The 144,179-nt window shown below is 41.4% G+C and overlaps 2 protein-coding genes across 5 annotated transcripts; both read right to left on the reverse strand.

The window, feature by feature from the left end:
• Positions 1 to 2,874: 2,874 nt before the first annotated feature.
• Positions 2,875 to 31,610, reverse strand: LOC309385546 (complement component C9-like). 2 transcript variants are annotated; one of them, XM_081940090.1, is made up of 12 exons: positions 31,490 to 31,610; positions 29,723 to 29,816; positions 28,423 to 28,570; positions 26,786 to 26,933; positions 20,918 to 21,056; positions 20,110 to 20,322; positions 14,212 to 14,452; positions 11,214 to 11,339; positions 7,624 to 7,805; positions 5,807 to 6,035; positions 4,076 to 4,250; positions 2,875 to 3,012 (listed from the first exon to the last, which is right to left on the reverse strand). In XM_081940090.1, the coding sequence occupies exons 1-11, from the start codon at positions 31,564 to 31,566 to the stop codon at positions 4,096 to 4,098; spliced, it is 1,752 nt and encodes a 583-aa protein (XP_081796216.1). In that variant the 5' UTR covers positions 31,567 to 31,610; the 3' UTR covers positions 2,875 to 3,012; positions 4,076 to 4,095. The 2 variants fall into 2 exon arrangements, with proteins under 2 accessions (XP_081796216.1, XP_081796215.1); XM_081940089.1 differs by having other exon boundaries at positions 2,875 to 3,032.
• A 7,722-nt stretch (positions 31,611 to 39,332) lies between these two features.
• On the reverse strand, positions 39,333 to 91,380 carry DAB2 (DAB adaptor protein 2). 3 transcript variants are annotated; one of them, XM_081940083.1, is made up of 15 exons: positions 91,146 to 91,380; positions 60,586 to 60,701; positions 59,419 to 59,558; positions 58,436 to 58,534; positions 56,808 to 56,939; positions 55,778 to 55,861; positions 54,000 to 54,023; positions 53,862 to 53,909; positions 53,564 to 53,626; positions 51,017 to 51,643; positions 47,432 to 47,588; positions 46,300 to 46,827; positions 44,705 to 44,820; positions 42,965 to 43,042; positions 39,333 to 40,635 (listed from the first exon to the last, which is right to left on the reverse strand). In XM_081940083.1, the coding sequence occupies exons 2-14, from the start codon at positions 60,686 to 60,688 to the stop codon at positions 42,974 to 42,976; spliced, it is 2,190 nt and encodes a 729-aa protein (XP_081796209.1). In that variant the 5' UTR covers positions 60,689 to 60,701; positions 91,146 to 91,380; the 3' UTR covers positions 39,333 to 40,635; positions 42,965 to 42,973. The 3 variants fall into 3 exon arrangements, with proteins under 3 accessions (XP_081796209.1, XP_081796208.1, XP_081796207.1); XM_081940082.1 differs by having other exon boundaries at positions 42,969 to 43,042; positions 60,586 to 60,782; XM_081940081.1 differs by having other exon boundaries at positions 60,586 to 60,782.
• Positions 91,381 to 144,179: the final 52,799 nt, after the last annotated feature.

Consider the following 144,179-nt stretch of genomic DNA (forward strand, 5'->3'; position numbering starts at 1 on the left):
AAAAGCAAACATATCATACTGTATTTATATGAGCAAGCACATATTTATGTAATTCATTCAATCTGAATTCTTATTCCAGCTCAGCACACTTTCATGCTCGGAGAAAACTGATGAACAAAGAGGGAAACCAGCAAGGAGGGGTCCACAGTGGAATATACTACGCATCTGTGGGTCTCAAAAGCTGCTTGATAATATAAAATTTCAGTCCTGGCATTGCTCTTAAGAAATTGAAGTATTTACCTAAAAATACACCTGCACTTGAAGTAGCCAGCTGCCATAGGGATGAATTATTTGTGAAGGAAGAATGTAAAAATGGAATAGGAATGCTTTCTAAGAATAAACGTCCACAGAGATCCAAAGCTGGCCCTTTGTCATTTTTTTTCCAAACCTGGCAACTTTGAATTGCTAAAGCCACTCATCTTAAAGTTGCCAAGCTTGAAAAATGCTCTCCTAAATTCCCCATGGAAACAGGTTCATGGGGATATCTTTCATAATACAATCACAAATGGGAACAGATGTTCCAGTGCTAAATAAGACAGTTGTTAAATGAATCAGATCTGATTTTATTACTTTTGTCATGGTTATTGAGCGAATCACTATTGTTGTTATGTGAATCACGCCATTGTTAAGTGACTCCGGCTTCCCCCATTGAGGTTGCTTGTCAAAACCTCATCTGGAAAGTTGCAAATGACAGTCACATGACCCCAGGATTCTGCAACCATCATTAAATACATGCCAGTATCACCTATTCAAATTTTGGTCATGTGACCATGGGGATGCTGCTACATTTATAGCAGGGGTGAAATCCACTTACCTTTGCTAGCCATTTGTTAGCGATGTGAGCGGGTGCAAGCGTGCGTGTTTGCTTGCTTCGCTCTCGCCAGAGGTGGGTTCCTACTGGTTCAGACTGATTCAGACAAGTAGGTAGTAACTCGGCCTGCCACACCCCCAAATTGGTTCTATTGGTGGCATCATATTCACCGCCATTTTATTTTTTGCTACTGTGCGTCCCTGAGCAAACCAGTAGTAGCAGAACCCGAACCCACCCCTGGCTCGCACGTGCCACCTCTGCGCATGCACAGGACTTTCCATGCATGCACAGTGTCAAAAACCAATGTGCTGACACCCAGGCAGGTGGGCGGAATCTGCTACTGAGCGCACCTGAAAGGTAAGTAGAAAACCATGGGGGGGGAGGGTGGAAAATCCGCTGAGCCATGCAATTTAGATTAGCTAGGTAGCAAGTTATCCTGCCTTCTAGCTAATATAAATAGCTTGTCACAGGTGATCGTCAGAAATACCAGTTCGCCCGAAACGGTTTAATTTTTTTTTATTACTGGTTCAGGCGAACTGGTAGCATTTTTACTACAGGTTTGGGCAAACCAGTCTGAACTGGTAGCATTTCACCCCTGATTAATAGGTGTGAGGACCAGTTGTAAGTCACTCTTTTCAATACCATTGTAACTTTGAAAAGTTGCTAAATTTATTTCTGTACTTCATGGACTACTTGCATTATTTTTAGCCCTACAATCATTCCTTATGCTGCTTCAGATAAGAAATCCATTTATCTCAGAAAAAGAAGCCTCTGTTTTGCTATTTGCTTTTGGCTGCATTGAAGCCGAAGGGGAGGGGGGGATGGTATTTGGGAGGGGAAGTTTAAGTACAGGAGAGATTGTAAACGGGAGTTTTGGTTTCACCGTCTGCTGCGCATGCTGGAGATTAGTGCCTGGTGTCGGTCAAGGCCAATCGTCTTGCATACTAACCTGATGATGCTCCTTGAAGATGGAACTCACATGACACCTAAGGGATTTGCAGATTGGACACTGGGATGCAGGTTACCAGGGGGATGGGGTTTGGTCACATATTGATATGTATGATTTTGTGCGCTTTTGCCTCAGATCTTGCTTTGTTTAGCTGCTATCTTTTCATAACCAGTAAAAGTATTCTTACATCTGCAAAATGGAGTTAAGCAGTTTCTTTCTTGGTTGCTGAGGGAGGCCGGCTTGACAGTTCTAGCCGTTTTTAACAGTTGCATATTTAAAAATACTTTTAGTCATTGGCATGTGAGACTCGTGTACCCATTAGTGTGAATGTCCAAACAAGTCATCTGTTTTTACCCCCCAAAATGCAAAGTAAATTCAAATATATTATTTTCAGGAAATGTGCAAACCTCCATGGGTGGGAAACAAGATATTTTGTTCAATGCCTACTTAAAGGGATCAATTTCGCCTGCTAAAGTTCAGTTTTTCAGCCTCTCACCAATAGATGTGAGCCTAGACGTCATTATGGATTCTGATTCATTTCATCTGTAGCCATCAGACACGCTAGCTAGAGCTGATATAAACATCCATAACATTAAACTTACTGGCCTTCCCTCCCGTATGGCTTCTCTCTCACCTTTCAAGTGAACCCAAATCATCCTAATACATACTCTGCTAAACATAGTTTAGCAAAAAAACTACAAATAGCCGTATTCACCATAAATCATGGGTTAATGGGTAGAATTGCATTACACTTAGCACTTAGATTTATATACCGCTTCATAGTGCTTTTACAGCCGTCTCTAAGCAGTTTACAGAGTCACTTTCTTTCCCCCAACAATCTGGTCCTCATTTTACCGATCTCAGAAGGATGGAAGGATGAGTCAACCTTGAGCCTGGTGAGAATTGAACTGCCAAATTGCAGTCAGCTGGCAGTCAGCAGGCCTGCATAATACAAGGTATTATGGTTGGTCATGTTTCTTATTCTATATTCTTTTTGTGTGGGAACAGCAAAATAACCAGTACAGTGACATAAAATAAAATGAAGTGCCATTATACTGAGGGCACTAGGTTTCAAGGATTAAACATGAAGTTGATAGAGCAAACAACACAGAGGTGCATTCTGCAAGCCATCAAATTTATTGTGTAATAGAAAGTGGTGTTCTGAAATCCAGAGACCAATGGATCAATAGCTTTTAATTCAATCTGGTCACAAGAATCTTGATCCGTAGATCTGAAAGGGACGTTCAGGTTGCTGAAAGGCACAGGAAACATCTATATGAAACGGCACAATAGAAAAAGGTCTGATGCAAAATTGGCATCTGCTGACTTGGATTACAAGCTTTTCCAATCTGGCTCTTACTGTTTGGAACAGACTCACCGTTTATACAGGGTGGGCTTCAAAAATGTTAGCAATGGGTTCTCTGCCTGGTTGCTGGGTGGGTGTGGCCCTGGTGGGTGTGGCCTAGCTGGCCTCCTGCACCACAGGGGGGGCATTTTCACCCTCCCGGGGCTCCAGAAGATTTCCTTGAACCTCTGGGAGGGTGAAAATGGCCTTCCTGGTCTCCAGAGGCCCTGCACTTACCTGGCATCCAAAACAGTTCGTTTGGAGACTCCTGGGAGTGGTGGGGCAGGATGGGTGGGATGGGCAGGGCCAGCCAGGGTTGGGATTTGTGGGTTCGCCGAACTGGGCAGATCCTTAGTTAGAAGATCTTCCGAACCCGTGCAAACTTGGAGCAGCCCACCCCTGCCTTTGTATCTATAAATGCATTTGTTTTCTGTACTAAGAAAAGAGAAAGAGACGAAACTAAGCTTAAAGCTTTAGTTTAACTAAGCTTTTGTTAAATTTCTTAATTAAACATCTGCAGAAATAATTGCAGTAAGTCCATATGCTCATCAGCCTAGATCCCAAGAACAACTAGTGATGGAATAGCAACTGAAAGCAAGCAAATTCTATCAATCTTTGCTTTCTCTGAGTCATTCAGCTGAATTCTGAGAAAACATTTTCCATTCCCTCCTGTGACAGGAAATTCAAAATTACCAAATATTTCTCCTTCCTTCCTTCCTTCCTTCCTTCCTTCCTTCCTTCCTTCCTTCCTTCCTTCCTTCCTTCCTTCCTTCCTCCCTCCCTCCCTCCCTCCTTTCTTTTTTTCTTTCATTCCATCCTTCCTCCCTCCCTCCATTCTAACCAGCAAGACCTTCACAGTTTCAGCTCTCCATGTGGATACACTGCTTCCAGAAATATTAAATTCAGGACATTCCATGGTCTTATATTAAAATAGTACCATATTCATTATGCACATTCAGGAGTTACAAACCTGTTAGTAGTCTTCTGTAATTAACAATGGCCTTGTTCTACACTCGTTCCACGACATGATTTGCCCCCAGATCCAGGTGCAGGATTATTACACTGTCTTGTTCGCTGACGTTCTTTATTCTGACATGTGGACCAGTTAGACCAGCAGTTCCAGTTCCCATCAATGGCGATTTGACCTGGATCAGGATCAAAAAGAATTTGTCTAACTTCAGAACATTCAGAATTTTAGAAATAACTTTGCCTTCCTTCAGAATCTCACAATCATAGAGTATTATAGATCCCCGGTGGCGCAATAGTTAGAATGCAGTACTGCAGGCTACTTCTGCTGCCTGCCAGCTGCCTGCAATTTGGCAGTTCAAATCTCACCAGGCTCAAGGTTGACTCAGCCTTCCATCCTTCTGAGGTCAGTAAAATTAGGATCCAGATTGTTGGGGGCACTATGATGACTCTGTAAACCGCTTAGAGAGGGCTGTAAAGCACTGTGAAGTGCTATATAAGTCTAAGTGCTATTTCTATTGCTATTGCTATTGCTATATTTTAATTGTATGTTGATTGGGTATTTGGGCTAACTATATTGCATAAATCCAAATCAACCAATACAGTTTCCCCCCCAAAACATTGATTAACAATGCACTGTGTAATTACATTTGAACTGTTCTATAGACCTATAGTTACAGTTGCAATTCCTGCTCAGTTAAAAATAATTGGTAATATAGAGGTAACTCTCTATTATATTTTATTTGTTTATAATGTACTTTTCTAGGGGCCGTCACTTGCAGTGGCAAATTACTATTATTTTTCAGCTCTTATCATGTCTATAGACAGTCAACCAGTAATCTGTTTCAAAATGACTTGCCCCGTGTTGAGAAAGAAAGAATCTCAACATGTACAGAACGACTGTGAAGAATTTTCTAGGCACCTGACAGTCACTCCAAGTTAGACTTAAAATGGGCAGTTGCAGATGAATTGACTGAGACATGGTTTTGCCCTAATATCTTGGAAGAATCTAATCTACATTCCTTACACTCCTTATGCTCATGTAATTCTTTGGTGCGTAGACAGGATTCTCAGGGCTATAAATCCAAACACCTGTACATTAGATCCATGTCCCTCTAGATTAGTTAAGAGCTCCCAGGAAATCCCATGTGCTTGGATCTGAGTCATGGTGAATTCATCCCTAATGGACAAGGAATTTCAATCAGCATTGGAGGAGGAGGTAGTATACACCTTCCTGAAGGAGCCATAAGCAAACCACAAAAGATACATCACATTGTGGTTCAGTGCAATATGCGAACATCTATTTGAGCCTCCGCCTTGAAACTCGGCCTCCAGACTCATGCGTTCCTATTATTCCCCTTCACCTTACTTACCAACTCTTAATTTTTAACTCCTGCCTTCCAGTCCTAACTTCCCTGTGATCACTGTTTGCAACCTTCCCAGCCAGCATTCGATGAGCAAAGTCAACAGAGGAAGATAAATTTGCTTAACTGCATCATAAAATCTGCCGGGACTTGAGCAACTAAGCTTGCTTAACAACAGAAATTCTGCTCTCAATTGTGGTCATAAATTGAGAACTGCATAGCTCTTTTTTTAAAATTTCAGAAGACAGGATGGGTTAACGCCACATAATTAACTTTTGTACGTTTTGTATAAGTCTTGTATATTTGTAAATAACACACCAGAGCCAAAAGAGTCATTAAAATATATGCTAAGTCACTGAATGACTTCTAACCTGGTATGAAAGTTGACTTGGGTATTTCACAGGCCTCTCCCTTGTAAAATGGAATGCAGGCACATTCACACTTCCCTTCTATCAGCATCGCCGTCCCACCATGCAGACAAGGTTGGCATTTGCATACGCTGTATTCAGCCTCGTAATCCTCTACAGCTAAGTCCAGATTTTCTTTTTTTCCCCGAGAGTCTGGGATTTTCAGCGGTACAAGTTCCGAAATTGGGGTTAACTGCAGAAATATTTAATGCACTTTTTCAGTTTAAATAATTGTTTATCATTATTACACGGTTCTGTACATAAAGAAAATACGGACTATAGCACTTTATCCTGAGAAGACCCATGTTTTCCTACAGTTATATTTACCTCTCCTCAGTAATTGATTCTTTCAAATGCAGATTTTAGTGGTTCATTTTACTTCAGATCCATCATTAATATCTGTAAAGTGTCAATCTTTCTATCAAATTCCCAGTAATTCTATCACGATATTAGAGATGTCTGTGAGGGGCTTTAGAAGTAGGCCTCAGGAAAGTAGCGCCATCAAGATAGGGCAAGAGATCAGCATGTCCACTTAGAACAGGGGTGTCAAACTCAATTTCATTGAGCGCTGCATGAGGGCTGTGGTTGATCTTGGGGGGGGGAAGGGGTGCATGGCTGTCTGGTGGTGTGGCCAACTGGGTGGGTGTGACCGTGTGGGCAGGGCTAGTTTGATGCCACTCCCCAAACTGCTGGCATGTTTCCTCTTCGCCTTGGGTAGATCAGGCCGAAGCCACGTTGGCCTGATCTTTCCATTTCACATTGGGTAGACCAGGATGGCCCTGCAGCCGGATGTAACCACATTGCGGGCTGGATCCAGCCCATGGACCTTGAGATTGACATCCCTGACTTAGAACAATTTTATTTTATTATATATTACAATTTAAAATCAGAGAAATGTTGTTTGAAAACTTTAAGTACTTTAAGACATAACTTGTTGAGGTGAAATTTTGTCTACACGATGCATATGGTTTGGATTATGAGATTAGGATAGCTGGAACTTTTCAACTAGGATTCTAATGCAAATGATATGAATACAAAACTGCTGCTGAGGCTAGTTGTAGAAATAAAGTTTATTTAGAAAACTAAAATAGGAGTCCATAGATTTCAAAACTCTTACATGAGGTCCCCAATGAAAGATTGTTGCATAATTATAACCATAAATTATATAAATGCATATAGTTATAAAAGGAATAGAATAGGACCTTCTAGTCGTTCATTCTCTCCCATTTCATGCGATTAATGTTACCATAAATTAAAGTTCATGCTATTTTCCTCTTAATTCCACATACTTCTTTCTTCAGGTTCTGTCTAATGTTTTGGAATGCAACCCAAAGAAGGGCTGATCATGGTCCATAGCTCTAAAAAATTACATTCTTGTGAAGTAGAAGGTAACAAAGAACTAGGCAAAGGCAAGAAGGAAGGAAGGAAGGAAGGAAGGAAGGAAGGAAGGAAGGAAGGAAGGAAGGAAGGAAGGAAGGATTATTAGGAAGTCCCAGGATTTTTGATCAGAATGTAAAGTGAAAAACATCCTGAAAGAAAGCTAGTTGTAGAAATAAAGTTTATTTAGAAATGCAGCCATTCCTAGAAAACATCATAGAAACCACAGCAGCCAAACTTCACTGGAGTCTGGCTTTAGCTTTACTTGATCAAAATCTTTGACTCAGAAAAGTTTGCAACCTTTAAAATATTTCTTCTAGAAAGAGAAAACCTCTTTCATTTGTGGGTTCACATTTATTGAAAACTTCTCCAACTTATTTATAGATAGAAGAAAATCCTCTCACCTCTTGTCTTATCACTACGGGAGCTTGAGGTAGTGTAGCAGCCCATTCGACATAGTTTTCTACATCAATTAGCCTGACATTTGATGAAAGCAACTCATTCAACTTGGTCAAGGTAGCTGTTGTCCCACCTTGAATCATAGAGACTACATCTTGGATAACCCCACTCCGCCTCACTTCATCAACTGGCGGAGAAAAAAAATGGAAGTGAAATAATACAAAGAGTAGTCTTAAGAAAACCATTTTTCTTGGGTAATAAAAAGAGGTGGTGGTGATGGTGATGATACCAGCAACTGAACATTCATTTGATTTGATTTTTTCACTTTCACTTGGAAGAAAGGAAAATGATGATGTTGGTTATAGTTGGAAATGGATTACCTAAGAGTTTCTGCCAACTACATTTGCCCAGATTAAGGAAATTCAATATTTCTACATTCATTGGTATCAAGCGATTTTCTGGGATTATCTTCCAGGTGGCATGGTGTTGCCTATTCCATCTTGTACACTGGTGATCCAGAGAACCAATGTATTATCCAGAAATTTCTGCTAGAATTCCATGGTGCCTAAATGACCAGGCAATCTTTTAGAATACGCATCTTGCTCAGCCACTCTTCAATTATTGCATGGTTTAGAGTAGGAGTCCGCAACCCATGGATTGGCACTGGTCTGCAGCATTCCAGAAACAGTCTGAGCAAACAAGAGAAGCCCCATTCACAGGATGAAGGCAACACCTGAAACTATGCCCCCTTTGGTTCATGGGAAATCCTCTCTCCGCAGAACTGGTCCCTGGTGCCCAAAAGATTGGGAGCCACTGATTTAGAGACATAGAGATGCTGTGCTTCTAAAGACGCTTTCACTTTCCTTTTTTCCACCAATGCCTGCAAGCCAGCCTTAATGTCAATCTATGGGCTGACAACACACATCCCATGACAGCACATATCCCATAAATCTACAAAATGCAATCAGATTAAATGGCCCCAATTTGACAACATGCTAGCAAGTTCTAGTCAGTTTTTCAGATGTTCAATGGTATTGAAGTCTTTGAGAGGTTAAGACCATGCAACATCCCATCCTGCTCCTGCCAGAGATAATATAGAAGTATGATCAATGACATCTCAATCTCTTATCCAGGTTTGAATCCTGACTGAGAAGGGTCCAGATGATTCACTTGGTGAGTTCTCTGGAGCTACCATACAACTATCTTCTCCATCAATTTCAGCCTAAAGGAAAGGCTACAGCTGGACAAAAATGTCCAGAATAGTTAGTCCATCAATGGTCTCTGAAGGAAGAGTTGGACCATCATCTTCTTTACAGCTGGTAGACAGCCCCCCCTCCCAGGGAATTTATTATTATCAAGACCCAACAATACATTATTTCTGTGAAAGAGCAGACTACATACACAATGACATTCATCCTGATTGGATAATCTGATCAGGTTACATGGCTGCTAATATGTTACCTGAAACTGCAGCAAGATTGGTCTGAGAGTACAGTTCACTTCAGTGGGTTCCTACCGGTTCGGACTGGTTTGGCTGAACCGATAGTGGTTTAGCAGCCTAGATAGCTGGAACCGGCAGTGACCCAGGCCTGCCACGCCCCCGAACTGGTTCTTCTGGTGGTGCCTACAGTGGCACCATCTTGTTTTTGGCTTTTGCACATGCACAGAAGCATTTTAATAGTACTGCACATGTGCGTGCTGCGCGCATCAAGCGCACACATGCACTGTGCAACCACGAGCAAACCGGCGGTAGCAGCTGCCGGAACCTACCCCTGGTCCACTTCTGCATAGAACATGACACACCATACGCAGCATGTGAAACAATCACTGTCAAAGCAATTGTCAATTTGCTAGCTGGAAAACCATTCTCCCCAGATTCATGCAGAAGCAGTTTGGCAAAATAAGTCTTGCAATATACTAAAACTGTGAAACTGGTAAATAAATACAGCACCCACACTACGTTTATGTATTGTTAATTCTAATGAATTCATTTTCTGGGTGTTCGGAACAGCCTCTGGCATCAGGCTCAGAACTGGTTAGGTGCAAAACCACCTGGTAACATTGGGCCACTCATTCTGGGAAGAAGATAATGGAAAACCACTTCCCAAAAAATTGCCAACAAAATGGCAGGAATAATCCAGGCAGGAGTCAATACTGAACAAACAAAAGAAACGAAAAAACAAAAAAAAACCTGGGTGCTCAGTTCAGATTCAGCCAATATTTAAAGTGTTGTCACTGATATTACACAGTGATGTGCATCTTATCTTTTCTTCCTCACCTGAAACCAGAAAGGCATGGACAAAAAGAGTGACATGCTTTACTTAGTGATAAACAAATCCCACTCTCTCTCTATTTTACTGGATTTGTCTTAGCTCAAAATTTCGAACTGTTTTACAATGCTTAGCTAACCTTGGCTGTTCATGAAAAAGCTACATGGGGTTGGATATGATTAGTATTTGGGCAAGAGACTATGAGGAAATGCCAGGGTTATATACTAGATTGGAAAGTTTAAAAAAAACCACCCAGGAAGAAAACAGTGCCAAATAATCTTTGTTGCTATAGAGAACAAGCAGCCTGTAGTAAGAGTTGAGCTTAGCTGTAAGAAGGCTCAAGCTAGTAGTATACTGTGATAGTATATATTTTTCTTAGGTAAGGTAAAGGTTCCCCTCGGACATATGTGCTAGTCGTTCCCGACACTAGGGGGCAGTGCTCATCTCCACTTCAAAGCCAAAGAGCCAGTGCTGTCCGAAGACATCTCCGTGGACATGGGGCTGACATGATTAAACACCGAAGGCGCACGGAAAGCTGTTACCTTCCCACCAAAGGTGGTCCCTATTTTTTCTACTTGCATTTTTACGTGCTTTCGAACTGCTAGGTTGGCTCACCCCGTTACGCAGCGCTAGGGATTAGAACCACTGAACTGCTGACCATTCTGATCGACAAGCTCAGCAACTTAGCCACTAGGAAATAAAATGCAGTTAAAACATACTGTAGCATGGGAAATATAAAATCCACTATGTCAAACTGCAGGTGGATGGGTGCTCTGCGTAGGTAAGGATTACAAAACTAATTTTATTTTATTTTTTAGTACATAACTAAACGAAGGTTTGAAATACACAAATCCATATTAAAGAAGAAGAATGGAAATAGATTATGTTGAGCAGGGAATAAGTCAAATTTGCCAATAACACACACACACACACACACACACACACACACACACACACATATACAGAGGGCCTCTGGTATATGTGTGATGAGAGAAAATTCAAAGTAGTATATACACACACACACATACACACACAATTCGCAGCAGATACTTCCTTCTTTGTGTCGCTATCTAGGATTGAACTCTCAATCTTCCTAGTGACAGGCAAGACTCACCACTAGGCTACCACACCGCTCATTATATATTATATTATACTGGCATTAATGTGTATATCGGTATTGTTCATTACTTAATGTGATTATACAGCATGTGATTGATGTGTTCCGGCAACACCTCCTAGTTCTTGTATGAGGGATATAATGTGCCAATCAATAGGCAAACTTGGGCATCAAAATGTCAGAAGAAGGTAGCGTGTGATGTACTCACCATTTTTAAATCCACCGGTTTTACACTGGTTAGCTTTAATATTCGCTGTGGCTTCTGCAACATCTGCAGTGACAGTAATTCCTAAATTAAAGCCTAAGCATTCCTTTACATCCTCTACAGTGCGTCCTGAAAATAGGGGCAATAAAAATGATTAGAGGTTTACACAATTGTTATACAGAAAATATGCTGTCAAATTCCTGATTTTATATCCATTGGAAGAAGTTGCAAGGTGGGAAGTATTGGAGATTTTTTTTTTAACTTTGTGACCCTTTCTTTTTATTCCCCCGCCCCCACCCGACATGTTTATTTGTTTTTCAGATGTCATTGCTTTCCTAATAGCTGCTTTCAGGGAAACAGTGGTAGCTCTTACTAGAGATCTGAACCAGTAGTGGGTGGCGGATTCCGTTCCAACCGGTACAGTTGGAATGGGCTTGCCGGCATCCACGTGAACACGTGCAGCGCTTGCATGCATCTTGGCGCTTCTGCGAGCCTCCGCGATGCTCCAGCTGCTCAGCAGAGCATCGCGCAGACTCTGTATGCGCTGTGCAGGTGCATGGAAGCGCTGAAGAAGTAAAACGACAGTAAAAAGCGAGGCCAGGCGGGTGGGCCCTCCGGAGGACTGTACCGGAACAGTATCCAGTGCTTCGGGCTGCCTCCGGTACGCCCATACTGGGGCATACCGCCGGCAACCCACCACTGATCTGAACCAACCTCTAATATAAGAGTTCTCAAGTAACTGAAATCTTTGGCATTTGGGCTTTGTTATTGCTTTTAATGTAGGGTACCTAGAATTCCTTTATTGTAAGATGGGAAGGAAGGAAGGAAGGAAGGAAGGAAGGAAGGAAGGAAGGAAGGAAGGAAGGAAGGAAGGAAAAAAGAAAGAAAGAAAAAAAGAAAGAAAGAAAGAAAGAAAGAAAGAAAGAAAGAAAGACAGACAGACCATAGGCTTAACAAAAGGTGTTCCATGTGGGACAGTGCAGTAATCACTTTACCAATGGTGAGGTGTGAAATTCAGAGGCTAATGCCAGGCCAGGTACCACCTCAGCCTGACCATGGGTGCTCTCAAGCCAGGGATGGACTGCTAAAGGCTTCCCCGGGCTCAGGAGAACCTGTAGCTAATATTATGAGTGATTCAGAGAACCTCCAAATCTCACCCCTGGCTGGCCTCGCCCACCATGCCCGACACTCCACCACGCCCCTCCCAGGAGTCTCCACACGGCCTATTTTGGATGCGAGGTAAGTGCAGGGCCCACGTGGAGGCTCGGGGAGGGGAAAACCGGTCTCCCAGAAACCTCTGGAGCCTGGGGGAAGCAGTTTTCGCCCTCCCAGAGACTCGAGGAAAGCCTCCAGAGCCTGGGGAAGGCAAAAACAGCCCTCCCTCCATGGTATAGGAGGCCAATTAAGCCACACCCAGCATGGTCATGACCACCCAGCAACCAAGCAGAGAACCCGCTGCTGAAACCTTTGACGCCCATCCCTGTCTCAAGCAGTTTGCCAGGTCACAAAAAGGCTGCCATGATGCACGTGGACAGTCATACAACATCCATTTATTGAAAAAGAGACTTACTACAATGTCCCTACAACCCTTTCCATGTTTCCAGGACAGATTCTACACTACTGATTGATTGCCTGTGGAATTATTTATTGCCACAGGGCAGATGTGGGGGAGGGGATTCCCAACCAAAGCTGCATCCTCTTAGAATATTTTCTAAGAAGATACATGAAACTGAGAGGAATTCAGGGTAGCATGCCTTGGATGGATGGATGAGGGCCTACCCTCAGCCCTTTTAATCTTCTGTAATTTTTAGCATTCTAACTTTTAAACTCTGTTTTTAATATTATTTTTAGCAAAGCCTCTTTTTATTGTTTTTGTTTGTTAAGAGCAGAGTCACTTAAGTAAGATGGGTGGTATGTCAACTTCATAAAGAAATAAATTGATGAATTTAATTTGAGGGAAATCATAATGATGGATGCTGGCTCTTATCATTTAGTCAGCCTAATTATAATACATATATTTATTGTAACTAAAAAGAATTCAAAAAGGTTAAAATCATGTGAAGCAAGCACCAAGGGTTGTAAGTTTTTAGGGGGAATCCCATCTAGTTGTCTTTGAGGTGTAGAAGTCAACAATAAAATTAACAGTGACTCAATATAAACACCCTAAGCTGCAATTGATAGCAGTGTTCCGATATCTGAGGGGCTGCCCCAAAGAAGCGGGAGTCAAGCTATTCTCCAAAGCACCTGAGGGCAGAACAAGAAACAATGGGTGGAAACTAATCAAGGAGAGAAGCAACCAGTGTTGGGATTTGTATAATTAAACAACAAATTAGGGTTCTCTGCCCTAATGACCAGCTGGGTAGGTGGGACTCGGTGGTCATGTGACTGGGTGGGTGTGGCCAATTCAATGTCACTCCTGTTGATGGGCACTTTGCTTTAGATGTTACAATGTAATAAGGGTTAACCGGAGAGGCAGTTTCTGTAAGCAGGGCAATTAGGCTAGAAACAGCACCAGAATGTTTCCTTTCTGCCTTCCTTACAGGATTAGCCCTGTAAAGTAGGACAAAACAAAATAAGATTTATTTTTATTTAACAACCGGTTCTCCCAAATAGGTGCGAACTGGCTGAATCCCACCACTGGAAGCAACCTAGAATTAAGGAGAAATATCCTGACACTTAGAATAATTAATCAGTGGAACAACTTGCCTCCAGAAGTTGTGAACACTCCAACACTAGAAATTTTTAAGAAGATGCTGGATAACCAAGTGGAGTAGGGTTTCCTGCCTAAGCAGAGGATTGGACTAGAAGACCTTCAAGGTCCCTTCCAACTCTGTTATTCTATTCTATTCTAATTGGTACTCTGAACCAATCCAAGTTGAGGTTTTTGAAGTTTTAAAGAACACAGTGTTATGGTCAGAAATCAGTTGCTCTGATTGTCAGCTATGCCATTATTCCACACTTTACTCTTATGTATAAGAGTTCACTTTCATTCTGTCCTTACCACTTGATGAAAGAGTTTGGTTATCCAACACATACATTAGCTCATATTTTCCGCCAATGGTTCCTCTCTGTGAATAATGAGTTCCATATGTTTCCAGAAATTTAAAATACTCTCCCTTCTCATAGGTACTTGGCAAAACCTTTAGCTCTTCCAGGAAAGTCTCACTCAAGCGCAAATCACGTTTTCGCATTTGGAAAGTTCCCAGTTGTATATTAGATTTGACATGCAAGTAAACGGGATTCTATAAGGAGAAAATAGTAATATAGAAGTTATAGAGGTAGAGAATGAGATTGTGGCACTCTTTTACATTGTCCTCTGATTATTGCATATTTATTTATATATGGACCATTCAGGAATTTATAGACAATAGCAATAGAACTTAGTCATATATCACTCCACAGTGCTTTACAGCACTCTCTGAGCAATTTAGAAATGTCAGCTTATTGCCCCGAACAATCTGAGTCCTCCTTTTACCAGCCTTGGAAGGATGGAAGGCTAAATCAATCTTGAGCCCATCAGGATCGAACTCCAGAATGTGGGTAGAGTTAGCCTGCAATATTGCATCCTAGCTGCTCAGCCACCACAGCTCGCAGACAGTTCTTTCCCCTAACAGACAACATGATATGCTTGTGCAAAAATGGGAGTTGGAGTTCTTGTAAAATCAGATTTAGGTACACCAAGCATTGCCTGTTTTTTAAATTTAATGTAGTTTAATAGACTGTTTCAGCAAAGGGTTCTCGGCATGCTCTCTTTTCTACACCACTCTATGCCTGGTGTTTAAGGCAGTTATTTTGCAGCCAAGTCACAAATAAATTACGAGTCACTAAAAGTAGGTGGAAAAATATGGAAATTTTATAGAAATCACAATCCTGATTTTTTAAAACTTTCATTCATTTCAGGTGACCATTGTAATGGTTCTCCTCCACCCATGACAGTAATAGTCTATGCTTGCTGTCCAGTTCTGATGCCCATGACCATTTTTGATGGATGCTGGGTCCTGAACAGAGCAGGCTTTTGTCCAGACGAAACACCCAGTTTTACCATGGAGTGGTCTAGGAAAGCTTACCGAATTATGTATTGTTATTCTTAATTGTCGTAGTACAATTAAGAGGAACTGTTGTTCTTCTTGAAGAAGCCCACACTACTTTATAAAATAAAACTTGGAATTAGCTAATGTTAATTAAGGGAGTTAATGTAGAGTTAATGTTCAGGTGGTTTGGTCATTAGACACAACTGTTATTCTGAAAATGCCTAACTGAACAAGTACCGTATTTTTCAGAGTATAAGATGCAACTATTGCTAAGTTAAAGAATTTTCACCATAAATCCCAAGAGTTTGCTGGCATTCATGAGCACATGCTGCTAATCCTTTGCCTGTTTGTGCTATTTAGTAACTTCCATAGTCCTTGCATTGTAAATTTTAAATAAATCCTCTTTGGTCTTCTTTAGTTGTTGGATCTTTGGGTTGGCTTAAGATGCTTTGGAAGGATTTTGCTTCTGTGTGGGCAACTGTAATATCTTGCAGTTGAAGTAACTTGCTGCGGTTTGAGATAACTTTAATATGTAGATAAGCAAAAACCAAATATAATTGACAGGAACAATCTAAGATAATATTACATGGCCAAACTAAGCCAAGTAAGTCCATCAGAAATAGGCATACAAACTAGAGACAAACCTGGTTGAGACATCAGTTACACAAGGTATCACAAATTGCCACACATGAAAAAGACAGCAAACACGCTCTTTTAAATCAAAGCATTAAATATATTACTTCACTTACAAGTATAAAAGCAAGTTTGTCAAATACAAGTTCCCAACAGGAACCATTTCCTCCTCTCCTTCACTTAAGACACAGTATCGGGGGAGGAGCCAACGTCATGACGATATGGATGTGCAGTCTCGATGCTCTGAGACCACAGCCGATACTTTTGCCACTGGGTGGTCCAATCGGACCTAAACCGTCCTGCAGAGATGGTGAACAGGAAGAATACGTCTTGCTGATCTCAGGGACATCGCAAAGTCCCTGATTGATCCAAGAGAAGTTCTTCAAGCCGGTGACAAAAAATCCAGCCATTAGGCTGATGAAGTCGGGGCTGCTCCAAAACAGAAGAATACGGAAAGAGAAAGTGTTTTCAGCTATTGAGGAATTTTTACCGTTTTAAAAGAGGCTGCCTATTAAGAACTTAAAGTTAATTTTAATTTGAGAACAGAAGAAATAAGTGGCAGAATTAAGCTTTGAATGGTTTTGGACAGTGGGTTATCTTACTTTTTAAATACTATGTTCATGGGTGGAATTTATGCAAGCCTTTTAAAATGAATGGATTAAGTTTTCTTCTTCTATTTTTTTCTTTTATTATTATTCTTTGTAACCTATGGACTGAAATTCTACTTCTTCATTACTGTGGGTGTTTTTTCCCTTTTCTTCTCTAACTCATTCAAGAATTTGACTTTTTTAAAACTTGGAATATAAAAAAGATACAAAAGGAAACAAAGAAAATTGTAACAACAGAGGGAAAGAAAAACACTGCTACTCGGAGGCTGGAGGTTTGTGTATTGGAAACAAAACACTCTTACTTTCCTCACTGATTATTCTGGCTTGGCACTTCAAGGTCTCACTGTTTGTTTATAGAGAGTGATAAGAAAGCATACAGATGTTCCTTTGAAGTATAACTTTAACCAGAGAAAAGTGAAAATAAGACCTTATTGTGAATTTATGCTTAATCTTGTAAAAACCTTCCAAGCCAGAGCAGCAGTGTTTGTCAGCTGGAGATAATGGCACAATTACAACAGCAGAAAGAAACTTTAAGCCTGCAAAAGATATTGTTAGAAATTCAGAAATTATCAAACACATTTGAGAGGATGGAGAAGAAGCTGGAAAACCTAGAGCATCTAACAGTAAAATATGATGAAGAAGTTGGAAACGTTTATGAAGTGGAAAAAGTGGAGGTTAGAGTCCTAAAAATCGAAGAGGAAAATGAATATAAAGAAATTAAAATTGCTGATATTTATGGTGATTGGTTTGTCCTTAAAATGGAAAGAGTAGAATACTGAAAGAGGAATTAAATGGAGGGGAAATCTACCCCAGATGGCAAGATACAGAAGAAGAAAAAACAAAAGAATTTATGGATTTAAAGAGAGAAATTTTATTAGCAATATCATTGATAGCACTACCGACAATCAAAGATAAGCTGATTAAGGAAACAGAAGAGGGGCATAGAAATTACATTAGAGACTTAATAAGCAATGAGTTGCTAAGAAGAGTCCATACAAATTTGATTAAGGAGATGATTAGAGGACTGATACCACAAATGGCAGAAGACATGAGACTGTTTTGCTACTGGAAAGATACAGGTTTATAGATGGAAGTGTATAATTTAAAACTAATTAAACTTAATGAAATTTAGTGACAATAGATATAGTCAAATAAATAATTGATAATGATAATGTATACATATGTATTGTTATGATAAGTAATAATTGGATCTGAATATTGAATGGTAACCATGAAAGGAAGATTGGAAATATTTTTGGTTATATATACAGGCTAATAAAAAAGAAGTAAGTTAAATTTAGTTAAATTTTGATTATTAGGGGGAAAATTTTTATGATACAGGATATAGTCAAATAAAGGAGGGATAATGATAACAACACACACACACACACACACACACACACACGTATGTATGTATGTATGTATGTATGTATGTATGTGTACAACATAAGGAAACTGGATATAAATTGTAAACAGTGATTTGGAAAGGAGGATTAGAAATTTTTGTTACTAAATGTTATGGATGTTTAGCTAGAATAGGCCATAAGGATTCACTGTTCTTGGAGGATTTTAGAAATAGCAAATGAAATGCCAGTATGTGGTTATGTTTTAAATGTTGGTATATTTTATGATGAAGGACGTTTAAACAATTATAGTCAAATGAAAATGGAGGTATGATGATGGTAATATGTATAAATATCTGAGTTAAAATACTTGAGTTAATATTAATTATGGTTGATGACTGTGGAAGAGATGCACGAAAGTCTTTTGTAACCAACTGATACACTTTCTACAGTATGTAAAGGAGGAGGATTCTTTGCGTTGTGTTTGTTTTGAAAATTAAAAATAAAATTTTTTTTTTAAAAAAAAGATGCATTTTGTTTCCTCAAAAAAGAGACTGAAAATCTGGGTGCATCTTATACACTTGAATACAGCGTTTTTTTGCCTCCTGAAACCCTGCCTCTTTCACCAAAATGGCTGTGCCTAGCCTTTAGAAGGCTTAGAGAGTGCTCCTGGGGACTGGGGAGGGCAGAAAAGAGTGAAAAACAGGCCATTTTTTGCTCAATTTTGCCCCCCTCCCTGCCGCCACAGGATCACTCTATAAGCCTCCTACAGGCTATGTATGCCCTTTTTTGGACAAAAAACGGACCTGTTTTTGCGAAAAATAGGCCGCTTTATTGCTCATTTTTTGGGGGGGGGCACCCCTAGGAGCACTCTACAAGCCTCCTAAAGGCAATTCATGCCCTTTTTTGAAAAAAATATGGGCAAGTTTTTGCGAAAAATGGGCCATTTTGGGGAGGTCTGCAGAGTGCATTTTTTTTATTTGCCTCTTCAAAAATTGGTGCGTCTTATACTCCAGTGCATCTTATGCTCTGAAAAATACAGTATTTTGAAATCATTATTACTTCCCCTACGAGAGAAAGCTACCACTGAGATGGAATATGATTCTTTAGTATGATGTGAGTCAGCAAATGAAAAGAGAAAAGGGGAGAAGCTCAGTTCTTCTCAATTCCTTGAAGTGTGGGTGGATGAGCTGAACTGGCTGCTAACCAATAATGATAGACAGCATTCCCATCAGTCTAGCCTTGTGTATGCTGCTGGAGACTGGAGACCAGAGACTAGAGACCGGAGCTCTAGGGGACAGTTGATGGAGGACTTGCTGCCCGTGTAACCCAACAATGGAGATTGAGAGTAGACAAAAAGAGGGGAAGAATGAACAGAAACATTGAAAACAACAATGACTGTTGTTAGAAGGGCATGGCCATAGAGAAAACCTGGGGAGTAAAGTTGATGTGAATATGCAGATCAGTTGTCAAAAACAAAGAAGAAAAGTCAACAGGTGGCTTCCTTGGAGGAAGAGAAATCCCAGAGAAATGGCATCTTCACCCAAAATAGGAAGGAGGGAGACAGTTGGCTATGGACAGAGGGTAAGGCCCCAGTCTGTGGGGAGGAACTGGAGGAGATGCAAATGAGTCTTGGCTGAGGAGATCCAAGGAAAGGGGGTGAGTGATGCCAAGCAAACACATTAATAAATCCTAAACATTTTTTTCTTTAACTCACTTTTAATAACCCTAGAAGGAGGAAGAAGGAGATAAAGTGAAAGGGGAGGAAGTTAAGTATTTATGAGGAGTTTGTGATTATTTATGAGTTAGAAGGAAGTAGTCTCTGGGAGGGAGATTTCTTCTTAAGAAGAAACCTGACACTGGATAGCAGCCAAAATCTTGTTGTAAATACCTGTTGTAAATATTCCACCCCAAAACGTATCAGTATGTGGGTTGGGTTAGGGTTTCTGGTTCTTTGGTATCATCCTGTGCATCTTACTCAAGGAAAATAGGCAGAGAACTGTCAGTTTTGTGCCTCTGTATTCACACAGCATCTTTATTTTAGCTATCAAGATAATCCATTGTGGGGATTTGCACAGTACATTAACCCATAAACTAATAAATGGATTCTCATCTCATCCTAAGACACTGAAAACCTAAACAAGGTTAATAATATTTGGTATTACAATAACCCAATTCAGCATGAATGCAGCCAATGGCCCAGTATTCCTTAGGGCATGTAAATGACCATTCCTCTGGAATAATGTATATTTACCTATGATTTTTTTTTTTTTTAAATGCTTACCGTTCCTTTGGCTTTTTCTAAGAATGCACTCATGTTGGATGATTTGCCAACATTGAAGCCTTCCCCAATAGTAGCTGTCACATTGGACTCAGTCGGTTTCAGTTTAACAGAGAAGTTCACATCAAACGACTGTGATTTTGTTTTGAATATTGCTTTCATTGTTGATACTTGGTCGCTGTAGAATTCACTTGTAAAGCGTTTGTCTCCTCTTGTCTTGAAAGGAAGAAAATATACCATTAAATGGCTGAGTAACAGACAGGTAATGATAAAAAACATAATCTGTGATGGCATCCTTTGTTACCCCAAGGTGTGCTCTCTATAGTTTTATCAGCATTTAACAAAATATTTATAACTCATACCTTTCACCCTTATAGAGGTTACAGCTGATAGGAATTTTTGAATGTTGTAATCCCAATGCTATGGCCAACACTGTGATAGGATACTGTCTGAATTAGTAAAGATGGATAGGGAAACCTTACTATTATCTGAATTTTCTGCCCAAAACCAGAAAGCACTGCATTTTGGTTTTGCCAGGTTTGTTTTGCTGCAAGAAAAGCACTTGATTGATTCTGGATAATCTTAAAAGGCTAAGTAGGTTTAGAATTGAGGACTATCTGGATGGGACATTAGAATTTTCTATAAACTAAACAATGGCATTTTAAAAACATCCTAAGGTAATGGCAAAATATTTATATAAAGTTGCCAAGAAAATTATATGGACACACCCTTGACATTATAGAAGTTGAGGCTGAGGCAAAGTGGATTTTGCCTTTTGATGCAAACCAAAACTCTACACAAAGAAGCTTACATCATAACTGAGGACAGCCACATTCCATGGCTTGCGGTAATACGTGGCTGTGTTCCCATCACGGACTCTGTCACAAATGCCATTGTAGAACTCATTTTGAAATGCAGTTTGAGCCGGTGTCATTCCCAACACATTCACACTGGAAGAAAGGGAGGGAGGGAGGGAGGAAAGGGATATTAATCATCAACCTTCTCATTGTACTATTAAATGTCATATACTTTAAGAAATATAAAGCCAATACAACAAAGACAAATCAGATATATACATCTCTGTGGCATGACTAAACACCGAAGGGGCACGGAACGCTGTTACCTTCCCACCAAAGTAGTCCCTAGTTTTCTACTTGCATTTTTACATGCTTTCAAACTACTAGGTTGGCAAAAGTTGGGACAAGTAACGGGAGCTCACTCTGTTACGCGGCGCTAGGAATTCGAACCACCAAACTGTTGACCTTTCTGAACTCAGCATCATAGCCACTGAGCCGTGTTTTTTTTGTCCTAACATTTCCCCCCAAGTTCATTTTTATCAAATGTGTGTCAATCTATTAGTTGCACACACACACACAAAAAAAAACCCAGTTGAACTGGTTTGTCACCCATGGATGATGGCCTTAAGAGTCACTAGAGTTACTAATATGAGAGTCATCCTAGACATAATAGAATATTATGAAGCGCATCCAGAAAAAAAAACGGTGCTGGTTTTCCTTGATGCACAGAAAGCATTCGACAACGTAATTTGGAAATTTATAATAACACTATTAGACAGGATGAAATTCGGAGGAAAATTTACAAAAATGATAGAAAAACTTTATAACAGTCAGACAGTCAAAGTTCTGATGAATGGAGAACTAACAGAGAAGATTGAAATAAAAAAGGGAATCAGACAGGGATGCCCCCTCTCTCCTTTGCTGTTTATATTAACCCTGGAAATTCTATTAAATGAAATTAGGAAGGACCAGGGAATAAAAGGTTTGAGACTCAAAAACGAAGAATATAAGGCCCAAGCCTATGCCAATGACTTAGTATTTGTTCTAGAGGATCCATTAGAATCCAGTCTGAAATTAATTAAAAAATTAGAAGAATATGGCGAAGTGGCAGGATTAAAAATCAATAAAGGTAAAACAAAAATTATAACCAAGAATATGACAAAAAAGCAAGAAGAGGAACTGGAATTAGCAACTAGAATGCAAATAACTAAGAAAGTGAAATACTTGGGGATCTGGGTGTCTGAAGAAATGCAAAGCTATCTTGATCAAATAGAACGTTTCGAAAAATATGCTAGGGACGCGAGAATGTGTTTTGAGGAGATAAAGCGAAGTAGGAGGAGCTCCCCCACTCCCAAAATGTCTGAGGACGCCATCTTGTCTTCAAAACAACAGCCTAAGACACACCCCACAGAGTTCATTGGTCAATTAGAACAAAGAGATATGTACACGTCACCGAGGTCACGTGATCCCTTTGAGCCCATTGAACTTCCGGCCATGTATAGAGGGCTGCAGCCAAGAAGTGAAGCTGCACTGCCATCTGCTGGCGGAGAAAAATTATTAGAGCAAAAGATGATGCAGTTTCATCAAAGCTCTAGAGATTTACCTATGAGTCCTTTAGAAGCCAAAACTTTGCCTCCAAATGTTAAGTCTTCAACACCTGGTGGTGCCGAATCCTCCCTAGATGGAAAAAGGCAAAGTCAAGGCGAATTCGAGGAAGCCAATTTGATGTTGCCACGCAAAGGCCAATGATGCAACCCCAGCATCCCCTGGTTCAACAACCAGCTTTGCAACCTGCGCAACAAATTGTTCCGATCCACATTCCTCAGCAGGTATTCACAGTCACCCCCTTGACTGGTGAGTCCAAATTAAAGGAGTCAGGAGAGAATTATAAAGCCTGGGTCAGTGAAATTGCGCTCTTGCTTCGAAGAGAAGGCACACATTCCATGGTTTTTAATCCTCCTCCTCAACCCTGGACACCTGCAATGAGAGACCTCGAAAACAGAGCAATCATGACTTTGCTCATGTCAATGGAAATTGAGATCCAAGGTATCTTTCCACCTGATGCAACTGCCCAAGAAATTTGGGCTATTTTGGAAGATTGCTACAGGCCCGTTTCAATTGAATCTTCATGTTTGCTCATGTCTGAGTTCCATGGTTCGAAGTTGAAACCTGGTGAACGAATTGGTGGACATTTGACCAAACTGAAAAGAATGAGAAGTGAATTGAGACAAAATGGCCATGTAATCGATGATATCCAAATGATTAGCATCATCATTAACTCATTGAATTATGAATGGAAAGATGCTGTTGCAAAGATTAACTACGTGCCTATTGCTCAACGCACAGTTAACCACGTTTGCAGACTTTTAGTGGAAGACGAAGCTATCAGGTTAGCTACATGTCACGATGTTAAAGAATTCACAAATACTTTCAAAAACATTTAATTAGAAGAGTGTTATTGCAAAACTGGCTCAAAATAAAAAAAAATCCATTATGTGAAAATCCCAAATTGGCTATCACCGACAGAAAGGACGATCCATCCACATTTTATAGAGATGAGTAAAATGCTAAGATACAGAGACATAATTGACAGACAGGGAAATTTAAAAACTTTTGAAGAATTGGCAGAACAAAACATGAAAGTTGCCTGGCTAACCTACTTGCAAATCAAAACTAAACACAATAATGATACTAAAATATATGACATTGAAACACAAATTGGATAAAATAATTCACAGCTAAGATAGAAAGATGATAGGGAGAATATATAAATTTCTCATGAAGCATAAAATGGAAGAGGAAATCATAAAAGAACAAATGATAAAATGGGCACAGAACTTTTGCTATAATATTGAATTGGATAAATTGGAAAAATTTGGGGGAACAAACTTAAAAATGACACTATCAGTTGCATACAAGGAAAGGCAGTACAAAATGTTTTACAGATGGCACCTGGCACCAACAAGGTTAGCTAAAAACTCAACAAATACCTCCCCAAAATGCTGGAAATGTGAATCAATACATGGAACATACTACCACTCTGGTGGACCTGTGAGGAGGCTAAATTTTTTTGGAAAAGTATCAAAAAGTGGCTAGAGGTAATAACAGGTGTTAAAATAGAATGGAAACCTGAAGTTTTTTTTTAATTAGGAATAATGACTGCGAAATATAAAAAAGAAATTCAGTATTTAATATTACACATAATTACGGCTGCGTGGATTGCCTTTGCCCAGAAATGGAAAAACAAATTAATTCCAAGCAAAGATGAAATAATAAGAAAGGTTATGGACTGTGCTGAAATGGACAAATTATCAAAAGAAATCCAGGGAAAAGAAGAAACAGAATACTACCAGATATGGGATAAATGTAGTATAGGTGGATGGAGGAAAGAAAGAAGGATCAATGAAGGAAGACAACAAAGCCCAAAGATAGTAGTTAAGGAGAATTAAAACACATATATGTGCCCAAGTGGTTTAAATTTACTAGAGGTAATTAGCCAATATAGCAGACAGATGAGTAAGATAAGAGGGTTAAGAATGGTGAAATGCAAATGAAATATAATAGAAGGGGAAACAATATAAGGTGAGTGATATCGATTAGCAATTGCTATTAGAAAGAACAGGAAGCTCCTGTTCGTATTGTATTGTGTAAATGTGGTGTACGTCTAAGATTTGTGTGTGTGTATTTTACATGTTTGTAAATAAAATTTATTTTTTTTTAAAAAAAAAGAGTTACTAGCCCCAAGTCATCCATGCAGCATGCATGCCTAAAATGGGTCTAGAACTCACTCCTAGTTTCTAGCCTGGTAACCTAACCCCTGAATTGAGACAAAGAGTATTATGTTTCCTTAAATATTAGCATACATTGCTTGATAGACTTTAGCAATTATTTAACTCAGTTTTGAGCATCCCTGACTACTCAATATTTCTAGGTAGCTTACAAATAATAGAATAGAGAAGACGACTTACAAAAGAATCCTTAGCTGACCAGCGAAGACCAGTCAAAAGCCAAAGTTATAAGGATTATACAATGACCTTTTTCCATAACCTGGCAAGTTTTTAATGATTTTCAGACTGTCATTACGATGGGACCTGTCCTAAAGTCTGTGTTTGTGTGTGTGGCGGGGGAGATATCATTCCAGAGAGTAAGTGCCTCAAGAGTAAGTGCCACTGGTCGCCACGATGTAAAAAAGATGTGGAGACTCTAGAAAGAGTGCAGAGAAGAGCAACAAAGATGATTAGGGGACTGGAGACTAAAACATATGAAGAACGGTTGCAGGAACTGGGTATGTCTAGTTTAATAGAAAGAAGGACTAGGGGAGACATGATAGCAGTGTTCCAATATCTCAGGGGTTGCCTCAAAGAAGAGGGAGTCAAACTATTTTCCAAGGCACCTGAGGGTAGAAAAAGAAGCAATGGGTGGAAACTAATCAAGGAGAGAAGCAACTTAGAACTGAGGAGAAATTTCCTGACAGTTAGAACAATTAATCAGTGGAACAGCTTGCCTCCAGAAGTTGTGAATGCCCCAACACTGGAAGTCTTTAAGAAGATGTTGGATAGCTATTTGTCTGAAACGGTATAGGGTTTCCTGCCTAGGCAGGGGGTTGGACTAGAAGACCTCCAAGGTCCCTTCCTACTCTACTATTGTATTGTATTGTATTGTATTGTATTGTATTGTATTGTATTGTATTAATAAGGAAAGTATAGTGCCTGAAACCTATAAGATCACATCATTTCAAGGATTCTAATCCAAATTATCATATGGGTTTACATGTTTATCCATTAATGGGCTACATTGGGTTAATCTGAAGTCCCTTTCTAAAGCAGATCAAGACAATCTGGAAAAAAAGGTTTTCATTGAACTAGAAAAGAGTGGATGAATCCGATCCATTTCTGTTAAGATCTGGGTTGGATTGATTTGTTCTAAGCTGGCATGCTGGCAGCAGTACAAAACAGAAGAAATAAAACTGGCTTTGCGAACAGCCGTAAGATGCCAAGGTTAGCAGATAGAACATTCTAATCATTGACAGGCAGATCTGATCTTTCCAATGTAGAAGCAGCTAAAAATAATGAAGAACTTATTACATGTGGGATCAGAAAGCAAAATGGTAATTCATTAACTGCAAGGGGTTGATAAAAGGTCAATGGCACTACACACCAGCTGATTTTTATTATATGTTTAATTTTTTTTAAAAAAAATGTTCACAACATAGAAATGACTTATGATGCTTAGTCAGGGGTTGGCTTCAAAAGTTTCAGCAATGTGTTCTCTGCCTGGTTGCTGGGTGGGCGTGGCCATGGTGGGTGTGACCTAGTCAGCATCACGATGGGTGGGGTGGGTGTTTTTGCCTTCCCCAGGCTCCAGAGGCTTTCCTTGAGTCTCTGCGAGGGCGAAAACCTCCTCTTCTGGGCTCTGGAGGCCCTCTGCAGGCCCTCTGAGGCCGAACTTCTGGAAGGCCCATTTACCCCCCTCCCCAAGCCTCTGCATTGACCCCGCACTTATCTTGCATCCAAAACGGGTCATGTGGGGACTCCTGGGAGGGGAGGGGTGGAGTGGAGTAGGCATGGCCAGCCAGTGGTAGGATTTAGAGGTTCTCCAAACTGGCCATAATGTTAGGTACGGGTTCTCCCGAACCAGGGCAAACCTGTAACAGCCCACCTCTGTCCTTAGCAGAAAGTACATGACAGGCCAGAGCAAAAGCAAGTAAATCAAATAACTTTTAAAGTGTGTTTGTTTGTGTGTGTGTGTGTGTGTGCGATCCTGGTGGAACGACGAAAGGTGTTCACAACTTTGGCCTTATTGAAAGCCATTTTGAGGATTCCAGCCTTATCAGGTAGTATCTGTAATTTGTATTCTCCTGGCGAACATTTTCTAGAACTCACCCTTGTCCAGCTGTTCTTCCAAGTTCTGATACATCAATGTCACGATCCCCACAGGGAGGGCGCTTGGTTTCATCACAATTATCTTCATCAGAAAAGTCACCACAGTCATTTTCTGTGTTACATACCAGCCTATTCTTTAGACAATATCCTTCGTGTAGAACAAAGAATGAAACATGTATAATTATATGTAATTGGATATGTAGAATACTTCCACAAGTCAACACTGCCTTCCCCGGTTGTGTATTGGACTTCAACTCAGGGGTGGGCTTCAAAAAGTTTAGCAAGGAGTTCTCTGCCTGCTGGGTGGGCGTGGCCTTATTGGGCATGGCCTGCACAACCATCTGTATCACGGTGAGGGGGAAGGGCATTTTTGCTCTCCCTGGGCTCTGGAGGCTTTTCTTGAACCTCCTGGAGGGCGAAAACGGCCTCCCCAGGCTCCGGATGCACTCTGGAGGGAAGAAATGGGCCTGAACAACTGGTAGACCCATTCTTTGAACTCTCTAAGTCTCCATGTGCGCCCTGCAGTTACTTGCATCCAAAACGGACCATGTGGGGATTCCTGGGAGGTGAGGGGCAGCATGGGTGGGACCAACCAGAGGTGGAATTTGGGGGTTCTCTGAACTGCAGAATCTTAGCTAGAGATTCTCCCAAATGCCTGCGAACCCCCAGCAGACCACCCCTGGTTCAACTCCCCAAAATTGCAGCCCAAATAAAACAAACTACCATTAATATGAGAATGACTGACTGCTTTAGTGTTGATTTGCCTTGGGGGGGGGGGATACTATAATACTTTTGAATGATATGGTGCATTTCAGTGCAAATGTAGCTACACCTATATGTAATGTAAAATATTTTTAAAAGGATTTCTTTGGTGAAAAGCAACAATCATCATAGTATAATAATGCAGTGGAAATAATACATATTGGTGATTAAAGTATACTGAAACTGAGAAAGATCTTCAGCTTTTTAAACAGGAAACATCATAAAACTTTGATACTTAACATTTCCTGAACATGACAGGGTGGTTTTCCCATCAATTATATAAAAAAAGCATGCATAAAGAAAATACTATTGTAAAAATAACGTTAGCAAACAGAATATTCAACGTCATACTGCCCAATGCAGGCTGAGAAAAAATGTGGAATGGGAGAAAGCTGCTTTTTTTGTGGCTTAAAAGCAAGCAAGAACACATCTGTAATTTTCTGCATCTGGAGGCTTTCCTTGCAAAGAAGCCCACTCTCGTAGAGTTTTAAACCATCATGGTATGGCTCTGAATCTTCATCTTGTCATCAAGATGCCACTATAATCAGTGATAGCAGTAGAGAAATGATGTCAGAATCTCCATACCTACCAGAGGTGGGTTCCTACCGGTTCGGACTGGTTCAGCCGAATAGGTAGTAACTTGGTAGCCTGGATTGCTGGAACCGGCAGTGACCCAGGCCTGCCATGTCCCTGAACTGGTTCTCTCGGTGGCGCAGTAGGTGCCGCCATCTTGTTTTTGGCTTCTGCGCATGTGCAGAAGCATTTTTATAGTACTGTGCAGGAGCATGTAGCGCGTATAAAGTGTGCGCATGAGCGTGGCACATCCCTGAGCGAACTGGCAATAACAGCAACCAGAAACCATCCCCGATACCTACCGTTTTCACATTCAAACTCTTGATCCTTACATTGACCTATCTCATCCGGGCATGGAGTTCTTGGCACACAGGACTCTCTGTCGCTCAGAGCCACAGTGCATGGCTTTCCTCCAAACTGTCCAAACTTCACAATACTCCTTGAGCGGTACTTTGTGGAAGACATTAAAAATGAAATTAAAACAGGCTCAGAATCAGTCAGCTGTGGAGGAGATGAACAGCTGGGGAAAACGAGGCTGGTCTCCCTCTGCCTTTTAATTCATGATTGACATTGACGCTTCATCATCCTTGCCACTTTATAAATTTTAAATTTGATATACTTTTTATGTTTTCATATTTCATTTGTGCACCACCCAAAATCCCTCCGCAGGGGAGATGGACTGTTTCCAAAAGATGATAAATAAATAAAATAAATATACAAGGGGAAAGAAATGGAAAAGTATTTTATTACCCCAAGATAGAAAGGATGGGAAATTCAGGGTACAAGACTGGTTAGAGTTCAATACTGCAGGCTATTTCTGCTGACTGCTTGCTGCCTGCAATATGGCAGTTCAAATCTGACCAGGCTCAAGGTTGACTCAGCTTTCCATCCTTTCAAGGTCAGTAAAATGAGGATCCAGATTGTTGGGGGCAATATGCTGACTTTGTAAACCGCTTAGAGAGGGCTGTAAAAGCACTGTGAAGCGGCATATAAGTCTAAGTGCTATTGCTATTGCTATTAGGAGGACAGACTATCACTCAATCACTGGATGATCATCTGCAACTATGTTTCTCAACCCCAGCAAATTTTAAGATGTGTGGATTTCCAATTCTGAAAGTTGAAGTCCATATATCTTAAAGTTGCTGCTGTTGAGAAAGCCAGAGTACAGCTACTGAAAATGTCCCAAAGGTGCTTTTTCAAGAGGCAACTGGACTTTCTGATTTATCTTTGAAGACCTTTTGCTTCTCATCCAGGAAACTTCTTCAGCTCTTGAAGACCTGAAGAAGCTTCTTGGATGAGAAGCGAAACCTCTTCAAAGAAAAACCAGAAAGTCCAGTTGCCTCTTGGAAAAGCACCTTTGGGACAACCGTAACCTGGATGACTGAGAATCTTCATAGCTGGCAAAAATGTATACATCTACACTGTGAAAAGGATTTAAATGGGTAATCTCTTACCATCCATTCAAATTTAACATTATAATTAGTGGACAACCAGTGATTCCAAACAAGAAAACCTTTTTTCTTTTACTATTTGAAACTAATGTCCACCAAGTAGCTTTGAAGCCCTTTTAATACAAGATAAATTATGGAAAAAACTACTTACTCTTTCTTCTGAGCATGGACTACATGGCCCCCAATCACTCCAGGGGGTCAGAAAGCAGTCAATGGGCTCTGGAGCATTAGGTTCTCGGGTCACCCTTAGAATAAAATAGTCTTAAAGTAAATTGAAATGTTTCTGATTTAACGCTGTTTATATGTACAATGTTTGTATCTACATATTGAAAGGGAACGATATGATTTTGTTTGCCTGGTCATTTAGTTGCATGCCCCCTCATTGTGATCTCTTGATACATAACCTTGTATGAGAATACTTGATTTCAAGATTCTACAGAAGCTGCATTTTGGAATGTTTAACAGAATAGGTTTAACAGATTAACAGAGTTGGAAGGTACCTTATAGGTCATCTAGTCCAACCCCCCACTCAAGCAGGAGACTCTACACCATTTCTGACAAATGGCACTCCAATCTCTTCTTGAAAGTCTCAAGTAATTAAGCTCCCACAACTTCCAAAGGCAAATTACAGTATTCCATTGGTTGATTGTTCTCATTGTCAGAAAGTTCCTCCTTATTTCTAGGTTGAATCTCTCCTTGGTCACTTTCCATCCATTATTCCTTGTCTGGCCTTCAGGTGCTTTGGAAAATAGCTTGACCCCCTCCTGTGTGTGGCAGCCCCTCAAATATTGGAACACTGCTATCTTGTCTCCCCTGGTCCTTCTCTTCACTAGACTAGCCATGCCCAGTTCCTATAACTGTTCTTCAAATGTTTTAGTCTCAGGTCCCCTAATCATCCTGATTGCTCTTCTCTGCACTTTTTCTAGAGTCTCAACATCTTTCTTATAGTGTGAAAAAATGGGTTGACTCCTGCAAATGATTTGCAGTTTCTAAGTACAATTCTTATTTAAAAAACAGAATTCAAACAAGAAAGATATTACCTAATGTGATACAGAACAAAGAAGCTTTTTAAAATAATTTGATGGGTTTGTACATTCATATTTTTAAAGAATTCTCAGATACTTTCTCTGTACCACTGATGTAGGAACAATACGTGGGGACCCAAGGTAAGAGGCAAACAGTTGCCTTTGTGTTTACTGTCAACACACCATATAAAGAGGCAGTATTTAGCTCATTCTTCTTCCATGCTATTCCTATATTGGCTATTTATCCTTGAAATAAATCTTGAGGCGAGGTTGAGGTTGACCTCATCCATCAACGTTTTAGAACGTCAACACTTAACAGCAAAGTTGTTGAGCATAAGATATCGTGTTCCAGTTTGTACATTTGCTAAGTTTAAATTGCTTTCACTCAAGTTAGAGAGATGTAACTCCTTCCTTCCTTTCTTCCTTCCCTCCCTCCTCTCTTCCTTTCATTTTTTTTTTTTTGTAAGAATAAAAATTGTGGACAAATACAAATTACATTTGTGATCTGCAATTTGGAAAAGAACAGACAGATTATATAAAGTAGAGTCAGAATTTGATTAAATTATATTTCTATGAATATTTCTAATGGAAAAAATATTTGATTTTTGGTTTGAAATTCCAGTATCCACAAACTGGGTTCAGAGGTACATAAATTTTAACAATCTGTTACTAATTTAAAAAATGCTAATTTAACAATTTGATTATTTTATGCATGGAAATAATTTCTATTGCATTCAATAGGATTATTCAGACACATCTGGAAAATGGCAGGAAGCAGGTAGTTCTCTTACCTTCTGTCTTCCAGAAATTAAAAATAGAGTACCGGGAAATTTGGAGAAGATCATACACAAATGCTACCAAAATGTAATTTCTATCCCATAAAATGAACTCACCTTGTTTTCCCTGCAGAGGCAAAACCATTTGCTCCTAAAATGCAGAGAACTCCTATAAGAAGCAAAGAAATAGACATGGTGGTAGGTCTACTAAAAAGTAAATCAGACCCAGATTCAAGTCTTTTATTCTGTTCATCTTTGTTAAATATTAAAAGGACAATAAACAAAACGTGAAGGCAAATGAAGGTCAATGCTCATGCTGACTACCGAGAAGTCCCCTGGGCCTGTACTCAGTTTGGCAAGTCTATTTGTACAAATAGAGGCGAAGGGCAGATGGGAAACCCTGAGCTTTTGAACTCAAATTCAGTAAGCCATGAGCACTGATACATCATTGTTTCCACTACAGAATAAAGTATGGTAGAAATGGGGTTGGTAAATGACATTTTTGCACCAGAAACAGTATTGTTCAATATTTAGGAACTGATGGAACAGGGGTGGGCTTCAAAAATTTTAGAGGTTCTCTGCCTGGTTGCTGGGTGGGTGTGGCCATGGTGGGTGTGGCCTAGTCAGCCTCCTGCACCACGGTGTGTGGGGGGGGGCTTTTTGCCCTCCCCTGGCTCCAAAGCTTTTGTCGAGCCTCCGGGAGGACAAAAACAGCCTCCCCAAGCTCCGGAGGCCCTCTGGAGGCTGGAAACAGGCCTGTTTCCGGCCTTCTCAAACGTCCAATAGGCCTGTTTTTCACCCTCCCCGAGCCTCAGTGCCCACCCTGCATTTATCTGCATCCAAAACAGGCTGCGTGTGAATTCCTGGGAGGTGAGGGGAGGGGTGGGCATGGCCAGCCAGGAGTGAGATTTGGGGGTTCTCCAAACTGCACAGAATCTTAGCTAGAGGTTCTCCCGAACCCCTGAGAACCCTCAGCAGATGGAAATAAGACATAAAATTAAGGACAGCGAACCTATCTTAGATGGTGGTGTGTGGTGCTCATGGCCCATTAAAATATACTCTTCAGCCTATCACTGCTTTTCACCTGCTGTCTGAGTGGACAGTGTCTCTCTTTCTCTCTCTGTGCCCAATAATAAGGCTGATCTTATTGGTTAAAAAGTGGAAGAGCAGGTTTGCTCACATTTAGTGCTGCCAATTCCTAAAGAAGGTAGTGGCTGAAACGAAGACTTCAAATTTCTTCAAATCAGGAAGGAGCAGCTCATTACCGAGAAGAACTTAGTACACAGATTAGCTGCTTGGAAGGCAATGCACCTAAATCCTAAACTCTCAAAATCTCCTAAATCCTCCTCTCAAGATGGACTCTGATTTCACTCATTGTCAGCTGTCCACTGGCATTCAAAGCCTGTTATAATGTTCAAGGGACTCCATCTTCTAATAGGTCAGGTCCAGAGGTAGTATTCAGCTGGTTCTGACCAGTTCTGGAGAACCGGTAGCAGAAATTTTGAGTAGTTTGGAGAACCAGTAAATACCACCTCTGACTGGCCTCGCCCCCATCTATTCTCTGCCTCCCGAGTCCCAGATGATCAGGAGGGAATGGGGATTTTGCAGGATCCTTCCCCTGGAGTGGGGTAGGAATGGGAGTTTTACAGGACCCTTCCCCTGCCACGTCCACCAAGCCATGCCCACCAAACCACGCCCACCAAGCCACACTACGCCCACAGAACTGGTATTAAAAAATGTTGAATCCCACCACTGGTCGGGTCCCCACACTAGGAAGATTGTTCATTGATCACCCTTTATAATTTCTGAGTGACTGTCCAGATAGTAGATTTGCCTTCTGTTACTTCAGGGGATATTTATAAACATGAGTAGCTAGAAACCTCAAGGAAGCAACTGTTTAAAAGACAGTTACTAATGATAATATTGTGAAGTTGGAGATGGGAAGCTATTCTTTGAAGGAATCTGCAATCTGTAACCATGAGGGAGGTAAAGGACATTTTGAGTTTCTATGGCCAAAAAAGAACTTGTGGTAGGCAAAACTGTGATCTAGGTTATGGTATAAATAATGCACGGATGGGCCTTTTCCTTTCAGATCATAACTGGGAGAAATATTTCCTCCCCCCCAAAAAAATATTTCCACATTTCTATAGCTGCATTGTAAAAGACCACTGTTATTTTGAGGATTTTAGTGATATGTTTGATTTAGCCTTCATGTTAAGACCAGTCTAGAGCAGGGGTGTCAAAATCAATTTCATTGACAGCCACGTCAGAGTTGTGTTTAACCTCGGGGGCCAGGGTGGGTGTGGCCAGCATGATGTCACTTGTGCCTGGGGTGCCTGAGTGCTCTGCCAGCAAAAACAGAGCTTGTGGGGGCACATGGGGCCCTTATGAGTTCTGTTTTTTGCTGAGATGGCCTTCTGCATCCTTCTGCTAGCAAAAATGGAGCTCGGGAGGCTGGACACGGTCCATATGAGCTCCATTTTTGCTGGCAGAGGCACCATGGGCTGGTCTTTTGCTATTTCCAGGGTGGCCCATGGGCCAGATCTGGCCCCTGGGCCTTGAGTTTGACACTCCTGGTCTAGAGGTTTAGAGCATATTCTGGTCTAACCATTGTGGAAAACTGACCATCCTTAGAGTATTCTGTTATTAAGGAGCTCCAGGCAGCTTGTAAGAGATTTGGATATCATTTTGCTTGGTATATTTGCTTTGCATATTATGCTTCAAAATCTTGTTTGCTTGAGCAAATAATAAGGGTTTAATAAAGATTTCATTCCTATATTTACTGGTACGCTTATTGTCTCTGTGTCTAAAAGATCCAATTGATAAGGTACCTATCATAGCACCTGATCATGGCTTTGACACTTGGCAAAAAGTGTGCGTTTTTGTGTGTGCGTAAACTTGTTTAATTTCAGGATCTTTTTTTTTTAAACTGAGGATATTTGCAAATTTCATTTCTCATGTCTCCTGTCCTAGACTCCAAACTGGGGCAATCCATTCAATTAACTAATTCAATATTTAATTGAATTTAATGGAAACAAATGTGATGCAACAGTCATTAATGGACAGCTTCTACATAATTCAAGACTGAGTAAGAACAGGTTTTTTTTCCCTATAAAGTGAACAGCTGTTCAATAAACTTTTGGGGTCATCTAATTTTCTTTGCTGCATTGCAGACTGTATAAAAGCTGCAAAACAGTACTTCGTGATAATGCTGAAGTTTTGCTTTCATGCAAAGTTTGATGAAAACATGGGAAGCCAAGGCAAGCTATTTGCAATTAAGTCACACTGTTTACTTAAGAGATTATCCCATGGAGATAATCTCTTTTTCATTCTTTAGAAACCCATGCCTGATAAAAGGAATTAAATATTTGCTAGTAGTTTCTTTTTATATTTGCACTTGCATTTTCAGCTGCCGAGTTTAAGATGAATCAAGCCTAAATCAACTTTCTATTATGTTGAGAAATAAAAAAAAGTTCCCTCATTCTAACTTTGAAATTTGTATTGACGACTGTACTTAAGTAGGTGATAACATGAACAGGTAAATAGGATGTAGATTCTTTAGATATTGCTGAACTGCAATTCCCAACAGATCCAGACAACATGGCTAAGAATGCTGGGATTTGTAGTAATATATGGAAGAATAAGAGTGAGCATTGAGAACATGCTTTGAATGCAGATGATCCAACTTGTAGTTTGGGGCACTCTGGGTTAAAGCAGAAGTAATAGTGTGTGGGAATGACCTTGGGAGACAGGGCAATGAGACTCAACCAAAGGAAAAGTCTGATAAGGGGTGGCTAAGCCCACTCCAGGAATGTGGGCAGAGCAAAAATCTCAGAAGAAACCCTTCCTAGTTATTGAGCTGCAGAAAGAATAACCCTACAAAATAGACAGGACGGGAAACAAGAGCAGATGAATTAATTCTATTTTATTGTAAGGTTATATTAACAGAATCTCACAAGCGTGAGTCTATTAAGTATTAATACATTAGTATTACTAAAAGTAGTAATTGTACCATATTTTTCAGACTATAAGACGCACCAAGTTTTTGAAGAGGTAAATTAAAAGAAAAGGTTTTTGCCCTCCCCAGGAGCACTCTGCTAATCTCCCAAATCCTCTGCACACCCTATTTTTTGTGAAAAGTGTTCCTGGGGGCTGAGGAGGGCAAAAACGAGCAAAAAACAGAGTGTGCAGAGAGTTTGGAAGACCTGCAGACTGCTCCTGGGAGCTTGGGAGGACAAAAACACAGTTTTGTGAAAAATGGGTCCCTTTTCACACGTTTTTGCCCTCCCCAGCCCCCAGGAGCACTTTGCAGGCCTCCCAAACCTTCTGCACGTCCATTTTTGCAAAGGGGGTGGGGTTTCGGGAGACAAAAAAATGCTGTATTCAGTGTCTAAGACGCCCCCAGATTTTCACCCTCTTTTTTGGGGGGAAAAGGTGTGTCTTGTACTCCGAAAAATGAGTAATTACTAATACTAATATTGCATACCTGAAAGTATTAAGTCTGAAATTATTCTAACCAGGGAGAGGCAGTCCCTGGGCTGGGACTGGGCTCTGTGAGTAAGATGAGCAGTCTCTAAATTTGATGCATAAATAAATATAAAATAAAGAGATTTAAAGGCTAAAACCAGCACCTTTCATTGGACATGTAGGCAGTGCAGCTCATGGAACAGAAGTACTGTGTTCTCTATGCACACATTATTGCCCGCACCACTGCACTCTGCATCAGCTGAAGTTTCCACACCCTCTTCAAGGGCAGGCCCATAAAGAGCACATTACAATATCCAATTGAGAGGTGACTAGGTTGTGACTGTGAATGGAGCTTCCCATCCCTTGATGTGGGTGAGATTGACACACAGTACAAAGCTGTGCATAGGCCTTCCTAATCACGATTGCCACCTGCCTTTTAAGCAAGAGTTGCGAGTCCAAAAAGAAAACCAAATGGTGCGTTGGGCTTGCCTGGGACAATGCAATGCCATCCAACATCACGGAAGAAGTGGCAGGCCCCCAAACCACACAATCTTGCCAGGGTTCAGCTGAAAGTTTGTTGTGGCCCACTGGTGGCCAGCAGGGCTGGCAGCAGAGTCGGACGGTGAGGAGGTTGGGGAGGAACATGGGCCAGTCCTGAGGACAGCTCAGACGAGGGCTCTGCATCAGAGGCAGAGAGGGAGCTAGACAGCAGCAAGGCAGAGGAACTGGTGGAGCCTGTTCCCAGTGTGTGTATGTGCAGAGCTGCCAGAAGACAAGAACAACTAAGAAAGCAGGGTGGACTTAAGAGTAAAGCCACAACTTGGAGGTGATTGGCCCCTCCCATAGGAAACAAAAAAGGAACCAACGGGGAGTGGGCTTTTGCAGGAAACAATTTGTTCATTCAGTCGGTTCCAGAGTAGAAAGTTGTGTGTGTAACTTTAAGAGACTCTGTGCCAAGTTTGCCTTGCCCTGCGTTTGGAAACTAGTTTGTGGCAGCGCTCCAAACGAGATAAGGTACATGTGGATAAACATTCCTCTGAAAGACACAGTAAGCCTTGCTGAGTGTGAATGAAAGGAATTCACAGTCGTGTAAATAAAAGAGGTTTTGCAGGGACCAAGACTTTGCTTCTTGCTTTCTAAGGAAGCCTGGGTCAGAACAAACTTGCCTTTTCCCATCCAGATACTCACATCCTCCGGGCAGAGGGTAAAATAGGCATGGCATTGTTTCATTCATCAGGGCAGATATGTACAATTGGGTAACATCAGCAAACCAATGATATCTCATTTCATGGCAACGGATGAACTCACCCAGTGGCCGTGTGTGTGTGTTTGTGTCACTTCAGATCAGTTTTTGACTCTTGCAGTTTTCTTGGCAAGATATTTTAGAAGTATTTTTTCATCTGCCTCCTTAAAAGAGTAATTGTCTCAAGGTCACCCAGCTGGTTTTCTTCCCAAGCAGGGACTAGAACCCAGAGTCTCTTGGTTCTAGCTGGTCTTTAACCACTACACCAAACCAGTGTGGGTTGCAGACAGTACGCCCCGGTACAGGCATACCAGAGCCTGCCCGGACCACCGGATACCGTTCCGGTACGGTGCTCTGGAGGGCCCACCCGCCCGCCCGAGCTCCTTACCGATCTTTTAAGTCTTTGGCGCTTCCGTGCACGGTGCTTACAGCGCCTGTGCAATGCTCCGCTGAGAGACTGGAGCGTCACGGAGGCTCACGGAGGTGCTAAGACACATGTGTGCACTGCGTGTGACCATGTGGATGCCGCCGGGCTCGTTCCAACTGTACCGGTTGGAATGGGATCCGGAATCCACCACTGCACCAAACTGTCCAAAATATGACACAATTGTTAACCTTTCAGTGTATCAGTTAAGTGTTAGCTCACCTGAGCTTTCAGTTCTACAACCCAGTCCCATCATTTTTGTTTTTAATACACTTAAGGAAGTCAAATAGTGTCCAGATTCTTGTTGCTGCTTCATTATGTGGGTCTCAGAGCAACCTTAGAATATATTATCCCATTTCATTTATCACCGCCTTTGTCTTAATAGGAAGATGATCTACCAATCGTTGTTTGGGAAACAAGGCATTTTGTGTTCCCACCTATATTTGCCAATTGTGGCATGTGTACGTCTTGCCCATGTTTTTTTTTCCACTAAAATTTCTGGGTCACCTGAACCAATAGCAAAAATAACCCCACTGATTTTTTTTTCTATATATAAATTCAGCTTTCAGTTGTGTTTTGCTGTTCCCCTCTCTCCTGCATTGACTTTTTCTTATTTATATGCTATGGTTGCCCCGTTGAATATAATCTACTAACAGCCATTGCAAAAGCCTTATTAGCCTTATTATCTTATTCCACACATATCTGTATGGATATTCCATACAATTTTCCTACCTTTAAAAAAAAAACCTTTCTAATTCAAGATCTGCTTTAGATGTAACTATGTTGTTAACTATGGATAAATATACCTTAGAAGTATGGGGTGGTATATAAGTTTAAATATTATGTCCAAATAGGATTTATTTGCTCCATAAGTGGGATGGGATATGTACCTGCAGCAGCAGAAGGGGGATTCATAGCTTTCTCAGAAAGAGCCTGGATCATGAGACTGAGCAGTCCTCAGCTGGAAGGGAGGTATGTGTGTGGGATTGGGGGAAAGGAAGGTTCATATCTAGAATCTGTCAAGATAACTTCAGTTTGGCAAGATTCTGTCTATTAGTTGTAAGTCAATAAAGGACTGGATTTGTTTGGATCTGTCTCATCTCTGGGCTTGGGCCTGGCATCAATCTTCCCTCTCTCTCCCATCCAGCTCAGGACTATGTGGTGTCTTGAACTTGGTTTCTTGCTGGGAAAGCACTGAGTTGGCCAAATTCTCCTGTTCTGCTGCTGCTGTAATGTTCCATTACAATGGGCTTCTACAGTGATGCTAGCATATAAGGTGAAGAAACCTTTCTATTAAAAAGTCATATTACTACAAGCCACAGTGGTGCAGTGGTTAGAATGCAGTACTGCAGGCTACTTCTGCTGACTGCCGGCTACCTGCAATTTGGCAGTTCGAATCTCACCAGGTTCCAGGTTGACTCAGCCTTCCAACCTTGGTAAAACGAGGACCCAGATTGTTGTGGGTAATACGCTGACTCTGTAAACCACTTAGAGAGGGCTATAAAGCAGTATATAATCTAAGTGCTATTGCTAAGTGCTATCTAAGACTCTACTTAGATGCTTAGTTGGTAAAAGAACAGGATCAACAGCTATAAGCACTCAAGAGAGGATACCCTCGTTTTCAACTGTTTGGTTATTTTGAACTGTAAATCCATAATCCATACAAAACTTCGAGTTGCATACCAACTCACTGGATCAATAGCACCATTCACTGGGATTCAGTGGCTGCTTATATTTTAGAGAAATTAAAAATCCTGGTTTCATTAAATCGTTCTACTTAATAGTTCATCTGATCACTAAACTGAAATTAGTCCACCAGGCAGCTGTTCTTTTATACACAAGTAAAGAAAATATTTAATCATCAAACATTTCCTCTGAGTGCCAATTTGAAATGAAGTTACATTTAATTGCCAGAACACCCGAGTACTTTTTACAGTGTAACACAGTCCAGAAGTAGTTTCTGTATTTACAGTCTGAGACAATCACAAATACAGAGAGATTTGTATTACAGGAATGTGCAATATTATACAGAGCTGAACGGATCACTGGAGACTTGGCATGTTTTAGGAAGTAGATCAACTTGTTGCGTTCACCTAAACATTTAAACATGGATACCATTTCAAGTTCATATTGGTAAATGCTGTACTGGAGAGATTCCCAGCTGTTAACAATAGCTTCGTCCAACTTATTGTTTATTAAACCTATTGTTTAAAGAGTGAATCATCAGCCTTTATCAATATCATAATTAATATACATGAATATCATTTTGTTCAGACTAGTTGTTCAAAGTACAATTGCTTTCCAGTTTAATAACTTATGTTACAACTCACTTATTCGTATTTGTATCTACCCTTTTGGGGGGCATTGATCCAAAAACAACAATTTTACCAGAGACCAATCCATAACAAAATATGTTCTAGGAGAACAGCATTTCAAATCTTGGACAAGATACCACCAAAATGTCTCAATTTGCATAATTTGGAGCTAGCAATTGCATTTTTAGAACTCACCAGTTAGGAGTAATATAATATTTGCCCATTTCATAATTTAAATATTCTTTCACCTTGACATTTGGGTGGGCCATACATAGAGTGCTAGAAGGTTTTTTTTAAAATTGTAGTAATATTGGTAGGAAAATTCTACAATAGCACTGGATTATTTTATTTTATGTTGTTGGCAACTCATTGCTGCTGACATCCTGGTCTTCCCTTGTGCAGAAGTGAGTACAAATCTGTGTGTCTTTGTCCATAAAGAACCATTAATTTCTCTTTCATTTTTCACATTTAGTGCTTCTAAGCATTGATGAAAACGGAAAGTGAGGGAATAAGAGACACCATAGAGTGTTTTCTTCCATCCACACGGGCTAAAAATTACCACCAGTTCCAGTTTGGTCTCAAGCAAATTGCTTCCTTAGCTTAAGAAGTTCCAAGGTCTTAACTTGAATGAGGCAGATAATGCAGACTGAAGACAGTAAGCTCAGTGTCCAGTTGTTTCTTGCATCTGTTTGACCCAACAATCCAGTTATAGTTTTGCCAATAACACCCACTTGTGGTGAAGAGAAATGAGATGGATTGTGAACATCTCAGAGCTGCATTCCATAACACTTGTTTTCTTTTCACATTTGGTGGGCTGTGGGAAACAAATTTTGTTAAAAAGGTGATTATCTGGATGTATAGACAAGTATTGCTTTTGTTTTATTTAACTGCAGAGTACTTTATAATGGGATTGAACAATATAATGCCCATGAACCTCTGGATATCCCACTGTATTCCAAAAGTATATTTGCAACATTTATAATTGAGTAAGATGTGAATCAATCATGTGAAATTGTCAAATCCATCCATCCATCCATCCATCCATCCATCATCTATCATCTATCTATCTATCTATCTATCTATCTATCTATCTATCTATCTATCTATCTATCTATCTATCATCTATCTATCTATCATCTATCTATCTATCTATCTATCTATCTATCTATCTATCTATCTATCTATCTATCTATCTATCTATCATCTATCTATCTATCTATCTATCTATCTATCTATCTATCTATCTATCTATCTATCTATCTATCTATCTATCTATCTATCTATCTATCTATCTATCTATCTATCTATCTATCTATCTATCTATCTATCATCTATCATCTATCTAAATGGCTCTCTCTCTCTCTCTCTCTCTCTCTGTGTGTGTGTGTGTGTACCAGTATAACTCTGGAATGCCTTGAGCAATTTCAATCAAACTTGGTACACAGATGACTTACTCTCTGGAAACAACTGTGGGGATAAGACACCCCCAAAACTCCTAGAAATATGTGTTCTGTTATGGTATATAGCCTGTTGTGCCTTCAAATGGATTCTACTGTACTGCCATAAAATGACTTATACTGTACAGCACAGTGGAGTTCCCATGGTAGTGCTTCACAGTATTCCACAAGGGGGCTCCCTATGGTAAGGGGGAAAATCCAACATTAGAAATTATGTTTTGTCTGGACATTTCCCCTTTATAAATAAATACCTGGACAATTACAGGTTATCAGCTAGTCTCAAATAAAGTCTCATACATTTTCAAAGGAGAACACTGAAATTTTGAAATCTTGTGTAAGAGAATCTTATATTCTCACAAAACTTTAGATTTGTTGTTTTTAATTGTTTCCATTTAAGGAGACTGCCATCAGTCAAAAGCCCATGTTGATATATCGGGCCTTAAAACGTTGCTGATTATTCAATTGAGTTCAAATGGGTTTTTCAAAACCAAAATTAAATAGGATTGCCACTACATTAAGTAAATTAAATATATCGATTTAAATTAAATACATTGTTAAAATCCATTAAGTACATTAAAGCTGGGACACCTTGGCGTGCTGAAGCTAACACCTTAGGAACAACAGCTGTGGCTTTGGTTTATTCCACAGCTGAATATTGTGCCAGCCATGTGGCTTAACAGCACCCACACCCAAATGGCCAGTGGCCAATTGCACCGGACAATGCATATCATCTCTGGCACATTGCATCCCACTCCTGTGCACTGGTTACCAGTACTTAGCAATATCATACATCTCCATATTAGAAGACAAGAAGCTCTTGGTCGGCTGAAATCAAGGATGCTTAATAACACAGCCTTCCCTATTTACCAGGACAATGCATAGCCCACCACAAGATTTAAATTGGCCAGCATAAAAGTAAAAGATAAAGGTTCTCCTCACACATACGTGCTAGTCGTTCCAGACTCTAGGGGGCAGTGCTCATCTCTGTTTCAAAGCCGAAGAGCCAGCGCTGTCTGAAGACGTCTCCATGGTCATGTAGCCTTCCCACCAAAGGTGGTTCCTATTTTTCTACTTGCATTTTTACATGCTTTTGAACTGCTAGGTTGGCAGAAGCTGGGACAAGTAACAGGAGCTCACTCGGTTATGCGGTGGTAGGGATTCGAACCGCCGACCTTTCTGATTGACAAGCTCAGTGTCTTAGCTACTGAGGCACAGCGTCCAGCATAATAAACCACTATTCATTTAACATCTACTCAATTTAACCCCGAGAATGCCTGGAGAGAGGAATGGTCCAAGATACCTCCTTGTTGCCTGACCGTACCTCCCTCTGTCTGGATGAAATTGTACAGAATTAGATATGATACTGGAAGAAGTGCCTCTGCCTTGTATCAGTGGGAATGAAAAGATTACCCTTGAAGCGATTGTGGTGCCAATATGCAAACTATTAACCATATTGTGCAAGATTGCCCAGGATGTGTGTTCTTTGGTTTCCTAGAAGATCCGCACGAAGGAATGCCAGAACTGATTGGCGGGATATCTAAACTGGACATCCCATTATGAGGCCACTGCCTTTTCCCCATAGAAGTTTTGAATACAATTATATGAATTATGTGCATATGTTTAATTCTCATCTGTCATATTCTAATCATATGCTAAGTAGTAATAACTACATTAAGTATCACTTACCAACCCAATTTATGCAAATGGGTTTCCAAACGGGTCATTACAAGGAACAGAAGACAATTGCTGTTGTTGAGCTGTAATCTGGAGACAAGGAAAAAAAGAAAAAAATTCACCATGATTTGAAGATATTTTTGCAGATAAACGTTTTCCCAAGCCAAAGGTACATTGAACACTCCTATATTTTTAGAATTTTTCAACATACAGAAGCAAAACTAAGCACTACTTTTCTAGCAGTTAATGTTACCACCATATACTTTTCAGGGGAAAACTAAGCATAATGATTGCATGTTACAAAATTGAGATGTAGATTTCTTGCAAAGACGAAAGACAAGCAATGTCGGCATTTCAACACCTTGAAAAACTGTAGGACATGGAGGACTTCAAAATATTTGCCACAATAGCTTCAGGCCCAAAACTTGTCCAGTTTAATGGCTCATTTAGTTCAGCACCAAGGAAGTCTGTACAATCTACTCGCATCTAGCCCAGTTTAAATACACCCAACTTATTAGTTGTGGATCAAAGGTAGCTTGAGAATTATTCATACTTCTAAAATTATCATTGTAGGAAAAACGAACCAAGAAGGCTTTCCTGAAATATGTCTCATTAAAAGTAAAGGTAAAGATAAAAGTTCTCTTCGCACATATGTGCTAGTCGTTGCCGACTCTAGGGGGTGGTGCTCATCTCCATTTCAAAGCTAAAGAGCCAGCGCTGTCTGAAGACGTCTCCATGGTCATGTGGCTGGAACGGAACGCTGTTACCTTCCCACCAAAGGTGGTTCCTATTTTTCTACTTTCATTTTTACATGCTTTTGAACTGCTAGGTTGGCAGAAGCTGGGACAAGTAACAGGAGCTCACTCTGTTACGCGGCGCTGGGGATTCAAACTGCTGAACTGCCGACCTTTCTGATCCACAAGCTCAGCGTCTTAGCCTCTGAGCCACTGTGTCCGTTTCATTAAAAGTATCTGCAGCTTTTTCCAATATTATCAGCTTATTAGATATTAACAAATAAGTATGAATTCTATTTTTTCCACCCATCCGTCTGCTATGGATTTTCTTATACAAGAGTAACTGACACAGATAAATGTTATGTTGGATTATGTAACTAAATCTGGCTTGAAAAATGTGGTGGGCCAACTTTTGATGAACGTTAAAGTCTCTTTGGCCATTAAAAGGAGTGTCTTTCTCTGTAAATGTGAATCAGAACTTTTTTTTAAGGTACACTAAGAAGAACCTGGGACACGGTGGCTCAGTAGCTAAGACGCTGAGCTTGTCGATCAGAAAGATCAGCAGTTCAACGCCCCCTAGAGCTGGAAACGACTAGTACACATGTGCGGGGAACTTTCAGATTAAAGTCTTTCTACTTTACTGGGAAGCCCCCGCCCCCATTCTGGCTCCTCCCAATTAGAGGCCACATTTTTGTAATTCAGTTTAACAGCTTATAGGAGCCCCCCTTTTTTTCAACTTGAGAGAAAACACTGGATCGTAGCTATATGTAATATTTCTTTTTGTCTTTTCACACAACATTCTAAGCTAGGCTAACATGGGTTTTGTGGTTTAACTTTTTATGGCAATCCAGGCATTGTCTTAATATTTGTGTGTACTGGACCACTGAGTTAAGCCATAATACCATCTATTTATTTGAGCATAAAGTTTCTATGATGTTCAATTTTTTAAAAATCTCCTTAGCCCACAGTTAAGCCATGTTATCAGTCACTGCATGTAAAATGGAGTCCGGATACTTACTAAACCTTGAGAGGGAGCAGCAAAAGGATCCATCTTGAAAGGATTCTCAAAACGGTCTTCAGCAGCCTTGGAAATAAGTGGGGCAGCATTTATCCTCAGTCCAGGCTTCAGAGGCCCTATGATGAACAAAGGATCACTCTTCTAACGTATCCAAATGACATTATTAAAGGTTCGCCAGGAAGTTCATTATGTAGCAAAGAAGCACATGTTTGGCATCAAACATGAACTTCACAGGAAACAGCACCCAAATTGAGGATACCTCCACAAGAACAATACATAATGTGTTTCTTCACACTCCCACGTCAAGGCTAGCTAAGCAACCAACATCACATACTGTACATGCATGATCCCCAGATTTCATGCAACCAACACAAATCAGCTTTGGAGTCAGGGACCTAGTTGTTTTATTTTGTTGCATAGTGTTAGTGTCAGCCTTTTAAGTTAGCCCAGACAGGAAACCAAAATAATGTGTGCTAACATTATATTTACTTCTCCCCTCCCTTGTCTTTACTAAGAGAACTAGGGAGGGTCTCTTCTGACATTATTTCTTCACTCCTGTTCTTTTTATGGGCTGGGATATCATTTTGCTGATCATTGCCCTTGCTTCGTCTCTCCCTCCTGTCTCCCAAGGTTATTCTCACAGTCTAGTACAATTGCCCTGCAGCTTTCATTTTGATTTCCCTGAACTGGCTTATTATCACAAGCTTTTGAAAAAGAAAATCCCAATTGACTTTCCTAGTATTGTAAAATAAAGAAGGTGACTTTCTTTAGCAAGTTAGGAATTCTGGAATGGAAGGTGGCTTTGTGGATGAAGAAGAGAGACACGTGCTGCCTCAGGAAAGCAGACATGTTTCTTTCTGACTTCCTGGTGTCAATTCAAAGCTGTAATCTATTTGATTATAGTTGCACCACATTTGTTGTCAACCCAAGACAGCATATACAACACCCTTCTTCACCTGGTAGTCAACAACTCCCAGAATTCTGAGCAGTGACTGGGGAATTCTGAGTATTGAACTCTACAGATTTTCGTAGATTGAGAATACTGGTATATTATAGACTTCTAGTGTTCTCTACTGAGGCACCGATTACCTCAGACTTAATTAAATTGAAAAGCAAAGTCCAATGCACCACATGCCACCACATACCACAATTTCTGCATCAGTCACTTAGCAAATATAAGAGAAATGGCTTATTCAAGGCCACTCAATAAATCTATGGTCAAGAAGAGGTTTGATATAGAACTAGAACAGAAGTGGTATTCAGCAGCTTCTGACCAGTTCTGGAGAACTGGAAGCGGAAATTTTGAGTAGTTTGGAGAACCGGTAAATACCACCTCTGACTGGCCTCGCCCCCATCTATTCTCTGCCTCCGGAGTCCCAGCTGATTGGGAGGGAATGGGGATTTTGCAGTATCCTTCCCCTGGAGTGGGGAGGGAATGGAGGTTTTACAGTATCCTTTCCCTGCCACACCCACCAAGCCATGCCCACAGAACCGGTCGTAAAAAAATTTGAATCCCACCACTGAACTAGAAGGTTATTTAATGAGACCAATGAGATTGTGGTCAGCCACATCTTCAGGAACCTCTATTTTGTTACCTGGTTGTTGCTGTTCTGCTCTCCGGGCAGGCACAGCGGGTGGTTTCGTCAGCTGGAAGTCTTTGAACATCTCCTTGACATCTTTTATCTCTTTATCACCCAGAGGATCTAAAGCAGTAAAGGCATCGCTTTCTTTTTTTACACTGCACTCCTTCTGTGGTGCAGTTCTAGGAGGCAACTGAGGAGGAGGAGGGCTAGTAGATGACATGGAGGACAACATAGACGGAGGGTGAGATGCCAGAGAAGGTGGAAACATGTTGATATGGAAAGGGTTCCCACTAGGAGGAGGCTGCGCCCATGCATTGGATGAAGAAACACACACAGATTGACTCCAGGGATCAGGAGCTGGAGTCTGGCCTGGCTGGCCCCAACCAGGTGCTTGTTGAGTAGCACCAAAACCGAGAGATGGTGCAAATTTCACTGGCTGAGCACTCAGAGCAGTTCCAGGAAACACTGGGGTTGGCTGACCGAAGGCCGTAGACTGGGGGCCCCATGCTGGTGTTGGGGATGCTGATGTTGGCAGGCCACCTGGGGAAGAATAAAATGACTCATTTAAGTAAACTCATCATTGGACAACTAAAAAACCCATTATCGATATGATTTCATAAATGTCGACCATAAGGTAAAGGTAAAGGTTCCCCTCGCACATAAGTACTAGTTGTTCCCAACTCTAGGGGGCGGTGTTCATCTCCGTTTCAAAGCTGAAGAGCCAGTGCTTTCCGAAGGCGTCTCCATGGTCATGTGGCCGGCATGACTAAATGCCGAAGGCGCACGGGACGCTGTTACCTTCCCACCAAAGGTGGTCCCTATTTTTCTACTTGCATTTTTACATTCTTTCAAACTAGGTTGGCAGGAACTGGGACAAGTAACAGGAGCTCGCCCCGTTATGCAGCACTAGGGATTCGAACCGTTGAACTGCCGACCTTTCTGATCGACAAGCTCAGCGTGTTAGCCACTGAATCACCACGTCTCTTGACATATTTCACCACAATTAACCAATCTACTGCTTACCTCGCAAACTCCCTTTTTAATGGGTTTGCATAACACCCTGGACCATAAACGAAGACGTGCATGAATTCAATATACCCAGCCAATATGTAAGTTAGGTTTGTGTTTCACAATCTTTACCAACCTAGTCCAGGTATGGGAGCTGCTGTGGGAGGATTGGTTTTGAAGAGGTCTAGTGGGTTAGTTGGCACACCGGAAGGCTGTCCTGCTGTAGTCAGAGTATGGGTTACAGAATATCCAGGAGCAAAAATATCAGGACCAAACAAGTCGCTGGCTGCATTCTAGAAAAAAATCAAACACCAGAGGGAGCCTTCATTAGAAAGGCTGGGGGTTGTTTTTGCACAGAAAGACGTCTGTTATTTGGAGTTAAGGGTCTTCAATCGTGCTTTATGCTACCAGCACCCCAATCGGCTCAGCAGCATTGTGACATTCCAGCAGCAAAACCAAGCTAGAAATGTAAGACGTGAGCGATCAACTCCCAGACAAAATGAGTTCATATTAAACTAAGTGGCATGCTTCAGAAAATATCAGGTATAGCGATGCAAAACATTAATACAAGCCCTATTCTCCTTTAACTGGGTAAAATCTTTTCTAAACATCTGAAAAACAACAAAGACTTTGCAATGTTTAGCGATAGCCTACAGAGCTTTCATGTGCAACTTCCTGTAAATGATGGTGCAACATCAACCGCCAAGAGCATTTTATTGCAAAGAACACATTTTGTGTCTTTTTGACAAGCAGTCTCTCTCTAACACAGAAGCACTGGGCTACACACAAACTGAATAAACAGCCCCCAAAGAGTGATGCCTGGGGAAGCTATTAGTTTTGTATAGAAACTCAGAAGCATTTTAAAAATATATTCCTGAAGAAATGAACACGCCTTTAATTGGTTAAATGCTAGCGTTGATGCCATTGCATGTCCAATGCAGGTACAGTCAAACCAGTTTGCAATAAAATGATAATTACCATATTTTTCGGAGTATAGGAAGCACTCCCCCCCCCCTAAAAGAGGCTGAAAATTTGCTAAGGAGTGAAGCAATCTTCTGGGCTTTGCCTGCTTTTCTCATTGCTTCTCTCTCCAACGATCAGCTGTGCTTTAGCTTTAGAAGCTGTTTTTTATCCCCAAATAAAAAGCACGTGTGCTCAAAACCAGCAAACCTATGTGCTGAAGCTGACCAGACTAAGGACTCTAGCCAGATGAATACCTGGTAGGCAGATTTTCCCCCCCTATTTTCCTCCCCAAGAACTAAGGTGCGTCTTATACTCTGGTGCATCTTATACTCTGAAAAATACGGTAATCAGTGCAAAACATTTGGACTAGGATTTGGGAAACTGAGTGAAACTATGATCCAATCAACCATAGAAAGTCATGGCCAAGTTGGTCTTAGCCCAATCTATCTCTCAGGTAGCATGTGCTCAGCTCTTATAGGAAAGATAGGAAAGATGCTTTCCACGTGCAATAAAAATAAATAAACCTGAAAAATGCCTTAATTTCAGAACACATGGACAGTCTCAACCAAGTCTCAACTGGCAAACTGTTACACTTTTGATTAGGCCTGTCCAATCCATGGCTGCCATGAACAGCTAATAATGCAGTCCCACAAGTTTGCAAACTTTTAATATTATTATATGATTTTATATACATTTACTGTATTATATACTTTATTTGTGGCCCCAAAAATTTCCTCTTCATTCAGTGTGACCCAGGCAAGCCAAAAGGATGGATACCCATGCTTTAGGATCAAGCCCACCTGAAAAATGCTAGGGAATTCTTGTAGCCTTGGCATTCAGACAAATCAATCATCAGTAGACAAATGGAGATAAACTGCATGCAGTTCAAAACAGAGAATTAAAAAAAAACCCAAGAAGGAAACAAACAACCTAGAACACATTTCTTCCAGCAGCTAACACTCAGATAAGCAGTGATCAACACCAGACAAACAATTAAGCAGAAAACAATATTTTAATCAAAGACCCATTAAGAAAGAAACTAATCTCTCACTAAAATTGGCAGGGGAAACTACTATTATAAACAGATAATAAACCTCACATTTACTCAAACTGATGACATTACCTAGTTGGGTAATGAAATGTATACAAGCAAACACCCAAGCTGAGAGATCACCAAGAAGTCCATAGTTCAAACCAGATTTACATATTCATACATTTTCTTTTACTGGAAATAAACCTCAGCAGCACCTTTGGCCAACTTAAGCCAACTTATCAATTGTACAATAAGGCATGTTTTGTTTGCCCAAATCTAACATCCAACAGAAGCCTAATGGTAACTGACTTGGCCAGTAAGACTTTTTTTCTGGGAGACAAAGTGTGGAACTTTGTATCTTAGAACTTCAGTAGGCTGAGTGTTGCAATATTTTATTATAACACAAAATGTTTTGCTCCAGGAAGATTTTGTTTTATTGAACTGATATGGGTCTAGTACATTGGACAAGCCTTGTAATCACTCAATAGTTAATGCTAAAACTTACACATTTTTAAGATAGGCCTAAGTCCAAAATCCAAAGCATAATCATTAAAATGGGGGGGGGGAGCTAACTTTAGTCTGTCAATCAATCAGTCAATCAACCAACCAACCTATCTTTCCAAATAAAGAAGGAATAGGACAAGTTTGCACGTTCAACTATTCCTTCTTCAAAGATCAATTATACTTAATTTCGGATTGGTACATGCAGAGGGTATAAGCAAATATCCAGATTCAGGGAAGGTCATTCTGCAACTCCTCTGCAAGCAGGTTTTCATTTATTTTAATATTGGTTTTATTGTCTCTTATCTCTTCTTTTATTGGGGAGAGAAAAATCAGGTATGACATAAATCAGTTTTGGTTTTGAAGATTGTATTCCTTGCACCTCCAATTCAGTGGTGGAATTCAGCCAGCTCGCACCACTTCAGGAAAACCGGTTGTTAACTAACTGGTTGTTGGAAGAAATCATTAGGACAGAGAACCAGTTGTTAAATTATTTGAATCCCACTACCCCTGCTCCAATTCATATACCTGTGTCTGGGCTGCTTTTGCCTCACAGAGTTGCAAAAAAAAATCAATCTAAAGCAGCCTGAATTGATGGTATTCACTCAACTCTCATGCACACTTCTAGTTTTAATCACCTGCCGTATATACCTTCTTTAAAAAATGAAAATGCTACATTCCTGAAAAATCTTTCAGTCCAAGCCTATAAGTTGAGATGGTTCTCATTAGTACTAGACTGCTGGGGGTCTATTGTTCTTAATTAAGACAAGGTATGGTTTTCAGGAGGGTTAACCTGCACTAGTTTCAGTTTCTATCAGAAAACCAGGGTTGTTTATGTATCTCCTTGACCTCACTTCCAGACCTTTGAGGTTGACTATACATGGTTGATCATCCCATACCCGATTCTGCTACTTGAACTGTACAAGGAAAACACTTTGTTTCTTCCAAAACAATATGCTTAATGCATGCAATAACTAGTTCCAAGCATCTTACTTACCCAAGATATAAATATATGGCAGCGTTAGGAGAAAGAAAGCAAGGTTAGGAAAGGATGATTCTACAGAGAAAATTTTAAGTTCACAGTGGCTGCAGCATTTATAGAGTGACGATTAAGGAAAGCTTTCTTGCCAGCAGAGCTTTCAGGAAAAGAGGGAAAGAAGTTCCTTCACCTACTCCAAGTAGAAAACATGCATATTACCACTTTGTGCATGCCCCAACGTTCACCTGAACAGTCCTCCTTCCTCTTCCTGGCTTTGTACTTTGCGGAGGTGGGCTAATCGTGATGGAGTCTTGTGGCACTGACAGGTGGCTGCTATCAGAGTCTAGCCGTAACCCATTCAGCACAGGTGTTCCTTTGGGAGAGCTTTCTGCAAAGACACTCAAGGGGGATTTGGCCGCGAAACCATTCTGTTCTCTCTCCGGCACCCCATCGGATGTCTTCACCGCTAAATGTGCTGATTTACTTTCAAGCAACCATTGGCTGGCCGGCATTTCCTGCTTGCTAGTCCGGTTGGAAATCTGATCAAACTCTTTCCCAAAGTAGTCTATGTCCCCATTCACACCACTGTTCTCCATCTTCTGACCGGAAGGTTTTAAAGAAGAATCAAGGGAAGGGGGTGACAATTGGTCAGCTGGCGTGAAAGGATCGTCACGGAAAGGGTCAGGACTGGGGGTAGGAAAGAAGCTGAGGTTTGCAGAGAAAGCATTTTCAGGCAAGAAAGGCGGCTGTAGCTTTGGCAATGGCAGGGAAGGCGTGATGTCGTTCAAGAAAAGGTCCTCCCCTTTGAGAGAAGTTGGAGGGGCCTCAATCTCAGAGTTTAAATCCACTAATAGGATCTCTTTTTCCTCCTCCTGTTAGGTTTGGGAAAGAAGACAGATTAGCACATGGGCAAGTAGTCTCATGAGCTCTTGATTAAAAACAATGATAAGCAAGCAGATTTGAAATGGATTTTTTTAAATATAGAAAATGTGCGTCTATGACAGAAAGGCACTTTGCTGCTCTCCTTTTTTTTAAGTATCACCCTACTGTGAAGTTATTGAGTCAGCTGTTCAACCTCAGTTGGGATTTATAATGGATAATAATACACCAAACCAATCATTGGTTGGGAGACATACATGGACAAGCACCTGCTGTATTTTTCGGAGTATAAGACGCTCAGGAGTATAAGACGCACCTTAGTTTTTGGGAAGGAAAATAATAAGAAAAAAAATTCTGCCTCTGCCTATCAGCATCCATGGTATTCAGCTGACACATGGTAACAAGGTGAGCCAATGAATAGGCATAGCAGCTAAGTCAGCCAATGAGGGCTATTTGGACTCTGAAATTTGCTGTGTGATCAACAAGGAGACAGGAAGGAGACTGGCTTAGCTGAGAACTGAAAGTGAAACTGCTTGCGTTTTGCTTGTATTTACTGCTACCTTGGAAAACCTGCTTTTGGTAATGTATTGTATATTATTATTATTTAGAATCTTGCTGAATCAGTTACTGTGCTTTCTGAATACGATTGCTGCTGCAAACTCTGACCACCCAAGCCAGATTCAGCACTTATTGCAGCCTGATTAATCACAGCTGATTGGCGGGTGGATCAGACTGCTGGAATACCCCTAATCAGCTGTTCCAGGCTGCAGGGATTGCCACAGACCATTTCTGCCTCCATGCTTCATGTTTTGGGCCTCTGGTGGGGATGGGTGGGGCTACATTTGGTATATAAAACATACTCACATTTTCACTCTCTTTTTTGGGGGGGAAAGGTATGTCTTATACCCTGAAAAACACGGAAATCTCCTGCTTTATTTATTGAATGATCACGTTTATAGGGCCATCCATCTCACAAAAAAGTGTCTTTTGACAGCACACAATTCACTAAAATAATAAATATATAAAAACAGTCCTGATATCAACCGTTTCGGTAATTCTTTAACCACGTTTTTCTTTCTATGACTTAAGCATAGGTTAAACATCAGAGTAGGCATCATTTATAGTTAGCATGAGCTACAAGAAAAATAACAATTAGACAAGACTTTAAATTCTCATTCATTCTAACAAGAAACGATGACTCTTCCAAATACAGACAGTAGACTCAGCCACCAAAAAGCCACAGTTTATAACAAGGAGCCATGAGTTTAGGTTGCTGAATGCATTTCCACATTCATCAACTGGATTGGCTTTATGTGTTGTGAAAACATTCCCACTGGAGATCACGATTATCCATACCTGATTATGTAACAGTGGTAGGAGGAGGAAGCTAGAAGGGCTTGTACCCCAAAACAGCCCTGAACAGGCAATGTTGGATATCATGACGACTTGCTCATAGCAGTGTTTGATCAAGAGCTTTCCAAATTCTAGCCAATTATCAAACCAAGTGCATCAAAACAGTTTCTTTAAATAAACTCTGCTAAATGTTTCCATATCTCTTCCTCCAAGCTTCTTTCTTTCCTTTATTATAACCTTCTGGACTGCCAATGTGTTTCTGTATTCTCATTAAGTTATCATTATTCCTCAAGCCAGCCAAATGTATTTTATATGCAAACTCAACTTATGCTAGGCATTCTTCCTTAGATCCTGATCAATCCTTATATACAAAGCTATAAATCAGCCTCTGGCATAGATCAATAGTACAATCTGCAATTTGTTTGGTCCCTCCATCAAGACCATTTGAACAGAGGACTGTCTATAGAGGATCACTTCATCATCCAGGCACGAAAGGAGAACATTGAAGAGGACTTTCAAAATGTTGCTGATTTTTGAGAAGGTAATCATTTACTACTCACTGTGGGACTGTTGAGGTCAGGAGGAGTAGACATGTCTCCAAATAGATCCATCTGGTCGACACCCTAAAGTACAAAGTTTGTAACAGTTAGGATTCCACACTTCAATCTATAAATCACACAAGTCCAAACAACAGCAGACACAGGAATGTTGGAAAAAAACCAAGCTGCTGTTGCATTAAGCTATGAGACAAACTAGCTATATCAGTTCAAAGTTTGGGGCAATAACGTGGCCCATTCTGGTTTAACCACTACTCAGAAGCCTATTAACTTGCTCTTCAAGTTAGAAAGTTCTACATACCAACTTTATTTTGCCAACTTGATCAGTAATTGCTTCATCATTACCATTCTGGAAGAAAACAAAAGTAAGTCAGGTTTAAGAAATCTATTGCTAGGATCTCTGATATATAACTTGCCCCATAAGACACGTCTTTCTTACCTCAGTTTTACTGGCCTCTTCATTCTGAAATAGAAGGGGAAAAAAACTTGCATCAGGAATATTCATGAAAAGTCGTTCAGTGTTTCTCAAACTTGGCAACTCTACAACATGTGGACTTCAACACCCAGAATTCCCCATCCAGCGTCCTGGTGTTTTAAGATGATTATACAGGTACCCTGTTTCCCTGAAAATAAAACCTCCCTGGATAATAAGCCCAATTGGGCTTTTGAGCGCATGTGCTAAAATAAGCCCGCCCCCCAAAATATTGCAACACAGCAGCAGACATGAGGTGACCACATTTGCCGCCTCCTGCACCTCAAAAATAATAAGGCCAAGCACTTATTTTGGGGGTCAAAAGAAAATAAGACCCTGTCTTATTTTGGGGGGAAACACGATAGTCCTCGACTTACAAGAGTTCATTTAGTGACTGAAATTACAACAGCACTGAAAAAAGTGACGTATGACTGTTTTTCAAACTTACGATCGTTGCAGCACCCCCGTGGTCATGTGATCAAAATTTGGACGCTTGGAAATTGACTCACATTTATGACTGTTGCAGTGTTGCAATCTTCTGACAAGCAACGCCAAGGGGAAAGCTGCATTCGCTTAACAAGTGTGTTACTAAATTAACAAGTACAGTGATTCACTTACCAATTGTGGCAAGAAAGGTCATAAAAATGGGATGAATTCACTTAATAAGTGTGTCACTTGGTACAAATTTTGGGCTCAACTGGGGTTGTATGTCGAAGACTACCTGTATTGTGGGCACTGGTTTTATATTATCTTGTGGTTGTTATTGTTTGTTTAAACAGTGTCTAGACCAGGGGTGTCCAAACTTGGGAACTTTAAGACTTGTGGACTTCAACTCCCAGAATTCCCCAGCCAGCCATGCTGGCTGGGGAATTCTGGGAGTTGAAGTCCACAAGTCTTAAAGTTCCCAAGTTTGGACACCCCTGGTCTAGATATAAGTGTAATATCCAATATAATATCAGCACAATTATCATCACCTATTTTTAAATTAAAGGCTGTATCTGGGTAGTGCGTGTGCTTTCTAGCAGCAAGCTATGGGTGCTAACGGACATGGACGGTGGGGCCCTCTGGGGCACTCCAATCCAGGGGTGAAATTCAGCAGGTTCTGAATTTTGAGTAGTTCGGAGAACGGGCAAATACCACCTCTGACTGGTCCCAGAATGGAGATTTTGCTATATCCTTCCCCCAGGAGTGGGGAGGGAATGGGGATTTTGCAGTATCCTTCCCCTGCCACACCCACCAAACCACGCCCACAGAACCGGTAGTAAAAAAAGAAATGAATTTCACCAGTGCTCCGATCAAAGAGGCCTCTCAAATTCCCCCTCCACCCAGACTGGCAACAAACATTCACGCTTTGAAAAAGGAAAGCATTTTCCTAAGTTTGAATGGCAGGCTGTGCTGAATCAATGAAATGCAGCTTTGTGGTTCTGCAGCCAATGAGAGCTCTGGGAGAGTCATAGCTCCTTCCCTCCCTTGCCACTACAGTTGACAAAAGCCACTGTTGTCAATTGATGTACCACGTTCCGGCTACCAATTAAGAGCAAAGCACCACAGTATTTATGTGCAAGCCACATGCTCGGACTTTTATCCAAGCAAAGGGCCCCTTTGAAGATACTATACAACCCTATAATTAAATTAGAAGTTCAAGACGTGGCAAACATTTGGGAATCAACCGAAGCATTTTCCAGCTTTGTATCCAATTACAATGTCGTCTGACATCTGTTGAGTCTACCATGAAGCAGCGTTACCTTCTTCTTATCGTCCTCTTCTTTTTTCTTCATGTTATAGATTACTTGGAAGAGATCCTTCAGATCTACAACTAGAGGTTCAGCCTAAGAAAAGAGAGCCCATTTTGAGATGCATTTTCTAAAAAGCAGTGAATTTGCGGGCTGGCATGACACATATATAGTTTCAAGAAATATAAATGATTGTGCTAAGCACCATCCAAGAAGAAAAGATCACCCCAGGCCTGGAGAACTAAGAGGAATTGTGTAGTCTCACAGCTATTAATCAACTCTACAATTCTCTAGAGTCATCTTTCTTGGAGATCTAAGGAATAACGAACCTGGGCCATAATTCTGAGTCAGAATGAAGCATAGCTCGTTTCCAAGTGTTGCTCCATTATGCATCTCATGTGCCCTCTGAATGCAATAACTAGCTCCTTCCCTCCACAAATTATTATTAATAGATCAATCCCATAGGAATTTCATTAGACATGACTGTCCAAAGAACATGCTTATGAATAGAGCACATTCAGGGAGAACCTGCAGCTGAGTCACAGAACTTATCGTACACCAGAGATGGGCAATCTTTTTGGACTGGGGGGAAGTGTCACATTTCCCTTCCTTGTATTGGCAATTGACAGCAAGGGACAGTAGCCTCTATTCCAATCATTAAGCTAAAGCTAAAGATTCCCCTCGCACATATGTGCTAGTTGTTCCCGACTCTAGAAGGCGGTGCTCATCTCTGTTTCAAAGTCGAGGAGTCAGCGCTGTCCGAAGACATCTCTGTGGTCATGTGGCCGGCATGATTAAACGCCAAAGGCACACGGAACACTGTTACCTTCCCACCAAAAGTGGTTCCTATTTTTCTACTTGCATTTTTACATGCTTTCAAACTGCTAGGTTGGCAGAAGCTGGGACAAGTAACGGGAGCTCACTCCATTATGTAGCACTAGGGATTCGAAATGCCAAACTGCTGACCTTTCTGATCGACAGGTTCAGCATCTTAGCCACGTCCCTTATTCCAATCATTACTCTTGCGTTATTATTCTCTTACTTGTTGTGATGTTTTGATGGCAAAGAACTGGTGTTGCCCTTCTCCCCCACAGACATAGCCAAAGGCTCGGTTATCAGTCACATCTCGAGCAATGAAAGAGATTTTGTTGACTGGATGCTCATGTTCAATAACCTAGAATCAAACCAAGTGACATAGAACTAACCATGAATGGCATAATCCCTTGTCAAAGTAATCAGAGCTCAGGACAAGCAATTTGACAAGTTTGCATATCACGCTTAATTGTTTATCCCAGTTTTTCTCAACCTGGGCCAATTTAAGAGACACGGACTTCAACTCCCAGAATTCTCCAGGCAGCAGGGTTGACTGGGGAATTCTGGGAGTTGAAGTTCATACCTCTTAAAGAGGATAACCTGTTTTCTAATCGAGACTGCTGCCACTCTTGTTTACTTTAGCTGATGTTCAATAATTCTAAAACATTTTTTTACTCTGATGGATAAAACACTGAGTCACATATCACTGTTTAGGTAAAAGTAAAGGTTCTCTTTGAACATATATGCTAGTAGTTCCTGGCTTGGGGACGGGGTGGTGGTGGTCATCTCCGTTTCAAAGCCGAAGAGCCAGCGCTGTCCAAAGATGTCTCCGTGGCCATGTATCCGGCATGACTAAACACCAAAGGCACATGGAACGATGTTACCCTCCCACCAAAGGTGGTTCCTATTTTTCTACTTGCATTTTTGACGTGCTTTCAAACTTCTAGGTTGGCAGAAGCTGGGACAAGTAACGGGAGCTCACTCTGTTACATGACACTAGAGATTCGAACCAGTGAACTGCCGACCTTCTAATTGACAAACTCAGCATCTTAGCCATTGAGTCACCACGTCCCTCTATATAACTGTTTAACCTTAGTTTATTTGGCTGACTAAATCATACTGACTGGGTCTATACATTACCCTAAGCAAAAATCCAATGAACTGCATTATAGTCTAACATGTATTTTGAATTACCAGTACCAAAAAACTAAGTCCTCCTGAATAAGTCATATATGCCGATCATAGAACCAGAAATTCAATATACTGTTACGAGGGTCAAAAGTATTTAATATAAGAGAAGTTAAGTTTCAGTTTAGAACAAGGAATATAAGACAAGAAGTCAGATAGTGATTGAAGATGTTACAGTAGTTGCTTTTCCTTTGACCTAACAAAAGAAGTGACTCAATGTTTAGTTCCCCATTTGCTGTTTGCAAATCAGAGCTAACCCAATTTTACATGGTGATTCACAAAGTGCAGCAAGCGTTTGCAGGCAGGTAATGTTTTTAAAGTTAAGAACAGGATATACTTAATCCAGGTGCATAATTAGTTTCTCCATTCTAACATGGCTATTTCACTTTATTGAAGCAACTCCAGCTTCAGTTTAGATCAGGGGATCTCCAACCTTGGCAACTTTAAGATTTGTGGACTTCAACTCCCAGAATTCCTCAGCCAGCAAAGCTGGAATTCTGGGAGTTGAAGTCCACAAGTCTTAAAGTTGCCAAGGTTGGAGACCCCATGATTTAGACACAGTGCTTGAGAATAATAAAGATTTAGAGTGAAAACTAGCCTTCCCTTGTTTCAATAAGCAGGTAGGCCTCTAAACAGAATCAGATTCCCCCTATTGGACATAGAACTCACCCCAGTCTTTTCATCCATGATCTTGATTCCAGCAAGAGAGATGTTCACCCATACTTTCTGCTTGTGCTGTCCCTGGGAACGGGCTGCAACTGCCATTCCCTAGAAATCAAAAGCCAGCATATTATATAAAATAATAAATAATAAAATTAAATAATAAAATTAAATAATAAAATTAAATAAAATAGTAAAAAAAAGTGTCGTTATTCAAATCGGTTTACTTCACTTTGCATTTTTTTTTCTTAAAAGAGCACATAAAAACCATTTGAGTCTTTTAGTGCTTCCATCCCCCCCAAAAAAATAAAGCCACAAAGTTATGCCTGCCTTGACTGGCTGGATCCAATACATCCCTTCATTTTTACATTCCTGATGGATTGGGATGCAGCATAATGAACTCTTACTTTTCAAAATATGGCGATTTATCAACATTTTTTACCTAGGTTACAAAAAACACAAGCCTTGAATCTTACTTTCCCTGGCCCAGTAAATAAAGCTTTCTGATGGAAAATATGAAGAAAAGCCAGAAAGTTGAACACAATTTATACAAGACTCAAAACACTTGTTCTAGCAAGGTTTCTATTTTTTATTTTATTTTGTGGAAATTCTAGATATTTTTCTCTTCTTCAAACACTTGTTTGATAAAAGTCACACAAACATGACATTTGATCCATCTCCAAATTATGTCTTGTCAAGATGCAATAATGAATAGCTCAAAAAATTCTGGTAAATCTAGATTTGCAAGCACATCCTGTCCACTGTCGACGACCCATCACTATCCCTAAGAGAGCACTGATGCGGTTACCTAGTTGGGCAATGAAATGCCTGCAAGAAAACAATCAAGCCCAGAGATCACCAAGCATCTACTATCCATCATCTCCAATGCTAGAGATGGTCTTCTTAGACAAAAAGCCGTATCTATGTACATGATAGGACATTATCTCTAAGTTTAATAAGACTTAAATTTGCAAGGAATGAGTCAAACCTACCTTTAATTTCATCATTGAATCTTGGCTCATTTTGTCTCCTCTTGCTTCTGGAACATCATCAATACCAATCAATTTGGCCTTGTACTTTACCCCATCACCTTGAAATCTGGCCAAAAGGAATTCCTCTGTCTTTTCCAATCCTGAAAAGCCAGTTTAACTCATGTAAGCCCATCTGAACTCTTGCTGTGGCTACAGATAACAGAGTACAGTACGCATTTTATCACAGCCAGTGCCCCTGATCGGTGTATTGCAGGGGTGTCCAAACTTGGGAACTTTAAGACTTGTGGACTTCAACTCCCAGAATTCCCCAGCCAGGCTGGCTGGGGAATTCTGGGAGTTGAAGTCCACAAGTCTTAAAGTTCCCAAGTTTGGACACCCCTGGTGTATTGTATTGCATAAATTATTAGCACTTCTGCTGAATGCAATGAGCAGACATTCAGCATGTTAGTAATTCTTCCGTGTTGCACTAGCCATAAATATATTTGAGCTATAATTGTGTATAGAGGAGCACAAAGGGTCAATTCTCTGAACAGAAGGTTACACACACATAAAAGTTGGAAGAGCCAAGGTTGGCTAACCAGTTCTTGAAGTCAAATAATTCTGCTATCTACAGCAAGACCATAAGATGGCAGTCTAATGCAAGATTCCAATGACTTCATAATAACATAAAGTAAAAAGGATAGATGGAGATTCAAGAGACCGGTGTATATTTTAGTACCCTATAAAATATATTAAAGATTCATAAGCATCAGGTTCAAGGTTTGCTGCACATTGGACCACTGGATCCACCAAATCTATTCGTTTTATCGTTGCGTTTTCCAGAGTTCGTTTTCTGTTCTTGCATCGGTTTGCAAATGCTCAACATACATGTGGCATGAACTTTGTTGTAACTTTCACATATTTTCCTCTCCTACAAGTGTTCCCTGCAAACGACTCCTCCTACTATCTGCTTTCCCAGTTGCTATTTACTCAGATACTTCCATGCATTTTCTGCATCAGAGAAGTATGTATCCCAATCCCAAGGACCAAATTATGAGTGCAGTCTGATTCAAACTGGACTGAAACCAGGTCCTCCCTCCTATTTTGATCTCCACCAGGCTGTTTCCTAAAGTGTTTTCCAGGTGGTTTCAGAAATGACCTGCCTTTCGATTCATTTTTATACTTTACCTTTCTTTTTCTCTTTTTTGGAAGGCTGTGGCTTGAGTGGAGTTTGCTGCTGGGCAGTTGGCTGTTGACTATTGACACTGACTGTTTCTGCTTCACTTGACATGGTGAGAGGCCAGCTTCAATTCCAAAGACAGGGCTTAATAATAAAATTTGATCTCCAGTTCCTGGTCCTCAGAGGACAAGCATACCACTCTGACCTTCAGAAGAGAAAATGAATTGGTTTATTTCAGCGTGTGTTGCATTCAAGTGGGAAGGAGCAACTCAAAAGTTGATTTGTGCTGTTTAATGATCTCCACTTGGGAGTAAATGTCTGATCTGGTAAACCTCAATTCTTATCATATGGATGTTCTAGGAAGCAACTGGTCCCCCAACCAGCAAAGAATTCAGTTCCTTTCAAGTGTGGCAGGATGAGGAGCAGAAACTTGTCTACTCCAAAACAATGCAGCTCAACTGTCCCCCAGAATCAGTGGTAAAGAAAATTCAGATTCAGATTTACTCCCAACAAGCTCTATGGCAGATTTTCTGGATCCATGTTCGAAATTAGAACATGGAGCTCAAAAAAACAGAAAGCTATAAAAGATGCTTTACATCAAGAAATAATATTTGTCCATCTCACTTCAGTCTGTCTTTGATTCTTCCAATTCAAGTTCTTCATTAAACATGACTTTGAATGCTCTATCTATCTATCTATCATCTATCTATCTATCTATCTATCATCTATCTATCTATCTATCTATCTATCTATCTATCTATCTATCATCTATCTATCTATCATCTATCTATCATCTATCTATCTATCATCTATCTATCATCTATCTATCTATCTATCTATCATCTATCTATCTATCTATCTATCTATCTATCTATCTATCATCTATCTATCTATCTATCTATCTATCTATCTATCTATCTATCTATCTATATCTATTTTTCACGGAAAAACAATTTGTCTTTTGAATTGAATTTGATGGTGATTTCATGGAACCTCAAAGCAGTTGTCTTCACAAGAGTATATAATTGATTGGCCAGTGCCTTTTTCCAGTATTTTGCTTTTTTTCCAGGATTGCCTATAACCCTGACATTTTGATGACCTTCCATCCAAGTACAGATAAAGAACAACCCTGTTACTTAATTTCCCATCCCAGACAAAGTCAGATACCTCCATAATAATTACAATGGTGTTAAAAAGCTTTCTATCCTGCAATTCCCTGATAGTAACCATTAAAAAAACAGAAGGATCTTGATATCATTCATTGACAAACTACATAATCAACTCCTTGTTGTTAGAATAATACGTAAACTGATAAGATTAAAAGTTTAATGGACTTGATTCGATTTGGATTTAAATAGATCCAGGTAAATACTCACACTGGAGAGGAAAAGGATTGGTTTTTTTCTCTCCAAAGGATTGTTCTACTCTCTAAATTCATCATTGCAAGATCCAATCAAAGTTTCTGAACACTTGTCTCTCCTAGTAGAAATACACATTTAGACATCTAGCCTACTCCTATTTAAATTTCATTTGTTCCTGCATCATGGTGAGCAGCTAATATGTTACCTAATATTTTAAACACTGTCTTCTCTTTTTATAAAAGCCTGTTTCTGTACCTTTAAGTACATTACTATGATGTTGCAAAGTGGCCAATGGCACTATTCTATGTTCAGGAGGTGTGTGTGTAATATACATTTTAAATTTTTCTCCCAAAGAATTTAATTAACTTCATTTGGCTACAGAAACATATTCCAGTTGCAGGTTTTCAATGAAAACTTAGTATTTCACATAGATTGATTTAGAATAACAGTGTTGGATGGGACCTTGAAGGTCTTCTAGTCCAACCCCCTGCTTAGGCAGGAAAACCTACACCACTTCAGACAAATGGATATCCAACATTTTCTTAAAAACTTCCAGTGCTGGAGCATTCACAACTTCTGGAGGCAAGTTGTTCTATTAATTGTTTTAACTGTCAGGAAATTTCTCCTTAGTTCTAAGTTGCTTCCCTCCTTGATTAATTTCTACCCATTGCTTCTTGTCCTACCCTCAGGTGCTTTGGAGAATATTTTGACTCCCTCTTCTTTGTTGCAGTCCGAGATATTGGAACACTGCTATCATGTCACCCCTAGTCCTTCTTTTCATTTAACTAGAGAGATACCCAATTCCTGCAACCGTTCTTCATATGTTTTAGCCTCCCTTCCCCTAATCATCTTTGTTGCTCTTCTCTGCACTCTTTTCTAGAGTCTCCACTTCTTTTCTACATTGTGGCGACCAAAACTGAATGCAGTATTCCAAGTGTGGCCTTACCAAGGCATTATAAAGTGGTATTAACACTTCACGGGATCTTGATTCTATCCCTCTATTTATGCAGCCTACAACTGTGTTGGCTTATTTGGCAGCTGCTGCACACTGCTGGCTCATATTTAATAATAATAATAATAATAAATATTTATTTCTTAGCCGCAGCCTCTCCCGAAGGACTCGGGGCGGCGTACAATGAAACATATGAAATAAATATGGACAAAACAAACATATAACAGAGACATATACCGAGACATACACAAGGAGGAGGTCGGCTGATAAATAAAACAATTAAAATACAGTCTTTAAAAACCCCTAGATAATTAAATATAATTAAAATACCCAGTAAAAGCCCGTCAGGAGCGATATGGTTAGATCAAAGTTGAGCCAGGCCAGCTGCTTGGAATAGGTGGGTCTTAAGCTTAATACGAAAAGAGCGGAGGTCAGAGGTATTCCTAATATCCGGAGGGAGGTCATTCCACAGGGCTGGGCCCGCCACAGAGAAGGCTCTACTCCTAGGCGCCGCCCCCCGACACTGTCTTGTGGACGGCACCTGGAGGAGGCCCTCTCTGTGCGAGCGGATTGGTCGCAGGGATGTATGGGGCAGAATACGATCCCGCAAGTAACTAGGTCCTGAGCCATGGAGCGCTTTAAAGATTATTATCAAAACCTTGAAACGGTTGCCCACTAGGATTCCAAGATCCCTTTCACAGTTACTACTATTGAGCAAGGTACTATATATAGTAGAGAAACGCTGCACTAGACAGTCTTATATATGCATAGATAATGTGCATCACAATGAAGCAAAGTGCCAGAACCCTACCTCATCTGTTAAAGATTTGTCAAAATATTTCAATGGGTTTTCCATCAGCAATTATTGCATCCAGAGGAATAATAAAAATAAAGACTTTCTGGCATGGGACAAAGATAGCAAACTGTATCAGAATGACTTGCACACTTGACACAAATCTCATATCCCACCTGTGGCCTGAAGGGAACTGGCTCACATAGGAAAGACGGATGGTCTATCCACAAAGCCAAGATCCCCCCATTCAGGTTATTTTATGACTTCCAGAGCAACCCAGCAATCAAACCAAAATATTAAATGCTAACCATGTTTTTGGCTGCAGCCTGCTAGATATTGTGAATTTCAACTCTCATCACCCTCATCAAGCAATGTGGCTTCATGAGAAGAGTTCCTGGGGAGCTGTAATCCAAACTACAGAGCACCAAGGTAAATTCAGACCTTAGACCAGAGGTGGCATTCAGCAGGTTCTGACCAGTTCTGGAGAACCGGTAACGGAAATTTTGAGTAGTTCGGAGAACCAATAAATACCACCTCTGACTGGCCCCGCCCCCATCTATTCTCTGCCTCCGGAGTCCCAGTTGATCTGGAAGAAATGGGGATTTTGCAGGTACCTTCCCCTGGGGCAGGGAGGGAATGGAGATTTTACAGTATTTCTCCTGGAGCAGGGAGGGAATGGAGATTTTACAGTATCCTTCCCCTGGAGTGGGAAGGGAAGGGAGATTTTACAGTATCCTTCCCCTGGAGTGGGAAGGGAAGGGAGATTTTACAGTATCCTTCCCCTGGAGTGGGAAGGGAAGGGAGATTTTACAGTATCCTTCCCCTGGAGTGGGAAGGGAAGGGAGATTTTACAGTATCCTTCCCCTGGAGCAGGGAGGGAATGGAGATTTTACAGTATCCTTCCCCTGGAGTGGGAAGGGAATGGAGATTTTGCAGTAACCTTCCCCTGGAGCAGGGAGGGAAGGGAGATTTTACAGTATCCTTCCCCTGGAGTGGGAAGGGAAGGGAGATTTTACAGTATCCTTCCCCTGGAGTGGGAAGGGAAGGGAGATTTTACAGTATCCTTCCCCTGGAGCAGGGAGGGAATGGAGATTTTACAGTATCCTTCCCCTGGAGTGGGAAGGGAATGGAGATTTTGCAGTAACCTTCCCCTGGAGCAGGGAGGGAATGGAGATTTTACAGTATCCTTCCCCTGGAGTGGGAAGGGAATGGAGATTTTACAGCAGGAATGTCCAAAGTCTGGCCCGGGGGCCAATTGCAGCCCGTTTTCAAATTTCGAGCGACCCACAGCCTCTTCTCCCTGCCGAAGTTCTTTGTTTAATCTTTCATAAAATAGTTCATTTGCATTTAATTTTAATGGTTCAAAGAATGTCAGGCTGAATGGTCGGCCCCACACATTTTCACCTCACCAAATCTGTCCCTCCTTGCAAAGAGTTTGGGCACTCCTGTATCCTTCCCTGGAGTGGAGTGGGAATGGAGATTTTACAGTATCCTTCCCCTGCCTCGCCCACAGAACCAGTGGTAAAAAAAATTGAATGCCACCACTGCCTTAGACTAAATGATTATGCACCATTGTAGTTTTAGAAAAACATAAGTTCTACACATTAAAATGTTTTTTTTTTAATTATCCTTGTGACCTAATATGTTGTCTGTGAGAGTAATGCTATAGCAAGTAATATCAACCCAGTAACTCCTGTCAACAGCTCAGGTGTTGCTTCTGAATGCCAGATTAGGTTATGACTGCCTGATCCTTACCATGCTCAGGGGTGTCAAACTCGCATCATGTTGTCGTCACATGACCTATCGTGACTTTTTCTACCTTTGCTAAACCGGGGATGGGCGTGGCCAGTGCATGACATATCCGTCCCAAGGGTCATAAGTTTGACACTCCTGCTCTAGATGGTCATACGGGAACCTGAAATTTGCCCTAAGAAGTAGCCACAGCTAAACCATTACAAAGCCACAGTGGTGCAGTGGTTAGAGTATAGTATTGCAGAATACTTCTGCAGTTCACCGGATGCCAGCAGTTTGGCAGATCGAATCTCACCAGGTTCAAGGTTGACTCAGCCTTCCATCCTTCCGAGGTTGTTAAATGAGGATCCAGATTGTTGGGGGCAATAGGCTGACTCTGTAAACCGCTTAGAGAGGGCTGTAAAGCACTGCAAAGCGGTATATAAGTCTAAGTGCTATTGCCATTGGTGAATCAAAAACTCACAGATGGCATCATCCCATCCCTATCTTCCTACCTTTGAGGATCCACTAAATCTTTCTACTTTTCCAATGAATCTAAAATAGAATAGTCAGTTGCAGAATCATCTCATTTATTCCTATCAAACTAGCCTTTCCCAACCTGCTACTTTCAAAATGATAACTTGCATTCTTGCCAAGCAGTATGAGTCATAATTTAAACGTGGCTCTCCAGAAAATTAACTTTGATAGGTTATGTGATGCTTTCTCACTCTGAATTCCAGGCACTTCGATCAAGCAAGGAGAACCATATAGTGAGGCACAGTACAAGGAAATCTACACTATTTCCAAAAGGAAATGATCATTTGCACCCTGATTATGCCACAATAATTGCTTGACTAAAAGTCTTTCCTTTGATAAGCATCTTAGAATAATATCACGATGGTTGAATATTTTTGAATGGGTTATAATCTCAGGATGCGTGCAGCCGTAGAATCTGGAAAGTTATCGCCACAAGCTATGCAATATGATGAAGTACTCAACTCAGCCTGTCAAAAGTATTAGTTAAAGTCTCAGAAGTAATCCAATGTTCTTAATGGGCCTGCTTTTTTCTAGTCAAGTTTTGGAAAATCTAAGGTTGGATTTTAAAATATTTAGGATGGGGGTCCAAGTGTCACAGCCGCTAAGCGTTTTCAACAGTCTTAAATATTAATCTCCGGAAACTATAATATTGTATCCTGCCTCACTCAGGGAAGTTTCCTATTAGCCATGAGTATGATGAAATTGTGGTAGATACTTTTACATTTTTAAGTAACTGGTTTCCGTTGCTTCATTTCTCTTGGATCGTTGACCTGAATTACAACCAAGAAAATGATGAAAAAGCATCAGATCTTGCATCTTAAGAACCCCGGAGTTTCATATTTCCCCCAACATTTTGTGATGCAGTATTTTATTAGATGCTGGCAGTAAAAAGATTCAGGGGTTCAAGCTGAATTCCTGGCGACTACAAGGGCATATCCATGTAATTTTTCTGCAGCAATGTGGAAACATCATTATCTGTTTCCAGCATTATTTGTTCATCTCCCCAGTCTACTGTACAGGTCTGACGTTTCTTTGGGATCTGCCATTCCTCTACTGACTCTGTTCAGTAGAGGGAACTGAGGAGAAGACCTTGGAGAAGGCAACGAAAAGCCATTTGGAGAACAAAAGACAGGCAGATAGACAGGAAAGTATTAGGAAATGTCTCAGATTATCTTGATTTCCTTGGTCATTATAGGGAGGGAAGGAAAATATAGGCAGATTTGCAATATTCTGATTTGATAGCCTATCTCCGTGATGGTGAACAGGTGGCACGCTGAGCCCTCTCTGCGGGCATGTGAGCTGTCACCCCAGCTCACCTCCACCACGCTTGCCTCCTGCTGGCCAACTGGTTTTCGGCTCTCTGCTGCACATGGGCAGGTGGAGCATAGGGAGAGGTGTGCACGCATGTGGGATGGAGTCATGCATGCATGTACAGGGGCAGGGTGCATGCAGGGGTCACATGTGTATGGGGGTGGTGGAGCATGGGGATCTCATGTGCATGCATGGGGGATGGGGCGTGCAGGGGGGGGTCATGCATTCATTGCATTATGGTATGTGTGAGCTTTTGGCACGCAGCGACAAAAAGATTAGCCATCACTGGCCTATCTCAATAAAGTCCTAATCTTCTTGTGGAATCAATTTTCTGACCTGGTCTTCCTCATAAGGCTGACCACATACTTTTTTTTCCAATTTGGCCAAGGCTAGCTCTGTGCTATTACCTTCCATATTCAGGTCCGGTGGCCTGTGGAGCTGGCAGCAGAGTCGGACAGTGAAGAGGTTGGGGAGGAATATGGGCCGTCCTGGAGTCTGGGGAGGCTCTGATGAGGGCTCTGCGTCGGAGGCAGAGAGGAGGCCAGAACCACCTGGGAATTATGTGCTGCCTCCGGACCTCCAGAGTTGGACATCAGTGAGACAGAAGAACCGGGGGAGCCTGTTCCCAGTGCATGCATGCACAAAGCTGCCAGAAGGCAAGGACAGTTAAGGCAAAAGGGGCGACTTGGGAGTAAGACTTGGAGATGATTGGCCCCTCCCATAAGACATAAAGGAGGAGCAAAGGCATGTGAGCCTTTGGGGGAAGCAACTTTATTCATTCTGATCGATTTAAAGTCTAAAGCTCCGTTTTGACTCTGTGCTCCGTGTGGCCTTGCAAAGCTAATTGCCCATTAGGTCTTTGGCAGCATTTCAAGAGAGATAAAAGTGGGTGCTTATCAGCCTTATCCCAAAGACTTTGGAAGACTTCTGTCGGACTCTTTACAATTTGTGACTCATTGCAGGATGTGAATGAACATAATTCACAGCCTTTGAAATAAAAAGAGGGATTTTGGGACTAAGCGTGTGCTTTGTACTGTCTCAGAAAGCCTAGATCAGCACACTTCTCACAAGAAAGATTCATTTCATTATTTCTATTGAACAATAGAATAAAGCAACATTTGACCCTAATGCATTAATACATCTATTATACAGAGTACTTGCATCTATTTTCCAGAAGTCTTTGGTTTAAAAGGCCATTTATAACTAATATAACAATAAATGGAATATAGGCTTGGAAAAGCCTGATGATCAATTACTATGTAGTCAGCATCCTACAGAGGAATGGGCATTGGGCACAGTCTTCGCATGAAAACATTTTATTTATATAGCAAAATTTGTGTTATTTATTCAACTTCTATAGCCACCCACCCATCTCAGTCAACGATTCTGGGCAGCTTACAATTCAGAAAACCCATTACAATGAAAAAGGCTGAGAACATTTTAAAACAATAAAAACACTAAAGACATCCAAATTAAATACACATGGGGGCAAGATCCTTGATCAGTTAACAATACAGCCAGGAACCATGGCCCTTAGCCCATTCAGCGCCTCAGGCAGGGGAACATAGCCAGGTTTGCAGATTCGTTTTCTTGTTTAGGGATATATAAGCATTTGTCCTACTGGTATCCATGTGTTCCCTCCCACTGTGCTTTTAGCAAGGAGCAGACATGTGAGGGGTCCTTGGTGCTCTCTCAGCTTGGCTTCCTTGCAGATGTTTCATTACCCAAACTAGGCAAAGTTGTCAGTGCTAGCAAAAATATCTGCAAGAAAATAGCCAAGCTCAGAGACCACCAAGGACACCTCATCTCAACCCTGAGCTGCAAATACTGTATTGTCCTTTACTGGAACAGAAAATGGGTTTGCGAGTGAATCCCCACTCAATCCAAGACTGAACCATGTTTTCTTCCCTGCTTGCATTTTATCTCTCAGCTGAAACTACTAGGAATGCTGACACGGGGTTTTTGGAGTACAAAGGTTGCAGCCTTAACGAGTTAATATTTTAGTTCCCCGTGATTCCTTTGATCCTGCCATGCTCTTTCAGCTAAGGAAGACTTTTGCTCCTGAATTCCAGCTCATTTTGGAGCTTTGCTTTTTCATTATTTCAAGCAGCGTCAGCAAAAAGAGGACACTTTCCTTGCGTAGCTGATTTGAAAATCCTTATGGAGGATTCAAATGATAATGAAGTCTTCTATCCTTAGGTACCAGCTGGGTTTAACTTCCATTACCAACCTTTCTCTTGGTAACTACTCACATTCAATCTCAGAACACTTTAGAAAAAAAGTTTTTGTTGTTAGTTTCAAAGTTGTGTCCAACCCATTGTGACCCCATGGACAACTTTCCTCCAGGCCTTCCCGTGCTCTACCATCCTCTGGAGTCGATTTAAGCTCACACTGACTGCTTCAGCAACTCCATCCAGCCACCTCATTTGCTGCCGTCCCATTCTTCTTTTACCCTCAATTGTTCCCAGCATTGGGCTCTTCTCCAGTGAGTCCTTCCTTCTCATTAGGTGGCCAAAGTATTTGAGTTTCATCTTCAGGATCTGGCCTTCTAAAGAGCAGCCAGGGTTGATCTCCTCTAGGACTGACTGGTTTGATCGCCTGGCAGTCCAAGGGACTCGCAGGAGTCTTCTCCAGCACCATAGTACAAAGGCCTCAATTCTTTGGCGTTCAGCCTTTCTTATGGGCCAACTTTCACAGCCATACATTGCAACTGGGAAAACCACAGCCTTGACTATACACACTTTTGTTGACAGGGTGATGTCTCTGCTTTTTAGTATACAGTGTAGATTTGCCATAACTTTCCTCCCCAGGAGCAAGCATCTCTTAATTTCTTTTAATTTGCTTGCTTTTAATTTCTTCTAGAAAGAACTACTGCTTCTTATAAGCACATGGCTTTCAGGTTGTGACCAAGGTTCATCAATACTATTTAAATATGTTTCTGAAAAATACACCCAGTACATGTTGCACTATTTCTATTCTGCACTGTTCCATGTTAATTGAGAATACAATTATACTTTAGAAAAGTGTTTTGGATAATAGCAATTCTTAGAAAAGTTTTCCTCAACCTCATGCCCTTAGCCCTTACCCCTTAGGACAGGGGTATCAAACTCGCGTCACATGGTCACATGATGTATCGTGACTTTTTCTCCCTTCACTAAACTGGGTGTGGGCGTGGCCAGTGCATGACGCAAGCGGGCCACGAGTTTGACACCCCTGTCTTAGGAGAATGGGAAAACTTGTGTTATATCATAACTAAAGCCTTTCCAGGAAGGACATTCACAAAGACACATTTCCTATTGAATTTAAATCAATGCAGGTAGTCCTCGACTTACAACAATTCGCTTAGTGACCATTCGAAGATGCAACAGGACTGAAAAATGTGACTTATGACCATTTCCCACACTTATGACCATTGCAACATCCCGGTGGTCATGTGATTTATATTTGGATGCTTGGCAATTGACTCACACTTATGACAGTTTCCCCGCAGTTATGTCCCGCAGTCACGTGATCCCCTTTTGCGATCTTGTGACAAGCAAAATCAATGTGAAAGCCAGATTCGCTTAACAACTGTGTTACTAATTTAAAATTTGTTAAGTGATTCCTTAACAAATGGGGCAAGAACAGCCGTAAAATGGGGCAAAGCTCACTTAACAAATTTCTCACTTAGCAACATAAATTTTGGGCTCAATTGTGGCCATAAGTTGAGGACTACCTGTACAGCCCTATTTGAAGCTTTCCACTGGAACATTTCAAGTCTTCCATAATCCAACAGAACAGGAAAAAATGCCTTGCCCTGTTAGAAAGAACTACCAGCACAGAAGGAAACAGGCAATGGACATATGTTAAAACAGTAATTACCTCAAGATAAATGTGTGAGGACAGTACAGCTATTGTATCCCTTTTGTTTTCAATAATAAGGCTTAGAAAACATGCATTTTGCATGAGACTGTTGAAGGAAGCCAACCCCCTCCTCCCAGAAGAATGGAATATTTTGAGGACTATTAAAAAGGCAGAATATTATATTTCCCTAAATGAGAAATGGAGAAACATTATTTTTCTGCAAGTAGGAAGCAGACTCACTCTTAATAGCCCCCCCTCCAGCAGCAGATATTTTGTGCCCACTAAGAAAGACTGGGCCAGCCTATCTACGAAACAAAAGACCTTCAGCTCCAGCATGATGGGATTAAGAACAGGACATGAGCCTTCAAGACAGAATAGGATTAACTCACTACTATTTAGCAGAAGACACAGCTCACTACATTGCAGCATCTTCAGTCATTGCATCATCCTCTCAAACTTCCACCAAACTTAGCTCAAACACCTAGGATTTATACTTTGCCTATAGAGCCAGCTATGACCTCTATGTGGCCTCATGGGAGTCTGACAACAGCCAATAGAATACATATTCTCGCACAGGAACAGGAAGCTCACATACAAAGCCCACTCTCCATTCCATGTGGTCAGCTGCCTAGAATCACATATGATTCTGCTTCATCAATAAACCATCTTCCCCCAATCAGCCTCCATGTTTCCAGTGTCTTTCTCCCAGCTTGGAACTGAACCAGTTGGATATTTTCTTCCAACACTGTGATATAAAGTCTTACAAACTCAAGAGAGTCATATTTATATATCTAACAGGAAATGTTACGTATTGTACATAGTGTATAGTTGTCAGTTGACGTTCTCATTCTGGTCCTCTGTTGGAGCGGGAAAATACTCTCTTCTGATTGGTTGTTTGGCTGAGCAGTTTCCTATAAAAGGAACTGGGTCAGCCAGGGAGTTCACTTGCCTCACAGGCAGTAAATAAAGAGCTGATAGAAGTCACTCAGACCTTGCTTCCATTCATTGCCCAAAACTTAAATGTTTTCCATTTGTCTTGAAGAGGAAAAAAGAATCACCAAAGTACCTCAGAAAAGTGGAAGAACAAAATCCTGCTGTTACAAAGAAACCAAACTTGCTTCCATGCAGATGAAGGAACAAATTAGGCCTAATGGATAGTTCAGCAACGTGGATGTAGGCTTTAGTTGTTGTTTTCTCCTAAAAAGAGCAATCATTTACAAAAACACTTAATACAATAATAGGCATGTTATGCTAATTATATGGGGGTGTCAGATAGTTTGTTCTGAGAACAGCCAGCTAAAGGAAACTCCCAGTAGTTTAGGAGAAAAGCTATAGCAGGTGCTTCGCCTGAAGGTCTCAGGTTAAATTTTGGCATCTCCAGCTAGAGCTGAAAAAAGATTCCTCTCAGAACACTGGACAACTTTCAGCCAAGGACACAAAGCCAAAGTTGATCAAAGATTTTGGATAAACATTTCCATAACCTCAACCCAGAGGTGGGATTCACTTACTGTTACTACCGGTTTGCCCAGCACCCTAAATGTTTAGCTCATTTCACTCACACACGCTGTACATGCATACACGTGGGTATCACAAAACACAGCAATACACCATCCGTGCATGCCTGCAATGTCAAAAACACAGCGATATAGGACGGGATTGCACCTGGGCAGGTGGGCCACAGGTTGCCACTACCGGTTCGCCTGAACTGGTCCGAACTGGCTGAATACCACCTCTGCATCAACCACTTGTTGTATTTGGTGGATTCACCACAACTAGTAATCTAGATAACATTTGGAAGGCACCCGATCATTTACTCTAGAGTGGATGCTTCTGAACTGCATGAACCAGTGGCACTCTCCTATTAGAACACAAGACCAGTGGTGGGTCAAGGTGTATCCAAGCCAGCATTCCCTGTGCCTGTTCCAGATGCCATTAGCAATCCTGCCAATAGGACACAAACATCTAGACCAGTGTTTCTCAAACTTGGCGACTTTAAGTCCTGTGGACTTCAACTCCCAGAATCCCCCAGCCAGCATAGCTGGCTGGGGAATTCTGGGAGTTGAAGTCCACAGGACTTAAAGTCGCCAAGTTTGAGAAACACTGATCTAGACTAAAAATCTTCTTTTAATGTGGGCTTTCTATTCAGCCTTTAGTCAACTAACAAACCATAGTACATTCACCAAGACAGAAGAACTCTTTCTTCCTTCAAAATTATTCATCAGAGCAACCTTCTTAAACCTACCATACCCAGATGTCCCAAAGGTGTTTTTTTCAAGAGACAACTGGACTTTCTTGTTTTTCTTTGAAGAGGTTTCACTTCTTATTTCAGCCCAGAGTTGAAGCAGCTTCTTGGATAAGAAGCAAAACGTCTTCAAAGAAAAACAACGTCCAGTTGCCTCTTGAAAAAGCACCTTTGGGACAACCATGACCTGCATGACTGAGAATCTCTATTGATACCTCCAGATGTGTTGAATTGCAACTCCCCATCGTGGTAGGTACACAGCTAGATATGAAGCAAGTTGCAGCTGAATGGACATAAAGATGGATTGCGATTGCATTTGAGAACAACTTCAATTCTTGGGGAAACATACAGCTTTGCCATATGACGAAATAGTAGTTCCAGAAAGAGATAACTCTTGAAGCTTCTTATAACAGATGGCTAAGAAGGTCCACATCCATAATACAACAATCCTGGGACTTTATGTTCAAACTTTCTAGCACATCAGGATACCTTTTTTTTTAAAAAAAAAAGCATGGAAGTTATTGAAAACCAAGTAAACGAATGCCTAGAGGTGTACAAAATATTTCAAGGTCAAAACACTCTGCTCTAGTCTTAGAAAAACCATTTCAGCTTCTGTTTCAGCTTAGAATGTTTCAAACTCAAAACATTTTGCATACCTCAACTTATGTCCTTCAGATGTATTGGATTACAGTTTCCAGAACTCCTAACACGAACACCAGCTTGGGAATGTTGCTGTGGAATTACTTAGAGAGAGCTCTTTAGATCTTTTCTAATTCCCACAGAGCTGAAGGAATGAACTCTTTTCACGATTAGTATGTACTAATCTACTACTAATATACAAACCTATGGCCACTATCAGAGGATAAAGGCATTTTCTTCAATTTATTTTATTACTTACCATCCTAAAAACAAAAACAACAAATGAAAACCCAACACATAATTGTCCCTTGAAAAAAAAACATATACTGCTCTACCTAAATGTTGTTACTATGCAGGGGTCGGCTGTTACAGGTTTGCCTACGTTATGGCCAGTTTGGACAACCTCCAAATTGCACCTCTGGCTGGCCCCACCCACCAAGCCCCTCCCCTCCCTGGAGTCTCCACGCGGCCCATTTCTGATGCGAGGTAAGTGCAGGGCCCACGCAGAGGCTCAGGCAGGGGGGAAAATGGGACTCCCGGAAGGCCGGAAATGGGTCTGTTTCCAACCTCCAGAGGGCCGCCCGCAACCGGGAGAGGCAGTTTTCATCCTCCCAGAGGCTCAAGGAAAGCCTCCAGACCCTGGGGAAGGTGAAAATGCCCCCCCCCCCGCCGTGGTGCAGGAGCCAACCAGGTCACACCCACAATGGCCACACCCACCCAGCAACTGGGCAGAGAATCCATTGCTGAAATTTTTGAAGCCCACCCCTGCTATTATGTGAATTCTTGCTTCCTGGGAATCCTGACAAGAAAAAAAACTACAGTAGTGGAAAATAACTTTTCATCCCCTGGGGGAAGGAAAAACAGCCAAATATTTTCAGGTGCCAGGTTTCCAACGTAGGTAGTCTAGAAAAGCTTTCACTCATTGATTTTGATCCAATACTTTTTAGCTATTAGGAGAACCTATCTTACCAATTCTGGAGACCCGTTGGCTGCTGGGATATATATCTAGCTTGTCACGTCAAAAGGAATTATGTTCATTTTCTTCTCCCACTTTTCCACGTAAATTCAAGGAAAGTTGCAAGCTTAATAGTTTTTGGAAACTTTTCTTAAGTTTTTCCTTATTCCATTTTCTTTTCTTGTTGCTTTTTGTGTTTTAGTATTTTTAATGTGGTTTTTGATGGACATTATGATGATTTAAATAAATTTTAATCTCACACTGGCTGCATCAGTGATGATATAAAAAAAAAACCAGTAAGTACTGAAGTATTAAAAAATAACTATCCACACCTATCTATTCCCTGAAAAAAATTAAATTTTCCAAGATGATGTGAGGTTTTGCCAGAGAAATATACTTCTCTGCCTCCTGTCCTCAAAACAGAGTAAAGCACAAGAATAGTAACATGTTAAAATTAGTTAGCTTATGTTAGCGTATGGTTGTTAAATGTTTATACCCTGTATTTTGCTCTGGGAGGTCGGGGGGAGGGAGGGTGGGAAGAGGGAAGGGTAAGGGGGGTGATAATTGTAAAATTTATTTAAAAATTTTAATAAAAAAACCCAGAGTAAGGTAAAGGTAAAGGTTCCCCTCACACATATGTGCTAGTTGTTCCCGACTCTAGGGGGTGGTACTCATCTTCATTTCAAAGCAGAAGAGCCAGCACTGTCCAAAGGTCTCCGTGGCCATGTGGCCGGCATGACTAAACACCAAAGGTGCACAGAACACTGTTACCTTCCCAACAAAGGTGGTCCCTATTTTTCTACTTGCATTTTTACAGGCTTTCAAACTGCTAGGTTGGCAGAAGCTGGAACAAGTAACGGAAGCTCACTCCATTACGCAACGCTAGGGATTCGAACCACCGAATGCTGACCTTTGACCAGCTCAGTGCCTTAGCCACTGAACTACCACGTCCCTCAAAACAGATTACTTGACATTTAAATTACCGTGAGTTCCCCCACTTTGAAGCAGCAATGCTTTCAAAGCATTGTCATAGTACAGTGGTTTTTGCATTTGGAAAATATGTATCTGAGTACTATTAGATGGGAACATCTGTCAAAGAGAGAAAATTACAGAACTCTCCATCACTCGTGACAAAGCTTGTGCAGAGCCAAAGTGGCATGGCATTTATAAATGGCAAGCCATCGTCCAAGCTGCTCACTAGTTATGCCTTATACAATAGCACAATCATTTATGCCTGCCAGCCTTGACCTGCTATGACGCAGATCACATCAATCTCCACCCGAGCCCTCATCAGCTTTGTGCCTTGTGTTGGTCCCGCCTGTCCATGCTTGACAGAACCCCAAGGAAGCATAAGAGGAGGAAATGTGAAAGTTGGATGTGACTGAATAGCTGGGTCACACTGTGACCGGCAAGTCAATTTCTATTTTCAGAGTTACATTCATACTACAAATGTGCCAACAGGATCAGGGACAGAAAATACAGCATGTGTTTTGACCCTTGTAGATGGAAAGATATGAATGCTTCTCACGGCTGAACATTTAGCAAAAGTTGAAGAACATTGAAAGATTAGGGCTCTGACAACGTACAGCTAAGTTGTACATACTGCAATTTGGCTGTGGCCTACAAGGCTGCCTGACCCCCGTCATTGTGGTTTTGTGTAAACCACAATTTATATCTCTGTATAGACTTTATTCAATAAACAAGCAATAGATAAGCAAGCTGAGACTTACTCTGATGTGCAAACCTGGTTGCATTTTTAAAATCCTGGTACCTCCGTTCAAATGGAAAGATGGAATTATTATCTAAAGGAAATTCTTCAGGATTACAAGTGGTCATCTCGGAAGCAGTATAGGTAAGTCCTCATTTAGTGTCTACAGTTGGGCCCAGCAACTTGGTTCTTAAGGGAAGTGGTTGCTAGCTGAAACTCCCATGACAGCGATAGGGCTTATGGTTTTACTTCAGTTTTAGTTTGATTTTTATTACTTTCTTCAACTGAACTGGGTTCTTTCTCTTTTTAGGTCATATTGAAATGGAGCAAATAAGTAAATCTAAGAGTAGGGATATCCTGTGAAGGTTATAAAGGTTACAAATGTAAGGACTGCTTCAGTGGTGGGTTCTGGATCCCGTTGCAACCGGTACAGTTGCAATGGGGTCCGGCGTCCACCACATGAATGTGCGCAGCGCACACGCGAGAAGCCTGCACATGCGTCATTACCTCTTGCGACGCCTCCATGAGCCTCCAGCTGCTCAGCGGAGCATCGTACAGGCGTCATGCGGTCCATGCTCGTGCACAGAAGCGCCGAAGAGCTCAAATACAGGTAAAGAGCTCGGGCGGGTGGACACTCCGGAGCACCGTACCGGAACGGTACCCCGTGCTCCGGGCAGGCACCGGTACGCCCGTACCGGGGCGGACTGCCTACAACCCACCAGTGGACTGGTTGCTAAATTGATTTTTAGTACCACCATAACTTTGAATGGTCACTAAGTGAGGCAGTCTTTAAGCAAAGACTACCCATATTCACCTTTCATTCAAGAAGAAAGGGATGTCTTATAGGCTGGCCTATGCTGAAATCATAATTCATTGGGACAGAGGTGGGTCTGCTGCCATCTTGTTCTTGGGTTCTATGCATGCATGGAACAATTTTAATTAAACTGCGCATGTGATTGCAGGACGTGCAAAGTGCACACACAAGCGAACCAGCAGTAAAGCCGACGGGAACCCACCTTGGGTTAGGGGTATAGAGTCCTACCACAGGGCAACCAATTTCGTTGTATACATGATGTACAATGACAATAAAGGCTATACTATTTCACAACTAAGACCCTTTTGTTTAATTTCCCTTTATGAATCTGAACTGCCCCACTGATCACAGGAAGAGCAGGAATTCACCTTAACTTCTCATGCTCATTTCACCTTTAGAGAAAGCCAATGAGAATTGACAGACAGCTACTGAAAGTAACGTACCTAATTAAGATCAGGTATCATGAGAAATATTGCTAACCAGGCTGCCCATTGTATCGAGGTCCAAGATTGCCAGAGCTAGGCATTAACCTCAGGCTACAACATATGCAACATCTTAATTAGCCCACAACTTCGTGGATATCTTATACAGGTCTACTGATTATTTTCATCTCTCTGGGTATTGTTCTGGGTGTTTACTATCTTGAGGTCTATTAAAATGTAGCCAGGCAGCAAACAGTAAATGTCTTATGTTGATCTCTTCATGGCCTCGCACAGTGTTTCTCAAACTCACCAACTTAAGATGTGGTGGATTTCAACTCTCAGAATTCCCCAGGCAGCATGGGTGTTGAAGTCCACAGATCTTAAAAGTTGCTGAGGTTGAGAAACACTGGTCTAGCAAGTACTCAAGATTAATAGTCTGCATTTCACAAGCAGATATATGTGAAGTCCCAGAATACTTATCCTCTTCCAGCATCTTGCTAAGAATTTACACAGCTTGTGGAAGAAAGCTTTGCTTTTTGGAATTTAAGAAGGTATGTACCCTTTTGTGTTTTACATGGTTTTTAAGCATATAATAAACATAGTGTTTGTGGGGGTGAGGGAAGATTGTTTTGATCATTTAACATTTTCTTCCTATGTGCAAAAAGGGAATTTCTTTCTGGATTGAAATGGGTGAAATGATCTTTGGTGTATAACAGGGGTGTGGTGGCCCGTCGGCAACAGCCCCTCCAATAGCTGAATCAGAGGATCTCGAGGGGGGAGAGGGACTGGAGCTGGCAGAGAGAGAGGGAGAGAGGGAGAGGGAGGGAGGGAGGGAGGGAGAGGGAGAGAGGGAGAGAGGGAGGGAGGGAGGGAGAGGAAGGGAGACAGAGAGAGGGAAGGAGAGAGAGGGAAGGAGAGAGAGAGAGAGAGAGGGAGGGAGAGAGAAGGAGGGAGGGAGAGGAAGAGAGAGGGGGAGAGGGAGGGGGAGGGAGGGAGGGAGAGAGACAGAGGAGGAGCCTGGGCCATCCGTCAGTCCTCAGATGGAGAGTCAACAGCCCCCAAGTCTGGAGGTGGCTTATGAGGAAGAGGAGGAACAACTGGGACCAGTGCCCAATGCATGGATGCGCAGAAGAAAGAGGAGAGGAGAGCAGTGGAAATCCATGGCCAATCCTTGGGAAGGAAGAACCACTGCTGCTGGCAAAGCCCCAACCTAGCTCTAGGGATAAAAGGCAGAGGGCGGAGATGAATAAATGTGGCAGACAACTATTCATCTTCTAGCTGGACAAACTTATTAGCCTGCGATGAGAGAGAAACTTTTTGCCAGAGCTGCTGGCGCTCCTAATAAAGGAATATTTCAGTTAACTTCAAGAGGGTTTGTCATGTTTGGGGAGCTGGGTCAGAACAAGGGTGTCAAACTCAAGGCCCGCAGCGTGATCCAGCCCGCGAGGTGCTTAAATCTGGCCTGGAAATAGCAGAGGACCGGCCCATGGTGCTTCTGCTAGTGAAAACAGGGCCTGGGGGAGGTCACACATGCCCCCCCAGCACATTTTCAACCTGCTGGGTGATGCAGGAGGCCAACTGTCCCGTCTCCCCCTCTCCGGGCCAGCTCACGGAGAACTACAACTACAATGCTGATCCAGCCCTGAATGAAATCCAGTTTGACATCTCTGGCCTAGAACCGCTTGTTTTAGACACCCATAGTCCTTTTGGTTACAGGGATGGCTTTGCAATGGCAAACTGTAAAGAATTTGTGGTTATTTTGATGTTTTAAGCCTTGATGCAAGTTTCGGTTATTAAAATACTCTTCTAAAGTCAGTAAGCTAAAGTTAAGATGCTGTATTGGGAGATCCAGTTTCTAGTCCACTCTGAGACATGGAACCTCACGGTGTGACTTCTGACCGCACGTTTAGCCCAACCTAAAGAGTTGTGGTTATGGTCAAAGCCTGGATGAAGCCAGAATTTTGGACCCGAGTCATTGCAGCATTAAGAAAGATATCCCTATGACTGCTTTGCTCAACAACCGCAATCTGAGCTCCCCATTATGGTCTTTAAGTAACTGCATACATTTCAGAATACTGACACTCAGAGACTTTCAGAAGCCTTCAGTATTTTATCTTTTGGAGTCTACCTCTTTCCTAGCATCCTTCTCCTCCCTGGGGGAGAAAATGTTAGTTAAACCAGCATTCAGAAAGACTCTGATGTGAAAGAGTAGGAGAGAGGGTAGGAAGGGGAAGAGTAGGAGTAGGAGAAAAGTAAGGGAAGAAGGGAGGAGAAGGAGAGGAGGAAGGAAGGAAGTGGAGAAGGGAGGGAGGGAGAAAAGAAAGGGAAAACAAGGAGGTGTTACAAAAGAAGGAAGGAATGGTAAATAAAACAACCCAAAATGTACATTATAACTTATTAAATGAAATAATAAATGTATAAGAATGATAAATAAGAATAACAATTATGTGAATGTATACTAAAAATGGTATGAAAGAGAATAAAAAATAAATAAAAATTATTTGGGAAAAAAAAACAGACTGATGAGAAATGTGGCCATGTGAGCAGGAGGACAGCACAACAGCTTACAATGCCTACAAGTGTTTTTACAGGCCACAAAGCATCTGTTCCCACAACTGTCAGGACTGCAAATAGTCCTTAAATGATCAGCCATAAGTTGAGGACTACCTTATTATGATGAAGATTAACATTTAAAAGCAAGAAACCTCCACCCCATAACATTTAACCCAGCAATTTACATTCAGCTGTGTCAATACCATGTTTTCCCGAAAATAAGACAGGGTCTTGTTTTCTTTTGACTCCCGAAATAAGTGCTTGGCCTTATTTTGGGGGAGGTCCTATTATTTTTGAGGTGCAGCAACGAGCGTGGTCACCTCATGGCTGCTGCCGTGTTGCAATATTTTCAGGAAGGGCTTATTCTTTTAGGAGGGTTTATTTTAGCACATGCACTCAAAACCCCAATTGGGCTTATTATCTGGGGAGGTCTTACTTTCAGGGAAATGAGTAGTTCTAAATATATTCTAAAAAAATGTGTCCTTTATCCAATCAAAAGCTATCCTGCATCTAATCTCCATTTCTTAGGGAATTTGGTTAATGCAAACTAACTGATACGTTTTACCGAAGTATAGAAAAGGAATGTCATCTTCTATTCATAGGCAAAGATGCAGACAAATTTAGAAGTCAGCGTCAAAGAAAAATCTCACCTTAATTAGGAGAACCTATTCTATTTCTAACGATTAATGTGCAACCTTGAGATTTTGGCTCCTTCCAATTGGTCTTTATTTTTAAAACACTTGAAACCAAACAGATCAAAGGTATACCCAATACACTGTGAAAATCTGGCTGCCTATTTTACAATTTGATCAGGGTACTGTTCAATACACTACAAGAACCCAGGCAGGTGAATTAATTCAGTAATCAAGACAGTGCACATTGTATAAATTCAGCCAACTTATTCTCATCAATATAAGGTAAAGATGCACCTCACACATATGTACTAGTTGTCCCCAACTCTAGGGGACGGTGTTCATCTCCATTTCAAAGCAGAAGAGCCAGCACTGTCCGAAGACGTCTCCATGGTCATGTGGCCAGCATGACTAAACACCGAAGGCACTACTACCTTCCCATCAAAGGTGGTTCCTATTTTTCTACTTGCATTTTTACATGCTTTCGAACTGCTAGGTTGGCAGAAGCTGGGACAAGTAACTGGAGCTCACTCCGTTACACGATGCTAGGGATTCAAACCACTGAACTGTCAATCTTTCTGATTGACAAGCTCAGCGTCTTAGCCACTGAGCCACCACATCCCCTTCCTCAGTATACGACACAGACAAATTCATCTTCTTCCTTCTTCCTTGAAGAAAAGACAACTCCTTTACTTGGATGTTTATTATTTAGAAATAGCCAGGATTGAATACATTTATTTACCAATAAACATACAGTTTTCCCTCCTTTGCTCAGCTATGCACATGGATGACTATTATAACTGAATTCATTCCACTGGAATAGAATGAGTAACACAGCACTGTATTGGGAAATTATGCCAAGAATTTGCTAAACTTGTATATCTATTGTATTCATACCACCAAGAACAGTGATATCCTTGAGTCAAGGGTAAGTCAAGAAGAGGATAATTCATGAATTGTTACATACTTCAAAGGGGAAGTTGTGAAATGAACTACAACATCCCGTCTCAAAAACTAAGGCATTTTGGCTTATGCAGCACATTTTACTACACAGGATTTCAGTCATCAGCAAATGTACTTCCTTTGAAGAATGAATTGTATTTCTTTCCTATCAATGAATCATAAACAGATCTGAGTATATGGGCATTAACCCTGTTCTTTGGGGAATGACGTTCTCATTCAGATTTCTACAACTACGAAGTCCAATATTGATTTTACATGTTAGTATTTCTAGCGTTCAAAAAAGCACATGTGCTAATTATGTCAATTACCATAACAGTATTTCAATCACTCTTCTCCACATCTTCACATCACACAAGGAGAATGAGGTTGAGAAGGTTTGTCTATAAAGGTCAACAAGCAGAACCAGGACTCAAAGCCAACTTGTTTGAAGTCCTAACTTCACTCTAGAGCAGGGATCCCCAACATCATCTGCAATTGTGTTCAGTCCGTGGAAGAAAATCACCCTCCCCCCGAAACTGATCCCCCAGACCAGAAAGATTAAGGGCCGCTGCTCTAGAGCACTATTCTATGCCGCTTTTAATTGCTTGTTTTATAAAGAGCTATGGTAGCACGAAGTACAGTGCTACAGGCTACTTCTGCTGGCTGCTGGCTGCCTGCAATTTGGCAGTTCATATATCTCACCAGGCTCAAGGTTGACTCCACCTTCCATCCTTCCTTGAGGATCCAAATTGTTGGGGGCAAGATGCTGACCTTGTAAACCGCTTAGATAGGGCTGGAAAGCACTGTGAAGCGGTATATAAGTCTAAGTGCTATTGCTATTAAGACATATTGGAAACTTCCTTATGAAGGATTTATTTCTAAGACATATTGTATAATAACAAGATACATCAAATCATACAATAATTTATTATCTGGACCATTTTTCAGACTGGGTTCAGAGTGTATATAGACAGCATGGGTCATTCTTGTGGATGACCTCTGGTAGGTTTGAGACAGAGGTGCTCAACAGCTTCTGATTCCATTGACCATGCTATCCTTCTGGACTGGTTTCAGCGAGTTGGCTTTTCCCCAAGGTGCTGAGAAAGGGTGAGATTTATTTATTAAATTTATATTAAATTTATATGCTGCCAATCTCACTGCTAAGCAATTCTGGGTGGCATATAAATTTAAGAAATAAATAAACCTCTGCCTTTCTCAACATCATGTGGACCCAAAGGATTCTGTAATCTGATGGATTGGTGATGGTGGAGGTCCAGGCAAAAAAAGAACATCATGGCTTCAAAATCTAAGGGACTGGTTTGGACAAAACTCAACAGCACTTTTTCGTGCAGCTGTTGATGAAAATAGGATCACCAACATCCAATGACGGATATTGCACAAGAAGAAGAAGAAAGAGTATGCATACTTTAGAATGAATTAAAGCACAAATCCCTTTGCTTCAAGAAAAAAAAAAAACTTCTGTTGTGAAACTGAATTCCAAACAGGAAATATTTACAAAACACTTTTCAATATTGTACAACTGGAATCTCGCTTCCTTTTCTTGGAATTTAAAGTGAAATTCCTTATTTGCTTTGTTTACTATAACATCCAACACAGATCAATACAATTTTTCTGATTCTTTCTTGAACGATTACAAGAAAAACCCACTACTATAAATTCCTAAAATGTTAACATATTCAAACTTAAACTGAATTTGTTGACACGGTTTTTGTCAGGTTTTGCTAAACTTCCCAGCTGTTTCTGAGAGAGAGAAAAAATCAAATTATATATTTGTCATGTCACATAAATGTTGATTGTCCCACTATATCTGGAAAACATCTGAAAAAGCTAGTCGATGGCATTCTGATGCATGATTTGAGATCCTTTCCCTTTAGAGCAGTGGTTCTTAACCTGTGGGTCGGGACCCCTTTGGGGGTCGAACGACCCTTTCACAGGGGTCGCCTAAGACCATCGGAAAACACATATTTTCGATGGTCTTAGGAACCGAGACACCAATTTTATGGTTGGGGGTCACCACAACATGAGGAACTGTATTAAAGGGTCGTGGCATTGGGAAGGTTGAGAACCACTGCTTTAGAGATGTTTGCACCAAGCAAGGACCCCGTTATGTCAAATTAATGAGGGAAAGCAGTATAAGGAATATGGATCAAGGCCCTAAGAATAATATGCACTGATGGGTTCTGGGTAGGAAAGTGCATGAAGTTTAATATCAAACAAGGAAGGCATGGCTATGCATTTGTCACAAGGCTGACTGCAATGATGCCAAAAAATTCTTGGTTCCACCCATGAGTCAGTCTAGTGATGCAAGGTTTATCTTGGCCAATACATGAATCCCAGAACTAAGGCAACTTGCTCTGTCAAGTATACAGCAATTGGTGGATTATGTTCTTCACCACTAATTTACAATCCTCTGTTGGTGGTTCCAGCACTCACAGGTGAAAGTTAATTATACATTATGTTGTGTTGAGGTTGATTTTTATCTCGCTGGCTTTGTTTTTATGTTACTGGAACTATGCAAGAGAATATTCGGTCTTCTTGTGAGTTTCTCATGGGTATTCAATTAGCAACCATAAGGCCAGAACATTGGCCAAGACCCCAAATTCAAGTTCATCCTTGGCCATGAATGCTCAGTTGGTGATTCTGGACCAGCTCCCAGCCCAACCTATTGCAGAGTTGTTATGGGGAGGATGAAGTAATAGGTACACTCCCCCAAGCTGCTGGAGGAAAAACAGGATTACACCAGATCGCTGTACAATCCTCTATAAATGCAGAATATCTGAGATACATAAAACTGATATATATTGGAATATCACATCTCCAAAAGATAGGATGATTACTCTTGCTCTAAGACAAGTGGTATATAGGTATTGTAATCTCTACTTTTTTGCTCAATTTCTGCTGGTAGGAATTTCAGAGTGTAAATGAAAATTCAGTGGCAACACAATGTACTTAGATGTTTTACTAAGAACCAAATTTAAAAGTCAAGGCTTTAATATCATCAGTATATGGATGACACCCAACTATAAATCTCAACTCCAAGCTTCATCGATGAAGTCAGTTGTGTAGTCTAACCCAAACAACTGGATAGGGAACTGACTTCAGCTCAAGCCTGACTTAACTGAGTAGCTGTAACTGATTGAACCCCCTGGGTTAGGGACATTTCCATCCTTGGTCTTGGAGAGCTGACACCTGAGGAGTAGGTGACAACTGTGGCCAGGAGGCCCTTTGCATAGGTTTATCTAGTCTGCCAATTTCACTCTTTCCTCAACCAGGAAGTCACTCCTTATGCCATGGTGATCTCAGAACTGGACTACTGTACTGCAATGCATTCAGAGGGCTGCACTTGAAGACCATGCAGAAACTACAGCTGTTCCAAAATACAATGGTGGAAACTGTATTGGGCATATCACATGCCTCATACCACTGTTGCTGTGCAAGTTGCGTTAACTGCTAATTGGCTTCTGAATGCAATGCAAGGTATTGGTCATCACCTCTTTGTGGCACAGGGCCTAGTAATCTGCAGGACTTCCTGTCTCTAATCATTTCTGCCTACCCAGTATCTTCAGGCAGAGGCGCTGTGGTTCCTCTCAATTAAACATTACCATCTTGTAGAACAGAGTAAGTGTGCCTTATGTCGCTGCTGTTCCTGCCTTCTGGTACAGCATTGCCTCAGAGCATAGTAACAGCACTTAAACTTATATACCGCTTCATGTGCTCTTACAGCCCTCTCTAACCAGTTTACAGAGTCAGCCTATTGCCCCCAACAATCTGGGTCCTCATTTTATCCACCTCGGAAGGATGGAAGGCTGAGTCAATCTTGAGCTTGGTGAGATTTGAACTGCCAATTTGCAGTCAGCTGACAGTCAACTGCACTCTAACCACTGCACCATCTTGGCTCTTATACAATCATATAGCTTCCCCTGCCCTGGGGTTCTAGAAGGCCTTAAGACCTGATAGTCTTCTATAAGGCCTGGGGATAGTGTGCTTGATTATAGCTGGGTTTTGTCCAGGTTAATATATTTTGTTTCAATGTTTTAATTTGATATTTTTGTATATTGCTTGCTGCACAATGTCTTTTGGACCGGAAAGCCATAACAAAAGTAATAATAAACTCCTCTGAATTTCAGAGTCTAATAATACTTAGATACAAAGATAAATTAAATTCACATATGCAACCCAATGATGCTAAAATAACGATTTTAAGCCAAAATCTTTTGATGCATACACCTCCGAGCCATAATATGGTTTTCATTTATTTAAGTTATTTAAAGAATTTATACAGCCTCCAGACTCAAAATGCTGTGACTCCTGTTGGTACACAATAAAAAAAAAACCTCAGTTAAAATCCACAGGAAAAAGCCGTATTTTTAAATGTTTTTCTGAAGACCAGTAGGGACAGGGATGAGATCATTCCAGAGGGCAGTCCCATGAGATGGCATTGTTCCAAAAATGGGACCCAAGCATTCCTACCCTTAGCATGTGTAGGATAGAAAGTTACAGAGATCTCATAAATACCCTGGGTTTCTGTGTTATGAAAGGTTTTATAGGTAAATAACCAGATCCTTAAATTGCACCCAAGTTATCATACCATAGGAAGTTGGTGCTGCTTAGAAAATTAGTGATGTTATATGTGTATAGGAGGTGCATCCATAACTATAACCACCGCTGCATTCTGGACTGTTGGAGCCTTAGAGGGCAGTACTATTGCAGTAGTCCATTCAGCAGCCATGGACAGTACCTCCCAATCCAGAAAGGGAAGCAACTGAAGCACAAGACAAAGTTGGACAAAAGTATTTCTGGACACTTCTTTGATCAGGAGGCTGGCCAAATTGCACATTAGTTGTGAGTAGGGGAGTACAACCCTGAGTAGAACCAAGAATGGACAATCTGGTCTCGGTAAGTAGCAATAGCACTTAGACTTATATACTGCTTCATAGTGCTTTACAGCTCTAAGTGGTTTACAGATTTAGCCTATTGCCCCCAACAATCTGGGCCCTCATTTTCCTAACCTTGGAAGGATGGAAGGCTGAGTCAACCTTGAGCTAGTCAGGATTAAACTCCTGGCAATGAGCTGAATTAACCTGCAATTCTAACCATTGTGCCACCAGGGCTCAATGTTTCATCAAAATATTCTTCTTCCTCAACCAAAGTCCTATAGTATCCAAATGTCAGGCCAGAACTTTGACAGCCACACCTGTTCAGCCAAAGACAAAGATCCACAACTGAAATCATCAATACTACTATACATCATGTGGTGGAATGACCTTCTCCTGTAGATATTTAAAATAAGCCCTGATACCCATGCAAAGCAGAATTCTAGGGTGGGACAACTCCCCCAGCATCAAGTGGAATTGGGGGGAAAACATCACAACATGGTGCCTCCCAACTCACTGAGCTGATCCAGAAAGATACCATGTTTAATGGTACAGAGCTGTGGTGGCGCAATGGTTAGATTGCAGTACTGCAGGCTAACTCACTGCTCACTCTAGGAGTCCAATTCTGAGTGGCTCAAAATTGACTCAACCTTCCATCCTTCTGAGGTCAGGAAAATGAGGACCCAGATTATTGGCGGCAATAGGCTGACTCTGTAAACTACTTAGAGAGGACTGTAAAACACTGTGAAGCTGTATATAAGTCTAAGTGCTATTGCTATTGAAAACCAGTGAGGCCCAGGACAGCTGTGTTAAGGTCATTGACTTCATTAGCTATCACAATATATAAGGCAGATGTAGGAATAAGTAATCAGGTACCTGGCAAATGATTTAGACTTCAGTCCCCAAAAATTCTAGGCAGCACAACCAAAACATCAGATTGTAGAAATTGTAGCCAAACACAATTTGACTAGAAGGCAAACTGACTCATCTGCTTTCTTCACTTTCCTTCCTAAACAAATATCCTTTCAGCAAAACCCTCATGTGCCCAGCTTGGCAACATTTGTGAAAAACTACATAAAGGCTGAAAATTAATTCTACGATTTCCAGTGGAAGCAATTCTTCAGGGGAAAAAAAAACATGTTGCAATGTTTACATTTTAGAGATTCCTCAGAATTTATTACAGGACTTTTCAGCCAAAGAAATTCAAGGGGCTGAGGAAGACCCTCTCAGCATGACACATTAGAACAAAAAGGAGACATTCAAGTGCCTGCATGACCAAGATTTGATGCCAACTGCCCTACTCAATAGCCTTCACTAGGAAATTAGTTTCACCCATCAAATCCCTGGTATAACTTGAGGTTGGCACTAGCTACACATCCTATTGCTTTAAGAATCCCACAGATTTACATGTACATTCAATACATCCATCCATGCAGTTCAAGATATCCATAATCTGCCTTCCCCATACCTGGCACCCTCAGGAAGTTGTGGTCTCTTATCTGGAAGGTATCATATTGGGAGACTAGATTATGAAAAAACCTTTCTGAAACCAGCTTTCCGATAAACCCCCCTGCTGGCTGTATCTCAGCTGTACAGAGCAGGCTAAGCTGGTTATCCTCTATATCTCTATTTGCTGTTACAGCCCCTTGCTGGGACTGAAAAGATGACTCAACATTTACATGATAGAAAGAATGCAGTGAGTACTTAACATTTTGCACAATCCCTGTAAAGGGGCTGCCTTACTAATGAGACTAACCCAGTCTAAAAGCTTCCTCATAAGTAGCTAATAAAACTGTTACCATCACATATCACATCTACATTGTACTCCTTGGTCCTATGTTGCTCCCAACTTCAGTAGCCTGCTGAAGGTATCTTTAACCGGAGTTAAACATTACATCTTTCCTCATGCAGTCTTCTGCTTACAAAGCAATTTCCAGGTCTTCCTGGACATGCAGCCCAAGAGAAAAATTCCATCGTTTGTGTCAGAGGACAAAACCATTGCTGAAAATTATTTTCCTTGACCCGTAATTGCCAACTCTACACATCAAGCAAGCATTTCAGCTAATCAAGGTTATACACAGACCACCATGAAACCTACCTACTTCAGATTTTATTTCAACAGCAGAAGCCACAACAGACTATATCCTGCACTCCTTATCACACCTGTGAGGGTAGAGTCAGCTGTCTCTCATTTTGCTTCATACAGCCCAAGAGCACATTGTATATGACATGGTAGCTCCCTTTTCTAGCTTCAACTAACCTTTTGCAGACTCTCTACATACAGCTGGAGGCAATTTTCCTTCCAAGCTATCAGCAGCTTTCCCTGCAGCCAGTATCAATACACATTAGGGTGTGTGCTAGAAGCTTGCTAACTCCAAAGCCAGTGAGCAGAGCAATTCTTTTTCCCCCTAATAATGAAGCTAACTTGGTATGAACCCAGCACTTTTTTTATTTTATTTTATTTTTATTTACTGAGCGCTTGTAGACCGCCCCCTCTCCCGAAAGGGACTCGGGGCGGTGTACAGTCCATACAAGAAATACATCATAGTTAAAAATTGTTAAATAAAAGGATAGATATGGAGGAGGTTAAAAAGAGGTTAAAAAGAACTGTACTAGAAGGCAGGCACTCAGCCCACGTTCAGACAACATGCTGGATGATAAATAAAGAATTAGCAGATAACTTGGCAAACCCATTTTCTTCCTAAGCAAGACTATGTCTGCTGTCCACAATGAATCCTGCAATCCCCAGATAATCTTTGCTTCCATCTTCACTGGGGAACAAGACGTGTTACTGAAACCATAGACTATGTATTATTTCACACAACATGGTCAATGTTGGTTTTTTTAGACAAATGCTTCCAGATGCCAAGACTTAAAATACACATTTTATCCCATAAGAAAGGTTTAGCCTTCCCCATGTAACAAACAGGGACTGGGGATGGGCAGGTTGAAGGGAACAAGAATCCTACAAGCCCTTCAGAGGCTTCTAAAAGTAACAATACTTTTATCTTCGAAAGATGGGCCAGGCACGCCTAAGTTAATTTCAACATAACTGGTTCACGCACAGACTAAAGCACCATTCATCCATTGCTGTTGGAGAAACCGTACCATTCCATCTTCGGGCTGCTTGGGGAAGTTACTATTTGTTTTCACTTGGGCAAGGAAGGAGCTGCAGGAATAATGTTACACCTGGGAGGAAATTCTGCTCCAGGCAAAGCTATTATGTTTAGAACATTGTCCAGGGACTCCAAGTACCAAGGCTCAATTTAACTTTTTTTTAAGCCTAGGAACAAGTGAGTTTACATTAAGAGGAAAGGCCTACAACTCCTCACCATCTATTTTTTTTCCTCCCCCACCCTCCACTTCTGAGGAATTTGCAATTTCGCCTTCTGAAATTTCATTGTAATCTTTATCCCACAACTCTTCCAAGTTTTCTTTTTTCAGCAGCTGCAAGCATCTGCCTGGTTTGATGTTTTTTTTTTTAAAAGGCTGTGCCAATACTTATTTCCTAAAGTCAATGCCCTCCACCACCCCTTTTGGAATCCTGGACTCTTAGGGTGGTATTTTCCACGCTTAAAAGGTAATCTTTTCTAAGCCTTCCTATACTAAACACCATATTTACAGCTCGCTCGGTCTCGTATGTGCTTTCCATTCATTCGGTTGCCTCCCTTTTTCCTACGGTCACCCTCCAAGATTGGCAAGGATTTCTGGATTCCTCGAACAAGCCTTACAGCACTCTTCCTTCCTCCTCTCCCCTTCCCCCAATTCTTTTGGCAACAATTTTTTTTAATAAAAAAAAAAGCTTTTAGAAAACGTAAGCGGGAGAGAGAGAAATCTGTCTCCATAGAGGTTTTATAGCCCGCATAATCCATGCGCGTCTGCTGGGCGGCTCAACAAGCCAGCTCGGATGGAGAGCAGAAAAAAGCTTCTCTTATTTCGCAAGCAGCTCGAGCAAACCCAGCCGCTTTCGGCCAGGCGGCCGGCCCGGAGGAAAAGATCCACAAGGAGATTCGTTTTTGGGGGGCCGAGGGAGGGAAGGAGGAAAAAAAAAGAGCCGCGGAAGACGCTTCCCTCCCAAGCCAGGACCGCCTCGGCTTCGTCCCTTTAGTTGGCCACCGTCTCCTCTTTCCTTCCTTCCTTCTTAACCCAACTTGGCGTTTCCAAACGCGCAGCCCACCGCGACCCCCGTTGCAGCTTCGCCCTTTCGAGCCTCCCCAAGTCCCCCCTTGACAACTTACCCGGTTTACTCCCGACCCGCTTGGCGCATGAGATTTTCCCTGGAGCCGGCGAAGGCGCAGCTCCGGCAACTCGGCTTAAATAGACGCAGCCGTACTCCAGCCTTCTGTTTAGTTAGCCACTCACAGCGAGAGAGATGGTTTTAATCAGATGCTGGCAGCTGAGGGCTACCCAGGAATGCGCCGCGATGTTTGCGCTGCCTGCCTCGGCTTCGGGCGACTCCCCCTTAGCCGCGTCTTGCGCCTGCCAAATCTTAACTCCTTCCGCGCCGAGGAGGAGGGAAAGAAGAGCCGAAACGGCGGCGGCGGCGGCAGGAGGAGGAGAAGCTGCGTTCTCACGACGCGCGAGGCCCCCGCTGTGTGAACGACGCCAGTGTTGCGAGTTCACGGTCCCTTTCACTATCCACGCTGGCAGGGTTTGCCTGGAACCCCAGCCTGCGTTCAGACAACATGATGGATTCTAACTAACTAACCAACCAACCAACCAACCAACCAACCAACCAACCAACAAAATAACAAAATAACTAACTGAATAACTAACTGAATAACTAACTGAATAACTAAAATGATCCCATGGTTGATTTCTTCTGCTTACTAGATCTGTAGAATACCTTAACCCAGGAGCCAACAAACTGCGGCTCCAGAGCCGCATGTGTCTCTTTCATCTCTCTGCTGGGGCTTCCTGTCCCCGGGCTCCACAGTTGATAGGGCTTTCGGTTAGGACAAGTAGAGGAAAAACGACGCCATGCTAGGAGGAGACTCTATGGTGGGGGAACCGGACTTCTGGTCGGCTTCAGAACTGAAGGGGGGGGGGCTTCCGGTTAGGACCTCTGTGGCTCTTTGAGTGTAAGGTTGCCGACCCTTGCCTTAATCCACTGAAGGCTAACCTTTTTGTCATCATGTGTCGAAAGCGACCACCACCACCCCGCGCTCGCCCATGCATGCGCCCCGTCCCCCTATCGCCCATGCAGGAGGCTTTTCAGGCCCAAAACAGGGAATGGGTGTGTGTGTTGTGCGGCATCCCCGCACCACGTATTGGTGCCTGCACCAACCTGGAAGCCAAAACAGGGCGTTACACGAGGCCCCCAAATGCAATGCAAACACCCCACTGTGTGTCCTTCACATGCGCCCGGCTCCTTGCCCATGTGCGGTAGAAACCCAAAGACTGGTGGAGGGCACCATAGGTTTGCCATTAGAGCCTTAACCTGTCAAACAGCCATAAACCTCTCCCTCTCCCAAGCTCGGTTTGGCACAGTTGGCTAAATGGCCCTCCTGGCATTCAAAAGAAGTGTAAAGTTAACACAAGGTTAATTTTTTTTAATTTTATTTATTTTGTCGAGCATGTATAAGATAACAGATATAAGTATAAACATGATTATGAATACAGGAAATGGATACGAATAAGTTGGGACAGTAGGACAGGGACGGTAGAACATTGGTGCGCTTATGCACACCCCTTACACACCTCTTAGGAATGGGGTGAGGTCAACATTAGGCAGTCTAAGGTTAAAGTTTTGGGGGTTTGGGAAAGAAACCACAGAGTCAGGTAGTGCGTTCCAGGCATTGACCACTCTGTTGCTGAAGTTGTACTTTCTGCAATCGAGTTTGGAGCAGTTTACCTTAAGTTTGTATCTATTGTGTGCTCCTGTATTGTTGTGGTTGAAGCTGAAGTAGTCATTGACAGGTAGGACATTGTAGCAGATAATTTTGTGTATTATGTTCAGGTCAGACCGAAGGAGGAATAGTTCTAAGTTGTCTAAGCCCCAAATTTCAAGCCTGGTGGTGTAAGATATTATGTTGTGAGCAGAGGAGTGGAGGACTCTTGTGAAATATCTCTGGACTCGCTCAATTGCACTGATGTCCAATATGCAGTGCGGGTTCCAGACAGATGAGCTGTATCCAAGAATAGGTCTAGCAAAGGTTTTATATGCCCTAGTTTGCAATACAATATTAGCAGAGAAGAAGCTTCCCCAGATTAGGTTGACAATTCTTGATGCCTTTTTAGCAATGCTATTACAGTGGCACTTAGATCATTAGAAATGAGTACTCCCACCTCCTCGACAGAGTGAGGGTCATCCAATGCTAACCACATTTACCATATTGTGTGAATGCAGCTCCTTGCTCCTTTAACTGAATGAAACCACCATATTCCATATTCCAGTCAATATACCCTGAGTTCATTGCTCAGTTTATTTGGGAACTAAGCAACTCATTTGAGTTGACAATGGTCAACTCAAGATTAGGTTGACAACTCTTAATGCCTTTTTAGCAATGCTATTACAGTGAGCTCTGGCACTTAAATCATTAGAAATGAGTACACCCACCTCCTTGACAGAGTGAGGGTCATCCAATGCTAAACCACCATATTCCATATTCCAGTCAATATACCCTGAGTTCATTGCTCAGTTTATTTGGGAACTAAGCAACTCATTTGAGTTGACAATGGTCAACTCAAGATTAGGTTGACAACTCTTAATGCCTTTTTAGCAATGCTATTACAGTGAGCTCTGGCACTTAAATCATTAGAAATGAGTACACCCACCTCCTCGACAGAGTGAGGGTCATCCAATGCTAACCACGTTTACCATATTGTGTGAATGCAGCTCCTTGCTCCTTTAACTGAATGAAACCACCATATTCCAGTTAATATACCCTAAGTTCATTGCTCAGTTTATTTGGGAACTAAGCAACTCATTTGAGTTGACAATGGTCCAATGGCTGAAGTTAGCAATATATCAGCCAACCCTATCTTTTACACTAAATCCAGCTGATTGAGTAAATCCTGATTAAGTAAATTATGGGTTAGATGCTCTGGAAGCTAGAAGAATGTTTTATTTTTATATTTGAAAGGAACAAATGAAACAGATTTGGCCTTCTCATTTCCTAAATTGTATAGAACAGTGTTTCTCTATCTTGGCAAGTTTAAGATGGGTGAACTTCAACTCCCAGAATTTCCTAGCCACCACAGGAATTCTGGCAGTTGAAGTCTACTTATCATAAAGTTGTTAAGGTAGGTAACACTTTATTGATTTATACAATTCTTCAAAATGATTGAATGAAACAACTCATTGTTATATACTCAAGCATGTAAAGGCAGAATATATTTATTTTTTTAACTAGGTGATCAGTTTCCATATGAATCAAAGGAAATTGGAAAATTTTGATCAATAACTGGTATAGATAGATATCAGAGTATTTGTTGAAAAAAAAATCTGAAAAACCTAACTTTTCATTATTATTTCTGCCTATTTGTCTTTTAATTATATTTCCTTTGTGAACAGTTTATTAACTTTGAAGTAGAGTTAAAATTGATATTTAATAGTAGCTTCCATTCAGTTTTTTGCACCCAAACAATAATAAATGCTTATTTAATAAATGCTTATTTATTATTATGAGTGGAAATCTTAAAAAAAAAAACAGTTCCATGAGATGCCATCCATTTAAATTGTTTTTATTTTTTTGCAATTTCAATTGCAAGTCTTAAACTGGTCTAAAACTTCTGGAGATTCCAAGTTGGAAAAATCTGACTTATATAGTTATTTCAATGATTATAGTAAGGAAACACACATGAAACAAGATTACTGCATAACTATTATTACAATTAAGAATGTAATTGTAATCCTCACATTCCTGAGCAGTGAGTAGTTTCAAGGGCAGGATGATTTTCTTGGGATGAGCAAAATGTGTTATGAACAAGCATATAGACCAGTGGTTCTCAAACTGTGGGTCGGGACCCTTTTGGGGGTCGAACGACCCTTTCACAGAGGTCGCCTAAGACCATTGGAAAATACATATTTTTGAAAAAATATGGAAAACATAAAATATTTTTATGGTTGGGGATCACCACAACATGAGGAACTGTATTAAAAGGTCACGGCATTAGGAAGGTTGAGACCCAGTGATATAGACAGTGAAGAAACAATGGTACTCTTTCAGGACAAAGATCCCAGAAGAACAATTCCGGCATTTTTCCAAGATTGCATCCTGAATTCTGGCTAATGCAATCAAGAACTCCTTCCCTTTTCTCTTCCTTTGAAATGGAAAATCCCTTATCCACTGACTCCACCCAGGCATCAACTGGAGAACCAATCATCTTCTTTAGATAAGGGTATGTGAGCCATTTCAAAAATAGTTCCAACTCTCCTGAATGCTTCCTTTAATGATTAGCTTCTGCTAATGGAATATCAACCAACTTTTCCTGGCTGTGTTGAACAAAATAGGCCCTGAATAAAATCATCAACCTGAGCTCACCTGTTTTAGCAGTAGCACTTTGAATTTATATGCTGCTTCACAGTTCTTTACAGCCCTCTCTAAGTGGTTTACAGAGTCAGCATATTGTCCTCAACAAACTGGGTCCTCATTTTACCAGCCTTGGAAGGCTGAGTCAACCTTGAACCTGGTGGGATTTGAACTGCCAAATTGCAGGCAGCTGGCAGTCAGCATATGTAGCCTGTAGTACTGCACTCTAACTACTGTGCCACCGTGGTTTCACATTATTTGTCTTCATAATACTGACATCTCAGGGTGGGAATATCAATGGCTACAATTTCAAACATTTTACAATAGCTTTTATTTAAAGAAAAAGGCTACATTATTAAATGATCTCTGATATGTAAATTTTCACAATGGTAATCATCAGCTGTCAATTCATTACAGAAAAGCTCACTTCAGTGATTCTTGGGTTCTATTACAAGCAGTGGTGGGTATTCAATTTTTTTTACTATCAGTTCTGTAGGCGTGGCTTGGTGGGCGTGGCAGGGGAAGGATACTGTAAAATCTCCATTCTTTCCCCACTCCAAGGGAAGGTTACTGCAAAATCCCCATTCCCTCCCGATGAGCTGGGACTTGGGAGGCAGAGAATAGTTGGGGTGGGGCCAGTCAGAGGTGGTATTTACCGGTTCTCCAAACTACTCAAAATTTCTGCTACTGGTTATTCAGAACCCTCTGAATACCACCTCTGATTACAAGTCAGTGTTATTAAATGAAATGGATTGTCAGGATTGATTGAAGCAGCACCTCCTACCTTCCTTTCACAAAATATGATTTAGGATTCCCAAGATCGGTTATGATCATGTCCATGAGTTGAGGATATTTCCAGACTGACTGCATAATCAGAAGAAACTGTACATTAATTTGGGAATGGCACACGAGACAATTGTAAGTGGAAAACCTTATCTAAATCCGTTCAATTTCTTTAGAAGTGGGATTTATGGAGGAGGTGGCTATTATACTCAATGACTATATGTTACTCTCATATTGATACTGATTATGCTATGCTCGATATACATAATTGCTGAAATGCAAGCACAAATTCTGGTGGAATTCTGAAATTTTGGTTCGCCATTGAGGGGAGCAAAATGTTTGATTAAATGGGAAACTCCCCAATTTTTTCTCATGTTAATAAAAAATGAGCTGAATCATATATTTGATTCATAATGAAGTTGTCTTTATTACATTATATGGCAATTAAAATATTAGCATGCATGCAAATCCTCCCACCCAGATTGCATAAATCATTAGAGATTCCAGTACGTCCTTTCTAGAGTTTCCTTAAAGCTTGCTTCCACTGTTCCTCTAGGACAGGGGTGTCAAACTGGCGGCCTGTAGGCCAGATCTGTCATGCACAGGCCATGCCCACTCCAGCTCCATGAAGGGGGAGAAACGTCGTGAAATGTTGGCAATGTGACACTGCGAGTTTGACACCCCTGCTCTAGAATTTACAGCTAATTACCTCAATCAATAAGATCACTCCTTTGCAAATTAGGAGATGGAGGCCTGAAACATTTATAGATTTCACTTTATAAAAGATTATACGGTGCACATACCATGCAAAATCAGGCATGATCAGTGCCGGTGACATGATCGAGTTTGACATTCGTGCCTTAGCCCATCAAATTTCACTAAGTACAATCCTTTTCATCCACTGGTTTTAGGTTTTCCAATTTAGAATTTCCCATTTTGTGCACTGGATAATCCACTCCATCCTCTATTACCGTGATGGCGAACCTATGGCACGGCTGCCAGAGGTGGCACGCAGCACCCTCTCTGATGGCACGTGAGCCGTCACCCCAATTCAGCTCTGCCGTGCATGTGCACACGCATCCCGCCAGCCAGCTAATCTCCAGGCCTCTGCTGCACATGCGTGGGGAGGGGGGCATGTGTGGGGGAGTCGCATGCAAGTGCAGGGGGCAGGGGGCATGTGGGGGTGTCAGGCGTGCATGCGCAGGGGCGGAATTTATGGGGCGGTCATATGTACATGTTTGGGGCTACACATGCATTGCATTTTGGGAGTTCGGGCGTGTATGCGCGCATGCTTTGGGCCCTTGGTCCAGAAAAGATTAGCCATCAATGCTCTATTAGCTGGAGATTCTGATATTTCTTTGGCTTTACATATGTTCAGGCACTACTAATAGGTTTCTAAAGATAACCTCTGTTTCAAACAATTAAAAGCATTTAAAATATATGGCAAGGTGATTAAAGACAATTAGTGTGTAGGTTTTTCTTTTTTAAGAAGGAGGAATCCTTCACAAATAAAAACAAGATCCAATTGAGATGCTGTTCATTAGAGGAGCAAGGAGAGGAGGATGAGAAGGAGAATTCCCTGCAGCCCTGTGTTCTGAGCCACATAATTGCTCTACTTTCTCTTGTCCTTGATGAATCATCTGTTTCTACCAGGACTATCCTTGAAGCATGAAAGTGTTGGCAAGGTATTATTATATCAGTAAGAGCTAAAAGGGATATGGTTACCTTGAGGATTACACCAAAGATGCTCAGCAGCATAACCTCCCCACCTCAAAAACTTCAAGCCAACTGCCTTAGACATAACTATCCCATTGCTATCTTAGAAGTAGCAAAGATCTCACGTTTGCAGCCCATGATCTACAGAGCAGGTGTCAGAAAGTTCACATGATCTGCTTTTCTGGTTATCTGCAATTCGGAGATGCATAACCTCCCTTCCTCTTTTCTATCTTTAGCCCCGAAGTTTGTTTTCATTTGCCCAGCCTGGTTCACAAAATATTTCATACCAAAACTGTGATATATAAAGTTCAGCAAATTCAATGAAAACCTCTCGGTAATTCTGATTTTAAAATAAGGCCTGAATAATCAAACACACCAAGATAGATGGGGAAGTGACTGTTAGTCACTGGTGAGAGAAAAACACTCTGCACGTACTCACTGGCCATCGCAGTAGATTTGTATTGCAGGAAGTTAGCACCCACCCCTCTCCTAGAAAAATGAAATATTTTAGGAAATATGAAAAGGACAGAATATTTCCCCTAAAAGGGAGGCAGAAACTCAACCCCCCCCCTTCATCAATGGGCCATTAAGGCCTGAGCCAGTCTATTCTACATAACAAGATCTACCTCTTTCAGGCAGAGCCATAATAGGAATCCCAAAGCCCTTTTGTTACATCATCACCCAGCAAAGGCTCAACCAAGGCTGGGACTCAGGACAGCCTACAGCAGGGGTGTCCAAACTTGGGAACTTTAAGACTTGTGGACTTCAACTCCCAGAATTCCCCAGACAGCCATGGCTGGCTGGGGAATTCTGGGAGTTGAAGTCCACAAGTCTTAAAGTTCCCAAGTTTGGACACCCCTGGCCTACAGAGTTGCCCCTGCATGGCCTCATGGGAGTCTGACAACCAATCAGAACCCAAGCTCAAATTAAAAAGCCCAGAGAGAGCATAAAACCAGGGCACTCTCAGCATCTCTTCTCCCCCCCCCCCCGACCTCAAACCATGTGGTCCTGTCCATCATCAATAAACCTTCTTTCCAAGCAACTTCCATGAATCCAGTGTCTTTCCCCCCACTTGGAACTGAACCCAGATGGACATTTCTTTCAACAGTATATTCATTATGACAGGGATAGCTCCCCTCCAAACTATGCTAGTTCATTGTAATGGGAGATACTACTTTACTGGCCTTATGCTTTTAGAACGACAACTTCCAGAAGGCTCTTAGAAGGACCAAGTTATAATGGATTTTGGAGGCCACCAGGTTGTCCTCGGATTGCAGGAATCAGCATCTGAGATTTTACATTTTCCCTTCTACATTCCCCTTTCCACAACAGTGGAAAAAGTAGCATCTGCAGGATTGTCTGGGACCCTACACATCCTCTTCATGATTTGTTTTCCTTGTTACCTTCTGGGAGGAGGCTTCGTGGTATCCAGAGCAGAACATCTAGATTCAATTTTGTTCCATGCGGCATCAACCTCGTGAACTCTCAAGTTACCCCTTTCCACTACATATTCAAAATAAACAGTGATTAATATGTGTGTGTGTGAGTGAGTGTGTGTGAGTGTGTGTGTGTGGTGCAGGTATATATTTATCAGTGGTGAAATTCAATTTTTTTTACTACCGGTTCTGTGGGCGTGGCTTGGGGCAGGGGAAGGCTAGTGCAAAATCTCCATTCCCACCCCACTCGGGGGACAGCCAGAGGTGGTATTTGCCTGTTCTCCAAACTACTCAACATTTTTGTCACCAGTTCTCCAAATCTTGTCAGAACCTGCTGAATTTCATACCTGATATTTATGCATGTAGATAGCATTTATGTGTATTTCTGTGTTATGTATGTGTTTGGGTAGATATACAGTTTCTCTTGAGAGCAGTGAACAGAAATTCATTTTTTAATGTGCTCACAGCAAAAAAGAAACAACAATAAAAGTTATCTGATTTAGGAGGAATGCTACTTACTGCCCTGTCCATGTTGCTTTGCTTTAAAGCAACCGATTGTGTGAGCTCACTCTGACAATTTCAGAGGTGGCACAGCCAATTCACAGGTGGCTCTTGCAGTGATGCTAAAGGAATTGTCAATTGCTGCAAAGAGCCTGACATAATCAGTGCAGTGAAGCGATCATTCTGGGCAGGAGACTGAGTGGACTCTTCTATGAGTTTTTTCCAATTTGCCATCCAATGTGTTCCTTTGTGTGTGTGTGTGTGTGTGTGTGTAATATTGGGATTGGTCCTATTAAAAACCTACAGGGAGCGAGTCCCTTGGTGGAGAGGGTGCGGCCTATAAATTGAATTAATAATAATTCAGCCGGTTTGGACTGGTTCAGGCAAACTGGTAGCTCCGACGATCAGCTGGGAGCAAACCAGGTCATTCCAACAATCAGGTGGGCCTGCCTACCTTATATCCTCTCAGCTGATTTGCGCAGCAGAGCAGATTGCCGCGTCTCAGCTGGGTTACTTCACAGAAGCAACATGGGGCACACAATCACCGAACTGGTTGTTAAATCGGCAAGATCCCACCACTGCAGGGGAGGGGGTGTTTGCTCCTGGCCTTACTGTCGGTTTGGTGCATGCAAACATTTTGCGCATGTGCTACGCATTCATGCATATTTGCACAAAAATAGGTCTGTGCATGTGCAAAACGTTAAAAAAAATTAAAAAAAAATAAAAAAATGTGCGATTACAATTGTTCTGTGCATGCGCAAAACCAAAAATCAAGATGGCGGCCATGTAGGAGAACAGGTTCGGGAACTACTTGTTCGGCCTAACCGGTCTAAACTGGTAGAAACCCACCACTATCCCACTGCCTATACATGGTTGGTTCTGTAGCTGAGGAATAATGAGCCTATGGGATTGCCAAATGAGAGTTCACAGCAGCCCCATGATCATAGAGAAGGATAAAGGGATTTATAATTCATTACGTTCCGCAGGATCAAATATTCTCCCCATTGATTGTAGGCCATGCTTAAATCTGTTATGATTCTATGGCGTTCGGCAACTCACCACCTGTAGCAGATGTTTTATTATTGTGCTAAAATGTAAACATCGCAAGAATAACCAGCCACCCACGGGCCTGAGGAGCTGAGCTTACCATGGCCTCCCACATGCTTCAGTTTGGAGCAGCTGCAAAGGGAAGGTTTGGCTGCCTCTCAGTAAGAACTGGGGTACACCCTTTAAGAAGAGTTTCCCTATCTCAAAAAGAACTCTACTGAAGAAAGAGAAGAAATATAGACTTATAAAACTCAAGCAAAAAAAAAAGGGGGGGGAGGGGGAAGTGATGCAAGTCAATCCTAAGAATAGGCAGATGCTGTAATCCAGGATGTGAAAGTCCGCTAGACATCAATTTGGAAATTACTCACAGCAGCAGTATGATTATCCTTGCAATGGATCCTGAAGAATTACTGCAAGTTCTAACAGATCCTACAAAAGTACCAACCGCGTGGTTATAAATGCACATTGTCAAGATGATCTCAAAAGACCGTAGACTGTAACTCCTGGTTGGAAAAGGGACACACGCACACACACACACCTCAACAATTTTACCGGGATGAGGGTTTTTTTTTTTTTTGCTTCAAATGTTTTTTGCAAGCATCTCTGCTACAGTTCCAACATGGGCATGTGTTAAAGCTAGAAATAATGCTACACAAAGGACTCTTGTTGCCAGCAAATGCTTAAATGTAATCCTTTCCTGCCCTGCCCACCCATGTTTATTTAATCTTCATTAAAAACAAAATGAGTAGAATAATCACTGACTTTAAAGTTCTTAAGCATTCATTCAGGAGTCAGGCTTGGAATTTACCAGTGGTGTCACTTCTCAGCTGGAACACCAAAGTGCGGAAAAATAACTGGGTCTTGCAATGTCTGCATTCAAAGGTCATTATCCCCGTTCCTTTCTTTTCTTAATTGGTTTAAGAGCCAATGCTCTTAATACATCATCATTTTAGCCATTGTCTACTGCAGGATGAAGGCCTCTTCAGCATGTTTCCAACCAATACGATCATTAGCTTCCTTTTGCAATTTGGCCCGCGATACTTGCTGATGTGGTCGATCCATCTTGTTTTAGATCTCTTTCGTGGATGTTTTTTTATCAAGTGGGATCCATTCTATGACTACTTTGGTCTACCTGCCATCAGTTCTTCTTGCTATGTGACCAGCCCATTTCCATTTCAATTGTTTTAGTCTCTTGATGATATCGTATACTTTCGTTTGTTCTCTAACCCATGTGCAGATCTTTCTATCTTGTCTTGTGCTGCCGAGCATTTAGCTTTCCATGGCTCGTAGCTTTTGTATCGATTGTGAGTCCCACCGATGCTTTTTCAAGAGGCAACTGGGCTTTCTGGTTTTTCTTTGAAGACATTTTGCTTCTCATCCAAGAAGCTTCTTCAGCTCTGACTGGATGGTGGGGAATGGAAGAATCATCTGAAGAAACTTCTTGGATGAGAAGCGAAACATCTTCAAAATAAAACAAGTTGCCTCTTGAAAAAGCATCGTCCCATTCATCCATCACATGGATGAATGGGAAAATCCATAGACATTTATCAATTGTGAGGTTAGTGTCCATGTTTCACCAGCATTTGTTAGAACAGGTAGCATGATTGAAAACTTTTCTCTTCAGGCATAGGGGGAGGTTGTTCTTGAAATGTATGCTTAGTTTGCTGAGTGCCTGAAAGCCACATTTGACATGCCATACAATTTCCTTTATTGTATCACCTTCCATTGAGATCTATTGTCCAAGGTCTATATGTTTAGTTCATACATGCACATGTGTGCCATATTTCTTTTTGTGTTACTATCTGGGTAGAAGATCATTAGGAAATGCCAGGGAGAAAGTTCAAAATATATCCCAGAAGATGGCAGTGGCCAAATACTTCTATATTACTGTCAGAAAAGCTCTATGCTCAGTAGTGCAATTCAGCCGGTTCTATCCGATTCGGGCCAACCATTGGTAGCGGGAGGCTCCACCTACCCACCTGGATATCATCACGTCCTGTTTTTGATGCTCGGCACATGCGTGGAAGGTCCTGCGCATGCGTGGAGGTAGTGCATGTGCTCACATTTGTGAACTGGTAGAGAAGGTAAGTTGATTTCACCCCTGTCTATGCCTATGAAATTATCAGGATTGGAACTTGACCCTTTACCTTACTTTCCCCCTAAAATACAGAACTTCTGCATGCATCTAATGTACACAGTTTTAAGCAGAAATAGGCATTTAATGTACATGTCTAAGAGTATTCTCAATCATCCAGGTCATGGTTGTCCCAAAGGCGCTTTTTCTAAAACAACTGGACATTTCTGGCTTGCTTTTTTTAAAAAAATGTTTCACTTCTCTTCCAAGAACCAAACTGAACTTCAGAACTGAAGAAGCTTCTTGGATGAGAAGCAAAGCATTTCAAAGGGGCGGGGGGGGGGGGGGGTCAAGAAAGCCCTGTTGCCTTTTGGAAAAAGTACCTTTGGGACATTTAATATGTATGTTTTATAAACATAGAACTCATTGTATATTATTTTCCACATACTGCACATTTCTTCCAATTTATTTCCTATTTTGCTCATTTGTTTTTTGATCAACGAGTAAAATACATTCTTTTGTTCTGCCAGTAAAGATCTTGGAACACTCTATAGTGAAGAAACAGATGGCAACTGCGATCCATGCTCTTTGCTCAACCCAGCAGAGATTCTTTTGTATATACAAATGAGCATAACACATTAGTACAGTTTGCATGTACTTTCATAAGCCTTGGTGTTCCTTTCCAGGTGATTGTACAGAGGCCAGGGTAGAAGCTTGTTGTTGTTAGTTGCAAAGTTGTGTCTGACCCATCGCGACCCCCATGGACCACGTTCTTCTAGGCCTTCCTGTCCTCTACCATCCTCTGGAGTCATTTAAGCTCACGCCGACTGCTCCAGTGACTCCATCCAGCCACCTCATTCTTTGTCGTCCCCTTCTTCTTCTGCCCTCAATCTTTCCCAGCATTAGACTCTTCTCCAGTGAGTCCTTCCTTCTCATTTGGTGGACAAAGTATTTTAGTTTCATCTTTAGGCTCGGGCCTTCTAAAGAGCAGTCAGGGTTGATCTCCTCTAGGACTGACCTGTTTGATCACCTTGCAGTCCAAGGGACCTGCAGGAGTCTTCTCCAGCACCATAGTTCAAAAGCCTCAATTCTTTGGCGCTCAGCCTTCCTTATGGTCCAACTTTCACAGCCATACATTGCAAATAGGAAAACAAGGGTAGAAGCTACAGCCCCTTATATCTATGGATTTGACTATGCTAACCTGCAAGCTGGATAACAATGCAAGGTGAGAAAAAGTAGCATCAAAATTGAACAGTTTGCTCGCATATACTTCCATTTGCTTCTGAAGATTACTCTCAGAGTTATAAAATTGAGCTGTCTCCTATAAAAGTGTCATGGGTTGGTTCATTACAGTTATTCCCCACACAGGTCAAACATTCCCAAAGAGCGCTGGTAGAAACCCTGCAGGATAAATGATAAACCATAATTATATCTCAAGGTTGTCTAGTAAGTTTCATGGAGCATTGAATTTGGGTTTTCATAATTCTAGCCTTCATTCTAATGGCACTTCCACACCACATTTCATACCAATCTTTAGACATATTTGGAAACCAACCTGTGGTGGCCATCAGTCCATTTTGAAAAGAACAATGCTAATGTTCAGAGAAAAAAAGCTAGAAGATAGTTGAGAAACCAAAATTCCCATTAATCATGGTCCACAGGTTCTGCCCAGCTAAAGCACTTCAAGATGAAAGATGGATCTGTTATGATGTCATTTGGCTCATGATAAAGTGATTGACTCTGCTTGTTGACCCAGTGACAGACCTGGAGGTGATCTTAAACTGCTACAAAGTTCTGTGCAGCCCAGGGATATTCATGCTGGCTCTTTTTCATGTTTTGAGCTTTAACCTTCATCAGAAATGAACTTGAGGAGAGAATGTAAGAATGATTAAATGAACACCAGCTTGACCTTGGGAAAGCTAAAGAGTTTTTAAAAGAAGCTCAAGATTACCCCATATTGATCCTCTTTGGTATAAGAGATGGTGGAGGGCACTTTCAGGATTTTAAGATACCATTTCATATCCCATTTTCGGTGGCCACAGACATTAGGCATGATAATTCAAAATACCTGGAAAGCCCCAAGCTGCCTGCTCCATCTCCAGCCATTACAGCAAGTTATTTTCTTATAGGTCTAGATTTGGGCCATCTGAATAATCTGATAAACATTTATAGGGCTGCCCAAATTAAGGTGCTCCATAAACCAATTGTTTCAAGCAGTTCAAAGTTTCCTCCCTAATTCAATGTGCAGTTGACATGGTGCCCTGGAGCAGAGACAGAATATATGTTTAAGGTAATACATCCAATCCACTGAACACTATCCTGAACATCAGGTAATTCAGGTTATCTTTCTTGTAAACAGCTGTTTAGTCTGCTTTGGCTAAAAAAAAAAAACCCTCCAAACATCCTAGTTGAAGTTGCATTCTCAGTCTTAAAATCTGATTACAAAATCTATTCAGGCATTTGGTTCAGCATTCTCTGTGTGCAGAGTCAGTCTGTGTTCTCCAGAGTTAAAGAATATTCCCAGCCAACATGGCCAAGAGCTACAATTGCTGGACCATTTTGGAATGTAGTCCCTAAACAGCTGAAGGGTATCATGTTGAAGATGTTATCTTGATCTTTGTACATCATCATCATCATCTGATCCGGATCCCTCTGCTTTTATTGTCATATTCTCTACATGACTTTTTAAAAGAAACAAAAAACAATGACACACAATATGAAAGATACTAACATAATAATTGAAATTAAATAAAAAATAAGATAGATCTCAAGGAGGGGTTAAAACAGGAGTCCTCAACCTTTGATATGTGGAGAACATTTAATTCTCATAGAAGGGCTATCATGATAGCCAGAGACGTAAAACATCCATTGATCATAAGACAAATGGGATGGTGGTTCTTTTTCATCTCCTTTCATTGTACTATGATGCTTCCTGCTATACCTTTTGTCTGGCACAATGACACAATTTCAACAAAGTGTGCAATCACCTGCCAATGTTATTTACTAAGAACCTATCTTGGGATATTAGGAATTCTGGCAAATAAAAGTTTGCAGGGGCCAACTCTTTCTTTGTAACTTACTAATTTCTTACGTAATAACCTTAAAGAATCTAAAATAATGATAAAGTATGAAGGGTTGTGACAGTGATGAAATTCAATTTTTTTTACTACCAGCTTTGTGGGCGTGGCTTGGTGGGCGTAGCAGGGGAAGGATACTACAAAATCCCCATTCCCTTCCCACTCCTGGGGGAAGGATATTGCAAAAACTCCAATCCCTCCCCACTCTGGGACTAGCCAGAGGTGATATTTGCCAGTTCTCTGAACTACTCAAACTTTCTGCTACCGATTCACTAGAAGCTGTCAGAACCTGCTGAATTTCACCTCTGGGTTGTGGAATATGTGATTCGTTTATGCCACACTGGCATTTACAGGAGTTACGTTGGAATTTCAGGGATTAAAATAAGGAAAGCCATTTCTATAATCAATAATAACTTTAAATGAGAATATTTGTAGTTCAGGGTTGAAATGAGGATTCCTTGGTGCTCTCTGAGCTTGCTTGTTTTCTAACAGACATTTCATTACCCTAACCAGGTAACATCATCAGTGCTAGTAAGGAATACTGTTTGCTGTCAATATTTTGAATATTTTATATTCCCCTGACTTGCCTCCCAGGAAATTAGATTTGTTTTCCCCTTTCCTTAAAAAAAAAAAGACTTTTGTCTACAATTGTGCGGATTTCCATTACCTTATAATGCAGATCATTAATGTTTTATTTCTCAAAGAAGCTGAATTTCTTGCAAGAATGTTTCCATCCAAAATTTTTTAGAAGGAGGTGCGCACTCTCAACAGGAAAGGAAAATTTGTTTAAATTTTGAAGACAACTCATATTTTAGGTGGAGTGAAATAAATACAGCAATAATCAGTAAACCCCAAAACAAATAAGCAGGATAGGTTGCTTCTAACCCCCAACTCAGCTGTAAAAATTTCACTGAAAATTATCATTGGAATTTGGAATCAGAGAAGGAAACACAAATTACAGGGATCTGTTTCATTTCCTGCCACATCTTTTGGAGTAATGTCTCTTTAAGAGTTACTATAACCAAGGAGGTTACTTTTGAAGCAGTAAAAGTTTAATGATAACTGGAAGGTGAATTTTAAAGCAATTTCTCTGTTCTGTAGCTAGCTTTACAACTGGGCCTCTCCCACCTACCCACCCAAAACAAAAAGGGATCCTTAACATTTGAGATAGAACCCATACATCCTTGCATGAGAAAATAACATATTCTAAATTTATAGGAAACCAAAGTTCCTGTTTCAGCATATTCTGAGCATTCAGCATGTATTTTGGGAATCTGCAAGGCTGCATTTAAAGAAATTGTGCTGGAGATCCCCCAGTTTTCTACTTTTTCTGATCATGGTGGCTAGATAATTTTGGGCCCTGAGGAGTGGTGAAATTCATTTTTCTTGATAGGTGTGACAGGGGAAAGATACTGCAAAATCCCCATTCCCTCCCCACTCCTAAGGAAGGATATTGCAAAATCTCCATTGCCACCATGGGGCCAACCAGAAGTGGTATTTGCTGGTTCTCCAAACTACCCAAAATTTCTGCTACCGGTTCTCCAGAACCTGTCAGAACTTGCTGTATTTCACCCCTGGTCCTAAGACATCTGGAAGGCTTCAGAAGGATGAAGCTAACCTAGCTATTATTATAGCTTAATGCTTCTCAACCTTGGCAACTTTAAGTTGTGTGGACTTCAACTTCCAGAATTCCAGCATGGCTGGCTGTGGAATTCTGGGAATTAAAGTCCACACATCTTAAAGTTGTCAAGGTTGAGAAACACTGTTCTAGGTGCTCATTTGCCATAAAGTTACACGGGTTCCCTACCATCATCTCAGGATGTCTGACGTCCATCAGAAGAAGATAAAAGCTCAGGAAATTATGCATCAATGAATGGGTGTTCTAGGACTTTCAGAATGAGATCCCAGTAGGCTTTGAAAAAATGATGTCCCTTCTTTCTGAGGAGATGGCAGATGTGTATGAGAAAGTGAAAGAATGAGGTGGGTGAGAGAATAATATTGGAACTTCATAACACTGATAATTTTGAAGCAACATCTGATCCAAGTTCTAACTGGAGTTTGTCTGGAGCAGGGGGCGATATCTAAATTAGACAACAGGTACCGTTGATGGTTCAACATTTTAGTCTTCAAAATAAGAGATATCAAAATAATTAGTAATCCAGACATATCAACATTCTTAACTATGATTCACACAATAATTATGGTTTTTGAACACCCAATGCTGTTGTCAACCTTTTGAGATACAGTAGATCAGAAGGTTGGAGCTCTATTGATTCAATATGGGCTACAGTAAATGAATCTTGAAAGCCTGGCTAAATACTTCCTACTCTCCCTCGTCTGCTCAAAATAATTAAGGCAGAGCTAGGCTGAGTTTCTTTCTAATGTTTTCTTTCTGCCTTACTCCTATTTTTAAAATTGCTTTTGCACAGTTTCTCAAAGGTCATCTTCTAAGCAAGACTAAGCATTTTAAAAGTGGTTTTTTTGGCACCTGCTGCTTCCTTAGCCACCTGCTTCTCCTACAATGTGGTCTTCTCCTTCCCATCCTATTTCTGCACCTTCTGCTTCAAACTCCAGATAGCATTAGCGTGCTTCTGTTCCTCCAGCCTATTGAAATGTCATAGTGGATCTGGCGCAGAGGCGGGTTGCTCCCGGTTCAGACCAGTTCGGGAGAACCGGTAGTGGTAATTGGGTGTGTGATGGCAGTGATGGTAGTGATGGCTGGCTGGCCATGCCCCTGAACTGGCTCGCTCCAACGCTCGCCCTGCCTCGTCTTTGCCATGTGCATCCACACAACTGCCTCCTATGCCTACACACAGGTAAGCAGCATGGGCTGGTCAGGGAGCCTTGGGGCTTCGCAACCACTTCCTCCTAAGTGGGATCGAGCCTCCCTGCCTCCTCAATGCACGGAGGCAGGAGGTGGCAGTTTCATTTGCTGGCTGCGAGTTCGGGGTTGGGGGGGCAAGCAGCCAAGCAAACATGCAAGAATCTGTTGTCTGCCTCTAATCTGCAGTTTACTCATGAGCAAGTTTACTCATGAGCAGGGTGCTTGGTAGCCAGTAGATTTCTGGCTTGCTCGCTCGGCTGCGGCCCTCCCTGGAGCTCACAGGCAGCGAACCAACCACGTACTCTTCAGACTCTCCAGCTCTCCTGTGTTCAGCTCAGCACAGCTCAGGTTGCTGCTTTCTTTCTTTTTTTTTAAAGTTTTACAGCATATTTTATTTCCCATCTCCAATCTGAAACATAAATTTGCCAAGCCACGCCCACAAAAAAGCCACGCCCACAGAACCGGTAGTAGAAATTTTTGAAACCCACCCCTGATCTGGCATAGTGGGGAAGTCAGACTAGCTTTATTTCTGTAGCAGCGAGCATGCTAACAGGGAGCCTGGCTGAAGAAATGGTTGCTTCTAGGCATGCAGGGAGTGTGAAGGTCTGATTGAGGACCCCGGCATAACTCCTGGGTCTCTGTCTCTTTCTAAGGACAATTTTACTGGTGGATTTGCATGAACTATGCCAAAACAACTAGATAACACCTCTGATCTGGAATGAGTTGAAACAAGTGTGGAGTTTAGGGACGGATGTTTAGACTGCCCAGATATTTAGACTGGCCAAATATTTAGACTAGATTTGTCATTTTTATTTCACCGATCAAATCTTTCCCAAAGATTTGGGAAAAGCCAATGTTGTTTGATAGTGTTAAAGGTATCATTGCAGGATGTAACCTATTCCAAGCAAAGCTGCCTTCTGCAATTGACTGGTGATTGGTGATTTTGTCAACACCAACGTGTTGTTGTTATTATTATTATCATCTACAATTTCAGTGAAGAGAATTCATCCTGCAGTGGAATGATTTGGCTGATTTCATCACACGCATATACACTCACACATACATACTCACCAGTGGTGGGATTCAAATTTTTTTACTACCGGTTCTGTGGGCATGGCTTGGTGAGCATGGCTTGGTGGGTGTGGCATGGGAAGGATACTGCAAAATCCCCATTTCCTCCTGATCAGCTGGGACTCGGGAGGCAGAGAATAGATGAGGCCAGTCAGAGGTGGTATTTACCGGTTCTCCAAACTACTCAAAATTTCCACTACCGGTTCTCCACAACTGGTCAGAACCTGCTGAATACCACCTCTGCAACTCACACATGAACTAATATGCAACTGAGAACTGCAGTTTTTGAAAACTGGGCCCAACCATCTTGTAGAAGCCATTTAATGGCTCAAGAATAGCTGCACTGCTTACTTCTCATTGCCTCCATATTCCAGAAAGTAGAAAATGTTCGAATCTTTCTGAAACCTTTAGGAAAGATTCGCCGTCCTTCAGTAAGGAAGGATTTGCAGTATGTTAATGATTTGTCATCCATATCTTGATAATCATGGGACTTTTGCCAAGTGGCTCTCTTAAATGAATTGAGCCTCTGAATTGCTTCCAGAAGGATAAACATAGATAAAATTGAGTGGAAGCTGGTGGAATGGATGTCTCTTTTCAGCATAACCCAATCCATTAGCATTACTAAGTCATTGTATCTGGGATTTGGAAACAGGATACTGTATGTTTTAAGAGAGGGAAAAAAACAACTTTACATAGGCTGCTAAGAATGATGTGAGGAGTTGCAGTCTACTATCCTGTTTCCCTGAAAATAAGATCTCCCTGGATAATTAGCACAATGGGGCTTTTGAGCACATGCGCTAAAATAAGCCCTCCCCGAAAATATTGCAACACAGCAGCAACCATGAGGTGACCATGCTCGCCGCCTTCTACACCTCAAAAGTAATAAGCCCTCCCCAAAATAAGGCCAGGTGCTTATTGGGGGGGGGTCAAAAGAAAATAAGACCCTGTCTTATTTTCGGGGAGACACGGTAACTCAGATAAATTAATTTAGTGGAAAGGGGAAGAAGAGAAACAATGGAGGAAGCAGAAGGCTTATTCATAGGAGGCCTATTATTTCAGAAGACAAACGAGTTTGCTAAAAATCTAAATATAGAAATATTCCACTCACCTACTGGCAAAATCCAGTTTCAGAAATGGAGCCAGATTGTGAAAAAGAAAAAAAAATGTCTAGAGAGAAGTATAAGCAATGAATAATTCCCTTGGGAGATGCAGGCAAGTCAGAACTAACTCCTTCAACTCTGTTAGTGGCTGTATTTATGGTTTTTAATTTGGCCTTTCAGACAATGCTGCTAATGGTTGAGAGACAGTTTGCGCAGTTCTCCTGGCATGGACTTCTCATTTGTATGCTAATGATGGCTTAATCAGAGCTCAGAGAGCTGCTCCAAAAAAAAAAAAGTAATTGCAATTCCCCCTGGGAGAGAGGAGGGGTTGAAGGAAACAATATCAATTTAATTTTAATAAATGATATCTTAATCAGGACTTATGATTTATTGAGGGAGTTACAATTAAGACAAAGTTATTTTATTGCACCATCTATTTTTAGTCAGACAATTGACAATTGGGCTGTTTCCTAGCAACAAGAAAACCATTGGGATGTGTGGGTGTAGATTGCAGGGCTCGTAAATCCTTCATAACATTTAACTCTAGTCCCGTGATGGCGAACCTGCGACGTGCAGAATTCTCTCTAAGGGCACGTGAGCTGTTGCCCCAACTCAGCTATACCACGCATGCGCATGCCATGCATATGTGGGAAGCAAGGCATATGCAGGACATGTGCATGCATGCGCAGGGGGTGGGGAGAGGCAGGGCAGCCCATTTCTGGTCCCAGGAGACTGCAGGGAGGCCTACTAGGCCCAAAATAGGGTATGGGTGGTGGTGTCGCATGCGCATGCGTGGACGGGGAGTTTTGGGGGGGTCATTCACGCATGCATACAGTGGCAGGGTGCAGGGGTGGGGCGGTATGTGCATTGCATTATGGATGCATGTGCGCTGGTGCGTGCTGTCCTACGCACGCACGCTTTGGGCACACAATGACAAAAAGGTTAGCCATTGCTGGTGTCGTCTGTTAAATTAACTGCAATTTGGAGTTGCATAACATGCCAGGTCACAAAATCAAGTTTACAAACTGTATTAGCAGGGCTCATAAACTAACTAAAACTCTTTGATAGGTGATGTGTCAATGTGTTGTGTGAACCAGTTGTATGTATAAATCTTTTCTGGATGCGTTGCCCATGAAATCTTGGAAGCATGATGAATGGCAAAGGATTTAAGTCTGGAGCATAATATACTGCCCATATAGCACCAACTGTTTCTGACCAGAATGGTAAAGTACAAGTTATTTTTAATTCCTGATTCACGTTTCTATTTTTGAGTGTATTGAACCTTTTAAGCTATCTAGGTAGCAAAGCAAGGCACACGTTGAAAATGTGCCAATTCTTTATGATACAACTGGCAATATTTGGGTCCAGGTATGATGGTGTTTCCCCAGTATTGATTTTGGCTCCTACTATCTATGTGGATATGTCCATATTTTTTCTTAGCAGCAATAGGAAAACAATTGGCGTTGCTTTCATCCGGGATGTTTTTTTTAACTTCCTAGCCCTGGGATTTCCTAGTAATCTCACATTCGAGTGCTAAACAATTCCTATCTAGCTTAGATTTTTCAGGATTAGCTCCCTTGGTTTGAATTCAACACCTGGTGATATGTCCATATTTATTGCTTGATAACAAAGCAGAAGTGAATTGCTATCTTCCAGGATATTTTATTTTTTAAATGTCTGTAGAGAGTTGTGGAGATGACCTTGGACAAACCATCCAGAAGCTGTTAAGACAAAAACAGATGCAGAGACAGGGAGAAGGAAATTATTAGAAAGATACTTTCTCTTCTTGATTCTCAGCAACATAAGAGGGAAGGGAAAATAGGCTGAGTTGCAAGATTGTGACTAAAGTCTGTCTCAGTTAAATAAGAAGAACCGTCTCACCCTGGATGATCAGCCCGTCCCATTTGCTCTGGCAGAAGAGGCATGCTCCAGATCATGTTGGCCAGGGAACCGTAGCTTGGCGGTGTCCAGGAGAAGAGCCTTTCCTGTGGTGGCTCCAAAGGTGGGTTCCTAATGGTTTGGACCAGTTCCGCCAAACCGGTAACGATTCAGGTGTGCCGGCGAGCAAAGCGCACTGAACTGGCAGTAATGCCAGGAGCCATCCACCCCTGGGTGGCTCCCACCCTTTGAATATTCTGGAAGGCAGAAATGGATGACATTGCCCCCTATAAATCTCCATCTCTCTATCAAATTGAGATTGGAGCATGCATTTTTGTTCACTTCTGAAGTTTACTTTTCAATGTTCTTTTACTTTATGATAAATTTTAGATAGCATGCTTCAGTTTGTTTGCATGCTAAATCCAGATGCTCATTGACCAGTTTGTAGAGATGGATAATCCCTTCAATGGCTTCAGTTGAAGGGATTTGGGATCTTTTTCCCACCCACCCCCGCCCCAAGGTGAGTTCCACTCTGATCCTCTTGGCCTTCCAAAAGATCCTGAAAACTTGCCTTTGCCATCTGGTCTTTCCATTTTGGAGGTGGCTAGTAGGCTAGTACAACATCTCACCTCGACCTCATCAACGTATTAGTTTTTTAACCAATTTCGATGTATTTAAGTACAATGACAATAAAGATTATACTTATACTTCAATCCATTTTAATATTTATTTTAATGTTTTAGCTTTTAATGACCAATGTTTTAATCCTATAATTGTTTTATTGTTATTTATGGCATCCGGAGTTGCTTGCTAAAGAGTTGGGCAGCATACAAATTTAATAAATAAATAAAAAATAAGAGGTGCTTGCTCCTGGGGAGGAAAGTTATGGCAAATCTACACTGTATACTAAAAAGCAGAGACATCACCCTGTCAACAAAAGTGTGTATAGCCAAGGCTGTGATTTCCAAGTTGCAATGTATGGCTGTGAAAGTTGGCCCATAAGAAAGGCTGAGCGCCAAAGAATTGAGGCCTTTGTACTATGGTGCTGAAGAAGATTCCTGCGAGTCCCTTGGACAGCCAGGCGATCAAACCAGTCAGTCCTAGAGGAGATCAACCCTGACTGCTCTTTAGAAGGCCAGATCCTGAAGATGAAACTCAAATACTTTGGCCACCTAATGAGAAGGAAGGACTCCCTGGAGAAAACCCTAATGTTGGAAAAGATTGAGGGCAAAAGAAGAAGGGGACGACAGAGAATGAGGTGGCTGGATGGAGTCACTGGAGCAGTCGGTGTGAGCTTAAATGGACTCCAGAGGATGGTAGAGGATAGAAAGGCCTGGAGGAATATTGTCCATGTGGTTGCGATGGATCGGACATGACTTCACAACTAACAACAACATAGTTTTAGTCTTCCATGGAGTTAATGTCCTGACTTGGTCTGATTCAAAGGCTTCACAATGTCAAACACCTTATGAAAGCAGACTGAAAACCTATCACATACATTATCCTTTCCCCTTAGAAGCAACACTTTCCCGAACCAGCTATAAATCACTGATATATTATAAACAAACCTATAAAAATAGTTGAGAGTTGTGCGGATATTTATTTTATTGGCATTATAGACAATTTTATCTCCTCAGATGACCACATGGTCATTTTAATACATGATAAATTTATCACATTCCCTGTTTTCTTCTCTTTAAAAAAATATTCCCCCCCCCCAAAAAAAAACCCTGAAATGATTTCCAGGCAAAATAGAAAAGAAAAGCATCCAGTTGATTATCATTCTAGTATTTTAAGTAGCAAATAAGCATATTATTTATTTATGCTTCAAGGAAATCAAATTTGACACCCCTGGCCTAAAATATGCTATTGAATAGCTCTCTCTCCTTTGCTGCCTATTTAAAACAGGGGAAAGATTTTCAAATGCTTTGTACTGCACAGGATGTATTCACCCAATCTGGGTGACTTAAATGAAAAGCAAGAAATAGCATTTGTTGATGATATCCTACCCATTAATCTGCAATGGAGGACCTGATATCTTGTGATGGGAGCTGTTCAGACTGGGTGAATCCATTGGGATAGGCCTCATATCCCACACATTGAAGTAGAATTTTATAGGCCAATCATATTAAATGTGTATGACCTCAAGTCACACGTTTTGCTTGCAACCACTATTTAGAACAGGGGTCACCAATCTTTCAGACCCCAGGAACCACTAAATTCATAATTTTAAATCCTGTAGACCACTAATATGATCTGCCTAATGACTGGCTGGGTGGGTGTGGCTAGGCGGTCATGTGACTGGGTGGACGTGGTCAACTCAATGTCACTTACATCAAGGTGCACCTTGCCAACATCTACTCGCCCATCCCCTTCCAGCCACGCCTCGCCTGCCAGCCCGGGCTCTTTAGGGCCCAACAGGAAGGAGTTGTTGGAGCTAAGCAGCCACCATGAGAAAGAGTTGGTAAAACAGTAGGCTCAGTTCAAATTGGATCTGACCGAAAAGGAGTCTCAGCAGAAACACCTCATTGAGGACTACGAGCATAGGCTTTCCAAGCAGAGGGAAGACCTGTGAGAGTGCAAGGCTAAGTATCGGTGCCTGGAGGTTCAATGGGCTGAGATGGTCAGGCAGTTCTAGGCTGCATGATGCATTCCCACTGGAACGAGGCCCTCTGGCTCTTTGCCACCAGTGGTGCTTCCCTCCAGTCTTCGCCCAAAGCCCCACACCAGGAGGTTGATGCAGATTCCAAGTTGGAATTTCTAGCCCCTTCCAACCCGCTCAAAAAGACCCTGAAGGGGGAGACTCTGCAGCAACACAAACATTCATTGCACATATCCAGCCCAGGGGCCATAGTTTGAGGACCCCTGATTTAGTGCAATATAAAAAATCCAAATAATTTTTCTGTGGACCACCAAAATTTTCTTGTGGACCACTAGTGTTAATTGTTTGCTCCCAGGAACTTCAGAATCAGCCCTTTCCCTTCTCCCAATAATGAGATTTAGACTATCAAGTGAACATTTAATCCTAGATGACCCAAAGATCTTTAGTTGATTTTCATGCAATAGTGTTTACCAGATAATTCCCTCCCATTAAAGTCACCACCAACAATCGAGAGATTAAAAACAAGTCTTATTAGCAACTTCTCTCATGAAGGGCAATGAAATACATTAGTGGCGGGAAATCTGGGAAGAAGCATTTCCAACCCTCCAGAGACTCCATTTTTATAAACTAATTATAAATGAGAGCAGGAAATTCCTCTTGCAAATTTCAAGGTTCTCTATTTATCAAGACTAGCATTAGAAATACTGTACTGAAACTTAAATAGCCCCTGTTATCAACCGTTCAAACTTTTCCTTCCTCCCCCTAGTTGTGTTTTCCTTCTCCCTGTTGTTTCTTGAAAATAATAATAATAATAAAAATTCTTGCTGGTCTATTTGAAGATAATTGGTGCCTTTCACATATTTTTAGCTAGATATTATAAATAATCTGATTACATGTTCCTGTTCTAAATAGGAAACAGATCTGTGCATTCTTCTGTTGTTGGCCTAAAGACAGAAACAAGGTTGTAATGTTCAGAATACCTTCAATGACACAAGATCAATGAAAACTGGCAGCTAGCCTGCTCCCCCCACTGTCTTTGCTCTTAGGGTGGAATTTTAATGAACAGCCTCAGGTCACTGGCAAAGAGTTACCAACCATGTCCAGGGAGATCGAAGATTCATTATGAATTTGGTTTGGAATAATGCTATTTTCCTGAAACATGAAACAGTATATCTTCTTAACTAAGCAAACCCTATATTCTCTGCAAGGCCCAATAAACTAAATTCACCGGAGGCCAAAAACTAAGATTTCCAATCACAGACTCCACTTCTCCATCAGGTATTTTTAATTTTTCAACTTAGAAGATACGCGTTTTGACTTCTCTGTAAGACAAGCTTCCCACATTTCCCCCTTTTAAAATAACTGCATGTTTTAAAGTTGTGGAATCTGCTTACTAGAACCATGAAACAGTTCACTTTGTACTTTGAACAGGGGGAGAAAAATGCCCATTCAGTCAAAGAATTTGTTCCTTTTCAACCCCAGTGGTATGAGCAAGATGCTACTTCTAGAGACCTTTTCCCTATTGTTGGAAAAATGTCTAATTGTTAAATGAAGATTTTTTTCAAACAGATCTTGAACTTATTTGGATCAGATCCTATGGAAACAGAGCAGTGCATCTAATTTGGCAAAGGAAAGGCATCGCAAAGGAAACCAGGAGTGCTCAGCATAAATGCCAGGACAGATATGCTATCATCTGCACCCATCTCGGATTATCAATAACTCTCCGTAAGGGAACAAATAACTCACGATATCCCAGACATGTCTGCAAATATTACCTCTGCCTTTTTTTATTACTCAGTGGCCTGAAGTCACATTACATGGACTGTCAAAGGTCAGAGGTTCTAAGGATTTCAAGTCACTTGTTAACTATTTGCTTTTCATTCATCATTACGGTCAAACAATAACTTCTCAGGCTGGCCTGTGTAAAGTCACATGATGGCAGGAGCTGCTGGCCAGAAATGACTGGCAGCAGATTGCTAAATAGACAGGATGGATGTTGAAATTCAGCTGCCTCTAAATAGATGGAAAGAAGATGGATCAGCAAAAGTCAAGCCAACGATTGTCTTTGCATCGTTTTGGGGAACAGTTGTTGCATACAATAATCAGCCAATTCAACTGAATTTTTCCCCATGCAAACCACTCTTTTATGTATAATTCACATTGCATAAGATCACAAGTCTTCTTTCACAGCCATCAGCATGCATACAGGAAAACTAGTTTTAGTGGCAAAGAATCATTGTTCATCTTCCTCTTTAGAATTTTCTTGGTATTATGTGATGTGAGGCAGGATTCACGTATTGTTTAGCCATAAACAGGTTTCTTTGTTCTTAGCATACTTGGGGAACTCAATCCTTGTGAACTAATCAAATCATAGTTAATGGCAGAAGGTAGATATCTAGAGGCAACAGGTAGACGCAAACCACACTTTTCTGCCACCCCTGGAATGTCCCCAGTTTGTGCAACCAAAATTGACCAGCAAAACTGATATTTAGCAGCACATTTTTTGAAGTGCCACACAAGATCTCAGGTCAAAAAAACTTGTATGGCACTTAGAAAATCTGTGTATTGACAAAATTTCCATCTGTCAATTATAAAAGGCCCCACTGTTTGAATCTACCTTTATACTATGCTGATGCATTATGATATCCTAGGTCAGTGATGGCTAACCAGTTCCGGACTGAGTGCTCAAAATGCGTATGTGCGTGAATGCGCACATGCTCGCCCAAAACCTTAAAATGCAAAGCGTTGCAGCCCCCGTGCATGCACATACCCCCATGCATGTGTGCATGCCCCTCACATGCACCACACCCCCTGCATGTACCCCCACACGGACACCACTCCCCCCACAGGTATGGCAGAGACCCAAAGACCAGTTGGTCGGCAGGAGGCACAGCGGGAGGCATGGCAGGAGGCACATGCTCATGCGCAGCAAGGCTGAACTGGGGCGATGGCTCACGTGCCCACAGAAAGGATGCTGCGTGCCACCTCTAGCATGTGTGCCATAGGTTCACCATTATGGCCCTTGGTGTTGGGGAAGAAGCCAAAGTGATTGAAGGCCAACACCAGTAAAGAACTGGCAGCTGTGATTTCAGGTTTTTATGCATATACAGTAACAAAATCTGCTTATTCAGATCCTTGGGAAGGACTTGATAGGTGGATTAATGCCAAATTCAGTTTAAACATATGGCTGACTGTGCGGCCAACTGTAATAATAATAGTGACCCTTAAGCACCAGGAGATGAAGTGCAGGACAACAGAGTTCAACTATTTTTTCCCCCCAAAAAGGATAGAAACCAAAAGAGAAACACGTAGAACAAAACTTCACGAAGGAGACAATGCATATTTTTGGAAAGTCAGTCCTAATTATTTGCTCATTTTAGTGCAATCTAGGACTCTTCTTCAATTCTGGCATCCTAAAATAAATTATCATGAAGTCATGAATGCAGAATGTAGTCTGGGACAGCTGCCTCTTGCTCTGAAAAAATAAACTTGTCAGCTCTGCTTCAGGATTCATATTCTATAAACGCCTTCCTTCTAGCTCAGGGGTGTCCAAAATTTTTGCGAGGAGGGCCAGATTTGGTGAGGTGAAAATGTGTGGGGCCGATCATTCAGCCTGACATTCTTTGAACCCTTAACATTAAAAGCCAATTAACTACCGTATTTTTCGGAGTATAAGACGCACCAAGATTTTGAAGAGGCAAATTAAAAAAAAAGTTTTTGCACTCTCCCACAAAAATGGGCCTTTTTTAAAAAGGGCATGAATAGCCTTTAAGAGGCTTCTAGAGTGCTCCTGGGGGCTGGGGGGGGGGCAAAGTTGAGCAAAAAATGGCCTGTTTTTTGCTCATTTATGCCTCCACAGCCCCCAGGAGCACTCTGAAAACCTCCTAAAGGCTATGCACAGCCATTTTGGTGAAGGGGGCAGAGTTTTGGGAGGCAAAAAATGCTGTATCCAGTGTATAAGATGCACCCAGATTTTTAGCCTCTTTTTTGAGGGGAAAAAGATGCATCTTTATACTTTGACAAATATGGTATTTTATGAAAGACTAAACAAATAACTCCAGTGGGGAGAAGAGGTTGCGGGCCGCTTGAAATTTGAAAAGGGGCTGCATTTGGCCCCTGGGCCGCACTTTGGACATGCCTGATTCTAGCTGATTGGAATTTCGTGCAACAGCAGGTTTGAGAGTGTAATAATGTCAAACCACCATTTTTCAACTTTACCCCTTGTGTAGAAGAATTCCTGAATATTAGAAAGGAAGGATTATACAATACAATACAATAGCAGAGTTGGAAGGGACCTTGGAGGTCATATGGTCCAACCCCCTGCCTAGGCAGGAAACCCTATACAGTTCCAGACAAATGGCTATCTTCTTAGACTTCCAGTGTTGGGGAATTCACAACTTCTGGAGGCAAGCTGATCCACTGATTAATTGTTCTAACTGTCAGGAAATTTCTGCTCAGTTCTAAGTTGATTCTCTCCTTGATTAGTTTCCACCCATTGCTTCTTGTTCTACCCTCAGGTGCCTTGGATAATACTTTGACTCCCTCTTCTTTGTGGCAACCCCTGAGATATTGGAACACTGCTGTCATGTCTCCCCTAGTCCTTCTTTTCATTAAACTAGACATACCCAGTTCCTGCAACCGTTCTTCATATGTTTTAGTCTTCAGTCCCCTAATCATCTTTGTTGCTCTTCTCTGCACTCTTTCTAGAGTCTCCACATCTTTTTAAAATCGTGGCGACCAAAACTGAATGCAGTATTCCAAGTGTGGCCTTACCAAGGCATTATAAAGTGGTATTAACACTTCACGTGATCTTGATTCTGTCCCTCTGTTTATGTAGCCTAGAACTGTGTTGGTTTTTTTGGCAGCTGCTGCACACTGCTGGCTCATATTTAAATGGTTGTCCACTAGGACTTCAAGATCCCTCTCACAGTTACTACTATTGAGCAAGGTACCACCTATACTGTACCTGTGCATTTCGTTTTTCTTGCCTAAATGTAGAACCTTACTCTTTTCACCATTGAATTTCATTTTATTAGATAGTGTCCAATGTTCAAGTTTGTCAAGATCCTTCTGTATCTTAAGCCTGTCTTCTGGAGTGTTGGCTATTCCTGCCAGCTTGGTGTCATCTGCAAATTTGATGAGTTCCCCATTTATTCCCTCATCCAAATCATTGATGAAGATGTTGAAGAGTACTGGGCCCAAAACAGAGCCTTGGGGTACTCCACTATATATCTCCCTCCATGAAGATGCAGTTCCATTGAGGACTACACATTGAGTGTGGTTGGTCAGCCAGTTACAAATCCATCAGGTGGTGATGCTGTCTAACCCACATTCTTCTAGTTTATCTAGTAGTAGGTTATGGTCTACCTTATCAAATGCCTTACTGAAGTCCAAGTAAACTATATCGACGCATTCCTCTGGTCCACTAATTTTGTCACTTTGTCAAATAATGCAATAAGATTAGTCTGGCATGATCTATTTTTGACAAACCCATGTTGGCTTTTGGCTATTACTTTGTTTACTTCTAGGTGTTCACTAATTCATTGCTTGATTATCTTTTCCAGAATCTTCCCTGGTATTGAGCTCAGGCTGATAGGTCTATAGTTTCCTGGATCTATTTTATTTTCCTTTTTTGAAGATGGGAACCACATCAGCTCTTTTCCAGTCCTCTGCCAGTTCCCCGGTGCTCCAGGATCTCTTAAAAATATAATTTAGTGGTTCTGAGATCTCATCTGCCAGTTCCTTCAGAACCCTGGGGTGTAATTAGTTTCATTAACTTTCATTAGTACTCTATTGTATATATGGGAGAAAATAGATAAAATTTAAAGGAGGTATTCATGCATGCCAAAGAGATAGGTATAGGGATATCTGCAGGTTGCAAGATTCATGATTGTGTGATTGGATTCATTCTGATATGTGCTGAATATTAGAAATGAGCTCAGCCTTGATCACACCATGTAGACCACTATTTTAATTCTTTGTCAACAACTTTGGACAACTCCCTTCCAAAGTAGGGGACTCCCCTGTAATCAGGAGGGGGCATAGCTTCACCTTTGAAGGCTCAGGAGTGTCAGGGTTCCAAATAGCATCCAAAAGTAAATCAGAGCCCAAGGCAAACTATTGCTCAAAGTTCCTATTTATTAAGAGAGCCATGTTGGCACTTCTTGGGAAACCCGAATCTAAAAGCTTCCCAGTTTTCCGAACCCAGTTGAAAGTTCAAGATCTTGCCCCCACACCTACAAGTCCATCACATGGTCCAATCTTCCACTCCCATGCTGGCAGTTCCACCCCTCCAGTCAGGTGCAGAGCTGCAAAGACAAAGGATGACCTTGGCTTTCTATAAAGAATTTTGTTATGGCTACATAGCATCTAACTCCGTACCATCCCCCCTCCCATTTTCCCACAGTAGAAAATGCATAGTAAAATAATAGAAAGTGTGGCAGGCCAAAGATCCAAAAGAAAAGATGGCTGCAGGCCTGACAAGGAGCTTGACTGATGACATAATATCACTAAAGAGCAAGCCATGGAAGGTGCAGGTGGGCAAGTGGAAGGGGTTGGTAAGCTTAAGATGCTAAATAGATGTTGGAAGCCTTCTGAGATCTTAAACACTCATTGTTTAAGAACCATCTTATCAGAAAAAAAATCAGTCATACATATATCCAACCTTTTTTTATTGTTTGAGAGGTTCTGGGGTCTTCGGAGGCTAAAAAAGTAGATTACCTGTCCATGTACAACATGTGCATGTGTGTGTACATTATATATGTGTGATTGTAGCACACTATTTCAGCAATAACACCAGCATTTTAGTATTGTAATATTCTGTTTCCGGTCAATATTGGAAATAAAAAGAACTTCTTTCTTATTATTCTACAGTGTTATAACTCCACGTTCAAGATAATAAGGAAACAGGTAATCCTTAGTTATGATTCAATTAGGCATAATTCCACTTCCTGGAAGTTTGGTCATAAGTCATGATGGGCATAAGCTGAGATATGCACATGCAGAGATGGGCTGCACTTATGTTCACGGCAGGTTCTCTGGTTGTGAGCGTGCACAAATTGCAAATTCTCTCTATATTATTCATGTTATCTTTTATTTTTGTTATGGATTGCACCAGTAGAAGCTAAACCAATTTCATTGTATACCAGTGACGTGCGGTGAGGTTTATAGCTGGTGAGGCAGCAATTTTTTTAGACTTGTGGACTTCAACTCTCAGAATTCCACAGTCAGGCATGCTCAGTTGCGACCTGCCGCCCTCCGGCCTGGGATTCGGCCACGGCACCGCCTGCCAGAGCTGCGCGGAATCCGGGGCGCGCTTGTCGGGCGAGGGCAGCGCAGATGGGGAGCGGACGGAGTGGAGGAAGCCTCTCCCCCACCGCTTCCCGCACCCGAAAAAACAAAGGGAACCTCTGCTGCCGCCCGGGCAACCTGGCCGGCCTCTCTCGCGGCAGCTCTCTGGTGCCAAGCTTGGGAGTCCCTGGAGGAGCTGGGGGGGGGGGCTGCAAGCACCGCAGGCTGGACTGGAGCCTCGAGTCTAGGGCAGCGAGTCATTCGATAGGAAACTTGCCTCTTGGAAGGAATGACTCGGCTTGGCTCCTGCTTTGTCTCTCTGCTGCCTCTTCGCTTCTCCGTTCGGTCGTTGGGTGGCAGATCGAAAGTGGGAGCCAAGCTGGGTCATTCCTCCCAAAAGGCAAGTTTCCCATCAAATGACTCGATGCCCTGATGATGAGAGGTTAGGCTGTGCCTCACTTGCCTCACCTGACTGCACGTCACTGTGTATACATGATGTACAATGACAATAAAGGCTATTATTATTATTATTATTATTATACTTTATTCATTAAACATGAAACTCAGTCAACTGAACATTCAAAAATGCATCACAAATACCAGTGACTGGTGCTAATGGTTGATATGGGTTGCTTCCAGCGTTCTAGGTATCAACTTCTTAAATAATACGATGTTCCGAGTAGCACAGTTTTTTGCAGTTCCGCTGGTGTTGTTGCAGGAAGCTGCAATTTGTTGATGTATCTTATAAAATTCTTGGACATGGCACCAAGTGCCCCGATGACGATGGGTACCACTGTTACAGGTTTCATCCATAATCGGGTAGCTTCGATGGCCAGGGTGTGGTATTTCATGAATTTTTCCCAGTTCTTTTTTCTTCGAACCTGGCATCTCCTGGTACCGTAATGTCAATAAACAACAACAACGACAATAAAATGTATCTTTGTGGAAGGCATATGCTACTTATTCAGCCAAACTAAAAGCTGAGACAAGCAGGTGAGGGGAAGGTAGAGAAGGAAAGGAAAATCTAATTTCATGTATTTTGGGCTGTGTTTGCAGGCTGACAGGGCATCCATCCAAGTAAAGGTTGCGAGAGAATGCATTCTGAGAAGCAGAGGAAGCAGCAGGAGCTTCCGGTATTTATACTGGGTTAAGCGATAGCTTCAGCCAAAATCAACGTTTTATACATTCAGAATTACATGCATTTGTTACTGCAACCTCACCCTCACCAACATTATTGTTGTCTGCTCAATCTGTGGCAGTGTGGGTTATATCAATTATATAGGGTAGTCCTTGAGTTACGACCACAATCAGTGGTGGGTTCCAGATCCCGTTCCAACCGTACCGGTGTCACCCGCATGGATGCACGTGGTGCGCGCATGCGTCATACCTGCCTGCAACACCTCCGCAAGCCTCTGTGATGCTCCAGCTGCTCGGTGGAGAGTCGCGCAGGTGCCGTATGTACCATGCGTGTGCTCAGAAGCACCAAAGGCTTAAAGGACAGGTAAGGAGCTCGGGTGGACGGGTGGGCTCTCCGGAGCACCGTACCGGAACGGTACCCGGTGTTCTGGGCAGGCTCTGGTACGCCCATACTGGGGTGTACCACCTGCAACCCACCACTGACCACAATTGAGCCCAACATCCCTGTTGCTAAGTGAGACATTTGTTAAGAGATTTTTGCCCCTTTTTACAACCTTTCTTGCCACAGCTGTTAAGTGAATCACTGCAATCAATAAATTAGTAACCCGGTCCTCGACTTACAAGAGTTTGTTTAGTGACCGAAGCCAGTGAATCTAGCTTCCCCATTGACTTTGCTTGTTGTCAGGTTGCAAAAGGTGATCATATGACCCCGGGGCACTGTAACCGTCATATGCCTGAGTCAAGTGCCAAGCATTTGAATTTTGTTCACCTGACAATCAGTCTGCTGCAACAGTCGTAAGTCATAAATCACTTTTTTTCAATGGTGTTGTAACTTTGTACGGTCACTAAATGAACTGTTGTAAGTCGAGGACTACCATTTAACTACCCCAATATTTTCCAGTGGGGGAAAAATAAGAAGGTCATCTAGTCCAGTGTTTACCAACTTGGCGGTTCCAGAAACATTAGGCCATTATCCAGAAGTGTTGGGTTGTAATTCTAAGAGGGCCATTGAGGAAAGTATGGGAGTTTGTGATCTGGAGGCCATCAAGTGGAGGAAGGCTGGGTTACCGCATGTAATTTCACTGAATTCTTTGCAGCTTTAGTTGGAATAAAAAGTCACATGTCAAACTGAGATTACTCACTGTTCTAAGTCAATTATGACTTTCACTTTTGTGAACACAATGTCTCTTTGGATTGTCTCTATGTTCTTATTCCTCTGACAGTTACACAAGCACTTTGGGAAATGGGATGAGACATAGACTTTTTTATTCAGTGCTGTTGTAACTTCGGTCAGTAAACAAACTCTTGTAAGTTGAGGACTACCTCTAATACCCATCTAGCCATTTTTTAATTGTTTCCCCATATACCATTCTTCTGTTCAGAGCCAACCTAAAAATGAAGGAAAACAATGAAGGAAGGAATGAAAAAGAATCCTTCTGTATATGGAATTCTGGGAGTTGAAGTCCACAGAGCTTAAAGCAGCCAAGGTTGACAAATATGGCACTGGATAGGGGGAACTGTGGAAATGTTTGTAAAATACAGTATACCAAGATGTTAAAGACTGAGACTGAAAATCTTCCGGACTGAAACAATACTGAAACTGAGAGAGGAACTCTAGAGAAGCAAAACTGGATTACTGTAATGCTCTTTACATGGGGCTTCCCTTGAGATGCACCCGAGGACTGCAGTTGGTCCAGAACGCGGCCGCGTGGGCAGTGATGGGAAGTACAAGGTACTCCCATGTGACACCTCTCCTGCGCGAGCTGCACTGGCTCCCTGTAGTCTTTCGGGTGCATTTCAAGGTGTTAATTACTATCTTTAAAGCGCTCCATGGCACAGGAACTAGCTATTTGCGGGATCGTATCCTGCCCCATACATCCCTACGACCAATTCACTCTCACAGAGAGGGACTTCTCCGGGTGCCGTCCACTAAGCAATGCCAGAGGGCGGCGCCGAGGGGTAGGGCCTTCTCTGTGATGGGCCCAGCCCTCTGGAATGACCTCCCCCCCGACATTAGGACAGCTACCGATCTCCGCTCCTTCCGCACAAAACTTAAGACCCACCTGTTCCAACTAGCCGGCCTGGCCTGAATTATAACTATATTTTCTAATCCCCCTGGACAATTTTTAAATTTTAAACTAAGTTTGACTTTGGGTATTTTAATTGTTTTTAATTGCATTATGTTGTTCTTAACTAACTGATTATTTATTTATTATGTATTGTACAATGTTTTGTATATCTCCTCCTTGTTATTTATTTGCTGTGTAATGAATTGTATGCCGCCCCGAGTCCCTTGGTGGAGAGGGAGCGGCCTATAAATTGGATTAATAAATAAATAAATAAAATAAATAAAAACTGTATAACGATTAATGCATAAGAAATTGAATCCAAGTTGACACTTGACGCATCGTCAGTTTTCCATCTATAGAACTTGAGTAGAGTAGTGTAGAGTAGAGTAGAGTAGAGTAGAGTAGAGTAGAATAGAATAGAATAGTTGGAAGGGACCTTGGAGGTCTTCTAGTCCAATTCTCCAGTTTTCCATCTCTAAGACTTATTCTGTCTGCAAGAAGTATGTTCATTTAACCCTTGGTCAGAAACAATAACAGATTTGGAAGGGACCTTGGAGGTCTTCTAGTCTAACCACCTGCTCAGGCAGGAAACTACACCATTTCAGACGAATGGTTATCCAATCTCTTCTTAAAAACTTCCAGTGTTGAAACTTTCACAACTTCAGGTGGCAAGTTGTTCCACAGATTAATTGTTCTAACTGTCAGGAAATTTCTCCTTAGTTCTAAGTTGCTTCCCTCCTTGATTAGTTTCCACCCACTGCTTCTTGTTCTACCCTCAGGTGCTTTGGAGAATAGTTTGACTCCCTCTTCTTTGTGGCAGCCCCTGAGATATTGGAACACTGCTATCATGTCTCCCCTAGTCTTTCTTTCCATTAAACTAGACATACCCAACTACAGAAAACATTCTTTATATGTTTTAGCCTCCAGTCCCTTAGTCGTCTTTGTTGCTCTTCTCTGCACTCTTTCTATCTTTCTATAGAAAATATCTTTTCTATATCGTGGTGACCAAAACTGGATGCAGCATTCCATGTGTGGCCCTTACCAAGGCATTATAAAGTGGTATTAACACTTTTATAATGCCTAAAGTGGCCGTGATAAATGTTTCTCAAAATGTCACCTTCTTCCATGGCTGTCCAACAGAGTGGCAAATATAAAAAGGCCATTTCAATGCAAACTTACCACCATCCTTTCCTCAATATTTATCAAATGTTTATACTGTGTCCCCTCCTATTTTGTTCCCCACAACAACAACCCTGTGCTTGCTGGTTGGTTGGACTTTTAGAAGACTCTACAACAGGGGTGTCCAAACTTGGGAACTTTAAGACTTGTGGACTTCAACTCCCAGAATTCCCCAGCCAGCATGGCTGGCTGGGGAATTCTGGAAGTTGAAGTCCACAAGTCTTAAAGTTCCCAAGTTTGGACACCCCTGCTCTACAAAGACCTCCAGAATTGGGATTAATAGATTCTAGAGAATGAAAATGTTTATCATTAAGCGTAGATGGACAGAATGTGTGCCATCTTTTTCTCCTTGGGTCGAATATTTAAAAGCTCTTTCTGTTTACTCGAACTATAAATGTTTGGCTTTTCAGAATTCGATGCTAGTCTCTGGAGGCATGACATTTCATTGTTCCTTCCAGCCTGGTTATTATTTGCTGGCAGGAAAACATCTCCTCTTCCCAGTAGAAAAAATAATAATTAAAAAAAACACACGCCATTTTTAAAGAACTTTTATGAAATTAATTTAAAATAAAGTCGAATAATAAATCTACTGTGTCAAGTTATTTTGGTGACTGCTATTTGTTCTTCAAGCAACAACATCCTGGTGACTTTCGTTCTGGGAAAAATCTTTCCTAAGACAAACAAAGCATTTGTACAAACTGCACTTTTAGAGGGATGTGAAGAAAGGAAGCCTGTTCCTCTTGCTCAATATGGAAACTGGAAATTTCTTTAGAAGAAAAATGAACTCGGAGACCCACATTCAGAGGAAATTCTGGGTCCTGAGTCATGTTTTAAACTCAAAGTCTTTGGTTTCTAACTCACCTGCTGTCAGTGAGTTTAGAGTGGCATCATCAGATACAGATTAGAGACAGATTAACAGAGTTGGAAGGGACCTTGGACGTCATCTAGTCCCTGCCCCAGCAGACCCTACACCATTTCTGACAGATGGCAATCCAATCTCTTCTTGAAAGCTTCCAGGGATGAAGCTTCCACAACTTCTGAAGGCAAACTGTTTCGTTGGTTGATTGCTCTCACTGTCAGAAAATGTCTCCTCATTTCCAGGTTGAATCTCTCCTTGATCAGTTTCCATCCATTATTCCTTGCCCCTCTGTGGCAGCCCCTCAAATACTGCTATCATGTCTCACTTGATCCTTCTCTTCACTAAACTAGCCATGTCCAGTTCCTGCAACCGTCCATTGTATGTTTTAGCCTCCAGTCCCCCTAATCATCTTGGTTGCTCTTCTCTGCACTCTTTCTAGAGTCTCAAAACCATTTGAATGGTGTTAATAAAATTGCCCTTGTGAACTGCAGTCTAAAGAGAGAAAAGAAGATGGAGCTCTTTGGGATTGATAGAACCCTCAGCTGCATCTTCCATGTTGGGTGGCTGAATTTAGAAACTGACCTCCATACATAGATCATAATGCCCAATAATCTCAAGGTTGTTCAAGATCACTTCAGAAAGTGTAAAATGTGGCCCCACATCCATGAATTACACAGAATCTGCAAAGACAGGATGAGTTTTTTAAAAAATCAAGATAGTACTTCTGACTGGATAATCCCCATTTTTAAGGGGGGGAGGAGTTTGCAGTGGTGGGATTCAATTTTTTTTCCAATTTTTAAAAATTATTTTAATTAAACAGAAACACAAAAAAAGAACCATCCTTCATTACATCTTGTAGAAAGATTGGTTACAAATAGATTTCATGCGTTACTACCACAATCATTATTTATACTTCCTTCATATTGAATTGTACATTTTAAATCAAGAATCTTTATGAATTTTACTATCAATGTACCATCATTCTCATTTAGCTAGAATTATTTAAACGTGCTTTTATCTGGAATCATTTGTATTTAAAGACACAACCACCTACTGGCATTCATTAACTATTCCAATAGACCTCCAATAGTTACCCTCTTATAACATATTCTGAAAGGACAAAAAAAATCAATTAATAAGATATTTAAACATCCCCCCCTTTTAAGGTTTATATCTAATTGCTTTTACCAATGCCAACACATGTAGAAATCATTAAACATTATCCATTAGCATTTCCTTATTATTATTGTAATTAGGTAAAAATTATTTACTATTTATATCACATCTCTTCTCATCAGAACCAAGAAAAATTACATCTTTATAACAAAATCTAAACAAAAAAATTGTCAATAAAGTTTATAAGTACCCCCCCAAAATTACCTCTTTATAGCAAAATCTAAACACAAATTTGTTAATAAAATTAATAATTCTTTTTTCCAGGTCTCAATTTGTGGTTTATATCCAAGTTGCTTTTACTGTTAAAATTATTATTTCATTATTATTATTATTATCATAATGAATTATTTATTAACGAATAAACATTTTAAAAAAGGGATTCAATTTTTTTTACTACCAGTTCTCTGGGCGTGGCTTGGGAGGGGTCATGTGACTGAGTGGGTGTGGCCAACTTAACATCACTCACAGCAAGGTGGGGCAGCTGACTACCACCTCTGGGTGGGTGGGATAGGGTGGGACAGAGCTGTTGCCACTGCCTTAATTTTACTAAACCTCCACAGATACTCCTGGAAATATTGTGAAGTCTTCTCAAATCTGAAATGAGTCCAACTGAGAAAAACAGAGTTAAATGTGCAGGGAGATTATATGCGGTGGGGGCGTCTACTCATGTACAGTATCACATCTCTTTACTGTGCCAAATATTAAAAATAATGGATTCTAGAGAGACTTTTCTGGAATGTTCTGGTTTATTAGATAAACTACTTAAAACTATAAGCAGAAGTTGAGAGGATTTTTTTTCTACAATGGGCAAGGAGAGAATCAGTCCCCAGATATTTTTATTTTGTCGCCAGCTGCCACTGTGGTTTTCTCATTGCCTAAAATTTCACAGTTTTATTATCTTTCCCCCAAGAAGAATGAATAAACCAATTCACTATGAATAAATTCATTCAATTTATTCAACATTCAGCAAAAGTTTAGGAATATTTGAGTATTATGCAGCAATATTATGCAGACTTGTTAAATGAATATATCTGGAGGCACTAGAACAGGGGTGTCAAACTCACCTCATCACAGTGGCATCATGTGACGTATCAAGACTTCCCTCCTCTTTTGTTAAATGGGCATGGGCATGGTCAGTGTGTGACGCATCTGGTCGGTGGGCCACGGGTTTGTCACCCCTGCAGTAGAGCTAACAAAGGCCAACCACCATTCATGGAATATTGGTCAACCATGCTCCCAGTGACACTTTTGGCTAGGGCTCTCCATACGTTTGCATGGAGAAACTGTATATATGTGAATAATTGAAGGGGATGATTTTGTATGGTTGTCAAATAAGCCAAGAAAAAGCTGTGGAGACGGACAGAGTGTCAAAACATACACACATAGTTCAATTCCAATTCACTTCATTTGTGAAGGCAGATGAACAAAGCGATTGAAAAATCTCATCGCTACCTACCTAACAATCCCTGGTGTGATACTTTCCTGATTTTGGTGGACTACAACTCATATCTTCTATATCTTTATCTGTGGATAATATGAATTCAACTTAGGCCATCTCCATAAGCAACATGCTCTACAATCAAACTCCACCATCTCCATAACTGGCTGTGACTGAGGAGGAATTATTCTAGTATTCATTGACATGCCATAGACCAGGATCAGTTTGCAAAACCTGAACTAAGGTTGAGAAAATATCTCATATTCTGGATATTTTTTCCATATATTTGGAAATCTACCAATTGGGGCATTTCCCAATTTCCCTTTCATCCAAGTCACTTCCTATACTAGCTTGAAAATTGCAATGCACAATACTCCAACTATATTGATTTGCAATTTTAGATCATATTCATATTTTTTCAGTCAATTTTCATATAAGGATTTTTCAATATATTGTTTTTATGAATATATGAATTTAGGAGCTTATGTATCCCTAAGACAGTGGTGGGATATGACCGGTACGCCCTGGTACGGGCGTACCAGTGCCTGCTGGGAGCACCAGGTACCATTCCGGTACGGTGCTACAGAGGGCCTGCCCGCCCACTCTCCTTACCACTATTTGAGCCGATTGGGGCTTCTGCGCAAGCGCAAGGAGCATACGGCGCCTGCATGATGCTCCGTCGAGCAGCTGGAGCATCACGGGCGGTAAGTACGCATGCACGCGCTGCAGGCATGCTGCGCACATTCACGTGGTGGACGCCGGGCCCCGTTGCAGCGTACCAGTTGCAATGGGATCTGGAACCCACCACTGCCCTAAGATACAATTGGAGAACTGCCTTGGAGCATTTGCAAAAGGGCTTATTTTGAAGGATGTCTTTGTTTTCTTTGCATATTGATGCAAACATGCAAAATTAGATACAATCACATTCAAATGAGTATTCTCTGCATTGCTAACAGCATATTGAGTGCTGTTTAGAAACTGAGCCAAGCAGCCTTTTTGAGAATTATGTTATTCTGTATCTGAGTGGGAAGAGAACCAAGATAGTTTTCTTGCTGCCTGTGGTTCCACCCATGTTTTCCTAGGCATTCAAACAAGAATTCTTTCCAAAACATAGAAATAAAAATCTTTCCCACCAGGGTAGCTGTATGCCAACCTCCCAAAGATATTCCTTGGCATTTGCAACAGCTGATACGATCATGTACTCTTAAAGAATTCCATCGCAGTGCAGGAAAAAATATATATTCCTATTCATGCTTTTTTCTGCTATCCCTAATAATAAAGCAAGTTCAGAAACACCAAAGGAAATTCAAAAGACAGTTGAAGCACTCTGTAACTGAGGCAGAGTAGCCTCTCCCACTTTTTGGAGAGGGGAGAAAGCTTTAAAAAAAGTCTTTGCAGGACGCTTGGAAAATATGCCTTTCTTGTGATGGTCTGAAGATGCTACTTGTACTTGCTGCAGAATGGAAAATGTCAGTAAGGTCTTTGGCACTCAAAAGATCATCTTACAAAAACATTGTCCTGACAAGTGCAGTGGAGATGACTGGTACGATTCATTCATCATGCTAAGTCAGAGGTGGGCTTCAAAATTTTTAGCAAGGGGTTCTCTGCCTGGTTGCTGAGTGGGCGTGGCCATGGTGGGCGTGGCCTAGTCAGCCTCCTGGACCATGGTGGAGGGGGCATTTTTGCTCTTCCTGGGCTCCGGAGCTTTTCCTCAAGTCTCCAGGAGGGAGAAAACCGCCTCTCCAGGCTGCGGAGGCCCTCTGGAAGCTGGAAACAGGCCCATTTCTGGCCTTCCTGAACTTCTGGTAGGCCCATTTTTTGCGCTCCTCAAACCTCCGTGCACACCCTGCACTTACCTGCATCCAAAACGGGCAGCGTGCTGAGTCCTTGGAGGGGAAAGGAGGGGTGGGTGGGAACAGCCATGAGTGGGATTTGAAGTTCTCCAAACTGCACAGAATCTTAGCTAGAGGTTCTCCTGAACCCCTGCGAACCTCTAGCAGCCCATCCCTGTCTAAGTCCCATTTTTAAACCAAGATTTGTTTTAAATGCCTTGGTAATCAGGATTACACCGAAAGCCAGTATAATGTAATAATTAAAAGATTGGGCTTAAATCTAGGTAGATTTGGTTCAAAATCATGGAACTCACTTCATCAGTCAGTGTTTCTCTTGGAGGCTGCTGTGACAGTATAAAAGTAAGAGAGACCTCTTCCTTTTTTGCGTCACCTAGAACCCTGAGAAGAAATATCACATAAATATGTTAGCAATAACAATATTGTATTTCAGATACATCATACAAAGCTGGAAAAGGGTCTAATTCCTGAGAAAAGTGGGGAAAAAAGAGAAGAGAATGACCAGCAGCAAGGTGGATAGTATAGACTGGAGATTAGTGCAACATTGGAAGACTGAAAGACTAAGTTAGGGATAGTTTGTCATGGAGAAAATCTATTTATGTAGTTGCTAGGAGTCAAAAACAACTTGATGGCACATAATCAATGAAGAAGTAGCAAGATAAAAGAGTAGAATAGAGTAGGGTAGGGTAGGGTAGGGTAGAGTAGAGTAGAGTAGAGTAGAGTAGAGTAGAGTAGAGTAGAATAGAATAGAATAGAATAGTTGGAAGGGACCTTGGAGGTCTTCTAGTCCAATTCTCCAGTTTTCCATCTATAAGACTTATTCTGTCTGCAAGAAGTATGTCCATTTAACCCTTGGTCAGAAACAGAAATACAATTGGAAGGGACCTTGGAGGTCTTCTAGTCCTGCTTAGGCAGGAAACTCTACACCACTTCAGACAAATGATTATCCAATCTCTTCTTAAAAACTTCTAGTGTTGGAGCATTCACCACTTCTGGAGGCAAGTTGTTCCACTGATTAATTGTTCTAACTGTCAGGAAATTTCTCCTTAGTTTTAGGTTGCTTCTCTCTTTGATTAGTCTCCATCCATTCATTCTTGTCCTGCCTTCAGGTGCTTTGGAGAACAGCTTGACTCCCTCTTCTTTGTGGCAACCCCATAGATATCAGAACATTGCTATCATGTCACCCCTAGTCCTTCATATGTTTTAGCCTCCAGTCCCCTAATCCTCTTTGGTGCTCTTCTCTGCATTCTTTCTAGAGTCTCCACATCTTTTTTACATCATAGCGATCAAAACTAGATGCAGTATACCAAGTGTGGCCTTACCAAGGCATTATAAAGTGGTATTAACCCTTTACGTGATCTTGATTCTATCCCTCTGTTGATGCTGCCTAGAATTGTGTTGGCTAGACTGCATTAACAGAGGGAAAGAATCAAGATCATCTGAAGTGTTAATACCACCTTATAATGATGATGACAGCCATAATTATCTGTTTGGAAGGCCACTTTTTTAATCATCCCAGTTTCGCTAAGGAGATGAAGGTGTCCTTCTATGAATGACTGTAGACATGGGGAAAATGGATGTGTTCTTGCCTTTAAAAGTGCAGCTTTCTTACCTTGCTGGTTTTCGGTTGTCAGTTTATCAATCAGAGATAACCTTTTGTGATACAATGTTAAGTATATACTAACATATCTTTTCCTCTAGTTCAGGGAGTCATATGTGCAACGATCACCTGATCATCAATTTACTGAAATGTTTCACATTTCACCAGGAAAATAAAGATATACATGTCTTTATCGGAATTTAGGTAATTCCGATAATCTCCAAATCTTGCAAGATCTGTTACAAAGAGCAAAGATTTCTTCTCGGGTCATCTGTCTGGAGATAAACATTAAGGCACATCTTACTAGTTACATATTTTTGACAATTTGAAAAAAAAATTAATGTGAAGAACTGCTGCTATATAATCTCCAGATAATAAAAGGAAATTGTGCATAGAGTTTTCTGTTCATTTGTTGTTGTTGTTGTTGTTGTTGTTGTTGTTGTTGTTATTATTATTATTATTATTATTATTATTATTATTATTATTATTAGTCAAAGGAAAAAATAAATGTCACCCATTTGGCACCTGCTCTTGCAGTCAAAGTCATGCAAAATATATTGGCAGTCCTGATTCCAGAATTAGCCTGTATCTACCTGGAGCAAGAGCTAAGGTTAGATTCAAGCTATTCTCTGTTGACATAAGTCCAGCTAAATCAGCAGCTACCCAGGAGTTTTACTTATTGCGGAAAAAGCTTTCTATTGTTTCAGCACCTGTAAATCAAATTTTGTTTTGTATCTTTCAGCAAATGAACATGGGAAGTGTTGAAACAGTCCTGAATCATCTCAAAGTGGGAACACGATGGAGTGTTTTTAAAAACAAAAAGGAAATGGGAAATAGTTAAGTCTGAAAATTAATTCTTGGGAGCAGAAAACTGCAACAACATCTAAGTTTTTTTGGACAAAGACACCTCAAAAAATTGAGAGAACAGCAAGTCTGAATGTGTTCCTTAACAAAGTTAGCACATTGGTGAGAGTGACTGTACCTTATTTTCCTTTAGTGTGCTAGCTTTGTAAATATATAGTGCAAAAAATGAATTTGTCTATTTAACAGCAGGAGGGTGGAAGCAATGGCAAGCTACCATCTTTCCCCGAGAAGAAGACTGGATCTTATATTAATTTCTGTTCCAAAAGACACATTAGGATTTATTTTCCAGTTAGGTCTTATTTGGGGGGGATACGGTACTAAATGCATCTGTCTGGTTGACGATCTTAACTGGGGCTTATTTTGGGGGCAAGGCTTTTATTTGGGGGGCAGGATTATGGGCATCCTGAAAAATCATGCTAGGGCTTATTTTCCAGTTGAGTCTTATTTTCCGGGAAACATGGTAGATGTTTCTGATATGCAACTCTCAGTTTTTTAATAGTTACATTAACTCAGATTCTTAGAAGTTGTAGTTCAACAGTATCTGGAGGACCAGAAATTTCCAAGACTGATCTAGATGGGCTAGGCAAAGCTTCTCAGAGCTTAAGGCATTAGGGTTCCTCTACCCAACTTAAATGTCATTGTTTCTGCAGTAATAATAATAATAATAAATTTAAATTTATTAGCCGCTCCCTCTCCAGACAGGACTCGGGGCGGCGTACAATAAAACATATAAAACATAAAACATGTGCAAACACATAGACATCCAAATACACACATATACTAAGACATACATGCACGGACATACATGCACGGAGGAGGTAACAGATTACATCACATTTAGACAATTAAAAGTCACCATTAAAATACCCCATTAGAAATACCACAATTTAAAATTTAAAAGGACTGTCAGGAGGAATAAGAAAAAATTTACGGTTGAGCCAGGCCAGATAATTGAAAGAGGTGGGTCTTCAGCTGTACACGGAAGGAGCGGAGATCGGAAGTAATCCTGATGTCATGGGGGAGGTCATTCCACAGGGCTGGGCCCATCACAGAGAAGGCTCTGCTCCTGGGTGTCGCCCCCCCGACACTGTTTAGCGGACGGCACCCAAAGAAGTCCCTCTCTGTGTGAGCGGATTGGTCGTAGGGATGTATGGGGCAGGATGCGATCCTGCATGTAACTAGGTCCTGTGCCATGAAGCGCTTTAAAGATCATAATCAAAACCTTGAAACGCACTCGGTAGACTACAGGAAGCCAGTGCAGCTCGCGCAGGAGAGGTGTTACGGGGGAGTATCTAGTCCTCCCCATAATCACCCGCGCGGCCGCGTTCTGGACCAACTGCAGTCTCCGAGTGCATCTCAAGGGAAGCCCCATGTAGAGAGCATTGCAGTAGTCCAGGCGAGACGTCACCAGCGCATGGGTGACTGTGCGTAGGGCATCCCGGTCCAATAAGGGGCGCAATTGGCACATCAGGCGAACCTGATGGAACGCCCCCCTTGCCACGGCTGTTACATGGTCATCCATGGACAGCCGGGCATCCAGGAGGACGCCCAAATTGCGCACCCGTTCCATGGGGGCCAGTTGCTCGCCCCCAATGGCCAGTGATGGAAGTAACTGGTTGAACCGGGAGGCCAGAAGCCACAGCCACTCCGTCTTGGAAGGGTTGAGTTTTAGTCGGTTGCCATCCATCCAGACCCGTACGGCCTCCAAACACCGGGACATCATTTCAACAGCCTCGTTGGGGTGGTTCGGGGTGGAAATGTATAGCTGAGTATCATCAGCATACAGATGGTATCCCACCCCAAAGCCACGGATGATCTCGCCCAGCGGTTTCATGTATGTGTTGAACAGGAGAGGCGAGAGCACCGACCCCTGTGGCACCCCACATGTGAGGGGGGTCTGGGTCGATCTCTGCTCCCCTGCCAACACACATTGCGTCCGGCCAGAGAGGTAGGAGCCAAACCACCGTAAAACGGTGCCCCTGACTCCCAACCCCTCTAGCCGGTGCAACAGGATACCATGGTCGATGGTATCGAATGCCGCCGAGAGATCTAATAGGACCAGGATAGAGGAACAACCCCTATCTCTGGCCCTCCAGAGATCATCAACCAACGCGACCAAGGCCGTCTCCGTGCTGTGCCCGGGTCGGAAGCCGGACTGGCGCGGGTCTAGATAATCATTCTCCTCCAAGTGACGTGGAAACTGTTGTGCCACCACACTCTCTACAACCTTCGCTAAAAAGGGAAGGTTGGAGACTGGACGGTAATTGACTAGGTCCGTTGGGTCCAGGGAAGGCTTCTTGAGCAGGGGCCTCACAACCGCCTCTTTCAAGGCGGCCGGTAGAAACCCCTCACCCAGCGAAGCGTTCACTAGGCCCAGGAGCCAGTCGCGCGTAACCTCCCAGGATGCCTTGTCTGCTGCATTCTCCAGCACTGAAATTTGATATAGGAAGCTATTAAATATATGTCCATTTACCAGCGTCTTTATGACATTATAAGAAACATTTAAATGTTGTCCTATCCTCTTATAAACAGTTTCTGGGTTATGTGGAAATGATCTAACTGTGTGTGTCATTTGCATGAGTCTAACCTCTGGAACATGGAAGATTATAATTCCCAGAGAAACACCTTAACAGACCCTCTATGTTAGGTAAGTTATTCCAATACAATTCTAGTTCCATAGGAGGCAGAGCCAAATCTATCATTAAACCGTAGTTATTGAAGGACCAGGAAAGGCTTCAAGCTATGTTTGGTCTGCTGCCCGGAGATATGTTACAGCTTCACCATATGCAACAGTGACAGGCAATTTTCATGCATTCTTCACTGAAGAAGTCAAATCATCAACATAAAAACTTCATGTAACAAGATCAGCATTTAAAATGACCTCTGTTTTATGATGTTCTCAAAAAATAGCTATCATGGAGAATGTTATTCACAAATGGCTGTCATGATGGGCATGAATGGGAATGTTCAGACATAATTCATCCAAATCATCATACAAACTGATAACTCACAACTTCTCTAGCTGCCTATTGAAGTTCCTTACTACCCCGATTTTTTGTACTTTGGCTTCTCTCTTTCTGGGCAGATGGCACAGTTCCAAAGAAAACATACTTTTTACTATTTTGGTTTTCTAACAATGACTTTGTAATCCCTAATGGGATTTCTGCAAATAAAGATAAAGCTGGAATCTAGAAAATTGTTTTGTAACCTGACAATTTCTGATTATTTTTTAAAAGAAAGGAAGAAAGGAGGAAGGGAAGAAAGAGAGATTTCTTTCTTTTTCTTTCTTCCCTTCCTTCTTTCTTCCTTTCTCCTAGTGCTTCTCCATGTTTGGAATATCTTACAAGGTTTGTTTTTTTCCCTAAGAAGTTGGAAAATGCAGGACATTGGAGATTGGTCTTTTCTTAGCTGTGCCTGCCATCTGGAAGAGCAGTTGATATGGCCTCATCCTTTTCGGATTTTTTTTTTCCTGTTGAAATCTTGACTTTTTCAGCAGCTACTCAGATCTGTGATTTGTGATGTGGCTCCTGGGTGTATGTTTTATACTGTTCTTTTGTACCTGGTAGCGTGGTTGTTCCTGATAGACTTTTTGGTAATTCTATTGTCACTCATTACTTATAGTTTTCTATTATTCATTTTAAGTTGCCTAGGGTTTTGATTGTGGCAGGGAAGTAAGACAAAGGAAGGTATCAAAGGACAAAGGTCATTCTATTATCAGTGAAAAGGGTTGGTTTAAAATAGGAGTGATTTAATGAAAATCAGCAAGACTTCAGTAAGGCTTTTGATAAAGTAGACCATAACCTACTACTAGATAAAGTAGAAGAATGTGGGTTAGACAGCATCACCACCAGATGGATTCGTAACTGGCTGACCAACCACACTCAACGTGTAGTTCTCAATGGAACTGCATCTTCATGGAGGGAAGTATGCAGTGGAGTACCCCAAGGCTCTGTTTTGGGCCCAGTACTCTTCAACATCTTCATCAATGATTTGGATGAGGGAATAAATGGGGAACTCATCAAATTTGCAGATGACACCAAGCTGGCAGGAATAGCCAACACTCCAGAAGATAGGCTAAAGATACAGAAGGATCTTGACAAACTTGAACATTGGGCACTATCTAATAAAATGAAATTCAATGGTGAAAAGGGTAAGGTTCTACATTTAGGCAAGAAAAACGAAATGCACAGGTACAGTATAGGTGGTACCTTGCTCAACAGTAGTAACTGTGAAAGGGATCTTGGAGTCCTAGTGGACAACCATTTAAATATGAGCCAGCAGTGTGCAGCAGCTGCCAAAAAAGCCAACACAGTCCTAGGCTGCATCAACAGAGGGATAGAATCAAGATCACGTGAAGTGTTAATACCACTTTATAATGCCTTGGTAAGGCCACACTTGGAATACTGCATTCAGTTCTGGTCGCCACGATGTAAAAAAGATGTGGAGACTCTGGAAAGAGTGCAGAGAAGAGCAACAAAGATGATTAGGGGACTGGAGACTCAAACGTATGAAGAACGGTTGCAGGAACTGGGTATGTTTAGCTTAAGAGAAAGAAGGACTAGGGGAGACATGATAGCAGTGTTCCAATATCTCAGGGGTTGCCACAAAGAAGAGGGAGTCAAACTATTCTCCAAGGCACCTGAGGGTAGAACAAGAAGCAATGGGTGGAAACTAATCAAGGAGAGAAGCAACTTAGAACTGAGGAGAAATTTCCTGACAGTTAGAACAAATAATCAGTGGATCAGCTTGCCTCCAGAAGTTGTGAATTCCCCAACACTGGAAGTCTTTAAGAAGATAGACATTTGTCTGGAACGGTGTAGGGTTTCCTGCCTAGGCAGGGGGTTGGACCATATGACCTCCAAGGTCCCTTCCAACTCTACTATTGTATTATATTGTATTGTATTGTATTAAAGATGAAATATTATATATACTTTTAAAATTATTTCCAATCCTTAAGAACAGAAATGTATTATTAACTTAAACAATGCTTTAATTGTTCCTAGTTTTACTGAAGCAATAAAACAATTGCTCAGAAAATTAAAAGTTCCCACAAAAAAAATCCCTCCGTATTATTATTAGGGTGATCCTTTAACAGCATTTTATTGTGAAAGAAAACATGCTGTAGTCTGCTCAATAGAGAATACAGTGGAACCTCTGGTCATAACTGTAATCTGTTTCAGGACTTCAGTCGGCACCTGATTTGGTTGTGACTGGAAGCAAGAATGACTGCGCATATACGCACACACAAAAAAGGCTTGGAAGGGAAAATCGCTGTGGCTGTGATTGATCACCATCCAAGGATGTGTTTGTGAACAGAGTGAAACATTTAACAGATTTTTTGGTCGGCATCCAATTTGGTCGTGATCAGAAGCGTTTGTGATCCGAGGTTCCACTGTACCCAGCAAGCTTTGCATGAATAAGCGTGATTTCCTCTAAAAAGTAGTGATGACAATTCCCAAGAAACCATTGTTCTTCCGCTTTTTGCATATACAAGGGGAAAAATGTGGGCCATATACATAAATAATTGACAAATCCAATACTGAAAGTTTAGTTTATGCACTTAAAGTTCCTAAGTTTTTCTAAGAGAGAAGTGTGAGAAAAGATGAAAATATTGTGAGCACTTTTGTTCTGTTACTCCTAGGGAATATTTGAAACTTGTCTCATTCTCATATTCTATCCCTAGCTGTTTCCTTGCTATAATTAATGGTTTTGCGGGTGGCATTGTTGGTTACTGATTATGTAAGCATGTTCCATATTTTCTACCAGCAATGGGGAACAGGCGTGGGATTGGAGTGATTCATTATTTCAACAGCAATTTCAAGAGGCACAAGAAATAATTTTGTAAGCTGTTTTGTTTAGCGAGGAAAGTTAATTTTTGTTTACTATAATTTAATTAGTGCCAGTAAGGTAAACCTAATACCATTTGTCTGAAACAACAGTCCGTTCTTTCCATGCTGCTGAAAGAGACTACAATTTTGCTGCCAGTTTTTAGAGAGTGTTGAACAAGCTATCTTCAAAACAAGCATTAAAAGAAAAAGATCTGCTGAAGAGAGGAGGCTGGCTTATCGACTGATCAACTAATAAAATAAATAAGAAAAATAAAAAGTCTTCAGATTGAGTTCCACTTCTGGTAAATCCTTGTAGGTACCTGGACATTTTTCTTGGCAACCGGAAAGCAATTTGTCAGTGTCTTCTCCTGAATGTCTCTACCGTACGATTACTCAGAATCCCCTGGTGGGCTTCCATCCCAGTATGAATTCAGCCTTAATTGTTTAGTTTCCAAGCCTTGATGATGTCAGGCAAGAACTATCACCTGCTGAGATGGAGCTTACTTAGAAATATTAAGCAAGGAAAGATTTAGAGGCCCAGGGTTTGGCAAAAAGGAAAGAAAAATGATTTTTTAAAAAAGGTACAGGTACTTATGTCTTTTAGGAGAAGACTTACGTACCGTTTATGGGAAAGGAATTGTTGAAGTATTGCTTATGGGAAGGGAATTGCTGAAGTTTATAGGAATTACTTTGAATATAGAGCATCCTAACTAATATTTCTGCTTCTGCAAAAGACTTTTGTTCGTAATTTAAGATTGCCATTAGCACCAGTATGTACCACCATTAGGTAGACCAGCTTAGGAAACAGACTCCATTAGAAGACTAGAACTATACTTCATTGAAAATATGCTATATAGCAGGGGTGTCCAAACTTGGGAACTTTAAGACTTGTGGACTTCAACTCCCAGAATTCCCCAGCCAGCATGGCTGGCTGGGGAATTCTGGGAATTGAAGTCCACAAGTCTTAAAGTTCCCAAGTTTGGACACCCCTGCTATCTACTAACAGAAACTTGGAAGCCTGATTGTGTTTTACCTCTCTTCCTTCTTCAATCCCAATAAATTATGAAGGAGCTGCCTGAGTTTCCTCCAAATACAATCACATTTCTCAGAATTTAAAGAATGTTGCGACCTTCTTTGTTTGCCTCCTTCCCTCAAGCTCATCTCTGATTCTGGAGTTAGAATCTCCCTGGAACGAGGACCAGAGGTGATATTCAGCCAGTTCTGACCAGTTCTAGCGAACTGGTAGTGGAAATTTTGAGTAGTTTGGAGAACCGGCAAATACCACCTCTGGCTGGCTCCGCCCCCATCTATTTGCTGCCTCCCAAGTCCTAGCTCATCAGCTGGGTCTTTTTCTGTTGCCCTGCACAGGAGAATGGATTTGTAAAGCAGGTTAGTGGGGAATGGGGATTTTACAGTATCCTTCCCCTTCCACGCCCACCAAGCCATGCTATGCCCACAGAACTGATAGTAAAAAAAAATGAATCCTACCACTGACTAGGACCAATGATAGGCCACACTTGGAATACTGCATTCGATTTTGGTCGCCACAATGTAGAAAAGATGTGGAGACTCTAGAAAGAGTGCAGAGAAGAGCAACAAAGATGATTAGGGGACTGGAGGCTAAAACATATGAAGAACGGTTGCAGGAACTGGGTATGTCTACTTTAATGAAAAGAAGGATTAGGGGAGACATGATAACAGTGTTCCAATATCTCAGGGGTTGCCACAAAGAAGAGGGAGTCAAACTATTCCCCAAGGCACCTGAGGGTAGAACAAGAAGCAATGGGTGGAAACCAATCAAAGAGAGAAGCAACTTAGAACTGAGAGAAATTTCCTGACAGAACAATTAATCAGTGGAACAGCTTGCCTCCAGAAGTTGTGAATGCCCCAACACTGGAAGTCTTTAAGAAGATGTTGGATAGCCATTTGTCTGAAATGGTATAGGGTTTCCTGCCTACGCAGGGGGTTGGACTAGAAGACCTCCAAGGTCCCTTCCAACTCTGCTCTTGTATTGTATCTGGCTGGATATAAACAGCTTCCTATTGGTCGTAAAAGTGAAATCAGAGGAGCAAACCTTAAATGGATCAACTGAAAATCTAGTTAAAGGAGGCTGTTGGAGGTCTAGTGATCCATGTTCACGAATGTCCTTATCATAGACTATGCAATTGTTTTCGAAAGGTTGGTTTCAGAATATCTACCAGAAACAGAGAAAGTCGTGTCTCTCTTTTAATCAACGACTTTGAGCCTGAAGAGACATGTGTACTAATTATGGCTCCATGCCTGTGACAATCAGATATAATTCCACAGCATTTGCCCAGGAGTTACGATTAGTCATAATGTTTAGTTGGCATTTCAAAAACAAAACAGCTAAGCAAATCCTAATTCTAATGTCTGATATCTCTTGACTGAATTGGAAAGGCTTTATCAGAAAGTGGTGAAACACAAGGCTAGAAATACCGTGGGGTTGCCTCAGCATAAGGCTGCTTCCTATATTTCTAAGAAAGTAGCAGGAAAGGGATCATCAGATGTTTGGCTTTTGCACTGAGCTAGAGACTCAGAGTGTGGTCAACCAGAGTTAAGCTGTGTCACAAGATATTCATCACCTCATAACCCTCAGTGTCTTTCCAGAGGGCATTGATAGCAAGATTTGGAAGCCTAAGGCTTGTTCCCGGGGTTTTAAAGTCCTCCAAATACAGTTTTTCTTGGCTGGGATATGTCCATGTAGTCAATCTCCCTTCAGGCCACCCATTCTTTGGGAATATATTCTTGGAGTGTGTCTCAGCACTGAATGAACAATCTGAAGGCTCAGGCTTGTTTCCGTTAATGTTTCTGTTAATCCGGTACTTTTACATTAGCAATCAGTGTAGGATTGATCAATATAAGAATGATCCTTAGTGTTTTCAGCACTCTTTATAAGAAGGAAGATATATTCTTTGCAATAAGTTTACTAAAATATTATAATTATTATATACTAGCTAGCCCATAACCTGGCGTTGCCTGGGTATTTATTTATAGAGGGGAAAATATCCAGACGAAATGTAATTGCTAATGTTGGATTTTTCTCCTTTACCAGAGGGGGTGAGGTGAAGTACTGTGAACCATGGCAACTCCCCTGCGCTGTATGGTGGAAGCCATTTTAAGGCACAACATGCTATATCTTGGAGACATGATAGCAGTGTTCCAATATCTCAGGGGTTGCCACAAAGAAGAGGGAGTTAAACAATTCTCCAAGGCACCTGAGGGTAGAACAAGAAACAATGGGTGGAAACTAATCAAGGAGAGAAGCAACTTAGAACTAAGGAGAAATTTCCTGACAGTTAGAACAATTAATCAGTGGAACAGCTTGCCTCCAGAAGTTGTGAATGCCCCAACACTGGAAGTCTTTAAGAAGATGTTGGA

The sequence above is a fragment of the Natrix helvetica genome (genome assembly GCF_964273705.1).
Source record: "Natrix helvetica genome assembly, chromosome: 2".
NCBI lineage: Eukaryota > Metazoa > Chordata > Lepidosauria > Squamata > Natricidae > Natrix > Natrix helvetica.

Bases quoted from the DNA above. Each gene is read 5' to 3' on its own strand.
- LOC309385546 (XM_081940090.1), bottom strand. From the start codon at position 31,566: ATGTCTATTTCTTTGCTTCTTATAGGAGTTCTCTGCATTTTAGGAGCA. The intron at 21,057-26,785 runs GTGAGTTCTAGA...CCTTTCTTCCAG, and splicing joins GGAAGAACAGCTGGACAAGG to TGTGAATGTGTTGGGAATGA. The intron at 11,340-14,211 runs GTAAGGACAGAA...CCCTATTTTCAG, and splicing joins CCAAACTCTTTCATCAAGTG to GACGCACTGTAGAGGATGTA.
- DAB2 (XM_081940083.1), bottom strand. From the start codon at position 60,688: ATGTCAAGTGAAGCAGAAACAGTCAGTGTCAATAGTCAACAGCCAACT. The intron at 59,559-60,585 runs GTAAAGTATAAA...CTGGCTTTTCAG, and splicing joins CAAAAAAGAGAAAAAGAAAG to GATTGGAAAAGACAGAGGAA. The intron at 55,862-56,807 runs GTAAGAGAATAA...CTCTTTTCTTAG, and splicing joins CCATCAAAACATCACAACAA to GCTGAACCTCTAGTTGTAGA.